This window comes from Crinia signifera, chromosome 6 (genome assembly GCF_055691185.1).
Source record: "Crinia signifera chromosome 6, ASM5569118v1, whole genome shotgun sequence".
NCBI lineage: Eukaryota > Metazoa > Chordata > Amphibia > Anura > Myobatrachidae > Crinia > Crinia signifera.
Genome location: NC_139222.1, coordinates 276,515,140 through 276,659,318, shown reverse-complemented (window position 1 = coordinate 276,659,318; position 144,179 = coordinate 276,515,140). Strand labels below are relative to the sequence as shown.

At 47.9% G+C, this 144,179-nt stretch overlaps 2 protein-coding genes and 1 pseudogene across 3 annotated transcripts; all 3 read left to right on the top strand.

Moving 5' to 3' along the window:
* Positions 1-40,787: 40,787 nt before the first annotated feature.
* On the top strand, positions 40,788-41,061 carry LOC146009772 (bolA-like protein 2 pseudogene; annotated as a pseudogene).
* Positions 41,062-70,903: 29,842 nt separating this feature from the next.
* LTBR (lymphotoxin beta receptor) lies at positions 70,904-113,548 on the top strand. Its single transcript, XM_083149691.1, has 8 exons — positions 70,904-71,316; positions 92,579-92,666; positions 100,212-100,331; positions 104,245-104,436; positions 107,026-107,121; positions 109,249-109,268; positions 110,279-110,315; positions 112,064-113,548. Exons 1-8 carry the CDS (start codon positions 71,248-71,250, stop codon positions 112,246-112,248), a joined length of 807 nt encoding a protein of 268 aa, XP_083005817.1. The 5' UTR covers positions 70,904-71,247; the 3' UTR covers positions 112,249-113,548.
* A 2,957-nt stretch (positions 113,549-116,505) lies between these two features.
* LOC146007293 (CD209 antigen-like protein C) lies at positions 116,506-136,440 on the top strand. Of its 2 annotated transcripts, none has more exons than XM_083145637.1 (8): positions 116,506-118,615; positions 122,145-122,204; positions 122,280-122,396; positions 124,744-124,848; positions 126,309-126,389; positions 132,039-132,187; positions 134,729-134,841; positions 136,161-136,440. In XM_083145637.1, the coding sequence occupies exons 1-8, from the start codon at positions 118,441-118,443 to the stop codon at positions 136,276-136,278; spliced, it is 918 nt and encodes a 305-aa protein (XP_083001763.1). In that variant the 5' UTR covers positions 116,506-118,440; the 3' UTR covers positions 136,279-136,440. The 2 variants fall into 2 exon arrangements, with proteins under 2 accessions (XP_083001763.1, XP_083001764.1); XM_083145638.1 differs by having other exon boundaries at positions 134,718-134,841; positions 136,161-136,299.
* Positions 136,441-144,179: the final 7,739 nt, after the last annotated feature.

Below are 144,179 nucleotides of genomic sequence, written 5' to 3'. Positions count from 1 at the left end.
GAGCAGCCCAGCTCATTAAATATGCGCTGGACCGCTTAGACCCCCTACCCTAGCCTTACCCTTCCAGTACCTGGATTATCTCCTCCCTGCCTCTGCCTCTCATCGTGCTGCTTTCACACCGCAAACCTGCTTTAGACCCGGTATTTACATGCGGTGTGAAAGGGGTTAAACTTGCTCTGACCCATTTTAACAAATGATTTAAATACCAGGTCTAAGCAGGTTTTGCGGTGTGAAACACAATATGCAGGTGTCAGTGTTGATGAGGCGCTGCCACCTGTCATCTGAAGCCGGTATTGCAGGAAGTCCTCTCATTGCAGAGGTCAGTGTTGATGAGGCAGTGCCACCTGTCATCCATAGCCGGTATTGCAGAAATAGAAGCGAACGGCGACTAGCCGGGAGAGACCGTAAACGATAAGGCTGGGCTCCCTAAGGCCATGAAGTGCTCCCATTGTCTAGCTGTTATCAGGATAGGGGCAGGGGGGTAGCAGGAACAGTATAGGGGGGGAGGGAAAGAGAGAAACAGGTAGTAGGCGCCTCCCCATGGGAGTAGACCCATATTTAAGGACAGGACAGGTATGGGGGGAGAATCAGAGAGAGCAAGAGGGCACACCGGAAGGATTGTTACTCACCAGCATTTTTGAATTTCAAAAAGAAGCTATGGACCGTCCTAAGAGATCCAGAGGAGTGCCAGCGAGATTCAAGGGACCGGAGCAGCAGCCAAAGAGAGCAAGGAGGGCTCCACCAGCAGGAGTGCGGAGATCGGCACCAGGAGCTGTGGAAGGAGCCGGCCTAGAGGAGGAAATAAACAGGAGGCAAGACTCAGGCAGCGTGCAGCAGCGGCGACGGGGAGAAGCAGCAGCAGCCGGGGCACATACACAGAGTCGGGTAGGAGCATCCCCAGGGCCGCACTCACAGCCAGAGTGTGACCCATCCCCTCCTTACCCGACTCCCAGCTACAGCGGGCACGGAGCGATGTGTCCCCCCTGCACTCCACTCCCCCCTGATCCTGCTACAGAGGACGCCCGGCTCCCACTGGCATCACAGGGACAGCACCCTGCACCAGACCCCCGCTACTGCCCAGCGCCGACCAGCCGCACTCAGGACCCGGCGACTGACCCCCAGGAGGAGGCAGCGCCATGCAGCGGTGGCCAGCGCTCGGCGACATCCCCCCCGCCGGCCAGCCATTATCCCCAGCCGGCGTCCGCCCCCCCCCCGGCGGGTCAATAAATCATTCCCCCGAGCTGTTCACCCCATGGGTGAGTACACAGCCGGGGATTATACACCATCAGGGCGCCCAACATGGCGTCCGTGCTTCTGGATCTGGAGCACAATCATCACCCTCCCCCCAGCTGCATGGTCACAACCACGCTACCCAATCAGCAGCCCGGGAGGGGGCGGGGGATGGAGCAATCAAGTTACTGTGTGCTCAGAGCCTGCCCCTCCCACTGCCTTTCAGCCACTCTCCGGCAGGTCTCAATATCAGCAACCAGCAGCACAGTCAGCTGCTCACCCTAGTGGCCAAACAGCAGCATTGCAGGTCCCCCACATAATGCAGAGCAGCTTCTCTCAAATAGACCAAGGGGGGTTGCAGCAATCACCCGCAAGCACACAACCAATCTCAAACTCAGGTCACCTAGGCAGGCTAGCCGCATTAGGTCAGCCCGCACACAACCCTCCCTACCACCCTGGCCACCCCTCCACAGGATGGCCCAGGCAGGGAGCCCCTTCGCAGGCAGCGCCTTGCGCTCCCTACCAATTCGGGGTGTTTGGTCAATACACCCAGTCGGGCCACACGCCGCAGCACGCAAACTACCCAGGGCTGCATTACCCACATCACCCACCCAGCCATATAACGTACGGCCAACCAATAATGCATGGTCCTTCCCTGCTGAACCAGCACAAACAGGCGCAGGGCCACCCGGTAGCATGGCTGCAAATGCCTGGCCACAGACCACCCCCTCGCAATTCACACCCGTGCTCTCCACGCACCAAAATGCACCCATAGCACCAGCTCAATACGCAGGGCCTCAACCCCAAGGTCAGCAGGGGTTTGGGCACAGTCTTAGGCAGGTGGCCACTAACTCGGGGGCTTATCCCCCAATGCCAACCCAGTGGCACTACCCCCAACCCGGACAGTCTTGGCAAACAACAGCACCACCTTCCCAGCATCAAGAGACACAGCAATGTAATGGGCACTCACAGCAGGAGGAAACTACAACCAGAAATTGCCCACCCCAAGGTCAGCCAAGCAATACAAGGGATAGCAACACCACTCCAGCAAGCTCAAGCAGGATACCTGCTGGCGAACAAGGGACAGTAATCATCACCACGCCAGCAAGTGCTAACCTTATACCAAAGGCAGCCGCAACAAGCACTTCCCCGGAGAATGCACAAGGCAGCTCAGGAGTGGACGGGAGCAGCGGTGAGTCAAATGCAGGGTCATTGATAGTGAGGCAGAGGCAGCCAACCCAGGACAGGCCAAACTCTTTAAAATGCTTAGAAAGATGAGGAAGAGGGAAAAGGACAGCAGGAAGAAGAGTAAGAAAACTAAGGCCAAAAAAGCAGAGAAGAAGGAATCTCTTACATGTGCCTCCACAATTATTGATAGTGGGGTGCGTAGCGCAGTGTCAAAGGACATAAAAACGGGGAAGTACGTGGACATTTTCGCCATGACAAAGGAAACGAAGAAAGCATATGAGCTGGCAGCTAACAAGGGGCCAGCAGCCGAAGCCGCGTACAAGACATACAACAGGTGGCTAAGTGGGATGTACAAATTTGCAGCATGTTATCTAAAAACCAGGCCTGGGGAGAACATGAATGTGCTGATATATATGAACATGATACTCGACATGGTGGAGAACAGCAAGGCAAACACATGGAGGGCTTATGATGAAGCCTTCCGCAAGAAGCACAGTGGCCGGAAGGTGCTTACATTGGGAGAGAAGGATGTAGAGATCTGGCTGCATGTCACACAACCCAAGGAAGAGGAACCGCCCAGTGCACAGGGAAATTGGACAGGGAGGCCTAGTTTTCAGGGGAAAACAAGTGGCAAATGCTTTGCGTACAACCGCACCCAGTGCACAAGAGGCCAGCAATGCAGGTTCATGCACGCATGCACTCAATGTGGGAAAGCTCACCCAGCGAAGGAATGCAGTGGAAGGGCAGGTGGTTTCCGTGAGCCAAAGTCAGAAGGAGATCAGCGGTTTAAGTAAGGCCATTACTCCAGTGAAATTGGAAGGCATGCTAAAATGGCTGGGGTGGTACCACAATAAGGAGGACGCAGAGTTTTTAAAAATGGGTTTCAGAGATGGGTTTAAACTGCCCATTGAAGGGGAAGTCCTAGGTGCAGTAAAGGCAAAAAATTTAAAGTCCGCCAGCGAATTCTCGCACATAGTGAGAGAGAAGGTCCGCAAGGAGTTGGAAGCTGGGCGCATAGCAGGACCCTTCCCAGAACCACCGTTTCAACAGTTAACAGTGTCCCCCATAGGAGTGGTACCAAAAAAGGCACCCGGAAAATTCAGACTCATCCAACACATGTCAGACTCAGCAGGAAGATCAGTGAATGACGCCTTGGAAAAGCAGCAGTGCAGCGTGGATTACCAGTCGTTTGAAGACGCACTCAGAATAGTGCGCAGCTGCGGGGCAGGGGCCCAATTGGGGAAGATAGATATCGAATCCGCTTTTAGGCTCCTCCCCCTTCACCCCCATAGTCACCGATTCATGGGTCTAAAATTCGAAGGTAATTATTATGTTGACCTATGCTTACCCATGGGCTGCGCCATTTCATGCGCTTTCTTCGAAAAATTCAGCACGTTTCTGCACTGGTGCGTTGAGACGGGAACAGGGTGCAAGACAATTGCGCACTATCTGGACGATTTTCTAATGGTCGGCCAGGCGAACACCAACACATGCGAGCAACTGATAAAATCCACGCAGGCACTTTTCCACACTTTTGGGGTTCCCATAGCGACAGAAAAGACAGAGGGACCTACGAACAAACTGTCATATCTGGGAATAGAAATCGATGCCAACGACAGGCTGTGTAGGTTACCAGAGGACAAGGTTGCTGGCATTAGGAGGCAGATTGGGGAGCATGCCAGAGCAAAGAACATTACCCTAAAACATCTCCAATCATTGCTTGGGTCACTGAATTTTGCATGCAGGGTTATCCCAATGGGCAAAATCTTCTGCCGTAAACTGGAAAGGGCCACAACAGGGGTAAGAAAGCCGCACCATCTGATTAAGCTGACTACAGATGTCAGAGAAGACATGTTGATGTGGGAGACATTTCTAAGTGAATTCAATGGTATTCGCATCTGGCCAGCACCACCTGTGTCGAACAAGAGGCTGCAGCTGTACACCGATGCAGCAGGGTCTTGTGGTTTTGGAGCATATCTAGAGGGAGAATGGTGCGCATCGCAGTGGCCGCAGAGCTGGGACAAAGCAGGACTGACCAAGAACATGCTGCTGCTAGAGCTGTTCCCGATCATAGTAGTGGTGGAGTTGTGGGGTAACAGGTTAGCCAACAAAGAACCTTCTGGTGCGACAACCTGGGGGTGGTTCAGGCGGTCAACAAGCAGAGTGCCTCCTCCCCGCCGGCGATCAATCTGATCAGGCATTTGGTATTGGGTTGCCTGCGGAACAATATTAACTTTCGCGCCAGGCATGTTCCAGGAGTGGATAATATTATTGCTGATGCCCTCTCAAGGGGAAAGTGGGAAGCCTTTAGGGAAGCGGCACCACATGCACAGCGGCAAGGGTTAACATGTCCACCTCATTTATGGCAGATTGTAAAAGGGATGTGAACAAGCTGGTGAATGACTCGTTATCAAGTTCAGTCCAGGAGCAGAGAAGAGCGTGCAGAGTGTAAAATGCAGGTTCTAGAGTTATAGGGCAAGGGAAGGTCACGGCGAGGTGGCGGGCTACGGTTCTAGGAACCTAGCGTTGGCGGAAGTACTGCGGGCCAGCCAAAGTTTGGCGCCAGGAAACGGAGGCACCCCAGAAGAGGGGGTGCAAGATCCAAGGCCTGGCGTCGAGGGGGGCAATTGGGGGGCCCCGGGCGGTTACAGGTTTCAGTTGCGAGATGGGGCCCCCCTCCCCGGGCGGCTTGATTCAGTTACGTTGGAGGGCTGGTGAACCGCAGTGCTATCTTTGCCACCTAAGCGAGTATGATTATATTTGTAATCTTATTAATAAATGTGACCTTTAATTCGCCAAAAATAAATGTCTCAGTTTGATTATTCCAGGTGAAGGGAGGGGGGTTCGTAAGGGTGGGTTGCTTAGTCTGTTACGGTAACAAGAATGGCGGGAGCATCAGACGCTCAGAGGTTTAAGTCCTCTCATTACAGAGGTCAGTGTTGATGAGGCAGTGCCACCTATCATCTGTAGCCGGTATTGCAGAAAGTCCTCTCATTACAGAGGTCAGTGTTGATGAGGCAGTGCCACCTGTCATCTGAAGCCGGTATTGCAGAAAGTCCTCTCATTACAGAGGCATACACACTGAAAGCCGCTCAAACCTCCTGTTTTGTCCTGTGTATGGGCCTTTAGGCACCTGCAGCCATTCATTCCTATTCCCGGTGGCCAGGGCTATTTTTGTGCAGGCTCCAGCAGGAACTGTGGCCCTTATTTTAGTTCACTCTTTCTGACAAAATATTTGTTAGATGGACAAAACCATTTGCACTGCAGGTGAGGCAGGTGTAAAACCCCACCCAAATCTAATTATTTCTGAACAAGTAACACCTGCCTCACCTGCAGTTCACATGGTTTTGTCCATCTAACAAATATTTTGTCAGAAAGAGTGAACTAGAATAAGGGCCACAGTTCCTGCTAGAGCCTGCACAAAAATAGCCCTGCCGGTGGCTGCATTACTCATACACAGTTACTCACCCTGATACTGAAATCCAATTCTGGCCTGGAAGAGCAGGGGGAGAGGGTGGGAGGGGGGTTTCCCAAAACTAAACATAAAGGAACAAACTGAAAATGTTGTAAATGTTTTATACACACAAACATAAATGTATAAAATACTCCCCTCAGTACCAATAGTCTTAACATTTAGCAGAAGTGCCAGTCATGCATCTGTCAGTGTCATTTGTTGCGTAAGCTGCTGGTTCTGTAAGTGATTTCCTTGAGAAGTGCCGAGTATGCAGTTTTATAGGAGCATTGCCCCATCTAGGAATCTGTTTTCCATAGTGTCCATTTTGCAGGGGTAGTAACAGTCCCCGGTGATACAAAATGTTGCATTGCCGCAATAGAATAAAATAGTCCGTCTGTATATAGAGAAGGCTAACTACGCTTCCCCTCTATGAGGTGAAATTGTGGGCTAAAAACTGTCACAGCTCAAAGTGAAAGTACATTGCAGAAGCTGTCATTTTGACGGGCTTTAAACTAGGGCTGGGGTAGCCAACCCTAGTCCTCGAGAGCTACCAACAGTGCATGTTTTGCAGGTCTCCTCACAGATTCACAAGTGAGCTAATTAGCTCCATCTGTGTATCTTTTAAAATGTGTCAGTGATTAATGAGTGCAGCTGTGCAGCATCTAGGTTGTTTGGAAAATGTGAACTGTTGGTAGCTCTCGAGGGCTAGGGTTGGCTACCACTGAACTAGGGTCTGATAAAAGTCGCCCCCGCCTTACCAAGCTTAGATGTAACGAGGGCTGCATAGGCTCGAGTGTAATTAAGAGCCTGTGAATTTGCAGTAGTTAAATAAAGTTGTGAATGTCAAGATAAGGCCTGAGGCAAATAATGAGTGGCAGGTAGATCTGCCCTATGGGGTAGCTGGGGGGCGTCAGCTTAGAGAGGGGTACTTATAGGCAAGCAGGCAGGAAGGACTTCCTCTTTGAGTCTGGATTTCTGCTGAGACAATCCTGTGTGACCAAGCGCAAGGACAAACGAAGCTAAGTATTTCTACTTTCTCTGTTCTGCAGCTAGTTGCTTTACTTAAAGATGTCAGGGCGTCCCAAGCGCAGCGCTCCCCCCCCCCGTTGGTTGGCAGACGCCGCTCGCCCCCTGATCACTGTAGCAGGGCGTGGGGGTGGTAAAACACCAGCCGTGGCCCAGTACTCTGAGGCCACAGAGCGCCAGCGCGAGGCTGCGCGCCCTCTCTCCCCGGCGCTGCAGCGCGGAATTGTTCCCCTGTCAGCAGTCAGTCCCAGCAGCGGAGCTCAAGTCGCGGGGATCGCGCGGTCCCCGGCGGCTGCCGGGGCACAGCGTCAGACCGCGTCTAGCGAGGCGGGTAGCACGCCAACGCGCGGGGGCATGCCAGGCACCTCGGCCGAGGCGCTGGCTGCCCACACTAGGTCACCAGGCGCTAGGGTACACAGAGTGCAGGTCCACCGCGAGGAGGGACAAGGGGGGATGAGCACACCTCCCCCAGATCCTGGGGCCCCCGTGTACGCGCTGCCTTATGGGGACAGAGGGGGGCCATCTACCCCACACACAACTAGTTCCAGCCCCATGCAGGTGATTACAGGGGGCCCAGCAAGGCTACCTGCGTTGCTAAGGGGGCCACCATTGGTCACGCTGCAGGCCTCCCTGGCACACACTGGGGAGCCCATACTGCCTGGCAGTTTTGTCCCGCAGACGGGAGTTTTTTCTGGGGGGCCACCAGCATTAACCCGGGGCAGCGGGGATAGCACGGGGCCTACCACGGCTCAGTTTTACCAGGGGCAGCAGGCAGCGTGGCACCAGGGCCCTGGGCAGAACCAGGCGCCACAGGGCATGTTCCCTCACTCAGCTCCTTTGCAGCATGGACACCAGGGTTTAGGTCAAACAGCATTTTACCCAGGTTTCCAGCAGTTTCACCAGCCCGCGGGCACCGCACACCAGCAGGGGGCCTGGCCTTTCCCGACGGCGGTATCCACCGGCCACACAGGGTATGCACCAGTGCAGCAACCGATGTCACACCAGCCTACCTGGGGACAGCAGCCATCTTTCCCATATTTCCACCAACAAGGTGGGGCGGGGCAGGGGCCTTATGGGGAGGCTTGGCCATCATTCCAGCAGCAGCCCACCCCTAGCTGGGCATCAGGGTGGCAGCATCCCTATCAGAGTGGGGTCCAGCCACACCCATACGGGCAGCAGCCAAATTTTACCCCTACGCGCCCTCACTATACACCTGCAGGGAGTGCAGAAAGGGGTAGGGCACCCGGGGGAGAGGCTGTTTTGTCTGCAACCTCAGGCTCTGGGGGTAATACATTGCATTTGTCTCCCGACATGTCTACAGGTTCAGACCGGGCCGGGAGGGCCTCGAGCTCGGCACAGGGAGCCACGCAAGGAATCCTGCAAGTTTCCGGGTCGGGTCAAAGGTCATCTACCCCGGTCGCCATGGCGGTTACAGGCGACAGGGACGCCGGGGGCGCCTCCGGTGATGAAGGGCAGTCTGGCGGATCAGCAAGGCCCAGGCCTTCAGAGAAGCCGGCCCCAGAAGCAGGGCCTGAACCCGAGGACGGGGCCGAATCCACGGATGGTGAGAACACTGACAATTCGTTATGTGAATCATCATCTTACCACTCCACAGCTAGTAGTGGGGATGAGGGGCAGTCTGGGCGCCCGCGCAAGCTTGCAAAGTTGGTTGCGCGAGCCGTGGCTAAGAGGGTCAAAGGCACAAAGCGCAAACAAAGGGAGGCGCCACCCCCCCCCGTTACAGATACGGCTGGGGATAAGGTCCACTGCTCTAATACAGCTATAGCCAGGGGGCTCCGTAGGGGAGTTAAAGAGAGGATCAAGAGGGGGGAAGTTTGTGGATTTCTTCACCTTGACGGCCGATATGAAAAAGGAATTTGACAAGGCCAAGAAATCCTCAGCCAATGGGGAGCTCGCATTCAAGAGCTTCCACAATTGGCTCAGGGGTTTCCTCATTTTTTCCTCGTGCTACCTGAGCACCAGGCCAGATGAGCATTTGAATGTTCTCCGCTACTTATTTTTGGTAAACGAGACATTCATCAGCTACAGGAATGGGGCATGGCGGGACTATGACGAGAAGTTTCGTCGGGCTCACGAGGGGTCAACAACCATGCCCATGGGGTGCAAACATGTAGAGATATGGCTGGAGGTCATTGGGAAAGGCCAGCCATCCACTGAGCAGACAGGCAGGAAGCCTTTTCTCGGGGGGAAACCCGGGGCGAAGACCCCGGGCAAAGGCAGGTGTTTTGCCTTTAACGACGGGAAGTGTGAGAGAGGGGCAAAATGCCGCTACAGACACGAGTGCCGTTGGTGTGGGGCAGGACACTCAGGGAAAACCTGCAAGTCTGGAAGGGCCCAGGAACAGGGTGAGGCAGGACCTAGCAACAAGTAAGGCCCACTCCCCCATAGTCCTGGACGAGTTGGCTCGCCGCCTAGCCTTTTATCCCGATAGGGAGGCGGCACAGTTTTTATTTAAGGGTTTTAAGTTTGGTTTCCAGTTACCCATACCAGAGTCAGTTTTAGTGAGATCCCATAAAAACCTGAAATCGGCCAGGGATTTCCCAGGGGTTGTGAGGCAAAAGGTGTATGCAGAGATAGAGCTGGGTAGGATGGCGGGCCCCTTTGCAGCCGAACCCTTGCCCAACATGTGCTTCTCCCCTTTAGGCGTAGTCCCTAAGAAGACGCCGGGGAAGTACAGGTTAATACAACACTTGTCTTACCCCCCCGGGAGGTCGATCAATGACGCCATACCGGAATCACAGTGTAGTGTGCATTACCAGCTCTTTGATGAAGTTCTGGAGATAGTTAAGGGTTTTGGTCAAGGGGCACTAATGGCGAAACTGGACATTGAGTCCGCTTTCCGGCTGCTCCCATTGCACCCCACTTCATTCCGCTTTATGGGTTTCAGGTTAGAGGGGGGCATATTCATCGACAAATGCCTGCCCATGGGATGTTCGGTCTCCTGTTCCTACTTTGAGAGATTCAGCACTTTCCTGCATTGGTGCATACAGGAAAGTGCGAGCTGCAAAGGGGTGGCTCACTATTTGGACGATTTCCTTTTTGTGGGACCAGGAGATGACGACACATGTGAGCGCATTCTGGAAAGGGCCAAAGATATATTGACAGCCATGGGGGTTCCCATAGCAGCTGACAAGACAGAGGGTCCCACCAGGGTGATATCATATTTGGGTATCGAAATAGACTCTGAGGGTGGATGTTGCAGGCTGCCAGAGGATAAAGTGGCAAAGCTGCAGGCGCTGATCGAGGAGTGCCGGCGGAAGGGGAGGGTCCAGTTGCGGCTCATCCAGTCGCTGCTGGGATCTTTCAATTTCGCTTGCCGCATCATTCCTATGGGTAGGGTGTTCTGCAGGAAGCTGGAGAGGGCCACAGCGGGGGTAAGAGACCCACACCATACAGTCAGGCTAGGGCAGGAGATAAAAGGTGACCTAGCGGTCTGGTCCTGTTTCCTGGAGCAGTTTAACAGGGAGCTGCTGTGGCCGGCGGACCCAGCCTCCAGTGTGGAACTACAGCTATACACGGATGCTGCGGGCTCGACGGGATTTGGGGCCTACTTGCAGGGGGAATGGTGCTGCGCACCTTGGCCACAGTCATGGATAGACCGTGGATTCACGGTAAATCTGTTACTGCTGGAGCTCTTTCCCATAATTGTAGCAGTCGAGCTGTGGGCCAGCCAGTTGGCGGACAGGAACATAGTGTTCTGGTGCGACAACATGGGAGTTGTACATGCGATCAACAACCAGAGGGCCACATCGCCAGAGGCATTGCGCCTGCTAAGATACCTAGTTTTGCATTGTCTGCAGCACAATATACACTTTAGGGCCCGACACGTCCCAGGCGTCGATAACAGTATAGCAGACGCACTCTCGAGGTTCCAGTTCGAGAGATTTCGGGAGCTGGCACCAGAGGCTGCTGTCACAGGGCTCAGATGTCCCCCTCTTGTATGGCAGGTCATAGAGTCGGCATGAAGTCACTGGCCCTGCTATCTTTGGCCCCGGCCACACGTAGAGCTTATGGGGCGGCTTGGAGGGATTGGTCAGCCTTTCGGGTTTCACCGGAGGCAGAGGGTAAGTCGGTCGAGGACCGGTTACTAGCCTTCGTCTGGGAACATTATAAAAATGGCAGGTCAAAGTCGGCTATGGCGGCGGCTTTGGCGGGGATAGCGTTCCATGCCAAGTTGCTAGGCGAGCCAGACCCTACCAGGTCTTTTGTACTATCCAAAGCTCTAAAGGGGTGGGCTAGGGCACAGCCAGGGGTTCCAGACTCACGTCGCCCGGTGGATGAGGGCATGCTGGGGGACCTTATGCAGTGTCTGAATCGAGTGGCGGAGAATGGTTATGAGGCGGCGCTCTTCAGGGTAGCTTTTTCCTTTGCATTCTTTGGGGCCTTTCGAGTAAGCGAGTTAGTGGCAGCTAACAAGCGCGCGCTTTCTGGGCTCCTCAAAGAAAATGTAGTTTTCCGTGAGGGGAAGATACTCTGCAAGATAGGGAGGTCTAAGACAGACCAAGCGGGTAAGGGCGTCTGGATTACATTGAGAGCGCACTGCAATAAGGCGATATGCCCTGTATCCCTGGCTAAGGAGTATGTCTCGGGCGGACCAGGCACCGCGGCACAGTTCCTGGCACACAAAGAGGTGGGGCCACTTACCCGATTCCAGTTTGCGGCTGTGTTTCGGAGGTGTGTCGCGGCTTTGGGTCTCCCCGAGAAAGAGTATGGAACGCATTCGTTCAGAATTGGGGCGGCAACTTGCGCAGCCGCAGCGGGGCTTCCACCATCCTCAGTTCAAGCGGTGGGGAGGTGGAAGTCAGCCGCTTATAAGAAATATATAAGGTTAGATAAGTTGTAGATAGCGCCTGTTGCGCTGACCCGAAAACATATTGTTTACAATCGGTTTTGGAACTTTAGCGTTCCGGAATCGACGGTGTGAAGGGAATTTTTTTACTTTTTCCTCTGCAGGGGACTTAATTACAATTGGCCTCCCCCAACAGTCCACCAGAGGTTTTTTAAGATTTTTCCCCTTCACTCGGGTCTATAGTCATGCATTCCAGTTGTGCCTTACAGTATAATATTATATGCTAACCTTAGGCTTTCTCTTTTTCAGCCCCTCCCCCTTCCTTACGGACTCTGGGCAGGGTTTGGTTAGTGGGGCACTCATACATATATTGGGCTGCTAGGCACCCATTGGCAGCCGCGGCCCCGGTGCTGTCTCGGGCACAGGAGGTGCACTGGCTGGGCATTAGGGGTTTTCAGTGGGATGGCCTGTGGGACCTGCTAGTCTCCAAAGCTAGGAGATTGGGCGTACCTGATGTTTTAGTAATACACCTGGGAGGCAATGACCTGGTCAAGCGGACAGGCATTGCATTAACCATACAAATTGAGAATGACATGGCGAGGATACAGGAGCGTTGGCCAGGTGTATTACTGGTATGGTCAGACATAGTGCCCCGTTTCACATGGCGGGGGTGTCGGAGCATAGAGGCTGTTGAGAAGGCCAGAAAGAAAGTGAACCATGCAGTGTCCAGGTACATAGTGGCGAAGGGTGGTAAAGCAGTCAGGCATCCCACCATTTCGAAAACTAACCCCAAGTTGTATAGGCCAGACGGGGTTCACCTATCGGACCCCGGTATGGCAATTTTTCTGCAGGACATTCTCGCTAGTTTAGTGTAGTTAGGGCGTAGGTTGTTGTTTTAGGGTGGCGGGCCTTGTGGCACAGTTTAACCCGGCGGGGTAGGAGTGCCAAGGCAGTGGCGGTTGAGCGCTCTCGACCAGCACTCAGGTGTGGTGTCAGGTGGTCTCCGTAGGGTATGGCCCGCCCCTCTGTCAAGAAGGTAGGCGAGTCCCGACTCAACGCGGTGGGGCGCTGGACACTTCCTGGAAGTGCCCGCGTCTGGCCCTAGGAGGGGCGTGGCATGCCGCTGCGGAGCGGGCTGTACGCACAAGTTATTTGAGTGATGCCAGCGAGTGGGGCGACCTGGTCGCCGCCATGAGGGGCATCCGCGTTTTGAGGGTGCTGGTCTCAAGTGCTTCTTCTTGCCATCCCTAAACAATTAGGGTCATACCATCTTTAAATAAATATCCTAGATGACCTTTAAACTTACGCAGTTGGTGTCCGTGTCTTATTTATTAGTTAAGGTGTCAGTGTGAGTTATTTCTAGGCTTAAGCGTTAAGTAATAGATATAAGATAAAACAGCATAATTCTCTAGGCGCCTTAGATGTAACGAGGGCTGCATAGGCTCGAGTGTAATTAAGAGCCTGTGAATTTGCAGTAGTTAAATAAAGTTGTGAATGTCAAGATAAGGCCTGAGGCAAATAATGAGTGGCAGGTAGATCTGCCCTATGGGGTAGCTGGGGGGCGTCAGCTTAGAGAGGGGTACTTATAGGCAAGCAGGCAGGAAGGACTTCCTCTTTGAGTCTGGATTCCCACCCTCCCTCCCCTTTTAAAGTGCTACATGGGCTTTTTGAGCCTTCACCAAATTTGAATTTAGTTTGATTTACAATCGGCGGTTGAGCGCTCTCGACCAGCACTCAGGTGTGGTGTCAGGTGGTCTCCGTAGGGTATGGCCCGCCCCTCTGTCAAGAAGGTAGGCGAGTCCCGACTCAACGCGGTGGGGCGCTGGACACTTCCTGGAAGTGCCCGCGTCTGGCCCTAGGAGGGGCGTGGCATGCCGCTGCGGAGCGGGCTGTACGCACAAGTTATTTGAGTGATGCCAGCGAGTGGGGCGACCTGGTCGCCGCCATGAGGGGCATCCGCGTTTTGAGGGTGCTGGTCTCAAGTGCTTCTTCTTGCCATCCCTAAACAATTAGGGTCATACCATCTTTAAATAAATATCCTAGATGACCTTTAAACTTACGCAGTTGGTGTCCGTGTCTTATTTATTAGTTAAGGTGTCAGTGTGAGTTATTTCTAGGCTTAAGCGTTAAGTAATAGATATAAGATAAAACAGCATAATTCTCTAGGCGCCTTAATATATCCTTCGCCAGTAGTGTAACGCTCCAGTTACAGGCTTCTCTGTGTATCTCCGGCAGCATACCTCAGTGCGCGGGTGTGAGGCCGGAGAGCCAGAGTTTGGTAAATTGCAGACACACCTCAGGGTACTTGTGTAATAACTGGGCGCCCGATTTTGTAGTCGTATTACATTCGATGCAATTTGATGGCATATGATTCATGCGATGCGATTTTTCATTCTAAAGATTTTAATTGTACAGTCACCCTTTTATATAGTGTGGCGAGCGTAGCGATCCACCGAGCCCGAAGCGTGGCGAGCGCACGCGGATTACTTTACATGTATTCTGCGTCCCCTCGCGGGGCTCGCCACGGGCTCGGTGGCTCGCCACACTATATAAAATCAACCCGGGTCTTTAGAATGAAAAATCGCATCGCATCGCATGCCTTAAGTAGTGGCATGCGATTACAAAATCGTGCGCCCAGATAATACACAAGTACCCACCTCAGTAGCGATAACGGGGTTTGATAACCTCCAAAATTATATGGGTAGCATCAGAAATGAATAATTTCCTTATGGAGAGCTGGATTACTTCACAATCAATGGGTGTGAATCGTATTGTCGACACCACTTAGGTCAACAGTCATTAGGTCAACACCATTGGGTCGACAGGTGGCAAGGTCGACAGGTGTCTAGGTCAACATGGGTGAAGGTCGACAGGTGTCAAGGTCGACATGTAACAATGTCGACACAGCGTTGGGTTGACATGGGTTAGGTCGGAAGGTCGACATGTTTTTCCCCCAAATGTCGACACAGTCGACATGGACACAGTTGGAAGTCAACCGTAGCCCCTCGCATTGCTCCCTACACTCGCAATGCTTTGGGCACGGTGCCTCGCTGCGCTCGGCACACTATTTTATTCTCCCACCACGCCCTAGTGGATGGTAGGGCATGAAATACCGCCTGTCGGCACATGTCGACTTAAAAAAAAAACAGTCAAAAAAACCCATGTTGACCTTCCGACACAACCCATGTCGACCTAATGCTGTGTCGACCTAAACCCATGTCGACCTTGTCCCATGTCAACCTTGACACCTGTCTACCTTCACCCATGTCGACCTAGACACCTGTCGACCTAATGACTGTTGACCTAAGTGGTGTCGACAACACGACCGTATCCCCAACCAATAGGTTGACACCATAGGTCATCAAGCACTATGTTGACTTTGACAAAAGGTCGACATTGACAAAAGTCGACGCATGAAGAGGTCAACATGAGTTTTTCAGGTTTTTTTTGGTGTCCAGCTCGACACCTGAACAGGTGGACCTCTAATTAGTGCAGAGTGTACCCCTGCATTGCTCTCGTCACTCGCCATGGTTTGTACCAGGTGCCTTGATCCACTTCTGCTGCGCGTGGCACACTTTGCTCCATTTTACTCCACGTGGATGGTAAAGCATGAAAAAGTCCCCCAAAAATTACAAAAACATCTTGAAAAACCCATGTTTACCTTTTCACGCAACGATCGTTGTCATGTCAACCTTTTGCTTGTGTTGACCTGCTCACTCGCCCCAGCTATGTGACTGCTGCAAGCCCACCTGCACCACCCATGTGACTGCACCACGCCCACCCGCACCACCCATGTGACTGCACCACGCCCACCCGCACCATCCATGTGACTGCACCACGCCCACCCGCACCACCCATGTGACTGCACCACGCCCACCCGCACCACCAATATGACTGCACCACGCCCACCACCCATGTGACTGCACCACGCCCACCCGCACCACCCATGTGACTGCACCACCCATGTGACTGCACCACGCCCACCCGCACCACCCATGTGACTGCACCACGCCCACCCGCACCATCCATGTGACTGCACCACGCCCACCCGCACCACCCATGTGACTGCACCACGCCCACCCGCACCACCAATATGACTGCACCACGCCCACCACCCATGTGACTGCACCACGCCCACCCGCACCACCCATGTGACTGCACCACCCATGTGACTGCACCACGCCCACCCGCACCACCCATGTGACTGCACCACGCTCACCCGCACCATCCATGTGACTGCACCACGCCCACCCGCACCACCCATGTGACTGCACCACGCCCACCCGCACCACCAATATGACTGCACCACGCCCACCACCCATGTGACTGCACCACGCCCACCCGCACCACCCATGTGACTGCACCACCCATGTGACTGCACCACGCCCACCCGCACCACCCATGTGACTGCACCACGCCCACCCGCACCATCCATGTGACTGCACCACGCCCACCCGCACCACCCATGTGACTGCACCACGCCCACCCGCACCACCAATATGACTGCACCACGCCCACCACCCATGTGACTGCACCACGCCCACCCGCACCACCCATGTGACTGCACCACCCATGTGACTGCACCACGCCCACCCGCACCACCCATGTGACTGCACCACGCCCACCCGCACCATCCATGTGACTGCACCACGCCCACCCGCACCACCCATGTGACTGCACCACGCCCACCCGCACCACCAATATGACTGCACCACGCCCACCACCCATGTGACTGCACCACGCCCACCCGCACCACCCATGTGACTGCACCACCCATGTGACTGCACCACGCCCACCCGCACCACCCATGTGACTGCACCACGCTCACCCGCACCACCCATGTGACTGCACCACGCCCACCCGCACCACCCATGTGACTGCACCAAGCCCACCCGCACCACCCATGTGACTGCACCACGCCCACCTGCACCACCCATGTCACTGCACCACACCCATAAACTTTAGAGGAAGAGCTGCCCTTTGCTGTTATATTCAGAATTCATCTTGCATGGTTGTCTTAAGACTGTAGGGGGGCCACGTGCATTCTCTGTTTGGCCCTCTCCTCTCAAGCTGGCTGCATAGTGGGACTCTATACTCTACCACAGAACAGTGTTTAGGTCTCCAGGAAAATAGCAAGTCGGCAAAACATCAAGAAAATGGCCGCTGCACCATTCTTGTGCGATCTGTACACAGCCTCTCACCCCAGCTCAGCAAACGCTGCTCAGTGCTGTGTGCTGAGCTGGGGAGAAAGACAGCTACAGCGGCAGCAGCCTGTTCTCTCCCACTCTGTGCAATGAGCCGGATCCTGACCACACACCCTCCTGGAGGCCGCGCCCTATTGGTGGCCATGCCCCTCCATTTTACTGGGGCCCGGCCAACCTGTCGGCTCCCCTGCAGTGACCCATGTGCACTGTCCACACTGCACCCATTATGGACACACATGCAGCGTTAATAGTGGCATGATGTATTGCATGCAATATGCGATGCCTGGTCCATCCTGCCCTCAGTCCCTACAGCTATAAGACCTTTAGTAAGGACATAAAGCAGGAGAAGTGATGCCGAGGTGGTGAGGAGCTTGGACGGGAGGACAAATGTAAACGATTTTGGAGACTACTGAATGACATATGCAACAATTACTGGGAGGAAGCAGACTCCAATCTGCTCGCTGAGAGGTGACTGCGGAACAGACGCTGCGGCAGCTCCAGATCAATACGTCCCCAGTTGTGTTGTCCCTGAACAGGATGACACAGAACCACAGAGCGCTGCTGTCAGGGAACGGGAAGCTGAGGCTTGTGCTCACTTCCCGCACCCTGGTCTCCGCACTTTGGGGAAGTTCTTGCTCAAAATTCTCATCTTGAGAGTTCTGGTCAGTGCAAAACAGGAGCTGGAGTCTTGCAGAAAGCCGCCGTAAGTCTACAGCCGGGTACACATTCCCGGCATATCAGCCGTTCAAGTGAATGGGGAACCCCTGGTATGTCTGTGAATAGCTAGGGATCCTGGCCGACACGTCAACACGTCGAGCATCATATCGGGAAATGTATGTGTACACCTACTGAATACCTACTCTAAGCGGTATATTTACCAACCAATTGGTTCTTGTTGCCCTATCTTACAAAGCCATTGATGATAACCCAACAGGCCTAAGTCACACTGTTGGGTACGTGCAACCGCCTGTAACTGCACACACTGGTGAGTTACCGGCAAGTCTGTCCAATGTTTTATAGAGGCAATCATTTCAAATATGATGGTTTTGCCTTTTAAACGATTGCCCCATTAGGAAGACTCGCCGGGAACTGCTGGCACCTGCAAGTCGCAGCCTATTGAGCTTATCCCCAGATGTTTAAAAGGTGATTTGTTCAAGAGGATCCGTCTATAGACAATGTGAGTGGGTGTCCCAGTATTTGCACATTCAGACGCTCGGCTGTACAGCAGAAGAGGGCTTGTAAAGGCGTTAGCGAACAGTTGCACACACTACACAAGTATATGGCGCACACACGGAACGCAGCTACTTCTCACCCAGCTGCTGTGTGTATCTGTTGGCAGAGATGGCTGAGGAACAGCTGATACATCCTCAGCAGGACGAGACGGCACTTTGGAGATTTTTCTTGTTCACTGCTACGCAGGGGAGTAGGGAGGGTGGTTCCAGTGGAGATCAAGAGCCGAGGCGGTTGGAGGGTGCTCTGCCAGGGAGCGCCTCTGCTACACTGGCTGCCTTCCATTTCCCCAAAATTCTAATGTGGGGCGGCTGATGGGCAGAGAATTTGCAAGAGAGCACTTGGGCTATATATAGTAAGGAAATCCGCATTCAAGGCCAACATATATCACCCAGGGGTGCTCCTCTAAGGTATGTCCCAAAAATATCCAGAATATAAGACCCTCATGGATCCAAAAGAGCACTCACCAATAAAGTCAAATATGTTTTAGTCCATGGGTCTTCAACCTGTGGCCCTCCAGATGTTGTGAAACTACATGTTCCAACATGCATTGCTTCATTTTTTCCTATAAGAGCATGGCGAAACTGTCAGGGTTTGCTGGGACATGTAGTTCCACAACATCTGGAGGGCCACAGGTTGAAGACCCATGTTTTAGTCCATATAGTCATATACTGTAGTTGACATTTTGGCCAAAGCAAGGCCTTTGTCAAGACACATTAGCAGGAACAACCACACAGCTCCAGCAGTCATCCTGGGAAGGCGCCAAGGCACATTGGGCTAGATTCTCTAAGCTTCAAAAGTGATAAAATGGAGAGTGATAAACAGCCAGCCAATAAGCTCCTACCTGACATTTTTCAAACACAGTCTGTGACATGACAGGTAGGAGCTGATTGGCTGGCTGTTTATCACTCTCCATTTTATCACTTTTGAAGCTTAGAGAATCTAGCCCATTGTTGTAATTCGCGTGATGGAGTGACGGTTTCTGCTGTGTGTGTGTATATATATATGTATGTATATATATATATATATATATACATACATACATACATACATACATACACACACATACTGTATATAAACTACGCTCTGCACAAGATCTGCGTCTCTCTTCTGCACGGATCACTAGCTTCCATTCACTATTACAGGACTTTCATCGGGCTGCTCCCATCCTATGGAATGCCCTTCCACGCACAATAAGACTCTCCGTTAGCCTTCAAACTTTCAAGCGTTCCCTGAAAACTCACCTCTTCAGGCAAGCCTATCATATTTAAGTTCTACACACATTACCCTCTGAGGCACTTATGTATTAAATAGCTTCCCTTCTGGACTTGTAACTTGGTGGGACTGCTATGCTATTACTGGTGCCAGTCCTTGTGTTTCCCTCCTATATCCCTATAGATTGTAAGTTTGCATCAGGGCCCTCCTACCTCCACGTCTGTCTGTTGTTACCCAGTTTGTTTTATCTCTGTCTACTATTGTAAAGTGCAACGGAATCTGCTGCGCTATAAAATAAACTGTAACGGAATCTGCTGCGCTATATAAGACACTGTAATGGAATCTTTTGCGCTATATAAGAAACTGTAACGGAATCTGCTGCGCTATATAAGACACTGTAACGGAATCTGCTGCGCTATATAAGAAACTTAACGGAATCTGCTGCGCTATATAAGACACTGTAATGGAATCTGTTGCGCTATATAAGACACTGTAACGGAATCTGCTGCGCTATATAAGACGCTGTAACGGAATCTGCTGCGCTATATAAGATGCTGTAACGGAATCTGCTGCGCTATATAAGACGCTGTAACGGAATCTGCTGCGCTATATAAGATGCTGTAATGGAATCTGCTGCGCTATATAAGACACTGTAATGGAATCTGCTGCGCTATATAAGACACTGTAATGGAATCTGTTGCGCTATATAAGACACTGTAACGGAATCTGCTGCGCTATATAAGACGCTGTAACGGAATCTGCTGCGCTATATAAGACACTGTAATGGAATCTGCTGCGCTATATAAGACACTGTAACGGAATCTGTTGCGCTATATAAGACACTGTAACGGAATCTGCTGCGCTATATAAGACGCTGTAACGGAATCTGCTGCGCTATATAAGACACTGTAATGGAATCTGCTGCGCTATATAAGACACTGTAACGGAATCTGCTGCGCTATATAAGACACTGTAACGGAATCTGCTGAGCTATATAAGACGCTGTAACGGAATCTGCTGCGCTATATAAGACACTGTAACGGAATCTGCTGCTCTATATAAGACACTGTAACATAATCTGCTGCGCTATATAAGACACTGTAACAGAATCTGCTGCGCTATATAAGACGCTGTAACGGAATCTGCTGCACTATATAAGACACTGTAACAGAATCTGCTGCGCTATATAAAACACTGTAATGGAATCTGCTGCGCTATATAAGAACCTGTAATGGAATCTGCTGCGCTATATAAGACACTGTAACGGAATCTGCTGCGCTATATAAGACACTGTAACGGAATCTGCTGCGCTATATAAGACACTGTAACGGAATCTGCTGAGCTATATAAGACACTGTAACGGAATCTGCTGCACTATATAATACACTGTAACGGAATCTGCTGCGCTATATAATACACTGTAACGGAATCTGCTGAGCTATATAATACACTGTAACGGAATCTGCTGAGCTATATAAGACGCTGTAACTGAATCTGCTGCGCTATATAATACACTGTAACGGAATCTGCTGCGCTATATAAGACGCTGTAACGGAATCTGCTGCGCTATATAAGACACTGTAACGGAATCTGCTGCGCTATATAAGACGCTGTAACGGAATCTGCTGCCCTCTATAAGACACTGTAACGGAATCTGCTGCGCTATATAAGACACTGTAACGGAATCTGCTGCGCTATATAAGACGCTGTAACTGAATCTGCTGCGCTATATAATACACTGTAACGGAATCTGCTGAGCTATATAAGACGCTGTAACGGAATCTGCTGCGCTATATAAGACACTGTAACGGAATCTGCTGCGCTATATAAGACGCTGTAACGGAATCTGCTGCGCTATATAAGACACTGTAACGGAATCTGCTGCACTATATAAGACACTGTAACGGAATCTGCTGCACTATATAAGACACTGTAACGGAATCTGCTGTGCTATATAAGACACTGTAACTGAATCTGCTGCGCTATATAAGACACTGTAAATAAATAAATAATACACACAGTCAGGTCCATAAATATAGGGACATCGACACATTTCTAATATTTTGGGCTCTATACAACACCACAATGGATTTGAAATGAACCAAACAAAATGCACTTAACAACAGACTTTCAGCTTTAATTTGAGGGTATTTATATCTAAAATCAGGTGAACGGTGTAGGAATTACAACGGTTTCTATATGGCCTCCCTGTTTCTAAGGGACCAAAAGTAATGGGACAAACTAAACAATCCTAAATCAAACTTTCACTTTTTAATACTTTGTTGCTAATCCTTTGCAGTCAGTTACAGCCTGAAGTCTGGAACGCACAGACATCACTAGACACTGGGTCTCATCTCTGGTGATGCTCTGCCAGGCCTCTACTGCAAATGTCTCCAGTTCCTGCTTGATCTTGGGGCATTTCCCTTCAGTTTTGTCTTCATCAAGTGAAATGCTCAATGGGATTCAGGTCAGGTAACATTCCACTTATTTGCCGTAATGGAACTGGTTGGTTACTTTTGCAGTTGCTTCGGGTCATTGTCCATCTTCACGGTGAAGCACCGCCCAATGAGTTCTGAAGCATTTGACTGAATATAAGCAGATAATATTGCCCGAAACACTTCATAATTCATCCTGATGCTTTTGTCAGCAGTCACATTAACAATATTTTGTCTGGTACTACTGAATAGACGGTTGCCCGGCATTTCGCTCTGGCCAGACAGAGCCTATCTTCCATAAAATATCGTATGCTTGACCATATTCTATGAAGTTCACTGGATATCAAGGCTGGGCAATATGGTCCCTAATGGACTCAATGAACAGTCCGGTATTCAGTCATTACTATACTAATCTCTCAAATCTATTTATAGCGCTATAACTATTTTTGTATATTGTGATATGAATAGTCTTTATATAAGAAAGCATTCATGTACTGTAGCTGTTCCTGTTACTTTATTTCTGTATTACACTAATGCTTTTGTTATGTTTATGTTGTTTAGCATTTCTTTGGTGATGGGTGCACAATTCAGTCGGCCGTGGCTGGGACCAGCTGATTGGTTGTGACATCATACTCCCCCGACTGGAAGCACAGCTGCGCTCCGTCATGGCATTCACCTGGGTGTTATAAGGTAAGCTTGTTCAGTATTTCCATTGTTCTGATGAAAATGCCGTATTAAAGTGGCATTGAAACGTTGTGTTCCTAAACATGTGTTCCTGTGCTTTATTTGTGGAGTGCAATATTTACACATTTATGCGATGACCTGATGAAAAGACCCAGATGGGTCTTGAAACGTTGTCATGTGAACCTGCTGTTATGCTTAAAAACCTGCACTAAACTTGTTTTTCAAAGTCCAACGAGTGCCGCCTGTTAATCCCGCAAAGGGCCATTGAGGTACTATATATATTTGGGACCTGCTGCAAAAAAATAATATTTGTGTGACTGTGCAATAAAATCCAAATGCAGGGAGAACATACAAACTCCAGAAGAGAGCATGTTTAAAAATATGGTGTGCAGTCCAGCCCCCCCCCCCCTCTTTCACCAGCAGATAGTGCCCCTGGTTGATATTTAACCATGCAATGAGAACTTCACTAGCAGCCCTGGTGGGAACAACCAAGCACTGAGAACCGCAACAGAAGCCCTGGTGGGAACCATGCACTGGGAACCTCAATAAAAGCCATGGTTGGAACCATGCCCTGAGAACCTCAATTAGCAGCCCTGGTGGGAACCATGGACTTGGAACCTCAATAGCAGCCCTGGTGGGAAACATGCACTGAGAACCTCAATAGCAGCCCTGGTGGGAACCATGCACTGAGAACCTCAATAGCAGCCCTGGTGGGAACCATGCACTGGGAACTTCAATAAAAGCCCTGGTGGGAACCATGCACTGGGAACCTCAATAAAAGCCCTGGTTGGAACCATGCCCTGGGAACCTCAATTAGCAGCCCTAGTGGGAACCATTCACTGGGAGCCTCAATAGCAGCCCTGGTGGGAACCATGCACTGAGAACCTCAATAGCAGCCCTGGTGGGAACCATGCACTGAGAACCTCAATTGCAGCCCTAGTGGGAACCATTCACTGGGAACCTCAATAGCAGCCCTGGTGGGAACCTTAATAGAAGCCCTGGTGGGAACCATGCCCTGTGAACCTCAATTAGCAGCCCTGGTGGGAACCATGCACTGAGAACCTCAATTAGCAGCCCTGGTTGGAACCGTTCACTGAGAACTTTAATAGCAGCCCTGGTGGGAACCTCAATAGAAGCCCCCTGATGGGAACCATGCACTGAGAACCTCAATAGCAGCCCTGGTGGGAACCTTAATAGAAGCCCCCTGGTGGGAACCATGCACTGGGAACCTCAATTAGCAGCCCTGGTTGGAACCATGCACTGAGAACCTCAATTAGCAGCCCTGGTGGAAACAATGCACTGGGAACCTCAATAGAAGCCCCCTGGTGGGAACCATGCACTGGGAACCTCAATAGAAGCCCCCTGGTGGGAACCATGCACTGGGAACCTCAATAGCAACCCTGGTGGTAACCATGCACTGGGAACCTCAATAGGAGCCCTGGTAGGTATGGTGGAATTAGAAGCCATGTCCTCTCATGTCCCCCCTTTAAGAAATTTTACTCTCACTGCCACTAACTAGAAGACAGGGGCATCTGCATTAACTTCAGAACCTTCAGGCATTTGACAGTTGTCTCCTTATGTCTCCAACGAAAGCAGTGTTATTGTACTCTTACCTTGATTGGCCTTGATGTTAAAGCACCTTCACTTTTGGAATATACATAGATCACTCACAAACCAGAATAACCCGTGTATAATCTAGGTGCCTGAAGTTTGATACACCCCTCCCAAAACAAATCAATACTAGAGATGATTAAACTTGGCAAAGTTGCAATGGATCCATCAACGTCTACCTATGTTTCCTCATCTTCCTAATATTTTAGGCCTCTGCTTATGGTTTCGTAACTAATCGTTTAAATTAATAGTTTATCAGCTATGAGAAAAACTGGTTTCATATTCAACCCCCATGATATTTCCAACTATCCTAGATAAAGGTTTGTTCTCACACAGAAGGCGGAAGGATGAAGGAGCTTAATCTTCTGCATTTAATGCTGCCAGGAAATCAGGAGACCTCTTGAGCATAAGAAGAAGCCAACGTTTGTGTCTCATAGATTACGGGCTATTGAATCTCTGAGGATACACATTGCGGCATTTGGCCGGAGCAGGAAAAGCCTTGCAGCCAAGTTCCTGTGGTCTGCTCAGGAACAGACGTCCCTAAGGAACGACCAGTGGAAAGTTTATGCACTGTATGTGTTTGAAGACTACACTTTCACACTTAACACGATAATCTTTAATGTAGGAGGTGATTTCCTACTCTTAAGTGATGTGGTGGGAAATGTGAAGATAGGACAAACAAGTACAGGAACCCTCAGACTTCTTGGAGGCTATAGTGAAAAAGCAGGTCAGCACAGTGGGATAGATTCAGGATGAAAAAGCAACAGATGAAAAGCCAACTTCACATTGACTTTTGCCCAAATGGGTTCCAGAACCAAGCACAATACCTATAGCAGCATCAAAAGTCTGAAAGCAAACTTCGGAAAGGGTGTCTGGAATGGTATCAACTGGCCTTCCGAGTGGCACGCAGTCATGAAGTTGACAGTGTTAACATTCATCATTTTGACATGGATACATTTCAACATACTACATTTGACACCTCGAAAACTCCTTGAAAATGTTGACATGGACAGAATGCTGACATATGAAGTGTCAACATTGTCAAAATGTAAATATTCTCATTAGGGTTTAGGGAAAGTCTGAAGTGTTGAATGTCATGGTCATTGTTGATATAAAAAACTTGCTGACATTCTCATATTGACATGATGAATGTTGACATACTGTAATATACAGAACTCCAAGGAGTAAGAGAGGTGCTGGAGAAGCTGTGTCTTTGTTACTGCAGTCAGGGCCGCCGAGAGGTATGCCGGACCCTGGTAAAATTTAGGGACGTGGCCTAATCATGGGAGGCGTGGCCATCTCCTGCAATTAGGCTACACACCCCAAAATGTTTAGGAGGGGGTAAAAAAACACTCTAAAGTCGAGGGGGAAGTTTTGTTGTAGTTGTCCCCCCTCAGCAGCACCAGCACACACCTACTGCGTGTGCTGTGCTGACAGTAGGCTCCGCATGAGCTCTCACGCTGTCAGTGAGAGTGCTGCTGCACCAGGAAGGATGGAGGGGGAAGGGGGCGGTTGGATAAGGGCCCCTCCAGCAAGCCCGGGCCCGGTTAATTAGTACCCCCCCCCCCCCCCCCTATCTCGGCAGCAGTGTCTGCTCTGTTTACTATGCCCTCAGCTTCTGGAGAAATCCCCTTGCTGTGGCAACTTAGCCTTTCTAACTCTAGCTTGCCACAAACCACTGCTCTCTGTGAAGGGGGAACTGTCCTCCACCCCAAATAAAATTGCCCAAACACACTCACTTGAAAACATGAGCCCCAAAGGAAAAAGTTTCTGAGATAAAGACTTTGGCTATGTTGGAACACCTGTAACACCCCAATAAGGGTTAATGTTTATACATAAACTATAATGATATGGTTGTGATACTGTAAATGTAGAGGATATCAAATGTAATATTAATAGTTAATAAATTATTTAGGAAAAGTATTAATGGGTTAATACTCCTTATTAAAGGAATATTGTGGACTGAACACTGTTTGCCCCTTTCCTGAACTGGCAATGGACTTGTCCTCATAGCCGATTAGGGTGGACTATACCATAGACACTGCTTCAAAGGGGAGAACTGTGAGGAACATTCCAGAATGGAAAATAAATTCTGACAGTTGGCTGAGCCCCTGCTTGTCAGGAAACCCCAGAGCAGATACTATAAAAAGAGATGCTGAGTAGAAAGTGCGGTTGGTGCGCTGTGGAGAGGGGCTGACGAAAGCTGAAGTGCGGCAGAAGGGCATTGTGTAGCAGACAATACAACAAAAGGGGATGCGGTCATTCGTCAGACTGCATTTAGGTCTACAGTCATTAGGTCGACCCCACTAGGTCGACTGGCAGGAAGGTCGACCTGACTTAAGGTCGACATGGGCCAAGGTCGACATGACTTAAGGTCGAATTTGCATAAAGGTCGACATGAGGAAGGTCGACTGGTCATAAGGTCGACATGGGTTTTTCACTGTTTTTTGAGCCGACATGTGCCGACAGGCGGTATTTCATGCCCTACCATCCACTAGGGCAGGGGTGGCCAACCCATCTGAGACAGAGCCAAAAAAATATTTCTGTTAAGACCAAGAGCCGCAACCATTAAAAAAATGGGTGTGGCCTAGCGCCCAGAAGGCCACGCCCCATTTTTAAATGGGTTGTGGCTTAGAATGACATTTGTCGGAACATGACTTTGGCCCTTAATCAGATCTGATCGCAGTACAAATTTGTTCTCAAAATGGGCAAAATCAGGTACACTGCAGGTGGGGCAGATGTAACATGTGCAGAGAGAGTAAAGCTGTGTACATACAGGGGCGATAGGGGCTGTAATCGTTGGGAATATGGTCGCAGGCGACTATATTGCCAGTGATGGAAGTGTGCCCCGGCAATAAATCGCCGGGTGCGCGCTCCCGTTTTCAGCCCCATTGTAATCGCTGGTCGCAGGACCAGCTAATTACCTCTGCGGCACCGCCGGCAGAGGTTCCCTTTCATCAGCGACCATCTCTGGTCGCTGATGAAAAGGAGAAACTGAGCAATATATCTCCCCCGTGTGTACGCACCTTTGGGTGAGCTATTTTGTTTCTGTGCAGGGTAAATACTGACTGCTTTATGTTTACACAGCAAATTAGATTTCAGATTCAACACACCCCACCCAAATCTAACTCTCATGTTATATCTGCCCCACCTGCAGTGCACATGGTTTTTCCCATTTTGAGAACAAATTTGTGCTGCGATCAGATCTGAATAAGGGCCTTTGTGTAAACAAGCAGACAATCACATGAAAAGAGTACATAAAATGTGTATTTTCAAATAAAAAAATCTTTATTACCTTTTTGCTTTGCTTTCATTTTTCTTACTTCAGTTATTGATAGCACTCAAAGGAGGCCAGGACAAAAAGACAATGAGGGCACATCCAGGCAGTTACCAAGTGGGTGCCCTACTGCACCCTACAAAGTCCCCAAGATGGTGTCCGGGTAGCAGTGTATGCAGCACAGTGAGGTAGCAGAGCACAGGCAGGGCCCCCCTCCCTAAAGTACTCACGCTAATTATCAGTAGCAGGGCAGCAGCCGCTGAAGTGTTCATGGCAGAGATCAGAGATCAGCACTATACTACTACTACTTTATAATAACAGGATACCACAGGCTAGCCCGCCAGCCCTTGGCGAGATATTTTATATATATATATATATATAGACTGTTTGGTAGAAAAAACGTCACTCCAGGCTCTTGATGCAAATAAAAGACTTTATGCGTCTGTGTGCCTACGGCGTTTCGAGCCTTATGGCTCGTCTTCAGGACATTAACAGTATGTGCATAAACAGGCATACAATTTATACCTTACCTTTGAACAGATGCCCCCACGCCGGCATTCCGTCCTCCCACCGGCTCCTGGACCCGCTTCCGGGTTCACCTTCCGGATATGACGTGGTACCTGTTGCCAGGGGACGCGGTGTCAGCGTGTTGGCACTGTCCCTGTGCAAATACAATAAAAAACATTTAAATAACTTGCTCCATCATCTCTACGTTACTGATGGAACATTTATATGATAAAACAGTGACATTATTCCATTTTGCATGTGTCTAATTATATCTCTGCGCTTGTGCATGTTATATCGTGTGGTCGCCCCTAGATGGCGTTCACCACTCATATTTGTGTATTATGTGGATTTTTGTTGATAACCACATAAAATAAAAAATATATATATGAATTAAAAATTAAAAGTTAAAAATTCCGAGCAAAAACCAGTTTGCTCCTATTCTTGAGCTCTCTTATTTGTGCTATTTTATAAGGGAAATATTGAAATAGAGGAAAAAGTAACAAATCTAAAAAATCAACTGAAAAAAAGTGTTAACCAAATAATTACGACCCAAGTAGACTATGTCGACCACTTGGGAAATAGTGTCAAAACGTGCTCAAAATTATGTTAGTGTGTGACTGATTTTTAGTATTACTTATTCCTTATGCCCACCTCCTTATCTTGCGTCAACCAAATATGTGTCGACACATGTAAGTTGTGGGTTATAGTGCACTATGTGCTATTAGAAAAACAGGAGAAAAAGATAACTATGTGTTGGGTGTATTCTAGCACTATTCCTCTAGAATCTGTCATTTGACTGGCTTTACTGTTTGCCCTATTAATATGTTCTCTACTCTAGAAAATTATATACACTCTTGTTGGGGAATTTAGTCTCTGTTATCTACTTCCTGCCAAATCCTCCAGAGTGGTAATTCTCTACTACACAGAATTTTTTTTATATATATGACTACTAATGCTTAGAACTAGCAGCTATGTTCTTTCATAGATTCATAAGAAGCAGCTAAAGTTCAATGCCTCATTCAGGCCATTGGGTTTGACCGTATTTAATTTGCTGATCCAGCGACATTCCATTTGGAGAAGTCTCTTATTTCTATCTCCTCCCCTCAGTGTGGCAGGTACATGGTCAATCATTCTGTATCTCAGGGTGGCCATACTGTGTCTTGCCTCCCCGAAATGTCGGGCCACTGCCTGGTCACTGGTTCCGCTGTTCAATGCATCCCGGATGGCTTTACGATGTTGTGCCATCCGTTCCTTAAATTGTCTCGCTGTCTTGCCCACGTAATGTAGGCCACACGGGCAAGACAGTAAATAAACCACGTATCGTGAAGAACATGTCAAGGCATATTTAATTTTGTATGCTTTATCCGGAAGGTGAACCCGGAAGCGGGTCCAGGAGCCGGTGGGAGGACGGAATGCCGGCGTGGGGGCATCTGTTCAAAGGTAAGGTATAAATTGTATGCCTGTTTATGCACATACTGTTAATGTCCTGAAGACGAGCCATAAGGCTCGAAACGCCGTAGGCACACAGACGCATAAAGTCTTTTATTTGCATCAAGAGCCTGGAGTGACGTTTTTTCTACCAAACAGTCTGCATGTACCAGAGTCTGACTCTGGAGTAACGGGCACCCAGGCCAAGCATTCAAAGTTAGCTGAGAGGAGGCTTTCAGTGCCGGACCCCTGCACAGTCTATATATATATATATATATATATATATATGTATGTATGTATGTATGTATGCGTATATATATATATATATATGTATATTTATATATACATACATATATATCATACTTGCCGACTCTCCCGCAATTTGCGGGAGGCTCCCGCTTTAGACACCATTCTCCCGGTCCCCCGCAAAGCCCCCCCCAATCCCCCGGAATTTCAAAGCTGAGCTTCAAAAAAACGGACTGCGCAATGTGGTCGGGGCTTGGAAGTATCAGTGTGAGAGCCGCACGTGATGGTGAGACCCTGCTAGCAGTCACAAGCAGGGAGACTAGGAGCAGCAGTGAGTGAAGCCCGTCCCTCTGACCTCTTCCCCTCTGCCTCATCTGAGAGCTGCTGCTGCTGCACGCTGGAGACACAGAGGAGGGGGAGAGACGGGGACCAGCATAGAAAGGAGCTGTGAGGACTGACAGACCTGCCAGCTGGGAGCTCGGAGGACAGGCTGGGGGAGGAGCTGGAGTGCTCCGTTCCCAGGTTAGTAGTAGTACTGTACATGATGTTGTTCTGCCACAGAAGCTCCATGCTGGCTGGTCCTGTGTGTAGGCAGCTATGTCATGTGATCTGTTTGTTTTTTGTGTTTTTTTTTAGCTTGGCACTGACTTTAATGTGTGTATGTGACCTATGAATGTATCTATTAAACCTGGCACTGTGTGTGTATGTGTGTGTCATTGTGTGTGAATGCACTGTGTGTGTATAGCCTAACACTGTTCTGTGTGTGTGTGTGTGCGCGTTTACTGGCAGTGAACATTTGTTCATATGTGTAGGTAGGATCCCTGTGTGTTTGGTGGGGGGGGGGATGGTAAGGTAGTGACCCCTGTGTGTGTTGGCCGCTAGTGACCCCTCTGTGTGTGTGTGTGTGTGTGTGTGTGTGTGTGTGTGGGGAAGGGGGGGGGGGTAGTGACCCCTGTTTGTGTAGGCTGGCAGTGACCCCTGTGTGTGTGTAGGCTGGCAGTGACCCCTGTGTGTGTGTGTAGGCTGGCAGTGACCCCTGTGTGTGTGTGTGTGTGTGTGTGTGTGTGTGTGTGTGTGTGTGTGGGGAAGGGGGGGGGGTAGTGACCCCTGTGTGTGTAGGCTGGCAGTGACCCCTGTGTGTGTGTAGGCTGGCAGTGACCCCTGTGTGTGTGTGTAGGCTGGCAGTGACCCCTGTGTGTGTGTGTAGGCTGGCAGTGACCCCTGTGTGTGTGTGTGTAGGCTGGCAGTGACCCCTGTGTGTTTGTGTAGGCAGGAAGTGACCCCTGTGTTTGTTTAGGCTGATAGTAGGTTGCTGACACTCCTGGATTTTTCAGGAGGCTCCCATTTTAGGTGACAGTCCGCCGATTCCCTGCAAAGCCCTCCCAATACCCCTGAATACTCAATTCCCAGCTAAAAATCCAGACCGCACAGTGCGAGTCTGTCCGCAATGGGGACATGATCATGCCTAATAGGCCACGCCCACTTTGTTGGGGACCCCCCCATTCTGGGTCGGCCGCGCCTCTGGCGCGGCAGGTCACAAGTTGGGAGGTATGGAATCTCCCTGAAATCCGTTTAAAAAAGTAGGCAAGTATGATATATATGTATATTTATATATATACATACATACATACATATGTGTGTGTGTATATATATATATATATATCTCCCCTGACCTAAAGCAAAAAAAACCCAGGTAAGCAGAGAACACCCTCCCTGGATATCCCCCCCCTCCCCTCCCCTCCCCTCCCCACACAAACACCTCTAGCTTATACAATTATATGCATTATATTTCGAACATACACTTTACTTGAATTAGTCTAGGAGGGCTCAGGATGGCAGGAGGCTGGGCGATGAAGAAGCAAACGGTTTGCTGCAAACCAAAGCAGAGAGGAATGTGTACGCTGACTGTGCAGTGATAAAATAACGCCGGGCACACTGTTCCTAGTGTGACTGCGCATGCGCTGGCTCGCGGCGCCCGCGGCTCGTCGTCACACATGAAAGCCCGGCGCCGCAGAGCCACACATCAAAGGGAGGGACCAGCTGAGCATCCTATGAAGGGATGATAGCTCCCGAGCCGCACATGAGACAGAGAAGAGCCGCGGGTTGGCCACCGCTGCACTAGGGCGTGGTGGGAGAATAAAATAGTGTGCCGAGCGCAGCGAGGCACCGTGCCCGAAGCATTGCGAGCGAAGCGAGCGATGCGAGGGTCCGATTCTCATTGCCAACTGTGTCCATGTCGACTGTGTCGACATTCTGATAAAAAACAGTGAAAAACCCATGTCGACCTTATGACCAGTCGACCTTCCTCATGTCGACCTTTATGCAAATTCGACCTTAAGTCATGTCGACCTTGGCCCATGTCGACCTTAAGTCAGGTCGACCTTCCTGCCAGTCGACCTAGTGGGGTCGACCTAATGACTGTACACCTAAATGCAGTCTGACGAATGGGCCCTTATTCAGATCTGATCGCAGCACAAATTTGTTCTCAAAATGGGAAAAACCATGTGCACTGCAGGTGGGGCAGATATAACATGAGAGTTAGATTTGGGTGGGGTGTGTTGAATCTGAAATCTAATTTGCTGTGTAAACATAAAGCAGTCAGTATTTACCCTGCACAGAAACAAAATAGCTCACCCAAAGGTGCGTACACACGGGGGAGATATATTGCTCAGTTTCTCCTTTTCATCAGCGACCAGAGATGGTCGCTGATGAAAGGGAACCTCTGCCGGCGGTGCCGCAGAGGTAATTAGCTGGTCCTGCGACCAGCGATTACAATGGGGCTGAAAACGGGAGCGCGCACCCGGCGATTTATTGCCGGGGCACACTTCCATCACTGGCAATATAGTCGCCTGCGACCATATTCCCAACGATTACAGCCCCTATCGCCCCTGTATGTACATAGCTTTACTCTCTCTGCACATGTTACATCTGCCCCACCTGCAGTGTACCTGATTTTGCCCATTTTGAGAACAAATTTGTACTGCGATCAGATCTGATTAAGGGCCAAAGTCATGTTCCGACAAATGTCATTCTAAGCCACAACCCATTTAAAAATGGGGCGTGGCCTTCTGGGCGCTAGGCCACACCCATTTTTTTAATGGTTGCGGCTCTTGGTCTTAACAGAAATATTTTTTTGGCTCTGTCTCAGATGGGTTGGCCACCCCTGCCCTAGTGGATGGTAGGGCATGAAATACCGCCTGTCGGCACATGTCGGCTCAAAAAACAGTGAAAAACCCATGTCGACCTTATGACTAGTCGACCTTCCTCATGTCGACCTTTATGCAAATTCGACCTTAAGTCATGTCGACCTTGGCCCATGTCGACCTTAAGTCAGGTCGACCTTCCTGCCAGTCGACCTAGTGGGGTCGACCTAATGACTGTACACCTAAATGCAGTCTGACGAATGATCCCATTCCAACAAAAGGTGTACACTGTTTCGCTCTCTCAATCGTTGATAATATTCTGGGCCAAATGTAATAGGGTGAGATTTTCAGAAAGTGAGAGATTTTGGGAGAGTTTCCCCATGTTTTTTAAAGCAGCAATCAATTACACTGCAAAACGAGGTTGATTCTGTCATGTAATTGATTGCTGCTTTAAAAAACATTGGAAAACTCTCCCAAAATCTCTCACTTTCTGAAACTCTCACCCTATTACATTTGGCTCACTGTCTTCTTCTCATGCTATGGAAAGGTTTTTTTGTGGACCCCTCTGGACCCTGGTTCCCCAATGAATGGCGCTCACCTTGTTGCTGTGCCCTATGTTCACTTAGCGGTATGTTTTCCTCTCCAATGTGCAAACACCAAAATGGATATGAAGAGTTCACAAATCCAGGTAAAAAAGTCCATAAGTAAAAATTTTATTCAGGATACAGACAACACGTAAACAAACTCCATGTATGATAAAAATCCAAGAACAAAAATAATCCTATGGACTCTGGGGCTGAATGGATATACACCACGACTCACCCGGGAAGGAGAAGTGGGTAGGTGTCCTGAAAAAGATGACAAATGGGCCCAACGTCTACCAGCTCAAAATAGGATGCAGGTCCTCCTCACCAACGCGTTTCAGGTTGTAAACTGGCCCTTTTTCAAAAGGTATGGAGGACAGCATTCTGAACAGGTTTATATACCCCTTCTTCCATCTTAATTAAAAAGGTATACAGTAAAATCCTAGGTAAAACGGTCACTGTGAACCGGGATTGGGATATTCTAGACCGCATTCAGTACACTTCATACAAACAAAAAAAATTCTTCGGTACTTGTTTCCTAGCACGGCGCCCATCACATACCATTACATAAGGTATGCGATGCGATAATCGGGTAAATGACCCGGATTGTACAATTAAATTTCGCACAGCATCGCATGCCAGCAAATGGCATGCGATGCGATTTTTAATTGTACAACCCTGATGGGTTCTTACAATGTTAAATGCACCCCCATTGTCCACGTCACCCCCACTATCAACGCCAACCCGAAGCGTGGCGAGCGCAGCAGCTCCGCGAGGGGGCGGCGGTACGTGTCCTCCGACCTTTTCATACCACCACTATCCACGTCGGCGTGGAGTTGACTCCAGATAGTGTGGCAAACGCAGCGAGCCACCGAGCCCCGCGAGGGGACGCGGAATACATGTTAAGTCATCCGCGTCCCCTCGCTGCGCTCGCCACGCTTCAGGCTCGGTGGCTCGCTGCGCTTGCCACACTATCTAAGATCGACTCCACGCCGACGTGGAGGACGCGTATCGCCACGCTTCGGGTTGGCGTTGATAGTGGGGGTGGTGTTGACAATGGGGGTGCATTTAACATTGTAAGCACCCATCTGGGTGCTTGTACAATTAAAAATCACATTGCATCGCATGCCACTATATTGTATGCGATGCGATGAGATGTATAAGATGCAGTAAGATCAAAATCGTGGGTGCCGTGCTAGGAAACAAGTACCAAATCTTCTTACCATCAATAAATTTATATACACAGTATTAAAACCCTGTATACATACATACAATCATATTCAATTATTCACAATAATAACATGCTATTAACACAGGAATCCATAAGATTATGTGTCCGGGACATCATATATGCCTGTTCCCGATATCCATAACCGGCATGCTGCGTGAATACGACTTCCGGATTCGACACCGGAAACGGAAGTGAACATCTGAGACCGCTGGAAGGCATTGGGATATATCACGTGGTTCCACCCAGAAAAACATAGATAAAAAAAACCATTAAGTAAATGATAAAATACCAAATACAATACATACTATCGCTAGTTTGGATAAACATAATGTTGATAAAAAGCATAAAAAAGGAGTTTTGTATATATGCAAACAACACAATTTTATAAAAAGCACTTCACTCCGAATTGATCCCTCTTGGTTCTAAGGATTTTAACTCATATACGGACTTCATTTCAGTACGCGATAATCTGTGGTCAATATCGAAGATCCTCTAATGGGGTTTCACTAATTTAATTCCACAGAATGATTTTAAATGGGAAATATTGCAGTCATGTACTTCTTTAAAATGGTCAGATACGTTCTGGGACTTTAGTCCTTTTTAAATGTTTCTGACATGTTCTGCCAATCTAACCTTCAGTACCCATTTTGTTTTGCCGACATATTGTATCTGGCAATCACACTCCAATAAATACATAGAATATTTGCTGTTGCAAGAAACAAAATCATCAATTTTGTAGATTTTATTAGTAATTGTGGATTTATATTCTTGTATGACCGAAGTAGAACTTTTGCAAGCTCTACACATACTGCACAGTCCACACCGATAAAAACCCTTGGATTTTACAGGGTTTTGTGGGGAGGGTGTGTTGATGGCCCTATTGACAATAGTGTTTTTTAGGTTTTTGGCTCTCCTATACATAAACTTAGGGTTAGTTTTAAGATGTTTACTGAGAAGTGGATCCTGGGTGAGAATTTGCCAATGTTTTTTAATGATGCATTCTAATTGTTTGTGTTGGCTCGTAAACTGAATAATGAATGCAACATCAGGACTTTCACCATTAGACCTCACCCTACGATGTTCTTGACTCTATTTAACAAAAGGTCTCGCCCTTTCTCGCTATTTCTATAGCTGCCAAATCATATCCCTTATTACGAAATTGATTCTGTAAATTTTCTGCTTGGCTGTAATATACAACCAAATCTGTACAATTCCGACTTATACGATGAAATTGGCTATTAGGTACACTCTTTAACCAATTTTGATGGTGGTTATTATCCGCACCTATAAATGAATTGCAGTCTGTGGCTTTAATAAAATTTCTCGTTTTCAATTGACTTTCTTCCACATAAAAGGTAACATCAAGAAAATCTAATCTTTAATAAAAGAAGCATGATCAAGAAAATCTACGGTGGTAGCACTCATGGTAAACGTCAGTTTAATATTGCAATCATTGTACTTAAGATAACTTCAAAATAGATTCAACTCAGATTTATCACCTCGCCACACAAAAATGACGTCGTCGATATAACGACGCCAGAGCACCAGACTGGCACCATGTGGGTGACCATCCCGCACGGAATGTGCCTCCCACCATGCCATGAATATATTGGTTCAACTATGTGCCAGTCTGGTGCCCATAGCTGTTCCCATAAGTTGCAGGTAATAATTGGCATTAAACCAAAAATAATCATTTGTTAAAATTAGACCAATCCCATCCATAATTTAACTTTTTTTTGTCATCTGTCATATCTTCCTGATCTAGGAAGTATGATACTGCTTTTAGTCCTAGATCATGATTCATTATTGTGTACAACAATGTTACATAAGAAGTTATTAACATATAGCTGGAGTCCCATGTTATACTTTTCATAATATCTAACGTGGCTATCGTATCCTTTAGATAGGATTGGCTTTTTGGGACAAGAGTTGTAAGATTCTATCGAGATAATTGGACAAATTAGACAATATGGAATTAATGCCAGCTACGATAGACTGGCCTGGTGGTGTGGTCTGGTTCTTATGCATCTTCAGCAAGATGTAAATGACCGGTATAGATGTTTTTTCTTTTTTAATATACTCTTTAGTAATCTCATTAATAACTCCTTTGCTGGTGTACAAATTTTTTACTGACATTTTCAGTGGGATTGCTTCTCAATTTTATATATGTGGAAGTGTCCCTCAACTGCCCTATGATTTCCCCATTACAATCTTCTACGTTCATTATAACGATACTCCCCCCCTTATCGGCGGATTTCACCACTACAGTATATCATTATTTTCTTTTACAGATTTAACTGCCATTCTTTAGTTTTTGTTCAAATTCATATTCTTTATGGGTTTGAACTCCATTTTTTCCAGATCATCTCAAACCAGCTTCTCAAATGTTCGAGAAAGCACCCTTTTTTGTTTCTAGGGAAAAAGGTTTTTTTTTTTTTCTTAAACACTGAGACACTATTTATTTCGGGAATGGGGGTTTCAGAGTTATTTTTATCTTCAAAAAAACATTTGAATGTTAATTTGCGTATACATTTCTGGAGGTCTACCAGTGGTGGCTTCAGAGCTGGTGCTGAAGCAGATGAGGGATGGGGCTTTCCAACGAGCCCAGGCCCGTGTCTCTTGCCCACTGGGAACCAGAGATACTGCCAGGCAAAGCTGGAACGCTTTCCCTATAGGATAACATGGGACCCGCTAATTCCGACCCCACCCAGTTCAACGGCTGCCAGTTCCCCCTTCGGCATCACTGAAGCTCGAGGTTGATCTCAGTCGAACCCAAATCGCTGGGCCTTCAATCTGATACCAGGCTGGATCCATATGAGTTAATTGGTTCCAGGGATATGGAGGTTAAACCATTTTTTTCATTTCTTAAATGTAATTTCATGACTGTTTATGTTCTTTGAGGGCAGATTTCTCTGGAACCAAACAGCCCAGTTTCACGGGACCAAAATCATTCAAAGCCGACTCAAAAGTTCTTCAATATGATACTGGTCTCATGTAAATGGGTCAGTTGGTTACGAAGATATAGCTGGTTGGTTAAAGGGGGGTAGGGGGAGGGGAGTGGTTGTCTCTCCCCCTCACACCAGAAAATGCAGGGACTAGGCTGGTGTATAAGGGGTCAGCCTGGAAATGTCCCTGCATGATCCTGGGACCCTATTCCCGGGTAAATCCCTGCATTTTCTGTTGTGAAAGGGGTATTATTTCAAAGAGCCGTGACCTGCAGTGCTCTGAATACAGCCCGGCAGCCCCCTGCTCTCTGCCCCGCTGTCAATGACTGTCACCCCTGCAGCTTTCACTCCAATTCTTCTCCCCGCTTTCACCTCAGCCCGCTCCCCCCCTTTAATCATTTGGTGCCGGCGCCCGGCGTGCTCCCCCGACATCACGCACAACAACAGCGCGCACAATATTTCAAATGTCCACTCGGCTAGAGGGGACACCAGGAGGGGAGTGGGAGCGTGCTCTGCGCTGCGCTCTGCTCCTCTCCCCATAGAAGCAGCTGCACCGTTCTCTATCTCTCCCTGCAGCAGTAGCAGCGAAGGCTCATATAAAAATTTACAGTAAGTGGCACTTTTGGGGGCATTGCTTAAGGGACGCTACAAGTGGCAGTATGTGGAGGCATTACGCATAATGTGTGGCTTAATGTGTAAGGGGCATTACGGTGTGCAGCATCATGTGTAAGGGGCATTATGTGTGCAGCATTATGTGTAAGGGACATTATGGGCGGTATTCAATGAGAATACCTGCGAGGTGCAGCGAATCCTTTTTAGGATTCGCTGCACATTCGCCACGTTCCGGAGCCGGCGGGCTCCGGTATTCAACGTGTCAGGGGCTCGCTGCCCCTGACTGGCGAATATGAGCTCCTGCGGCGATTGCCGCAGGGAGCCTGAGGACGGTGGCAGGCAGAGAGATGGAAGTCTCTCTGCCTGCCCCAGAACTTTGTGGGGGGGAGATGGGCTCCCCGGGTGCCAGGCAGCACAGGCTGACCCCCGGGGGTGCCAGCAGGGGACCGTATATTCACTATACGCGATCGTAACGATCGGGTGCAGTGAATATATGAATATGTAATGAGCGGCTCGGCTCCGGCGCCCCCTGCTGGCTGCTGTGTAAAAAAAAAATATATATATATTTTTTTTTAAATTAAATATATATTCATGTGCTTACAGCACATGCATAAAAATAGCATGCCCCTCCTCAGAATAAAATTCCTGATTTTTTGACACCAAATGTAAAAAACAAAACACTTTATTTTAAAAGTTCACATTCCACTTCACCATAAAAAGATAGCGATTGCTACTCGGTGAATCATGGTGAAAAAAACCTTGAAATGTATTCGCCATGTGGTCATTGAATAGGGTGATTCTCTGTTTTAGTCAGAAATTCGCCAAACAGCACAAATTCGCCATAAAAACATGGCGAATCAGGCTCATTGAATACCGCCCTATGTGTGCAGCATCATGTGTAATGGGTACTATGGTGCGCGGCATCATGTGTAATGGGTACTATGGTGTGCGGCATCATGTGTAATGGGTACTATGGTGTGCGGCATCATGTATAATGGGTACTATGGTGCCATCAAGCAAGAACCCCCTAGCAATGAGCACGTAGGTAAGCAGCACTTATGTGGCAAATATGTAATGGGCATTATGGTTTGTTATATAGTATGTAATGGGCATCATGATGTGTGGCAAAATGTGTAATGGGCATTATGGTGTGTGGCCTTAAGTGTAATTGGCATTACGGCGTGTGGCTTTATGTGTAATGGGTATTACGGAGTTTGCTAAAACATGTAATGGGCATTACTGTGTATGGTCTAAAGTGTAATACCACACCCCTTTTTGTGATGCCACGCCTCCTTCCCATGATGCCACTCCCCCTTTTTGCAGCGTGGCTACGCCGCGCAAAGGTCTCCCTATTATGTCTAGATCTGGGACCACCCATTATCATAATTCTAGATTCGCCTATGTCTGCCAGTGAGTTCCAGCCGGTGATTAGTTGCAGTGGTTGGGGGTGTCAGTTGGTGTGGCACCACAAAGAAACCTGCGGAGGAAGAAACGCGTTGGTGGACTGTATATGAAGCTTAAAGGAGACAGTGGAACCGGGATCTGAACAGAGGAAGTGCCCAGCTGAAGTGCCTGTGTGGGACCGTGTTTGAGCGCATTTGGAACTGGTGATATCTCAGTTCCTACAAAATCTGGTAATCCTCAGTCTCTGTTCTGCTTAGGATATCTGTGCACTTTATCTACAGTGCTCATTGTGTATGAAGTTTTTAAGGATTTTATCCAATCTCCTTTTAAATACTGTGTGTAATTGCTGTTATTAAATTATGTGTTTTGTGATTGACGTACTTCACTATTCCATTCATTTATTCTTTCACATGTGCTGAGTGAATCTGAGAAATCAGTGCAAATTCAGGATTCCAAGCGCCTGATAAGTTACTTTCCCAATTTTTGTCTATGTGGGGTAAAGCAACCTGGAGCTTTCCCACTGGCCCGCATTGGTGTAAAGTGAGCAGCCTCCCGTATGTTTATAGCAGCAGCACAAACAGTATAGTGAAAGACTGCTCTGTCAAACGGTTTACCCAATCTACAGTATAATCGCTGCAACTCTCATCTCATGTTATTTAACATCAGGGAACCCTCCCCATAAAGGAGAAAATAAATATCAGCATTCGTTCATATCCCTAAATGGTTACCCTGTAATACCGGACATGCTTGCTCACAATACCTACCAGCCCATACACATGTCATGGCAGCTAGCAGTGGATGATTTAGGTCTGAAAGGGAATGGGTGACCCAGGGGCGTAGGGAGGGCGGAGCCGTCGGAGCACGTGCTCCAGGTGCCGAAAGATTACATGGCACCGGAGCCGTGCAGTGCAAACTGTGCCGCCGGCTCCCCCACTCCCCGCTGTGCCCGGCTGAGCTGCGGCACTTCTCTGTCCACCGCTATGTTCAATGAAGTCTCCTGCTGGTGGGCACAATAGGCGATTGCGGTCCAGCAGCCAATCATAAGCAGCATTGGTAGCTGCTGGGCCGTTAGTGCCTATTGGCTAGCGGTCCAACGGGAAACTTCATTAAAAAAAACGTCCGACACTGACAGGACAGCTCAGCCAGGCACAGCGGGGAGCAGGTGGCATACCCCCTTGGCAACGAGCTATTAAGAATATAGGATGGGAGATGAGGCGGCGGTTGGGGCCAATGGCGAGTGGCGACGGACTGGGAGTGCTTCTGCGGCAGTGAGTGGGGTCTGTGACTGCGCAGAACGGAAAGTGGCACCAACGTTAGCTGATCATGGCAGGGAACGGAGTGGTGACCGCAGAGTCCCAGAGGGAGAAGCTGAGGCGGGAGCTGCAGGCTGAGCATGTTGAGGTGTTAGACACATCCCCAACCACTGCTCCACCAGCTTCAAGGTACAGTAGTAATCGTCTCACCTCTGTTTGATGGAAAGCCTCTCCTGCTTGTCAATAGCTGCCTGTCCGAGGAGCTGAGGATCATTCATGCCTTTCAACAGAAGACCTTGACTCCAGCTCAGTGGGAACAAGAAAGGCAAACTTATTTATGTTAAATGATAACCTTAGGGAGTCTATTTATGAAGCACTGATATCCAGAATTTTTGTTTTGTTTTTGTTTTGTGTGGGGGGGGGGCGCAAAACATGCCCATGCTCCGGGCACCGTGGCACCTAGCTACACCACTGCATACCTCCCAACTTTTGATCTGATGGAGGCAGGACGATGCTGCTGCGCGCTGCAGGCGTGGCCTAATTCAGGGGGCGTGGCCTATACTCACGGCTCTCCAGCGAGGCCACGCCCCCATTTTGCCGCTATGGGGGCATGACCCAGAGGCTCTGTGAGCCTCTAGCCATGCCCCCAGCCCCTTGGCTGCGGGAATAGACGCTGTGCGCATGCGCACAGCGTTCATTCCCCGCTGCTTAGCAGCCAACAGGGGGGACTCCCAACAGCCCCCCCTCACCACGACACACTGCCGGCCGCGGGAGGGACAGCGGGACAGGCCCTGATAATCGGGACTGTCCCGCTGAAATCGGGACTGTTGGGAGGTATGCCACTGGGGTGACCTTCCTATGACCATGTAATGATTAACACTGCTCTCTCCAGGTATACAAAGTAGAGCAACAGCAGTCTGGGTGGGATAACACACCTGGGATACTGAGCAACAGAAGTCTGGGTGGGATAACACACCTGGGAGACTGAGCAACAGCAGTCTGGGTGGAATAACACACCTGGGAGACTGAGCAACAGCAGTCTGGGTGGGATAACACACCTGGGAGACTGAGCAACAGCAGTCTGGGTGGGATAACACACCTGGGATACTGAGCAACCGCAGTCTGGGTGGGATAACACACCTGGGATACTGAGCAACCGCAGTCTGGGTGGGATAACACACCTGGGAGACTGAGCAACAGCAGTCTGGGTGGGATAACACACCTGGGAGACTGAGCAACAGCAGTCTGGGTGGGATAACACACCTGGGAGATTGAGCAACAGCAGTCTGGGTGGGATAACACACCTGGGAGACTGAGCAACAGCAGTCTGGGTGGGATAACACACCTGGGAGACTGAGCAACAGCAGTCTGGGTGGGATAACACACCTGGGATACTGAGCAACCGCAGTCTGGGTGGGATAACACACCTGGGATACTGAGCAACCGCAGTCTGGGTGGGATAACACACCTGGGATACTGAGCATACGCAGTCTGGGTGGGATAACACGCCTGGGAGACTTTTTCCCTTAAACCCTTACAACTACTAAATGGGGACCGTTAACCTTAAATTGTCCTACCTGAAATTGATGGCGTAATCTGTCCAATGTTATTTGAAACAATATTATAGACTTTATCTAACCATTTTAGTATTTCCCATGTATTTCCCGTGTCGGCCCCTTTCACACAGAAGCCGGATTTTTCCTGCAAAACTCTGTGGGTGACATTCTATGCTTTGAGATAAATGCGCATGTTTTTTTAGCGCACCACATCGCCGCTATTCGCACTTTTTCAAATCGCACTTTTCAGTCATAATTCGCATATTTAATGTGATGCACATTGGAGGCTGAAAAGTGCGAAGAGGTGCGATTTGCGGCGAAGTGGTGCGATTTTAAGTAACAAAAAAGTGCGAGTTCTTCCGCCGGTCATGTGCGAGTTTTGGACCAACCGGAGTGCGATTTACAAAACTGTCTCCGCATGAGTAAGAACCCCCCAACCTATTGGCCCACCTGTGTCCCCTCCATTATGCATCACACCCCCTATATAAAGGGGCATTGGTGCCATTTCACTCTTTGATAGGAAGTAAGGAGCATGGAGAGGAGCAGTGGAAGTGTGAGTACAGGAAGAGGTGTTGGTGGCAGAGTGAGGAGTGGCAGAGGGAGCAGTGGCAGAGTGAGGAGTGGCAGAGGGAGCAGTGGCAGAGGGAGCAGTGGCAGCAGCCAGACAAGTGGGAGAGGCAGCAGTGTGGCAGGCAGCATGGCCACAGCAAGGCCAGCCTCAGCTCAGACCCTGGCCGTCCAGCCCCAGCAGGAGGAGGTGGAGGATCTGCTGGCATCCCCATCCTACAGCCAGGACCTTGACCATACCCCACACCAGCTGCAGGAGGGCCACATGTCAGAGGTGGAGGAAGATGGTGGTGAGGAGGAGGAAGACACTGGCATGGAGGAGGAGGGGTACATGGCTGGAGTTGAAAATGAGGAGGAGGTGGAAGCTGGCCGCACAAAAAGTGGCCGAAAGGTCCGCTTTTCATATGAGGAAAATGCAGCACTTGTCCGGGCTATCCTGCCAGTGTTTGACCGTTTGCTTGGCAAATCTCACCACAAGACCACTGCACAGCGCAAAAGGGCTATGTGGAAGGACATCACCCAGGCGGTAAACGCTGTCAGTCAGCACAAGCGCCTGATCCGCAATGTGAAAAAGAGATTTAACGACATCAAAAGGCAGTTGAAAAATAAAATGGCCATGGAGTTGGAGGAGGCCACCAAGACTGGAGGAGGAAGCCCCACCACTGTGTGCTACACTTCGTATGAGGTGAAGCTGAAGCGCATCATACCCCCTGAGGTCCTGCCTGGCATGCACGTGGCGGATTCCGATAGGCCGCAAATGCCATCCAGAGCTGGTAAGTGTGACTCCATGCAATGTTAAACATACATGCCAATGTATTATAACTGTAATGTTCACTTGTATTGTTATGCTAAGTAAAGTGCTGCTGTTGAACTACATAGCCCAGCAAGGTCATGCACAAGAAATTGCCTGCTCCTACTTTTAAATTGCTGATAATGCTGGGCCTTGTAGTTCCACAACTGCTCATATTGATTAACACTGTAACATTCTTTCTAGCAGCCTAACATGTATGTGGCCAAAAACCCAGAGGTGTACTGGTGGTTTAGCTGCCATGCCTACATACCACAGATTATCCAATAGTTGTCATGTGTACAATAGTTTAATAATAATCTTAAAAAAGAATATTTTGGTTTAAACCCAAAAAAAGGTGGTGAAGAAATAATGCAGTCCGTATCCAAAGGGTATTGTCCATTATTGTCATTTCAATGCATGTTTGCAGAAAATGCTTAGCTATTGCACGGTCCATAATGGCTGCCCATCTTTCCTTGCACAGATTGCCCATCCCGAAGTGCTCACGCATCCAAGACATGAAGGCCCGTTGCTGCAGAATCTGCGGAAGCAGGTAAATGATCCAAAAAAACGCCATTACACATACAGTACACACACCCATGTCACATGAACAATATCTCACACTACATTCATCTCCTGCTGCTACATTGCAACGGAAATGAATGTAATCTGAGCTAGGCATGTGACATACTATTCATGTCAATGTTACATGCTGTATCGGGGTACATGTGTAAGTACATAACACCCCTAGGTATGTGCGTCCAGCATCTCTAGCCCTATGTAAAACAGTATAGACGACAGTGTGGCCTATATATGCATCAGTACTTACCTCTTCATCTGTATCCACAGGTGCTATACAACTAGGGTCCAACCAAACAGATTCTTCAATAATGCTGTTAGACGAAATGGACATCATTCTTGATCCGGTCGACACCTTTGCGGCAGAGAAAGAAATACAGACCTCATCACAGAGTGATCTTCCCCCAAGTGGGGTGTCTCCCAACCCACCCCCACCCACCCACACACACACCCCATACAGCAGCTTCTGCTTCCCAAGTAGCTAACTCCTTGGTTAATTTCAAGGACAAACAGTTAGAATTCATGGCCTCCCAAAGCCTCCAAATAGGTAACATCCAGGGGTACATGCGTGACACCTTCCTTCAGTTACGCAAAATTGCACGTAGTGTACGGGTAGGTGTAGGCACTCATGTGCGCATTGCTAACAGCATTGACACCCGTTTTGCAGAACAAACTTCTGCTGTAAGGGAACAGAATAGGCATATTGGCAGCCTGGCGCAAAGTATTGCTGCACTAAGCCAATCATGCACAGCGCAGACCAATGCCTTACTAGCTATGCAGGCCCAAATACAGCAGCAGGAAGCCAATGTGGGAGGTGGCGCAGCATCAACCCTCAGCAGTGTATCCAGCACCCCAATAAGTGGCTCCCCCACTTCCCCACCCCGTCGGAGTGTTAGGACCCGTGGTGGGCTTGGTGCAGGGTCTAGAAGTGGTGTAGGGGTGCCTGATGCTGGGAGAAGGTAGCTCATATACATGTTTGTTAATTTTGTCAAATCCCAAACATCTTGTAACATGCCCCCACAGTTGTTATTTTTCACCTGCCAAAATGCAGATTGTTTCAGAAAAAGTAGACAGAAGTAAAAATGTCTAACCGCATACCATTGTGTTTGTGTCTTTTTCTAAAAACCAATTAATGTGTGAATTATAACATATTGTAATGGTATATGACAATGGGATTGCACTAAAGTAGGGATGCGGTCATTTGGTCTACTGCATTATGGTAGAAAGTCATTAGGTCGAATCCATTAGGTCGACATGCTAAAAGGTCGACATGACTCTAGGTCGACATGGGAAAAGGTCGACATGATTCTAGTTCGAAAGGTCATTAGTTCGACAGGTCATTAGTTCGACAAGGTCATTAGTTCGACATTGTCTATGTCGACATTCACAAGGTCGACATGGAGTTTTTCACTGTTTTTTGAGCCAACATGTGCCGACAGGCGGTATTTCATGCCCTACCATCCACTAGGGCGTGGTGGGAGAATAAAATAGTGTGCCGAGCGTAGCGAGGCACCGTGCCCGACGCATAGCGAGCGCAGCGAGCGATGCGAGGGGATGCAGTGCACTTTAAACTGTGTCCATGTCGACTGTGTTGACATTCAGGTAAAAAAAACAGTGAAAAACCCCATGTCGACCTTGTGAATGTCGACATAGACAATGTCGAACTAATGACCTTGTCGAACTAATGACCTGTCGAACTAATGACCTTTCGACCTAGAATCATGTCGACCTTTTCCCATGTCGACCTAGAATCATGTTGACCTTTTAGCTTGTCGACCTAATGGATTCGAACTAATGACTTTCTACCATAATGCAATAGACCAAATGATCCCAACCCGTTCCACAACACCAGTGAGCCATGTTTGACTGCAAACTTCATTCATACATGTATCAAATGTACTTACAAGCTAGATACCAGCAAGGGATAGGTCAGCACCACCATGTGCATCCGTTGGGCACTGTGTATTAGGCTAAATGTTGGTGGAAACAGATGGTATTGGTCAATAATTTGTTTATGAGTACACTTACACCACAGGTACATTTTGGAGTACAGGGCACATGTGCTTACCAGAGAAGTAACGGCTGCTGATGTATGTCCCGCACAACTTCTTTAAAGCAAGTAACACTTGAGTAAAATGCTTAGAGAAAGTGGCCGGTGATACCCCCAAGGACCATGAGGTCACAGACTGAGTGGAGCCTGTGGCCAAATAGTAGAGGGCACACATTAATTTGTGCTGGCCAGACACTGCATAGTTGGCTCCCCCCAAAGGGTCCAAATCATCTCTCACCTGCTCATATAAGTCCAACAGGTTAATGCGGTTCAGCGTAACCATCCCCACAACCTGTTGATCCGAGAGGGAGTCCAGGTACAGGCAAGCATGATACATACGTGGGGTACGCAGTAGTCGGGGGGCTACCTGGATCTGGTGCGCAGCTTCCTCCCTCCTGCGCAGCTCCTCCAAATGGGCCACATCCCAGATAAGCAACTCCAAAATAGTCTGCAAAATCTCCATGTTTGAAACCCTCACAGGTGTCCTTAATGATGTTGGGGTTTATGTAGGGGTGTTTGTGAGTGAAAATGAGGGCACCTGTGGTGAAATTAACCATGTGTACACTTGACCAAAATGAGTTCTGGGCCAAATCGACAAACAGAACCTGGTCTGAAATAAGTGCGATTATTAGACACCTAAAAAGTGCGATTTGCAAATGCGCATTGCATTAAATAAGCGAGTTGTATACTTTTCTATACGAAAACATCTGGATGCGATAAAAATGTGAATTAATGTCGCACTTTTGGTCCGCATGCCTTAACGCACATAATATGCAATTTCAGTACCTTAGCGCATCCCATTAAATTGGCGATTTGACGGGAAAATGCGATATCGCCATTTTGTTGTCTAATTAACGCCAAAAAACGCAAATCGCATCCCATAGAATGTCACCCTGTGTGTCATAAGAATAGGACAGTTTTAAAGGCACACAGAGATGAGGTCATCAAAAGTGGGTGGTGACTGCTCACTGCATTGCATTAACCATGGCATGACACATGGATATGTTGTAAACAAGTGTTATTGTTTTTATATACTGGTAGATACATGTTACCTCACATGGCTGTCAGTATATTTGCAATGTTTGAGTACACTGTGGCATCTTTGATTGTCCCAGTCATCTGTTTGCCGATATCCTCCTCCCCTCTCACTGCCAGCAGCTCTCACCTCTTGCTTCTACCAGTGGGCCATGCTATCCTTTCTTCAGCTCCCTAATGAACTAAGAGGCCAGCCCCATTGCCATGCCCTCCCAGCCAATCAGAGAGGACCATCCTCACAACCAGCCAGCACCCCACCAGGAGAGCCAATCAGTGCCTAACAATGTGTAATAATCCCAAAAACCTGGGTCGTTTCCTTTCAGACAGCCGGCGACCCGGGTTTTTGGAATACAGACCCGGGAAAAACCATGTAAATTCCTGGTTTGAAGCCCTGGCATTTTAGACCCGGGTTGACCCTTTCAGACAAAAAAAAACCTGGGTCTACCCTCCTGGACCAGGGAAATTCCCGGGTCTTTTTTTTCTGTCTGTGTTTAGTTTACACAGATTTCTGAAGACACAACCTGGATATACTAGCTAACAGATAGACAACAATGTTACCATTTTTATTGTTACATTGTAATAAACTCTTTCTAAAACAATGTTATACTTTCCATATTGACAGCATGACCTTACTGTTCTATCTATCCAGGAAGGAGACTAAATTGAGATTCTGTGTAATAGAGTACACATATTATATGTTTTTTGTCTTGTATGTGTCTGTATCAGTGTGTGTCAACCTATCCTAATTTATTTTATTCTTGAGTCAATAAAAGTTTAACTATTAAAAATTACTGGAAAAACACAGCAAAACCAATATTTTTGATTAGGAGTTTATTTTCAATATTAACGTAATCCCACACTATACTTATTACATTACAATAAATCAGTCAATTAAGAATGCCCCAACATTTTTCTCCTTCTTTTGCAGTGTAAAAGTGCCAGAGTGAATTTACTGGTTACAAACACCAGGGGGGAGATTCTCTAAGCAAGAAATGCGGTAAAAAAAAACCCGCGGCGGGGGGCATCGCCAGAAAAATCTGGCGATGCCCCATAGAAGCCAATGGGCTTCTACCGCATCCCACCACCGCGCCGACCCCCCGCCGCCCCGCACGGACCCCCGCCGCCCCGCATCGCCCCCTCACCTGTGTCCGGGCAGCACAGCTCTGTGCTGCCCGGACCTGTGACCTGCTGCTCCCTGCACTGATCCTCTTCCGGGTGCAGGGAGGAGGAGAGCCCGGCGCAGCAGCAGCAGCGCCGGGTGTGGGAGGGAGGGGGGAGCCGTCGGGACCTGCTGGGACCTGCTGGCTCACCGCAAAGGACAGCTCTTAACGCAAGAGCTGTCCTTTGCCTTAATTATCGCATATGTTACAACATATGCGATAATTATAAATGCGATGGGCGGCGAAGGGGGGCGGAGATTCTTAGAGAATCTCCCCCCAGGTATTTTAAACCGTGTGAATAGAAAGATCCTGCACGTTTCAAAGCCAATCCATTTGCAGTGTGAAAGCCTCAGACCCGGTATTTTGAACACATGACTGTGCCACAGAAGGTGATAGGCTGTCTCCCATCCTGATGTGACTATTCTGAAACAGGAAACAAGAGAAATAGCATTGGAAGTAGTGGAGAAGCATTGCTGGCATAGTTCTACACTACAGAGCATACAGTTACAGTGTACAACGCAGGATATTTAGAGGGGGTTTTCAAATGTTATCCAAAATCTCCAACTCTGAAGGACATTGGAGTAAGTTCGGGGGTCTGGAGGAGTTTTAACAGCCCTGAAAATCGGTCTTTTTATACACTGGATACTGTATAGAATACAGTATTAATATTTTACAGTACAGATGGTCTATAGCATAGGCTGTTTCAAACATTTATTTTTTTTATATATTCTTTATTTTGGGTTTTTCAAATGAATAACAGTACATACAATTGTGATATTATTACAAAGATAGCATAATTGTAACAGCGTTGGAGCAAAAGTCATTATAGCACTGTGTATGTCTATACTATGTAATTTACACAAGAGAACAAAATGTGCAATAAACAATTCCATTGTTAACAATCAGACTTTTTCTTTTTTCCTTTACCTTCTGCTATCTTAATTTAACCTCAGTGCATGTTGAGGGGGGGGGAGGCAGGGGGGGGGAGTAGACAAAACAAGGGAGAGTATGGGGGAGGAAAGTAGTGGGGGAGGGGGGTGGTAGGAGTATGTGTCCGTCATCAATTTGGTCAGTGGAAACAATGCTAGTTGGTCCATTTATCCAAGCTGTGTTGGTCGCACTAACTATTTACTTCTAGGGCTGTAGCAAGGCCTATTGTGGGGTAGATGGGGCTTGGTCTTTGTATGTTCTTGTTAGTTTAAACTCTAGCCAAGGTAGCCATGTGGCGGCGTAATCTGATTGTCTTTCCAGGGCAGAATGATAGATGTCTTCCATAGTACAGTAAAAGTCAATTCTTTGGAACCATTCCCAAATAGTAGGAGGGTCCTCAGATCTCCAGTGGACTGGAATCACCGCCCTGGCTGCATTGTTTAAGTGTTTAATTAGTGACCGCTTGTACTTTACCATGGGAATACTGGTGTGGGAGAGGAGCCAAAAATCGGGTTTGTCTGGGATTTGGAATCCCAGGATGGCTGAGGATAACTGGATTATATTGTCCCAGAAGGGGATGATTTTGGGGCAGTCCCACCATATGTGAATCAGGGTTCCCCTGTGAGAGCTGCAACGCCAGCACAGGGGGGAGACCGACGGATAAAATTTGTGAATTAGGGGAGGACATCTGTACCATCTAGTCAGTAGTTTGTATTGCGTCTCCACCACCTCTAGACTCGTGGAGCACCGTGCCATGACGTCACAGTGTTTTTCCCAGTTTATTGTGATACCTTTGGGCAAGAGATCCTGATCCCATGCTTTGCAGAAAGAAGGGAGGTCAGGGAAGTGGCCGTGCAGAAGAATTTTGTAAATCGTGGAGATCACATGGGTGGGGTCCGAGGTGTGGGAGCACAGTACCTCAAATGGGGTGGGATCTTTTTTGAGGGTAAGGGCGGCTCTTTTTGAGTGGATGTAGTGTCGCACTTGAAAATAGAACCAGGAGTCTGTTTGAGGCAGTTCCCTCTCTGACCTCAGGTCCGAGAAAGACTTGACGTTTCCCCCGGACAGTAGATTTATTACCCTGGTCAGGCCTTTTTGCTGCCAGTTAGTTGCCACTTTCCCAGATGCTCCCGGAGGAAATTCCGGGTTATTGATAAGGGGGAGGAGTAGGGAGTCGGGTGAGGAGAGGCCAAGTCTGTACCGGATAGTTTTCCATATAGCCAGAGTAGGTTCAACTGTGGGGTGTTTTGTGCGGGGTATGGTGTGTAGCCACGGGACTACCCTAAGGCATAGGGCCGAGGAATGTGCCTCAAGGTCAACCCATTGTTTTGGGCATGTATCAGCCCTTGACCAGTCTACTACTCTGTATAATACCGAGGCCTGGTAGTATGCCAGTAGCATAGGGAGCTGTTGGCCTCCTTTGGCCTTTCTATGGTATAGGTAGCAATGTTTGAATCTTGGTCTTTTACCTCCCCACACAAATCGGCTAATTGCTTTTTGGGCTTCTCCTATGTATTGGGCGGGTAATCTTAGTGGGATTGTCTGGAAGAGGTAAAGAAACCTGGGGAGGACATTCATTTTTATGATGTTCATCCTCCCCAGCCAAGAGAATCTCTGAGTCGCCCATTGCGACATTTCAGTGCGGATGGACCTTAGTAGGGGGGTATAGTTGAGGGATATCGTTGACTTAAGAGATGCTGGGATGGAGATGCCCAAGTATTTGATATGGGTGGGGTTCCAAGGAAAGGGAAATTGGGAGCTCAATGCTTCCTTGGTGTCATTTGGTAGCGAAATATTCAGGGCGGAGGATTTCGTATAATTTATTTTAAAGTTGGATAGTTTCCCATAGCGGGAGAACTCCGCCATAAGGTTCGGGAGAGTGACTACTGGGTTTGTTATAATTGCCAGGAGGTCATCAGCGAACAGAGCTAGTCTGTGGTTGGTTTTCCCCACCGTCAGACCACTTATATTTGGGTTTCGTCTAATCGCTCTGGCTAATGCCTCCATGCAAATAACGTATATCAGTGGGGACAACGGGCATCCCTGTCTCGTCCCATTGGAGATGGTGACTTGTTTGGACAGGAGTCCATTAATTCTTATTTGGGCCGTTGGGGATTTGTAAAGGGCCAAGATTTTTTGTAAGAACCGTCCTTCAAGCCCCATGTGGCGAAGGGCCATCTCCATGAATTTCCAGTCCACTCTGTCGAAAGCCTTTTCGGCATCTGTGGAAAGGAGCATGGCGGGGGTGTTTGAGGATTGTGCGTGAGCAATCAAGTCGAAGACTCGAATGGAGTTGTCTCTGGCCTCCCTCCCGCGCACAAATCCCACTTGGTCTTGGTGGACCACCAGTGGGACTAAAGAGGCCAAGCGGTTCGCTAGCAATTTCGCAAACAGCTTGACGTCCACATTGAGAAGGGAGATAGGGCGGTAGCTGGAAGGGAGTGCCGGATCTTTACTATCTTTTGGTATGACTGTAATGTGCGCGTTAAGAGATTGTCCAGAGAGGGGTGTTTCCTGAGAGACTGCGTTACAGGCTCGCAGGAGAAGGGGTAGTAGTTTTTCTTGGTATGCTTTATAATATGTAATTGTGAACCCATCGGGTCCCGGGCTCTTGCCTGACGGGGTGGATTTTAAGGCCAGTGTTAACTCTTTTTCTGTAAACGGGTCATTCAGGGCTGAGGTTAAATCTGGAGGGAGGGTGGGGAACTGGATTTCTCTCAAATACTCTCTAATGTCTCGTTCGTGTGTCCTTGGATCTCTAGTGTTCGTTTCCGAGGTGAGGTTATATAAAGTGGAGTAATATTCGTGGAAGACGTCAGCTATCTGAGTGTTCGTAACTCGCAATCTACCCGAGGAGTCTTTCATTTCTTTAATGTATATTAGTGACCTCTGGGCCCTCAATGCCCTTGCCAGTTGTTTCCCAGGTTTGTTACCCCATCTATGGAATTTGTGTCTGCATCTACGGAAGGCCTTGCGTGTATTCTCATTTAAGAAACTATTTAGAGACATCCTTGCTTCTTGAAGCTCCAGGAGAACATCAGAGGATAATGAGGATTTATGTCTTGTCTCAAGATCTTTTATTTTAGTAAGGAGTGCCTCTCTACTCTCTGCTTTTTTCATTTTTAGGTAAGAGCCTATTTGGATGCATTTGCCTCGAAGCACGCATTTGTGTGCCTCCCATATAGTGACAGGTGATATATCTTCTGTTGCGTTAGTGGCTATATAATCGTCAATGGCTGCTGATATCTGGTTTCTGGAGTCATCGTCTCTGAGAAATTGCTCGTTAAAGCGCCAACTCCAGTGGCGTGTCGGAGGGTTTGAAAGAGTCAGGGTGAGTGTAATGGGCGCATGGTCTGAGCCCACAATTTGGCCAATTGAAGCGTCTACTATTAGGTCTAATGATCTGTGGCTTAGGCAGAGGTAGTCTATTCGTGTATAGGAGTTATGGGGGTATGAGTAAAATGTATAGTCTCTGTCTTTTGGATGAAGTAATCTCCACGCGTCGATTAATTGGAAGTCGTGTAGTATGGATCTGAATCGTCTTAGGTCTCTGCTTGGGGAATTGGCATGGGGGTTTGTCGTGTCAATTGCGGGTTCAATAGCCCAATTAAAGTCCCCTCCCGTCACCAGTATTCCTTCTATTGTGCTCTCAACCAGTTCCAATGCCTCTCTGAGGAAGCGTATCTGGCCTTTGTTCGGGAGGTATAGGTTGATAAAGGTAAAGATTTGGTTGGCAATGGTGGCCTTGACTAGGATCCCCCTTCCATCTCCTATGTGAGTTTCCGATATGTCAGATAAATGGAGGTTTTTAGAGAATAATATTGCCACCCCTTTTGACTTGGTCTCAGAGTAATCATTGAAGTAGCCTGTCGGGTAGTGACGGGAAGCTAGTTTTGGTGCTGATCCTTTTTTAAAATGGGTCTCTTGAAAGAACACTACATCAGCTTTTTCCGTGTGCATTGAGTGGAGAAGCTTGGATCTCTTCTCGGGGACATTCAGCCCCTTAGCATTTAGGGAAATTATTTTTAGGCTAGCCATTGTTTCTATAGTCGTGCTTCTCTGGGCTCAGCGGACCATGTCTCTTAGGACATTGGGGGAGGGGGGGAGGGACAATGGAGAGGGCAGGGAAAACACATATAGGAGTAACGGGGTATGGTGAGCGGATTTTAGTGTATAAACATGAATCATAAACTAGCTTAATTAAGGAACTCTGCATTTCTAGACATGGGAGACCTATGGCGTCCCACATTCTACCGATGTACAGCAGAGCGAGGGGGTTCTGGGGGAACCAAAGCGAACCACACAACTTTAGTTATAATCAAGTAAATATCTAAGCAATTGGGCATAGAATGCCAGAACATAAACCAATTTAACTTATGTGCCTTGAGTCAGGACCATCAGCCCCCGGTATCGGAGGGCCTCCTATTGGTCTCTTTGCACTTAGTATTAGGCACGTAGTAATTAACACCATAACTAATCTATTTTTCTCAGTAAGTGGATGGTGGGGCACCCACCCGCCCCACCCGTAAAGCCTTTTGGGAGAGGTAAATATCTCCAGTGTTTTCTTTGGCCTCAGGTGAGAGCGGCTGTCCCCAGCATCATTACCGATATTGAAACATTCAACATTAACTGTCAAAACTGTATTAGGCACTTATGTGCAAAGGTATAAAAGTCACTTAAGAGAGAAAGGCATATTCACGTGTCCTCAGCAGAAGCAGCTGGGGCCCCGGATTGCGGGCTCGGGAGCTCTTCTCCTCCAGCAGCTCGATCCGCTACTAGTTTCTTCATTGAAGGTTTTCTCTTGTCTCTCTGGACCGTCTGCCAGTTGTTCCTCCTTGGCCCAGGCGGGGCAGATAGCTCAGCTGGATCAAGCCAATTGGGAAGCAGAGGGGTGGTGAGTCCAAGGGTCTTGCAGAAGTCTTCCACTCCTTCTGGGTCTTGAAGGTTAACGGACACTCCTTTGTGGGTGACTTGTATGTTTAGAGGGAATCCCCAACGAAATCTGATGTTATGTTTCCTGAGTTCGTCTGTGATGGGACGAAGCAACCGCCTCTGTTGAAGGGTCGACCAGGAAAGATCCTGGTATATTTGAATGCTGTGGCCATTAAAGTTGATGTCTGGGGAACGCCTTGCAGCCCTGAGGATTTCCTCTTTTTCTTGGTAGTAGTGGAGCCTGCAGATGATATCTCGGGGCTTCTCCGAGGTAGCACCTCTAGGTCGCAGTGCTCGGTGTGCTCTATCAAAAACCATCTGGTATTCTGGGTCAGATTTTAAGAGTTCGCTGAATATTTTTGTCAGGGCGGCTTCAATGTTTGAAGGCACAATATCTTCTGGGACCCCCCGGACCCTCAGATTGTTTCTTCGGCCTCTGTTGTCCACGTCATCCAATCTGCGGCCCATCTCTAGCAGCGCCTTTGACTGGCGTGAGACCAGATCGTGGAGGTCGGAGAGCCGGGAGTCCGCGTCCTCGCACTGTTCTTCCAAGAGGACCACTCTATTGTTCATGTGTTTTATATCTGCTTTAAGAGGTGTGATGTGGGCCAACATGGACTCTTGGAGCCTTTGTTCAGTGGAGAGTAAATCTTGTTGCATTTCTTGGCGTGTTGGAATCGCCTGCAACTTAGCGAGGATTATGTTGATGTCGGGCTTCTCCATTGTGGGGTCTGGCTCGGGGGTCAGAAGGGAGGGTAGCGAAGAGTCGCTGGTCTGTTCTTTAGGGGCGTGCAAGGGGGTCGCCGACGTCTGTGGGTCGGGATCCGGGACTGGTGTGCCGAACAGGGAGCAGAAAGCTTGGGTTTGTGTCGGTCTCGTTGAGGTCTTCACCGTTGGTGTATTACGGCGTCTTTTTGTCATGTGGAAAAGCTCTAAGCGTTCATGTGTGGCCCTCTGCTTAGCTAATATTACATCATTTAGTGGCTCCGCGCATGGTCCCCCCTACGTGACCTGGGCCTGCATTACATCTTCAAGCGTCTGTCACGCTCATGTTGGGCTCCCCCTTTGGTTAGGGTGCTCTATAGTGGGGGCTCAGGGCACCTTCATGCGTCAGGTGTGTTGCAGTAAAAGGTGATTTGTGGCTGAAGCTGGCCAAGTCTGCCAAGTTTTGTGTGATGTAGGAGTGAGGTGCTCTGGAAAATGAGCAGTGTCTTGAGGGTTTTACTCGCTGCTGTTGTGTTGCAGGGTAGACTGGCTTTTTGTCAGTGATGTTCTATCACAGGTATTGTCACTGCAAGGATATGGTGCAGGGAGAGGGAGGTTCAGCTGCGAGCAGGGAGTCTGGGGAGATCCTTGGTAGTGGATCTAAGATGGCGGCCACTCGTGGTTGCGGGGCACAGAGAGGTCCTGGCGTGTTAGGTATTTGTGTGGGTGCCCTGGCAGTCCCCTGGGGTTACTCACTGATGTCAGCAGGGTGGGGTAGTCTCCGATGATCTCCCCAGCCTCGTCTGCAGTGACAGGCGCGTCTGTTCAGGCGCCTCACCTCCGGGTTATATGTCGGCCGGATCTGGAGCCCCAGTGCGGCGTATGTGTAGGGAAGGGTGTCCCCTACCTCTGTCCCTTCTTCCTTCGTCGGAGCGGGCTGCTGTTCTGCCGGTCTCCGGCGTAGTTCCGTCTGCCGCGATGACGCGACGGGCGCGAAATCGAGGCCCCGGCTTCTCGTCGCGGCCTAGGCCGCAACCTGCAAGAGCCCTTAGAAGGGCTCTCCGGCTCCGCGGCAGCGGCGATCTGTCTCCGGGGGCTTAGTGTGATGTACAGCCAGCTATTTGATAGCTCAATCAGGGTTTAGGAGGGAGGATTGCGGTGTATTTAGACGTGGCTAGCAGGAGCTCTGCGGAGATGCGTCCATTCGCTTTGCCAGCCAGGCCACGCCCCCGTTTCAAACATTTAAATAAGATAAGTGGTCAGGAAAAGGTTAAACATATCATAATAAAAACATACACAAACATAATAGAACCAGTACTGCACTTTCTAAGCTCACAATATCCCACTACATGGTAAGACTTCCAGGGGCAAACGCAGGATTTTCAGAAGGGGGTTTCCAGAGGGGCGGAGCACAGCACGGAGATGGACACTTAGGTGACCCACTATATGCCAAGTCAGTTAAAGTATTATAGATAGACCAAATGTATATAAATAATATAATAAAAAAAAAAAAAAGAAATAATGTGTATGTATGTATGTATGTATGTATGTATGTATGTATGTATGTATGTATGTATGTATGTATAGTCCCCTGGGCATAGCAATGTATCCTCCTGCGGTAGGGGTGGGGGAAGGTTTGATGTCCCGCGGGTGGTAAGGGGGTATTATATCAACCGCTCAGCATGTAGGGCCTGGATCAGTAACTTCCACTAATTACCCCTTTACTGCACAGATGGTGGGAGAAGGGGGCATTGGGCTGAATGATGAATCTGCCAACGAGGATATAAAACTACATACCAGGTGTGTGGAGCTGGAGCAGTAACCAGCTGCCGGAAGGCTGATATCTCTGGTTCTGGGCAAAGTAGAGACAAGCTCCTAGTGTCCAAAGGGGAAGAGTCCCAGATTTTGGAGAGTCAGACAGAACCTGAAATATCTGACTGGGAAAAGCAATTAACAGGCTTGAATGGGGTCCACTGCTTTGAAGTCAGATATCTCCGGTTCCCAAGGGCCGATTTTTTAATTCTTGTACCCATGGAAAGAGGGGACCCTCAGCTTTCAGCCTAGGGCACTTAGACTCCGGGAAGGGGGGGTGTTTCTGGGTACTCAGAAACCCCCCTGCGTGTGCCACTGGCTCCTGTCTCTTCCTCCTGGCAGCTGCTCTCTGGTCCAGTGTGATGTTTGAGGGCTCAGATGCACACATACAGTAAATGTGGTAGAAGAAGCTGGTACACTGGGCATGTGCAGCAGCTCTGCTCTGTCCCTTACACTGCATGATGTGGTGGAAGCTCTACTGGTCATATTACATACCAGTGCTACTGTTGTCATAATTTAAGGCACTTGCCAAGAGGAGGGGATTTCCAGGCAACCAGAACCCCCCCGCGTTTGCCTATGAGTTATGGCAGCAAAGACTGATGAGGAGGGGAGGGATATGCTTAGAATAAGAGGGGAGGCAGACATTTCCAGACAAATCATTCTCTAAAGGATTCTCTAATATATAACTAAAGACATTTGTAATCGGTGCAGTACATATCATCCACAAAAAGGCTCATTTTTAGCTATAATACAAATCTGAGCCATAAAAGTCCATTACAAATGACATTATACTGTTTTCTATGGGTGAAACGGGTTCAGTGTGAAAGGTACCAACCCAGTAATGAATCGGTAATATACTGGTTACAACTGGCATACCTCCCAACTGTCACGATTACAGCGGGACAGTCCCAATTTTCGGGTCCTGTCCCGCTGTCCCACCCGCGGCAGGCATTGTCCCGTTGCGGGAGTGGCAGTTGGGAGACCCCCCAATCTAATAGCGTCTATTCTCGTATGAAAAATGAGGTCGCGGCTAATTAGCCACGCGAGTGTCCCTATTTCACCAACACAGAAGTTGGGAGGTATGAACTGGCGATGTGAAAGAGGTTTAACTTGCTGAGAAACAGTTTCAATACTGCGTCTAAGCAGGTTTTGTGATGAGAAAGCAGTATGAGAGTTTTCTGATATCTTAGGCAGGAGATTGAAATCGAATCTGGATCGAATCAAATGCAGCAGTGAACACATTCGATTTGCACTATCTACATTGGATTTCCGCTAGATAGTCTTACCTGCCGAGACTTTTTTCGGTACTCGTGTACTAGCACGGCGCCCCGATTATTAGTCGCTCAATTTTTTAATCGAATCGCATCGCATGCCATACACCCGATGGCATGTGATGCGCCGCGATTTTAACTCATATTCGATATGAAATTGTATAAGCTCCCTAATAGGTGCTTTTAAGTACCCTAAGGGGTTCTTACAATGCTTAAATGCACCCCCACGCCACCCAAGTATAAACGTGAACCCGAAGCGTGGCAAGCGCAGCGAGCCCGCGAGGGGCGGCGGTACGCGTCCTATGACCTTTTCATACCCCCACTATCCACGTCGGTATATATATACTTGTCGGGATTTCGGCGATCGGGATTCCAGCGTCGGGATTCTGAATGCCGGGATCCCGACCGCCGGGATTTAATACTGAATCCGTTATTTTTATGGGTCTCTGCTGCTTTCAACATCGCCGCTACCCCCACCGCTGCCCAGAGACATACTGTGCATCCATGCCAGCAGCAGCTTACAATTGTTTGTACTAATGGGGCGGGACAGAGCTGTATAAGTGTGGTCAAAGTACAGTACTTACATTGGCCGGGCCCAGTAATATAAGCTATCGATCCACGGCAATTAGGCATATTGCCATATCATCTGTTAAAGGGTGAGACAACAGATGTGTGTCTGTATTGAACATGAGTAAAACACTGATATTATTCAGTGCCTCTTGCAGCACAGCACTGGTGTACTGCACATCAGGGCAGGGACTGCTGCAGCCTCCTACCCCAGTACAGCATATGCTGCTGTAGTCTCCCTCCTACCCCAGCACAGCATACGCTGCTGCAACCTCCCTCCTACCCCAGCACAGCATACGCTGCTGTAGCCTCCCTCCTACCCCAGCACAGCATATGCTGCGGTAGCCTCCTACCCCAGCACAGCATACACTGCTGCAGCCTCCCTCCTACCCCAGCACAGCATACGCTGCTGCAGCCTCCCTCCTACCCCAGCACAGCATACGCTGCTGCAGCCTCCCTCCTACCCCAGCACAGCATACGCTGCTGCAACCTCCCTCCTACCCCAGCACAGCATACGCTGCTGTAGCCTCCCTCCTACCCCAGCACAGCATACGCTGCTGCAGCCTCCTACCCCAGTACAGCATATGCTGCTGTAGTCTCCCTCCTACCCCAGCACAGCATACGCTGCTGCAACCTCCCTCCTACCCCAGCACAGCATACGCTGCTGTAGCCTCCCTCCTACCCCAGTACAGCATACGCTGCTGCAGCCTCCCTCCTACCCCAGCACAGCATACGCTGCTGTAGCCTCCCTCCTACCCCAGTACAGCATACGCTGCTGCAGCCTCCCTCCTACCCCAGCACAGCATACGCTGCTGCTGTTTCCCTCCTACCCCAGTACAGCATACACTGCTGTAGCCTCCCTCCTACCCCAGTACAGCATACGCTGCTGCAGCCTCCCTCCTACCCCAGCACAGCATATGCTGCTGTAGCCTCCCTCCTACCCTAGTACAGCATACGCTGCTGCAGCCTCCTACCCTAGTACAGCATACGCTGCTGCTTCCCTCCTACCCCAGTACAGCATACGCTGCTGTAGCCTCCCTCCTACCCCAGTACAGCATACGCTGCTTCTGCTTCACTCCTACCCCAGTACAGCATACACTGCTGTAGCCTCCCTCCTACCCCAGTACAGCATACGCTGCTGCAGCCTCCCTCCTACCCCAGCACAGCATACGCTGCTGTAGCCTCCCTCCTACCCCAGTACAGCATACGCTGCTGCAGCCTCCCTCATACCCCAGCACAGCATACGCTGCTGCAGCCTCCCTCCTACCCCAGTACAGCATACGCTGCTGCTGTTTCCCTCCTACCCCAGTACAGCATACACTGCTGTAGCCTCCCTCCTACCCCAGTACAGCATACGCTGCTGCAACCTCCCTCCTACCCCAGCACAGCATACGCTGCTGTAGCCTCCCTCCTACCCTAGTACTGTTAGATTGCAGCGCTCAGCGCCTGTCTCCATACACTGTCTAGTGTAAGGCTTACAGTCTGCCTTGTCCCCTTGCAGCCAACGCAGCTAGGCGTCACCCTGAGTGACAGCTCGCTTAAGCGAATAGCAGGGCAGAGACCCCTGACCCTGCTGGCAGCTTCCCCCTTTCCTGTGAGGAAGTCCCCGCGTAGTGTGTGCCTCAGAGAGAGCGTATGTGACTCCGTCCATGCTGTTTGTAGCTCCACGTGCACCGGAGCGCATAGGAGCAAGTCCCCGCTGTAATCCCGTTACCAGCGTGACCTTTTGCACAGGGAGATCAGTCATCATTGGCAGCAGCGAGACTGGGAGAGATACCGCAGCGTAAACCAGCAAACTGTCTTTGACCCTGCACGCGCCAAAACGCTACAGCTAAGTAACAACCAGAGACTGTCGTTCCCAATGTACCAGTTGTATTACCGCTTGAAGTTAACTACTAAAGTACTGTTGTAACCTGCAAGCCTGCCACTTGAATAAACCCTTCATTTGGTTATATCTTCTAAGTGTGAGGTCTGACAACCACACTGCACGTAATTATAGACACTCTGCCAATAGGTTATGGGCCCAGCACGTCACGTGCGCGAAGATTAACCCCCTGAAGACAAAGTGCTAGCGCAGTACATAAAAGAACACAAAGGAATTATTTCTAAATTGCCATTTGTGGGAGAGTTAACGAGAATGCACAGTACAGGGCATAGCATGAACTTTCCAAAGCTCAAAGGCTCAGAGAATTATACTACATGGAAGTTCGCTATGGAAATGCAGCTTAAGAGGGAGAAGCTATGGAAAGTCACAATAGCCCCAGGAGATAGTCCAAACCCAGAAGAGGTAGACAAGGCCATTGGCACAATAGGTCTGGCTGTGGAGCAGCATGTTTATTCTACTATCTGTGGGAAGGAGTCCGCTAAGGACATGTGGACAACTCTACAAGGTGCTTATGAGAATAAAGGCTTAATGAGAAGGATAAGTCTGAGACGCACACTGTATGGAACAAAGCTGAATGCATGCAAGGACATGAACGATTATATTGATAAGATACTATCGATAGCTCAGCAATTGGCATGTGTAGGAGCAAAAGTGGATGAGGAAGAAGTGGCGATGGTAATGCTGCAGAACTTGACAGAAGAATTTGACTTTCTGGTTGTCGCACTAGAGTCAAATGAAACCAAGCTTACAACTGAAGTTGTGAGAGCCAAGCTACTACAGTTCCAAGAGAGAATCCACAAGGATGCCATAGCTGAGGGTTCTGCCTTAGTAGCAAAGGGTGCGAAACCCAAGAAATGCACATTCAAATGTTATGTGTGCCACAAAGTAGGGCACAAGGCTTCAGAATACAGGCTGAAGAACACTAGTGGCATGCACAAGCGGCATGATAAGAAGAACGAGTCAGCACTGAATGTAACAGACAAGCCAAGGAGGGATCTCTGGTACATGGACTCGGGAGCCTCTAGGCACTTCAGCTGCAACAAGGAGTGGTTCAATTCTTTAACACAGTGTACCCCCACAACAGTTACCGGGATTGGTGAAAAGGTCCTTACTGCTTCAAATGTTGGGACAATCACAGTGAGACTAAGAATTGAGGGACAGACAGTAGTCACAGATATCCAAGACGTCCTGTATGTACCAGAATTGGGAAGTAACCTCATCGCTATCAGCGTACTCGAGGCAAAAGGCTACAGAGTCCAGTTTGCAAAGGGCAAGTGTATGGTGCATAATGAAAGAGGGACTGTAATTGCTTCAGCAACCCGATGCAACCAACTATACGTCCTAGACACAGATGAATGTGTAGCTTTGGCAGCCTCTGCTGAAAACGAGTCGATGGAACTCTGGCACAGACGTTTGGGACACTTAGGATATGATAATGTCCAGAAATTAGCTGATGGGATGGCAACAGGAATCATAGTGAAAGACACCGGAAGACCTGTGTGCGAGAGTTGCATAAAAGGCAAGCAGACCCGCAACCCATTTCCCAAGTCAGCAGGCAGAGCAGAAACACAACTAGCTCTGGTGCACACAGATGTGTGCGGACCAATGGAAGAGGAGTCAACCAGTGGTTACAAATACTTCATGACTCTCATCGATGACGCCACAAGAATGACACACGTATACTTCATAAGGAAGAAAAGTGAGGTGGTCAAGAAAATTGTGGAGTACAAGAACCTAGTGGAAACTCAGACGGGCCTAAAGCTAAAGGTCCTGAGGTCCGACAATGGGGGAGAGTACGAAAACGAAGTTCTAACCGACTTTCTCAGAAAACATGGCATAAAGCATCAGCTGACGATGGCCTACACGCCTGAACAGAATGGCGTAAGTGAAAGGGCGAACCGAACAATCGTTGAAAGAGCACGAGCGATGGTGAACGATGCTGGCCTGGAGAAGAGTTTTTGGGCAGAAGCTGTATCTACTGCAGTATACCTGAAAAACAGAACACCTACAGTGGCCGTGAAGGGAAAAACCCCCTTAGAGGCCTGGTCTGGGAAGAAGCCAGACATCAGTCACCTCCGTGTCTTTGGGAGCAGAGCTTATGCGCATATACCAAAGGAGAAAAGGAAGAAACTTGATCCAAAATCAAGACAGTGCATATTGCTAGGCTATTGTGAGGAGAGCAAAGGGTACAGGCTCTGGGATGCAGAAAACAGACGTCTTCTGAAATCAAGAGATGTGATATTTCAAGAAACAGCATCACCCACAAAAGCAAAAGAGCAAGAAAAGCAAGCACTAGTAGAGGTGTGTGAAATAGAGAGCATACCTGCAACAGAAAATACTGAAGAAGGAAGCGAACCAACTAATAGAGCTTCCGTAAGAAGAAACAAGGGCATACCAGCCAGGAGATATGAGGAAGAATATGCGAATATTGCTTTCAGTGAACCTCAGAGTATTCAAGAAGCGAAAGCGTGCAGTGATTGGGCGAAATGGAAATCTGCAATAGACACAGAGCTATCAGCACTGAGAGAGAACGATACTTGGACCATAGTAGATAGGCCAAGCAACCGCAAGACAGTCAAGAACAAGTGGGTCTTCTGCAAGAAGTTAAATTCAGACGGAGAAGTTGCCCGTTACAAAGCCCGTCTTGTTGCTAAGGGATACACACAGAGATCCGGAATTGACTATGGGGAGATATACTCACCTGTTGCGAGGTATAACACTCTCAGGTTAGTAATTGCAGTCGCCACCTTACAAGACTTACTGCTATACCAACTAGACTTCGACTCAGCGTTCCTAAATGGAGAGCTACTTGAAGAAATCTATATGGAATCACCAGATCATTATGATGAGAATGAACTTCAGACAGAGAAAGTGTGTCTTCTGAAGAAATCCATATATGGCCTAAAGCAGAGTGGTCGTTGCTGGTACATAAAATTGGACACAGTACTACTTGAAATGAATTTTATTAGATCAGAGACTGACCACTGCCTTTATCACAAAACTCTGGGAGAAAAGTTGTTCATCATAGCAGTCTATGTGGATGATATACTTATAGCAGGTCACGAAGATCACATCACAAGTGTAAGAGATCAACTGAAACGAAGATTCAAGTTGAAAGACTTAGGTCCAGCCAATCATCTGTTGGGCATGAGAATTGTTCAAAACTTGCAAAAGGGAACAGTCACAGTCGACCAACAAATGTACATCGAGGCAACAATCTTGAAATATGGGATGGCAGACTCCAAGTCAGTGAATACACCAATTGACAAAAGCATCAAGATTACAAAAGGTATGTCACCAACCATACAAGAAGAAGCAGAGGAAATGCAAGATGTTCCTTACAAGAACGTGGTTGGAAGTCTTATGTATGCAAGTATTGGAACCCGTCCAGACATCACTCATGCAGTCAGTCGGGTGAGCCAATTTGCAATAAATCCTGGAAGACAACACTGGATTGCGGTGAAGAGGATTCTGAGATACCTAAAAGGTACAAGTTCTTTGAAGTTAGAATTCGCCAAGACAAGCAATTCAAATTTGAAAGTCTTCTGCGATGCCGACTGGGGAGCAGATGAAGATGATCGTCGTTCCCACACCGGTTACCTGTTCACACTGGCCGGAGCAGCAGTTAGTTGGGCGAGTAGAAAACAACCAACAGTTGCTCTCTCAACAACTGAGGCCGAATACATGGCTCTTACAGAGACATCAAAAGAAGCACTCTGGATCAAAGAGACTTTGTGTGAGTTAGGTCTACTTTATGAAGAAGAGACTATCAGTATCGCATGTGACAACAGGGGAGCAATAGATCTTTCCTGTACTACCAAGCACCATGGAAGGTCGAAGCACATCGCGATAAGACACCACTTCATCAGAGAACTAGTGGAGAACAAGTCCATCGATGTTGAATACATTGCAAGTGAACAGAATGTCGCTGACATGCTTACTAAAGGACTGTCGAGAAACTTGCTTATTAAGTTCGTGAAGGACTGTGGACTTGTCTAAGTTCAAAATGTTGATTTAAAGTTCTGATGTTCTGAATGTCTTTTCTCTCTAACCATATTTTCGGTTACAGGTATTACAAAAGGACAAAGAAATTGTATTAAGTTCTTTTATGTAGCCGAAGACAGCCTTGAGCGAGGGGGAGTGTTAGATTGCAGCGCTCAGCGCCTGTCTCCATACACTGTCTAGTGTAAGGCTTACAGTCTGCCTTGTCCCCTTGCAGCCAACGCAGCTAGGCGTCACCCTGAGTGACAGCTCGCTTAAGCGAATAGCAGGGCAGAGACCCCTGACCCTGCTGGCAGCCTCCCCCTTTCCTGTGAGGAAGTCCCCGCGTAGTGTGTGCCTCAGAGAGAGCGTATGTGACTCCGTCCATGCTGTTTGTAGCTCCACGTGCACCGGAGCGCATAGGAGCAAGTCCCCGCTGTAATCCCGTTACCAGCGTGACCTTTTGCACAGGGAGATCAGTCATCATTGGCAGCAGCGAGACTGGTAGAGATACCGCAGCGTAAACCAGCAAACTGTCTTTGACCCTGCACGCGCCAAAACGCTACAGCTAAGTAACAACCAGAGACTGTCGTTCCCAATGTACCAGTTGTATTACCGCTTGAAGTTAACTACTAAAGTACTGTTGTAACCTGCAAGCCTGCCACTTGAATAAACCCTTCATTTGGTTATATCTTCTAAGTGTGAGGTCTGACAACCACACTGCACGTAATTATAGACACTCTGCCAATAAGTACAGCATACGCTGCTGCAGCCTCCTACCCCAGTACAACATACGCTGCTGCTTCCCTCCTACCCCAGTACAGCATACGCTGCTGTAGCCTCCCTCCTACCCCAGTACAGCATACGCTGCTGCTGCCTCCTACACAAGTACAGCATACGCTGCTGCAGCCTCCCTCCTACCCAGTACAGCATACGCTGCTGCAGCCTCCCTCCTACCCAGTACAGCATATGCTGCTGCAGCCTCCCTCCTACCCCAGTACAGCATACGCTGCTGTAGCCTCCCTCCTACCCCAGTACAGCATATGCTGCTGCAGCCTCCCTCCTACCCCAGTACAGCATACGCTGCTGTAGCCTCCCTCCTACCCCAGTACAGCATACGCTGCTGTAGCCTCCCTCCTACCCCAGTACAGCATACGCTGCTGCTGCCTCCTACCCCAGTACAGCATAGCTGCTGTAGCCTCCCTCCTACCCCAGTACAGCATACGCTGCTGTAGCCTCCCTCCTACCCCAGTACAGCATACGCTGCTGCTGCCTCCTACCCCAGTACAGCTTACGCTGCTGCAGCCTCCCTCCTACCCCAGCACATCATACGCTGCTGCAGCCTCCTACCCCAGTACAGCATACGCTGCTGCAGCCTCCCTCCTACCCCAGTACAGCATACGCTGCTGTAGCCTCCCTCCTACCCCAGTACAGCATACGCTGCTGTAGCCTCCCTCCTACCCCAGTACAGCATACGCTGCTGTAGCCTCCCTCCTACCCCAGTACAGCATGCGCTGCTGCTGCCTCCTACCCCAGTACAGCATACGCTGCTGCAGCCTCCCTCCTACCCCAGCACAGCATACGCCGCTGCAGCCTCCTACCCCAGTACAGCATACGCTGCTGCAGCCTCCCTCCTACCCCAGTACAGCATACGCTGCTGCAGCCTCCCTCCTACCTCAGTACAGCATACGCTGCTGTAGCCTCCCTCCTACACCAGTACAGCATATGCTGCTGTAGCCTCCCTCCTACCCCAGTACAGCATATGCTGCTGCAGCCTCCCTCCTACCCCAGCACAGCATACGCTGCTGCTGCTGCCTCCTACCCCAGCACAGCATACACTGCTGCAGCCTCCTACCCCAGTACAGCATATGCTGCTGTAGTCTCCCTCCTACCCCAGCACAGCATACGCTGCTGCAACCTCCCTCCTACCCCAGCACAGCATACGCTGCTGTAGCCTCCCTCCTACCCCAGTACAGCATACGCTGCTGTAGCCTCCCTCATACCCCAGCACAGCATATGCTGCTGTAGCCTCCCTCCTACCCCAGCACAGCATACGCTGCTGTAGCCTCCCTCCTACCCCAGTACAGCATACGCTGCTGTAGCCTCCCTCATACCCCAGCACAGCATACGCTGCTGTAGCCTCCCTCCTACCCCAGCACAGCATACGCTGCTGCAGCCTCCCTCCTACCCCAGCACAGCATACGCTGCTGCAGCCTACCCCAGCACAGCATACGCTGCTGCAGCCTCCCTCATACCCCAGCACAGCATACGCATATGCAAGTCGACCTTTTTCACGTGTTAACCAATATTAGTCCAATGACCACATACCCCCAGAAAATCCCCCATTCCTTATGTTCCACCTTCATCCCCTGCTACTCATCTGAATATCTGGTCTCATTATGGGGTCTATGTACTGGAGAGAGATAAAGTACCAGCCAGTCATCTCCTAACTGCTGTGTTACAGGCTGTGACATGAGCTGGTCGGTTGGTATTTTATCTCCTTCCTCTTTATCTCTCTCTAGGGCTTAGTACATAGACCCCTTAGTCCTGCCGCAGTGAGTGATCCAATCTGCAGAAAACCTGCGCCCTCCGCATTGCTCTGTGCCGAGCCTCACGCACCAGGAATCCTTGTGTTGTTATGACAACGCCTGCAGCACACGGGTATGGGTCATAAGGTCAGCAGGCCATAGGTCAAGAATGGGAAAAAGTCGACATGGTCAAAACGGTTGACATAAGCAATGTGTTGACACGTGAAAGATCGACATACGGTTTTCACTGTTTTTGGTGTGTATGTCAATATCGGTCAACATGGACACCGTATAAGTGTCATGTCGACATTTTTCACGTCAACATATTGCTTGTGTAGAACTTTTGACCATGTTGACCTAAGGTATCTCGACCTATGACCTATTAGCGTTCCTGCATGCCGGACCCCTCAATGCTCCTTTTGTAAGAATTTATTAAAAGTAATTTTTTTTGTCTTCTTTTCTTGTTCTTCCACTTTACAGAACAACTTTTTCAGTTATTATATGCTACAGGGTCTATGGGGGTTATTCCAGTTGATTCGCTCGGATGCGAATTCGCACCCTTGCCAGTCAACCAACATTCGCACTGTTTTACACTAACATCCATTCGCAGCCTGCGGGGGAACACCCAAATCATTCGATGGTCACCGGCCATCGAATGATGTGGAACATGCACGCATATGTAAGGTTGCTCAGAGCAACCATAGATCCGCGTGCACATTCTGAGGGTAGTGGGCGAGCAGCTGACATCCGGTGAACAGTTAGTTCGCCATGGGCGCACGCACCCAGCGCAAATATAATGAACTAGGTGATTCATCGCGCCCTACGGGCGCTCTTCACACCGTCGTAAGGGGCTGCGCCCCCTTAATTTGTGAACGTTTGTATATGAGAAATATGGTTAGAATTGTATGAAAGATGCCCTGTATTGCAACTTAGGTGTCCGCGAATTGCAGGAGGGGGGGTCGCGGGGGGTGCCGCGAATTGCAGGAGGGGGGGGTTGTGGGGGGGTGGATGCTGCGAATCGCGGGAGGGGAGGGATTGCAGAGAATCGCGGGAGGGGGGTCGCGGGGTGGGTTGCCGCAAATCGCGGGAGGGGGGTTACGGGGGCGGGGGTTGCGGCGAATCATGGTAGGGGGGGTCGCGGGGGATGTGTCGTGAATCACGGGAGGGGGGGTCACGGGGTGGGGTGCCGAGAATCGCGGGGGTGTGTGTGTGTGCCGTGAATCGCGGGAGTGGGGGTTGCGGGGGGGTGGGGGGGTGTGACGCGAATCGCCACAAGAAAAAATCAACACAGAAAGGTCAACACATGTAAATGTTGACATAAGTGTGGCACTTCATTGGTGTCCATTCGACACATAAGAATGAATATGAAAACATTCAAAAAATGAAAAAAAAAAACTTCAAAAACTCATGTCAACCTTTTTCATTGTCGACCATAGCCATGTCAGTGTTTTCCATGTGCAATTTAATTCTGGAGCTGCCGCGAATCACGGGGGGTGCCGCGAATTGCGGGAGGGGGGGGGGTCGCGGGGTTGGGTGCCGCGAATTGCGGGAGGGCGGGGTTCACAGGGGTTCCGGTGGGGGGTTGCTGCGAATTGCGGGAGGTGGGGGGTCACGGGGGGTGCCGCGAATCGCGGGAGGGGGGTTTGCGGGGGGGTGTGACGCGAATCGCCACAAGAAAAACTCAACACAGAAAGGTCAACACATGTAAATGTTGACATAACTGTGCCACTTCATTGGTGTCCATGTTGACACATGACAATGAATATGAAAACATTAAAAAAATGAAATAAATCTTCAAAAACTCATGTCAACCTTTTTCATTGTCGACCATAGCCGTGCCAGTGTTTTGCATGTGCCATTTAATCCTGGGGCTGCCGCGAATCGCGGGGGGTGCCGCGATTTGCGGGAGGGGGGGGTTGCAGGGGGTGGGTGCCGCGAATCGCGGGAGAGCGGGGTTCATGGGGGTTCCGGTGGGGGGTTGCCGCGAATTGCGGGAGGGGGGGGGTCGCGGGGGGGTGCCGCGAATCGCCGGAGGGGGGGTTGCGGGGGGTGTGACGCGAATCGCCACAAGAAAAAAATCAACACAGAAAGGTCAACACATGTAAATGTTGACATAAGTGTGGCACTTCATTGGTGTCCATGTCGACACATGAGAATGAATATGAAAATATTCAAAAAATGCCAAAAAAACTTCAAAAACTCATGTCAACCTTTTTCATTGTCGACCATAGCCATGTCAGTGTTTTCCATGTGCAATTTAATTCTGGAGCTGCCGCGAATCACGGGGGGGGGGGTGCCGCGAATTGCGGGAGGGGGGGTCGCGGGGGTGGGTGCCGCGAATCGCGGGAGGGCGGGGTTCACAGGGGTTCCGGTGGGGGGTTGCCGCGAATTGCGGGAGGTGGGGGGTCACGGGGGGTGCCGCGAATCGCGGGAGGGGGGGTTGCGGGGGGTGTGACGCGAATCGCCACAAGAAAAAATCAACACAGAAAGGTCAACACATGTAAATGTTGACATAAGTGTGCCACTTCATTGGTGTCCATGTCGACACATGACAATGAATATGAAAAAATTAAAAATAAATCTTCAAAAACTCATGTCAACCTTTTTCATTGTCGACCATAGCCATGTCAGTGTTTTGCATGTGCCATTTAATCCTGGGGCTGCTGCGAATTGCGGGGGGGGGGGGTGCCGCGAATCGCGGGAGGGGGGTCGCAGGGGGGGTGCCGCCAATCGTGCAAGGGGGGGTCGCGGGGGGGTCCTTTTTGCCGCGAATCGCGGAAGGAGATCGCGGGGGGGGGTGTTTTTTCCGGGGAGGGTTTACAGCGATTCACGGGAGGGGGGGGTCGCGGGGTGGTGGTTATGCCGCGAATTGCGGGAGGGGTCGTGGAGGGTTCTTTTTGCAGCAAATCGCGGGAGGGGGGGTCGCGGGGGTGTTTTTGCTGCGAATCGCGGTAGGGGGGTCGCGGGGGAGCGGGTATTTTTGCCGCAAATCGCGGGAGGGGGGGGGTGCGGGGGGGGGGGGTTTGCCGCAAATCGCGGGAGGGGGGCGCTCACCTGGTGGCTGTGGAGTAGCAGTGCTGAGCAACATGGGAAGGCAGTGGGTGTCTGGCACTGTCTGTGGGCTCACTGGGCTGGTTCTCTGTCACATACCTCCCAACATGACCCTCTCCAGGAGGGACACAATGCTCTGTTTCTAGACTTCCCCTTAATGTATGATTGCCATCACCTGTTTTAAACAGGTTAATTTCTCAGAAAGGTGTTCAGCACAGATGAAGGCAATCACACATTAAGAGGAAAGTCCAGGAACAGAGCGTTATAGACACAGACACCCACTTTGAGTGACAGATGTAGCCAAATATATAGGAGATAAGGTCCTATGTCCTTTCTAATCTATTACCAATCCTGGGGCCAGATGCACTAAGCTGCAAAGTGATAAAATAGAGAGTGATAAACCACCAGCCAATCAGCTCCTGCCTGACATTTTTTTAAACACAGCCTGTGGCGTGGCAGTTAGGAGCTGATTGGCTGGTGGTTTATCACTCTCCATTTTATACCTTTTGAAGCTTAGTGCACCTGGCCCCTGGTACGATAGCCCTCTCTTTGTGTTTGCTTCCAGTTTCCTTTTCCAGCTCCTGGTGGTCCGGATCTCTCTTAGGCCTCTGTATGACATGTGACATGTATTGCTGGGGCTCTCCCTGCAGATCACTGGTGTGTACAGTGTCCTGGATCGCATGCTGCCCGAGTTCCTGTATGCTGGAACTGCCCCCACAGTCACACTAGTTCCTGATAGCTTCTCGTGGCCTCTCCCATTCCCTGAAGTGACTGTGGTGCTGTCCTCCCTCCTCCAGCCCTCCCCTCAGACACTCACACACTATACAGGAATAACACAGGAACAGTGCCTGGCAGTAATGGGAATGGACAGCACCGCAGCCCGGTCCACAAATCTCAAGCTTGTGGCAAGACATTAAATCGCAACTGTTTGGGACCGAGCTTCCAGGAGATCCTGGTGGAAAACCGGGAATCGTTAGCCAGCGGTATCAATTGCAGGGTCCTGGAGCCATCTGGTCGTCTACTTGGGGAGCTGTGACTGACACCTCCAGGTTCTTGTGGGTTCAGGGGCGATTAAGCTGGAAGGTTACTAGTCCATATGGAAATCTAAGAATGTGACGCTTTAACTTTGGAACCATGAAGAGCCTTCCAGACACGTGCCTCTGCCTCCTGCTTCTGGGAAGTATTTGGGGGAATACATATCAGGTAAGGGGAGGGGGCGCTGGTACTCCCTGCATGGGGGGTTGTGTCTGTAATGCTGCTCAGGCTGCAGTATGACTGTATCAAGTAGGATCAGACTGCTAGGACAGTCCTGAAGTTTACAGTCCTATATTACGGCATTGACGTCGTCACTGCCGACATGAAGTAATATATGGATTAGTATTCCATGCGGTCTGTAAAGTTGGAATCATTTAGTCCTTAGGACATACATTATATCGTGTATGGTTCTCTGTGATTCATTGCTAAAGTTTGTCCCAGTACTTATCCCTGCTCTGTAATGTGCTGCGGGCTTGGAAAATGAGTGTGGCTCTTGCTGTTGTTGAACTACAAGTCCCAGCCTGTCAAGTTCCATTAGAAGGGGAGAGTCGGAAGCTGCAGACCTTTGATTTGCCGATGCGGTGTAGCTCAGAGATTAAACCTAGGTCGACAGTCATAATATCTTCAGTAAACGGTTGACATAATGAAACTGTTGACATAAATTTTTCGTGCTGACACCTGAGCACCTGGACCCCAATTTGTGTTCATACGTGCCCTCACATGGGGCCACTTTACCGATCCCAAATGGCGTCAACATTTTGATTGTGTCGACCTGTTGACTTGCGACATAGCCATTGTCTGTCAGCCATCTGGTCTACTTCACTTCCACTGTACACTAGGTAAACAGGTAAAACCACATGAAAACTACCGTGCCCTTTACATGTAAACCTGCATTACACGGTCTCCTGCAAACCTGCGGTTCTTCAGCTGTTGTGGAACTGCAAGTCTCTGTGTCAGGGCCGGATTAAGGCTTGCGGCACTTAAGTTTACTTCCCAACTGTCCAGATTTTCGCGGGACCGTCCCATTTTTTTTGGGGGGGGGGGGGGGGGGCAAACGCAGGATTTTTAGAGAGGGGGTTTCCAAATGTAACCCATAATCTCCCACTCTGCAGGGCATTGGTACGGGAGTCTGGGGGAGTGGTAACAGCCCTGAAAATTGGTCTTTTTATACACTGGATACAGTATGAAATACAGTAATAATATTTAACAGTACAGATGGTCTATCGTGTAGGCTGTTTCAAACATTTAAATGAAATAAGTGGTCAGGAAAAAGGTTAAACATATAATACATAAATACACAAAAATAATAGAAACAGTACTGCACTCTTTAAGCTCACAATCTCCCACTTTATGGTAAGGCTCCTGTCTCTTCCTCCTGGCAGCTGCTCTCTGGTCCATTGCGATATTTAAGTGCACTGATCCACACATACAACAGTGCAGCAGCTCTGCCCTGTCCCTTACACTGCATGATGTGGTGGCAGCTCTATTGATCATATTATATACCAATGCTATTGTCACAATTTAAGGCACTCCCCAAGAGGAGGGGGGTTTCTGTGTAACCAGAAACCCCCCTTGCATTTGCTAATGCACCCGGGACCGACAGTGTTCTTAAGTGGGGGAGGCAGCTGGGAGTCCCCCCTGCCCGGCACTGCTCTGCTAAGCACATGTGCACAGCGTCCATACCTGAACACAGAGCCACTGGCTATGCCCCAACAGTGGCGATAACGGTGGCTAGGATCTGGATAGACCCTTTCACATAGAAAAAGGACCCGTGTATTTAATGAAATTCCTGGGTGGACCAGCTTCACCCGGGAATTTCATTTTCTGTGTGAAAGGGGTATAAATGTATGATTGATGTCACCTGTGTGGAACAAGTTAATTGATAAGAAAGGTGATTCCCCAGAGGTGATCATAAATTAAGAGAGACGCCCTGGTAGAGAGGATTGTGGCCCTCCAGGAAAAGGTCATGTTAGGAGGTATGGATTGTGTATATTACATTTAAGACACTGGAGTATATTAGATTAGGCTAATAGTTTAATAATATCTGGGTACTGTTAATAGCTGCACCTAATAACGATATTATATTGTTTTCTTGTAGTGCAGTGTTCCCCCAGTTCAATTGTTATTTACCGGTCTGGTCTCTTCTTTTCATGTAAAGGGACAATGTTTTTTTCTTTTTGTTACCTGTAGGGGGACTAGTGTGACTTTTTTTTTCTGTGGGGCCAATGTGTTTTCCCCTGTGGGGATCTCATGGTGTGCCTTGGCAACTTTAAAATCTTATTTTATGTTCCGCAAGGTAAAAAGGTTGAAAATTACCGTTGTAGTGGAACAAAGACAACGGAACCTTAAATTACACACCGAGAAATAAAATCTAATGTATCATCTATCTTGTCATATGCATAGTAGCATCTTCTGTACTACTTACACACTGGGGCAGGAATCAGGACAGAAAGTGATGTCACTGTGATCAGGTCGGTGGGCTCCCTGGCAGAGGGGGGGGGGGGGGGGGGGCTCGGGGTACAGTATCCCCCCTTAATCTGGCTATGCACAGTGTGTCGTGTTGGGATTTGTAGTTGTACAACAGAGCAAGAGCCTCATGTAGTCTAGTTACAATTACAGTCTTCAGGGCTCGTTGCTGGGTTACAGATACCATCTGTCACCATAGAATGTTGGTTGAGGTTTTTTATGGTGGCTTTCATGTTTTTATCACCAAGTATAAAGGTAATACAAGTGAATAGGTAGAATGAGTGACTGTTCTGATATTTCTAATAAGCAAGATACACTTAAAGGGACACTAAAACTTTAAACCAAAAACTCTTAATGGCCAATTTATCATATCCTAGATTTTAAGGGCATCGTATTAATACCGACTACATTACCAAAGTGATAATGAAAAATGTCACTTGAATTTGGCACAGATCCTTTGCCAGGAGAGAGACGAGCTTGTACCGGCAAAGCGCACAGAGATAGTTTGTGCTATCAATCTGTCCCTGGGTTCAGCATTGGCGCTCCTACTGTGCATGCCGCAACCTGTTCAAACAATGGCCATGGCCTCATGTGGATGGGTGTGGCCTAGCAGCAAGCCCCTCCCCCTTTTTCATCACTATGGGTGCTCCTCAAGCAGCTGGGCATCCCCCAGGCTTAGATGCTGTGCGCAGATTCAGGGATCACTTGTGCGTTGCCCCCTCCCTTTGGACATTGCGGTCCGCGAGTGCGACAGTGTCTTAAAAATGAGTCTGTCCTGATGAATTAAGGAGTGGGAGGTATGCGCACTGGCGTCTGTCTATGCAAGCATCAGTGGGGGGTTGTTGGAAAGGGTTAGTGCCCCTTAAAAAGCTATGGGGGCCCCTTTTTCAGTCAGAAACAGAGAGAATTCCGCAGAGATACCTAGTGCAGACCCTCCCACCAGGGCCGTCTTTCCCATTGGGCTGAATGGGCAGTTGCCCAGGGGCCCAAGGATTGTAGGGGCCCAGCCCACTGGGGAAGACGGCACTGCTCTGGGGAATGGCGGTGGGCGGCTGGGATGCGGTCAGCGGCGACTCAGCGGTGGTGGCGGTGATCCAGGCAGCGGGGGGCTGGGATCTTGATGTAGCAATCTGGGCGGCATATGTCGGGGATGCTCCGGGCAGCAGCTGTCAGCGTTGTCCATACAGGCAGTGGCGACTCAGACCTTGCTGTAGGGCTATTTGCCGCCGGGCGGGAAGCGCTGCTGATTCTGAAAACGTTGATTGGCCGGACGCTCAGCCAATCAGTGTCCGGCCATTCTTTTCAAAATCTGCAGCGCTTCCTGCCCGGCAGCAAATAGCGCTACATCAATTCTGAGCGAGCTGCCTGGACGGACAACGCTGACAGCTGCTGCCTGGATCCCCACCACACACCGCTACATCAAGCTCCCAGCCCCTCCCCCCCCCGCTGCCTGGATCACCGCCGTCACTGATGAGTCGCCTAGACAGATGCCGCTGACAGCTGCTGCCCGGATCCCCGCCACACAACTCCCAGCCCTCCTCTGCTGCTGCACATAGGTGGGTGGAGGGGGGCCCTAAAAATTATTCTGCCCAGGGGCCCAGTAGATTGTTAAGACGGCCCTGCCTCCCACTCATCATTAACGCCACCCCATCTTCTATACATAACACTCAATCTTACAATATCATCAGTGGTTGCATGTACAGACCCGGGGTTAGATCTCAGATCTAAAAATTGAACGTGGAGTAGTTGTGATGGCATGTAAGTCTCTCGCCGTGATTTAGGGTGCCATTTTAATTAGAAATGTTTTCCCAAGCCTATAATTGACTTGGTTTGAGCTGTTTTTATACATTTTTAGGAAATCTAAAACTAGATTCAAAACAAAATGGCTGTGGGGTGTTTTTGCCTAAACCAACACCAACCCCAAAAAAATGAGGCCTGCGCACATCTCCTATCAGTTAGGATGACTGCTTAGTAGCAGGCAACAGGGATAGCATTATTGTTGCTGCTTCACGCGGACCGAATGGAAACCATACAGCAAAACCGTTTTCTTATATGTAAATATTTGGTTGGAGAGTGGTAAAGAAGTCGGAGATAACAACCAACCAGCCAGTTTCTAAGGGTGCCCATACACGGTGCGATGTGATGCTCGCTCCCGTGGGCATCTCATCACATAGTACAAAACGTATGTGCTGCGTTGCGATGCAATCCAGCCCATAACAGGTGCGATCATCGCACCGTGTATGAGCACCTTAACTGTATTTTTTCAAACACAGCCTGTAACATGACAGTTAGGAGCTGATTGTCTGGTTCTTTTTCTTCATCCACGTTATCTCTCTCCAAGACTTAGTACATAGACCATTAAGTCCCTATGGAATTAATAGGCTACAATGCTGTTTATATATTGGTTCACCACACAAAATGGCTGGTCCGTCTGGAGAAGTGATTCCTGGGCTCCTAAGGACAGATGATCCATACAGATAGAAGCAATTAGACTGTCTGTTTCATCGTCAACTAACGCCAGTTAGAGAGAATGCCACTGACCTTTACCATTGACAGAACGAAGTGTAGTATTTGTATTCTGTGTAGTTCAGGTGATGAACTAAAGTCTACTACATCTGTGGAGCAACACATAATGGGATATGTTATGGTATTGGAAGTAATTTTACATATGGCAGCGATACAACAAAAAAGCAAATGTTTGTCTTTCAGTGTAATTCACTGTAGTAGACACGTCAGGTGACTGAGGTGACACAGATTGTTTGTTGTGTTGTTGTCCAGGACACTGAGATGCAAGGTGGCGATGCTGGTCTTCTAGTCCTTTCACTGACTGAGATGAGAGGGGGAAGGGGGCGATGCTGGTCTTCTAGTCCTACCCACTGACTGAGATGAGAGGGGGAAGGGGGCGATGCTGGTCTTCTAGTCCTACCCACTGACTGAGATGACGGGGGAAAGGGGGTGATGCTGGTTTTATAATCCTACCCAATGACTGAGATGACGGGGGAAATGAGGCGATGCTGGTTTTATAATCCTACCCACTGACTGAGATGACAGGGGGAAGGGGGCGATGCTGGTTTTATAATCCTACCCACTGACTGAGATGAGAGGGGGAAGGGGGCGATGCTGGTCTTCTAGTCCTACCCACTGACTGGGATGGCGGGGGAAGGGGGTGATGCTGGTTTTATAATCCTACCCACTGATTGAGATGACGGGGGAAGGGGGTGATTCTGGTTTTATAATCCTACCCACTGATTGAGATGACGGGGGAAGGGGGTGATTCTGGTTTAATAATCCTACCCACTGACTGAGATGACGGGGAAGGGGGCGATGCTGGTCTTCTAGTCCTACCCACTGACTGAGATGACGGAGGAAGGGGGCAATGCTGGTCTTCTAGTCCTACCCACTGACTGAGATGACAGGGGGAATGGGGAGATGCTGGTCTTACAATCCTACCCACTGACTGAGATGATGGGGGAAGGGGGCAATGCTGGTTTTATAATCCTACCCACTGACTGAGATGACGGGGGAAGGGGGTGATGCTGGTTTTATAATCCTACCCACTGATTGAGATGACGGGGGAAGGGGGTGATTCTGGTTTTACAATTCTACCCACTGACTGAGATGAAGGGGGAAGGGGGTGATGCTGGTTTTATAATCCTACCCACTGACTGAGATGACGGGGGAAGGGGGTGATGCTGGTTTTATAATCCTACCCACTGATTGAGATGACGGGGGAAGGGGGTGATTCTGGTTTTACAATCCTACCCACTGACTGAGATGAAGGGGGAGGTGGGTGATGCTGGTTTTATAATCCTACCCACTGACTGAGATGACGGGGGAAATGGGGCGATGCTGGTTTTATAATCCTACCCACTGACTGAGATGTCGGGGGAAGGGGGTGATGCTGGTTTTATAATCCTACCCACTGACTGAGATGTCGAGGGAAGGGGGTGATGCTGGTTTTATAATCCTACCCACTGACTGAGATGTCGGGGGAAGGGGGTGATGCTGGTTTTATAATTCTACCCACTGACTGAGATGACGGGGGAAGGGGGTTATGCTGGTTTTATAATCCTACCCACTGACTGAGATGACTGGGAAAGGGGGCGATGCTGGTTTTATAATCCTACCCACTGACTGAGATGACAGGGGGAAGGGGGCGATGCTGGTTTTATAGTCCTACCCACTGACTGAGATGACACATGGAAGGGGGCGATGCTGGTCTTATAATCCTACCCACTGACTGAGATGAGAGGTAGAAGGGGGCAGGGGCTGGCTGTGAACTTTCAGCCTGGGGGGCAAACACAAGCAAGTGGCCCCACTTTTTTTTTTACCAGCGTATTAAATGGAAAATGTGATTCACAATGTTGGAGGTCTAGTTTGCTTATTTAGCAGGAATGGGCTTAGAATGCCGCCTGTCAGAAACCAGAAAGTGGAACATAAAACACTGCATCCTTCTGCCCATGCGCCAGATAAACGCGCTGCAGGGGGCACTGGGAGGAGACCGATTAAATCCCTCTCAGCACACATTGCAAAAAGAAGCCCATAGGCTTCTATAAGGCAATGCCATTTACAGATGGCAATGCCCACCAAGTCCATGCTCTAGAACAGTGGCAGCCAACTCCAGTCCTCGAGAGCTACCAACAGTTCACGGTTTCCAGCTCACCTCACAGGTACACAGGTGTAGTAATTACTGACTGACATTATAAATGATTTTCAGGTGGAGCTAATTACATCACTTGTGATTCTGTGAGGAGACCTGGAACACGTTAACTGTTGGTAGCTCTCGAGGACTGGCGTTGGCTACCCCTGATCTAGAATGTATCACATTCAGGACCTTGGTGTATATGAGAAATGTGGTCAGACCTCTGAATATAGATTTTCAGAGGTTTGGCCACATTTTTACCTGTGGTGCACCCTGCCCCAGTGAGTATACAGAACCCGTCTACTGTAGGAAACAATATATTACGAAATAAATGAAGACTTTTCAAAATCCCTAGATACTATTATAATAACAACCTGAATCAATAATGTCCTATTCATAAGTCCCAAATATAATTTTATGTATACAGTACAGTATATATTTTATATATATGAACAGACAGACAGATGGAGCACAAAACTTCCTTTACAAAACCCCATCCAACACCAAAAAAATCGCCAGGATGTCCCTGCTCCATCTGACTGGGACATGCGAGCATCTCACACGCACATACGCCCCAGTTTTTTTGGCGGCAGGAGATGCAAACCCTGCTCGTCTCCGCTTCAGGGAGACGGGCAGTGTTACAGGGGTGCGGGGAGGCGGAGGGGACCATCGACGAGACGATGGCGGGGACCAATGACAGAAAGGAACACGCAAGTGTCCCGTGCGCGCGCATCCCCTTCCGGCGGCTGGCGGGGCCCCCCTGCCAGATCCCGTCTAAACGAGAGGTGCGCCATCTGTATATGTCTGCTCCCTTTAAACTCAATTCATAAATATACAATATGCACACGTGCACTCATATGTATACAGCAGTTATACATATATTTAATTCTATATACACAAAATACACCTTTACATACCACACCCAGAATGCAAATTTTGTTATGAGACAGGCAGCTGGCCTGGCTCCCAGGAGAAGGGAGGAGACTTAGGAGAGTGAATGGGATGAGAGGTGGGGAAGGCGTCTGGGCTGGAACCACAGCTAGGGATGGCCATCGTTGCCATTGTCATCGATGGCAATTCTGCAACTGGCCATCGATAGTGTTAAACTATGCAATGAATGACCATTGATATTTTGGTACTTGTTTCCTAGCATGGCACCCACGATTTTCAGTCATATGGCATCTTATGCATTGTATCGCATCACATGCCATATAGCCGCATGCGATGCGATTTTGGCCCCCCCTATACGATTTTTCATTGTATAAACACCCTAATGGGTGCTTACAATGTTAAATGCACCTCCACGCCACCCCCACTATGAACGTGAACCCGATGCGTGGCGAGCGCAGCGATCCCCCGGGGGGCCGCGTTACGCATCCTCCGACCTTTTCATACCCCCACTATCCATGTCGGTGTGGAGTTGATTTTAGATAGTGTGGAGAGCGCAGCGAGCCACCGAGCCCGAAGCGTGGCGAGCGCAACGAGCCCCGCGTATTACTTTAAATGTATTCCGCGTCCGCTCGCCACTCTGCACATGTTACATCTGCCCCCCTGCAGTGCACAGGGTTTTGTCCATCTAAGAAGGAATTTGCCTCTAAGAGTGAACTAGAATAAGGCCCTACTGTATGTGAGCTGATCCACACCCGCACAAGTATAGAAGGTATCTATTGCATAATGGTCCAGCCAGATTGCAGAAGCTGTTAGTGGGCCGTCTGATACGGTGGCCCAGCCATGGTCAGGAGGATGGGGATGAGAAGATACGCGACGAGATGTGTGGACTGTACAGTGGGGATGTAATTAGATAGGAAAGGTTATGCAATACTTAAGTGCATTAATGATTGATCAGAAGGTAATAGGCGTTGCACCTTGTATTTGCATGCTATGATTTTTCTAACCAGTGTCTCACATTAATTATTCTGTTCAACAACTTTTAAAGGAGAACTACATTCACATTTAACCCTTGCATCTAGTCAGGCTCAACAGCCCTAGCGCTAGTAGCAGATCCAATGCTGAGCCACTTTAAAATAAGAACATTAACATCGTTCAATGTAGACCATTTTTTAAATTAAAAAAAATGACAATTTATTTATTTAAACATTTAAACCAAACAGCTTGAATTGCAAAAAAAAAATGGACTGCTAAGGGTTAAATAGAAAGCTCTCACAAGGTCCAAATGACTCTTTAACAGAAAGTGAAACCAAAATGACATTTCAAATGTCCTGGATATGGACAGAGCCCGGAGGGAGCTGTGAAGACGGAGATTGGAGATGCAGGAGCAGAAATGTCCTCTCTAATCTCAGGGGATGCCCACGTGTCCTGTGCATAGTCCTCATAGTATACAGCACCTGACAGTTGCCTATATTGTCCCATGATATATTTGTAAATGTTAATCATGTCCCCTCTTAAACACCTGCTCTCCAGCATAAACATAGATAACCTTTCCTCTTGCGTCAATGACTAAACCCCCGATCAGTTTAGATGGCCGTCTCTGAACCTTTACTGTACCAGGAGGTTGTGTTCTGGAATGGGCTCTTCCCCATTCCAGAACACAACCTCCTTTCATTCCATATATATATTCTTGAGTCACATAGGGTAGACTCTACAGTGTTCATGCAAAAGCAGCTTCCCTGGAGCGCCCCATCTAAACCAAAACAAACCACCACTTTACTGTATCAGGCTCTGCAGTGTACAGATGGAGCCACCCTTATTCATCCGGACAGTGCGCCTATACAAGAGTTACATACAAGGGTGCGCCTATACACTGTTGTAGTGCGCTCAGACGCATTGCGGCACGACATACAATATGCATGCAATACACATCTCCACCACTGGGTGGATATTGCTTCCACTTATCCAGCAGCGGACGTATATACAGTTGGAGCCACGCGATTCATAACATAGCACCGCGTCCCCTCACATGGCTCGCTGTGCTTGCCATGCTTCGCGCACGGTGCTTCGCTGCGCTCGGCACACTATTGTGTTCTTCCACCACGCTGTAGTGGATGGTAGGGTATGAAACAGGGCTGCCTTCAGGAATTTTGGGGCCCAAGACTCATTTCAGTCTGGCCCCCTCCCAATCTCACTTGACTTACCATAACGCGGCTCCTGCTCCCCCATCTCCTCTTCTGCTGAGCTGCATCCCTGAGGTCCCAGAGCACAGGCTTCTTCAACTCAGGATGCCGGCGGCCAGGGCCGGCGCGAGCCGCTCAGCAAAGCCTGCAAAGCAGGGAGGCGCTGGGCTGTATAGGCGCTCTCTCCCTGCTCTGCGACTCTCTCTGCCACTGTGTGGTTCTGCCGCTGTCAGTGTATGACAGGCAGCAGGGGCGTATTGGCCATTTAAGTCATGGGAACTTTCCCGGGAGGCCGGCCGCATGTGAGGCCGAAAGTTGCCCAGACATGGATGGCTCCACCCACTCGCGGGTGTAGCGCCACCCACACAATTCGGCCGGGGACTCAGGTTGAGTACTGCAAGGCAGGCTACCAACACTCACGCTGAAGTCCTAGACTCCTGCTGCCGCCGCCGGTCTCTCCCTCCTGGACTGGACAGTGACTGCCAGATGCAGTCACTGTGCTTTGGGCTGGCTGCCGTAATCGGGACTCTCAGCTCCGATCAGGCAGCTCAGCCAGGACCTGCAGCAAGTGAGAGCAGCGGGGAGGTCTAAAAATGGCCACAAGAGGAGTGCTGCTGTGCCTGACCAGCAGTAGCAGCCCCTCTTCATATTATGATTTCATTGTTGCTCCGCCCCTTCGTGGCTATATGCACAAATAGCTGGTCATATTGGCTCCGCCCCCTCCCATATTGGCTCCGCCCCCTCCCGCCGACCCACGATTCGCGGCAAAATGCTGTGGATGAAAAGTGATGTTCTCCAGTCCCCCATGATCTCCTGTGGCAATGGCATCCTCCTCTCTCAGGACTGGGCACTCTAAAAAACGTAAGTGTCTGTGTTTCTGTTGTGTGTTTGTATAGGTTCTGTGGGGGTGATTCGGGACTGTTCGTAAAGCAGCAGTCGTTCCCTGCTTAGCGAGCAGCTTATTGCCACCCACCAGGCAAACAAACGCCCACTCCCCGGACGGACGTTCAGTGCTACTAATGTCAGCAACTGGTGTGGGCATATGTATACGCAGTGCTACTACTATCAGTATCTGGTGTGGACATGTGTATAGGCAGTGCTACTAATGTCAGCAGCTGATGTGGACACGTGTATAGGCAGCGCTACTAATGTCGGCAACTGGTGTGAGCATGTGTATAGGCAGTGCTACTAATGTTGGCAAGTGGTGTGGGCATGTGTATAGGCAGCGCTACTAATGTCGGCAACTGGTGTGGGCACGTGTATAGGCAGTGCTACTAATGTCGGCAACTGGTGTGGGCACGTGTATAGGCAGCGCTACTTATGTCGGCAACTGGTGTGGGTATATGGTTACACAGTGCTACTAATGTCGGCAACTGGTGTGGGCACGTGTATAGGCAGCGCTACTTATGTCGGCAACTGTTGTGGGTATATGGTTACACAGTGCTACTAATGTCGGCAACTGGTGTGGGCACTACATATAAGCAGAGAAACTACTTTTCACAACTGGTGTGGGTGTTATGAATAAGCAACGCTACAAATGTGGGCATATGCAGGAGTACTCGGGGTAATATGTGTAGCATAATGTGTGTCAATGTCATATGGGCATTATAGTGCATGGCATATTGTGTAAGGGGAATTACGGTGTGTGGCATAATGTGTAATGGGCATTATGGTGTTCTGCATATTATGTAAGGGGCATCATTATGTGGGGCTTTGAGGTGTGAAGCATAATGTGTTATGGGGATTATGGTGTTGTTGGTACTTTTTATGTGACCACGCCAATTCCCCATGAAGCCACGCTTCTACAATTTTGCACGCCTTCGGCGCGCACTGTCCCTGGTTTTTAACATATGGCACCAAAATGGCTAGTTACGGCACTGGTGCTGTGTTAGCTGAATAAGATTGTGCTATTGTGTGGTGTAATTTGGAGTGGGAGCACTATTGTGTGGCCACATCCCTCCCTTTGTAAAGTTTGGGTGGGCACGAATTTATAGTTTGCAGGAGGGCGCCGAGGCCCTGCCGGCGGCCAATTACAATGCAGCACCGGCTAGTGAGCAAATCAGAGCTTGCATACCATCAGTCACTCTGATTGGCTACCGGTACGCAAGCTCTGATTGTCTCAAAAACCGGTGCAGCATTTTAATTGGCCGCCAGTGTCCTGGGTTGAATAAGCCTGCGCTCCGAAACCTGCTTTGTTCAGCGCCGTGCAGTGAAGGCAGTTGGAGGGGGGGGGGGGGGGGGGTGGTGGGCAAAATGAGCTGCCAGGGCCCTTCCAAAGTCAAGTACCCAGAACAGCTGTACCCACAGCACCCCCCTATTGGCGGCCCTGGTATGAAATACCGCCTGCCGGCACAAGTCGGCGAAAAAAAGAGAACTGAAAAACTCATGTCGACCTTTTGACTGTCGGCCTTCCCATTGTCGACTTAATGCTTGTGTTGACCTTCTGATCCTGTTGACCTTAGCCATTTAGACCTATTTCAGTGGTCAACCTATTGGACGTCGACCTTTATAGGATTGACATAGTGACCCTATCCCATACAAATTGCATTTGATTAATACAGTACATTCCACACTTTAACCCCTTCCCGACGGGGCGTTTTTTCTTAACTTTTTTTTTTTTTTTCCTCCTCGCGTTCAAATAAGCGTAACTTTTTTAATTTTCCGGCTATATAGACACATGAGGGCTTTTTTTTGCGGGACAAGTTGTACTTTTTAATGGTACCATTTACTATACCGTATAATATTCTGGGGAATTAGGAAATAATTCAATGTGGGGTAAAAAGGAAAAAAAAACGCAATTCCACAATTTTGCGCTGGTTACGGTTTTTTTGGAGTTCATAGTTCGTTTAAAATGATGGGTTATCTTTATTCTATGGGTCGTTACGATTCCGGTGATACCAAACTTATATAGTTTTCGTTACGTTTTACCACTAAAAAAAAAATAGAAAATTTTACGGTTTTTCTAATTTGCGTCGCGTCGCCATGTTCTGCGGCTTATAACTTTTTTATTTTTCCACCTACGGACCTGGGTGAGGGCTCATTTTTTGCGGGCTGAAGTGTACTTTTTAATTAATACCATTATGGGATATGTGCGACTTTCTGATCTCTTTTATTTACATTTTTTTGGGTAGGCGATGCGACCAAAAAACGTAGTTTTGGCGTTGGGAATTTTTTCCCGTTTACGCCTTTAACCGTGCGGGATAACTAATGTTATATTTTAATAGATCGGACTTTTAGGAACGCGGCGATACCAAATATGTTTATTTTTTTTATTTTTTATTTATTTTTATTTGTAAAATGGGGAAAGGGGGGTGATTTGAACTTTTTTAATATTTTTTAATTTTTTTTGTATATTTTAATTTTTTTTTTTTTTTTTTACTTTTACTACAAGGCCCCCTAGTGTACTTGACCACTCGGGGGCGCGATCGCCTGTACTAGGTTCAGCCATAGAGCTCTATGGCTGAACATAGTGATTTTCAGCACTTCCTATTACATCCTGCCTCAGGCAGGATGTAATAGGAATGCTGACATGGCCAGCACAGGGGTCTACATTAGACCCCTGGCTGCCATGGCAACCGATCGGCACCCTCCGATCTCGCCGCGGGGGGCCCCGATTGGCGCCGGAGGGGGGCGCCCCCCCTCCGATCAGCTATTAAAGCACTGCGGGCGCTTTGCCCGCGGTGCTTAAAGGGTTAAACGGCCACGATCGGCGAACTCGCCGCTCGTGGCCGTGAGAGCAGGTACCTGGCTGTAATATACAGCCATTACCTGCTCTCTTTCAAGCCTGCTCACTCCGTGAGCTGGCTTGATTCCCCCGCAACCGTCATATGACGTACATGTACGTCATATGTCGGGAAGGGGTTAAAATATGCCATCTAATGCAATATTACAGGGGTTCCCAATCTTTTTCTAATCACGGCACCCTAAAAAATCTGAATTATATATCAAATTAAATAGACTGTGTTTATATGTGCTTCTTAGGTTCAGTTATGTGGTAGAGGGCAGCATTTGGTTCTGATTGTACACATTTTATGACTGGCAGCCTCCAGCACTGGTTTTGTCCAGAAATAATTGATCATAAATAATTTGAATTGGTCCTGAACCACCAACCCGTGGCACCCCTGCAAGTGTCCCAAGGCACCCCAGGGAGCCACGGCACACAGTTTGGGAACCACTGCAATATTAACTTAAATATAACTGGTATGAATTGCGATAAATGAGCCACTCAGTCTGATAAGAATGAAACTAAAATATTCTGTTTGATTCTGTGTAATATATAAATGAATTGTTGGAATGTGCGGTTAGTTTGTACCATACTGTATATACCTCGCATTGCACCGTTAGAGGCGGGGCCATAATAACACAAGTGCGCTCTGTACACACACACCAGGTCTGTATAATTGTACTTCCTGGGCAATGTTCCACTGGTTAAACAATCACACATTATAATCATTTCTGTTCAACAAATAGTGCGGGCGCTCCCATAAATATATAACTGTGGTGCAAGTGTTTATTGTGGCTCCTGAACCAGTAAAAGCTACAGTTGGCGTGAGACTCCGAGCCGTACCTAGAGTTCTGCGTGGCATCTGCCAGAAAGAGAAATGACACCCCCCCAAACAGCTCTATGTTGCTTAGTTATAATACCCTTTATAAAATGACACATTTTGATACACTGCCATGTCCGGGATTGAAACCTATGGCCTGTTGCATTCCAGTCAAACACCCTACTCATTGAGCTGTTTGATCTTGCATTAGAACTGTAAGATTTCTAAGTATATTAATCAGCATTGCAAATGAGCAGATCTATGTAGCGTGCAGCTAATGCACATAGAGTGTCTGGCTGCAGTGCCACAGGTGGTGGGTTTGAGTCCCGGGTGTGTCTGCATCTTAAAATGTAAAGTAAGTAAGCAAAACAGATAATTGCATAATCTCCTGGAAACAACCAGGAGGCTCCCAAAAATCACGTGGAGCTCTGGAACACTCAGCTGGAAGAGTGGGCAGGTCTCCAGACTGGACACAATCCGCCCGCACCACCCTGCAGCCTACCGCAGCCTGACACATTTGCCAATAATCCTTACCACAGTTGCCACTGCACAGGTGGCCCGATGATGCAAAAAGCTTCATTGTGTGCCACGTTTTGTAATGTTCTGTAGTCATAATAGGTGAATGCTAGTGATCAGAATTGTGTACCACATAATATTCTTAGTTTGGGGGACATTTCTTAAATCTTGGAGAGGGATCAAGTACTAGCCAATCAGCTCCTAACACTATTTTTATGGTTTGTGTTTAAAAAATGCCAGGAGCTGATTGATTGGTACTCCTCTCTCTACTTTATCACTCTCCGTGCTTAAATACATCTTAGATCAGCTAACTGTTGTTACTACAACTCCCAGCATGCACCGGCAGTTACATACTGACATTTGTGGGTAAATTTACTAAGATAGGAGTTCCACCGAAGATGCGATGTTGTAACCAAGCAGATTCCATTTCTTATTTATTTAACACCTTCTAGAAGATGATACATAGCATCTGATTGGTTTGTTTACCCCTTGTAGTTCCAGGATAGCTGGAAAGTGAAACGTGGCCTGTGTTGCAATGTGTGATATTACTAGTGGGAACCTCGGAGGTCACATGTTGGACATTATCCCCTGGAATAAGGAAGTGAGATCTCGTCCTACTCAAACACAGCACAGATATGTGACATTCGGCCAAGTTGCTGTCATAAATTGCGTAAAATGCCTTATTTTATTGGTTATTTTAAATAATCATTTCCTGTAGACATTTAGGGATATATTTCTTACATCTCGCATTTTTAATGCGTGTGAGATGATCGCAGTGTTGTATTGTCAATTGCCTTAGCACCCTTTGAGTGCCAGGACAGAGCAATGCCCAGTGAAGATGAAGCGAAGTGGGAATTGCTGTGCCGCTATCTTCCGATTAGTGAGGGTCTGTGGCACTGATGGAGAACCTTTGGACCTCTAGCTGTTGTTGAACTACACATCCCACCATGCCCTGCAACTGTTTTAGCATAGTATCAAAACTGTAGCAGGGCATGTTGGGATGTGTAGTTCAAAAACAGCTGGAGTGCCAAAGGTTTCCCATGACTGGTCTATGGTAAGGGATCCTGCGAATGGTAGATCAAGGGTTGGCTCTCTGTAACGTGACAAGAGGATACATCTCATAGCCTTAACACTATATAAAAGGCCAACTACTCCTCACCTCTATAAGGTGACCAACAGAGACCACTCGACATACCAAATTACTCGTTCACCGAAAGTGAAAGCAATCTTTGCAGGGACACTGATCTGTTTCAAACTTCCTGGATATGTTGAGAGATAGCTGTAAAGACAGAGATTGGAGGTAGCAGCAGATAGGGACTGGGGGTGGGGTGGAGAGTTGGGGACTAAAAACTGTCCCAGCTCAAAGATAAGGTAAACACTGTCACAGCTCAAAGTGAGAAATTGCAGAAGCTGTCATTTTGACTGGCTTTTAACTAGTTATTTGATAATATAGAAGCAAGCGGCTGGAATTTAGAGGTTGACACCATTACGTCGGAGCCATAGGAAGCTGGGCACATATATACCTGGGCCTCACTGCTTAGGACTCTCAGACCTGTTGATCCAAACATTAGCTGTACTATACGGACCCTTGTCTGTACCTTACCCTGGTCACCGCTCCCCCCTTCTCTACCCTATTGTTAAACCCAAATGTGTTTTTCAACTGGTTGTGTTTGGGAAAGGGGAAGTAATGATACATAACTCGCTGACAGTTCTTAGTATAATGTCGTGGTGAAATATTGCTCTGTACTTCCTTCCTCTCCCCTCCTAACCTTGTTTATTTGTAAATGGCTGGTGGTAATCAGCTAGGAAAGACGGTGAGTTGAACGCATAGGTGGCGGGATGTACTAAAGGGAAAATGCGGTAAAACCCCCGTTTTACCGCATTTTCCTATGTACTATCACCGGTTCGCCCCGTTTTCGCAGGCCAGGGTATCGCCACCCAGAGGGTGGCGATACCCTATAGAAGCCTATGGGCTTCTTTCGCCGCCCGACGTACGCCGTCCGCGCGCCGCCCCCCCTCCCGTCCTCCTTTAACCTCCTCCTCCCCCTGGTGTGACAGCCGGGAGGACATCCGGCTTCAGGGGGGAGGAGGAGACACAGGGGGACGCTGGCAGCCGCCGGGAGGTGACGGAGACCCCCGCAGCCCACATCACAGGTATCGCGGGGGTCTCCGTTACCGCAGCCCGATGCTGGCCGCATATGTTAGTACATATGCGGTAGCATCGCGGCGGCTGCCGTGCGAAGGGCGCGGATGTATGTTGATACATCCCGCCAAGGGTGAGATTTAATAGGATGAGAGATTCAGAAAGTGAGAGATTTGGGAAGAAATCTCCAGGTTTTTTTAAAGCGGCAATCAATTACACCGCAAAACCAGTGTGATTTTGCAGTGTAAATGATTGCCGCTCTAAAAAAGCTGGAGATTTCTTCCCAAATCTCTCACTTTCTGACTCTCTTATCCTATTAAATCTCACCCCAATTGTCCGCAGGCTCTTCTGCCTCGCGTGCGTGGTTATAAATGTGCACATGAGGTGGTCGGCAGACTCGTACTTATGTCTGCAGCGCGCCCGTCGCTAACCGTATACTTGTTTTCCTTCTCATCATCATCAGTGCAATAATACGCATTCAATACTTACACTTATAAATATTTAATGTGTTCGGAATGCCCCCCCCCGCCTCAGAATCCCCTCGGTAACATGCGAGGGGATGTACACGAGCAGAGACATCATCGGTCACGGACCATCAAATGATTTATGTCACCTTTGAAAATAACTGACTTTATTTACATCTGAGTTCGCCGAAGAGGGGGGCGTCGCTGGTGTCATGTGACATCAGCCCCCCCGCCGCGAGCAAGCATCTGCCCGCCTGCGTTCCCAGGGGAACACCAAGCATTTTCTTATGGACGCCCATAAAACACTAGGGGTACCCCTGCCCCGGGCCGGTGTCCGCCCTCCCCCTTCTACCCCTTCCTGTGCGAACGAAGTGTGATACTCGCTGGAGGCGTTAGCACAGGGCGTCTGCACAGGCGCAAATATATGCATGAGCATTCGCAAACCTCCCCCACCGGAACGGGGCTCTGTCCGATCACTACAGAGTCACCCACATAGTTCACTCGGTATAGCCCACAGTCAGGGCTGCCACTAGGAATTTTGAGGACCAGGACTGATTTCCAGTCTGGGCCCCTCCTGCCCCCCCTCATCTCCCCCCCTCCCTTACCACCCGACTCCTGCTTCCTCATCCTCTACTGCTGAGCGCAGCAGGTCCCGAAACACAGGCTTCTTCATTGCAGGATGCCGACGGCCAACTAAAATGCAGCATCGCCTGGTGAGCCAATCAGAGCCCGTGTACCAGCAGCCACTCTGATTGGCTAATTGTACACAAGCTCTGATTGGCTCAAAAGCCGATGCAGCATTGTTATTGGATGCCGATGTCCTGCATTGAAGAAGCCTGTGCTCAGGACCTGCACCGAGCACAGGCAGCACAGCGGAGGCAGTTGGGGGGGGGGGGGGGTTTGCGGTGGGCAAAATGAGCTGCCCGGGCCCTACCAGAGGCTGGGGCCTGGGACAGCTGTACCCACAGCACCCCCCTGTTGGCAGCCCTGGCCACAGTTATGCTGTCACCATCTAGCTGAGCTTATGAGAACAGCCCAGGTAGTCAGCTTCTCTCGCTAGGGCCAGATTTACTAAGCATGAACAGTGATAAAATAGAGAGTGATAAACCACCAGCCAATCAGCTCCTACCTGCCATGTCACAGACTGTTTGAGAAATGTCAGACAGGAGCTGATTGGCTGGCTGTTTATCACTCTCCATTTTATCACATTTGAAGCTTAGAGAATCTGGCCCTGTGTTTGACAAATGTCAGGTAGGAGCTGATTGGCTGGTGGTTTATCACTCTCCATTATATCACTTTTCAAGCTTAGTACATCTGGCCCTAGTAGAGACAGGACTGTATGGGACTTGGTGTCGCCCGTTCTTATGTATATTACCACATCATATTTTTGAGAAAAAATGCAAAACATGCACTGCTGACAGGCGAACGTTCACCTCCGCTTCTTGCCTACTTAGTACAGCTACATACTGTGTACATACAGGCATGTGATCCTTGGAATTGCTGTCACGTTAGTTGCCTTACACTGCTGTGGAAGCCATTTTGTCATAGCCTTATGTCTGGAGACACTCTGATAATATTCATTCGCACATTTTTGAGGTCATCCTTTATCCCATTTTCACCTTTCCTGATGGTTTTGTGGCTAATGAGGGTGAGAAAATATGATTATGATCTTCTTTAAGATTGTTATTATTATTATGCTTTGTGGTGAGTACTGTTATATCATTATGTGGATCCGTCACCACCATAGGCGAATCTAGGGGGTGGTCCGGGGGTGCACAGGACCACCCATTAGCCCATTTTGTAGCTGAGGGATGGGGCTTTCCAACGAGCTCAGCCCCGTGTCTCTAGCCCCCTGGGAACCGGAGATACGGCCAGGCAAAGCTGGAACGTTTTCCCTATAGGATAACATGGGACCCGCTAATTCCGACCCCCACCCAGTTCAACGGCTGCCAGTTCCCCCTTCGGCATCACTGAAGCTCGAGGTTGATCTCAGTCGAACCCAAATCGCTGGGCCTTCAATCTAATACCAGGCTGGATCCATATGGGTTAATTGGTTCCAGGGATATTGAGGTTACACCGTTTTTTGTTTTGATTTTCATTTCTTAAATGTAATTTCATGACTGTTTATGTTCTTTGAGGGCAGATTTCTCTGGAACCAAACAGTCCAGTTTCACGGGACCAAAATCATTCGAAGCCAACTCAAAAGTTCTTCAATATGATACTGGTCTCATGTAAATGGGTCAGTTGGTTCCGAAGATATAGCTGGTTGGTTAAAGGGAGGTAGGGAGAGAGGAGTGGTTGTCTCTCCCCCTCACACCACAAAATGCAGGGACTAGGCTGGTGTATAAGTGGTCAGCCTGGGAATGTCCCTGCATAATCCTGGGACCATATTCCTGGGTAAATCCCTGCATTTTCTGTTGTGAAAGGGGTATTATTTCAAACAGCCGTGACCTGCAGTGCTCTGAATACAGCCGGGCAGCCCCCTGCTCTCTGCCCAGCTGTCAATGACTGTCACCCCTGCAGCTTTCCGCTCCAATTCTTCTCCCCACTTTCACCTCAGCCCACCCCCCCTTTAACCATGTGGTGCCAGCGCCTGGCGTGCTCCCCCAACGTCACGCACAACAACAGCGCGCACAATATTTCAAATGTCCACTCGGCTAGAGGGGACACCAGGAGGGTAGTGGGAGCGTGCTCTGCGCTGCGCTCTGCTCCTCTCCCCATAGAAGCAGCTGCACCGCTCTCCATCTCTCCCTGCAGCAGCAGCGAAGGCTCATATAAAAATTTACCGTAAGTGGCACTTTTGGGGGACGCTACAAGTGGCAGTATGTGGGGGCATCACGCATAATGTGTGACTTAATGTGTAAGGGGCATTACGGTGTGCAGCATTATGTGTAAGCCACATTATGTGTGCAGCATCATGTGTAAGGGACATTATGTGTAAGGGACATTATGTGTGCAGCATTATGTGTAAAGGGTACTATGGTGTGTAGCATCATGTGTAATGGGTAGTATGGTGTGCGGCATCATGTGTAATGGGTACTATGGGGCCATCAAGCAAGAACCCCCTAGCAATGAGCACTTATGTGGCAAATATGTAATGGGCATTATGGTTTGTTATATAGTATGTAATGGGCATCATGATGTGTGGCACAATGTGTAATGGGCATAATGGTGTGTGGCCTTATGTGTAATTGGAATTACGGCGTGTGGCTTTATGTGTAATGGGTAATACGGAGTTTGCTAAAATGTGTAATGGGCATTACTGTGTAAGGTCTAAAGTGTAATACCACACCCCTTTTTGTAATGCCACGCCTCCTTCCCATGAGGCCATGCCCCCTTTTTGCAGCGCGGCTGCGCCGCGCAAAGGTCCCCCTCCTGTTGTGCCTAGATTTGGGACCACCCATTACCATAATTCTAGATTCGCCTATGGTCACCACCACTCAGTGAAGGCAGCCATTTACTGTATTTAGGCTGCTAATCACCCATGCTATGAGTAGTGACATCAATGAGGCATGAGGCACTGTGGATGTTATATCAGGCGTCCTTATGAATATCGGCTGATGTTTTTTTTTTATTCCTCACAGTTCACAAAAGCTGAAGAGCAACCTGAATGCGGGGAGACTCAGTACAAGTCCGAGGAATGGGACAGGTGCTGTGACCGCTGTCCCCCAGGTAAGACAATGTGCAGCTGTGTCTAAGGGTATGTGTCACAGGTGTGAGATCAGCGGCGTAGCTACAAATGTGGCAGCTCCCCCAGCGGCTGCTTGGGGGAGTGGCGCCAGCGGGGTCTGTGGTGGGCGCCGCTGGAGAAACTGACAGGCAACCCAGGCAGCAGTAAGCGCTGAGCTGGTCCCACCCTGTACATATCTAATGAGCGGGGACCCAGTGCAGTGCATATTAAATGAGCGGGACCCGCTCATTAAATATGCACTGCGCTGGGTCCCCGCTCATTAGATATGCACAGAGCGGGATCAGCTCGGGGCTCACTCAGTCAGTAGTGCCGGTAGTCCATCGCCTTGGCAGGGGGGAGAAAAATTTCTAGCTACGCCACTGTGTGAGATGGCCAGGTGTGTGTAGCTTCCAGTATCACAGCGCACATACAGATGGAGCGGGTCTCTTCTTTGCAGGGGATGGCGATGGCGCCAGCCGCCATCCCCCGCCACCCGCCATCTGTATCTGCGAAAGGGGATGCACGAGATGCGCACGCGTCCTTTCCGACGGCTTCCCCCGGGTCCCCGCCGCCTCCCCGCACCCCCTCCTAACCCTGTCCATCTCCCTGAAGTGGAGACGGACAGGTTCCCGTCGCCCCGCTGCACAGAAACTGAGACGCGCATGAGATGCATGCGCGTCTTAGTCAGATGGAGAGCCGGGCTGCTGGCGGATCGCCAGCGGTGACGTTCTGGCGATTCGCCATCAAGAGGGAGCCTGGCTAAATCTGTACACTACAGTATGTAACCTGCTGGAACCTTTACACCAAACTGACTATTTTTTTAATTCCCCACAGAATAACATAGGGATAGTGTCAATGGAATGATTGTATGGGGTACATTTTCTAAAGGTGCCCATACACGGTGCGATGAACTCTGTGCTTTTTGTACTAGATTGCATATCATCTAGTACAAAAGAATACAATGTGCTACAGCACCATACGTTTTGTACTAGACACGATACAATCTAGTACTAAAAGCGCGGGCTGCACAGACTTCATGTGCTGTGCGATGGGATGCCCCTGGGAGCGCGCATCGCACAGCACCATTGTACCGTGTTTGGGAACCTTAAATCTTCTCAAAATTAAAAAATGAAAAAAAAAAAAAGCGATTTTGCCCATAGAAACAATCAGATTCTTTGGAAAAGAAGGATACCACTGCGCTCAAATTAGCTGCTTAAAAAGGGGGGAGGGGTTACACAATATTATAGAATGATTTAAGCGCTTGTGTATAATGCCTATGTGCATGCCAGAAAAAATAAATAAAATAAAACATATGATAATGACAGGTAAAATGTAGCCTTTCAATGTTTACAACTCCTTTTGGAGTGAGTGGAGTTTTTTCCAATGGGGTATTGGCGTGGCTTGCACTTTGTTGTACTTGCGGAGGTCGCCGTTGGGATTGGTTGTCAGCGGTATTCAGGAGGGTGTGAATGCCCTAACTGTCCCTAACCTTACCTCTCCTCAGAGTGTTCTTAGTTGCCGGCGTCTTCTCCGAAGAAGATACTGTGCTCTGTCCTGTTCTTCCCTTCCTCTACTTCATCTTCAGTCTCCTCGACAATTTCGACACCCTCTTCTGGGTGTCAGCATCAGTTCAGAAGAGGGTGTCGAAATTGACTCCGATGTCCCCATTTTTCTAGAACTGTTTACCTACAGTATGAATGTTTATGTCCCCATTATTGATAGGAAATAATGTTATCAGGTATAGGTTTCGTATATCATTTTCTGAATTCTATGAATTGTGTGATCGGTGAACTTCAAGACGCAGCGCTTCCATCGCTGTTATTACATCTAAACATTGTATATGTTATATATACTCATACCACTTCACTTTCTAAATATGGGATGCTCGCGATAAGGCGGTGTGGCCTCCACAAAGGGGGTGTGCCCTAGTGGGAATGCTGCGATCATGAGCCACGCCCCTGTTTCTGCGCTATTGGCCATGCCCCAGTCCATCTGTCTCCTGTGAAGAGACTCTGTAAGCATGCGAGTGACACAGGGACTCCCAACTGCCCAGCCCCACACTGCGGGACACTGCTGTTGTCAGGAACCAGTCTGTTTTGTTTTCTGTCATTTTCTGTTTGGCATTTTGACTCACTGGTGGCCTCCAGTGGCAGGTCTGTTGCCATTACAGCTTTGTGTTCTGGGAGCTTAATTTATTCACTAGGCTGTGAGATAATTAAGCTAATCAAGCACTAGCCTGGGAGCTCCCTGAATCTTCAGGTGTAATTAATCACCTGAGCCCTTTATAAGGCAGGCTCACCTGTAGTACTCTGCCAGTGATAGCTTCCTGTTAACCTATGTTTAGTTCCTGCTTCCTGTGGAGAGAACTCTCGGTCAGCTCTCAGCTTCGCTACCTGGTTCCCTGTTCCGTCTGCTGTTTGGATCTCAGGATTTATCCTCTGCAGCTCATTGCTCACTGTAGAAAAAAGGACAGAGAAGAATGTCTTTTTTATTGGCGCACAGAGATGAGTTTGAAAGAATTATATTTTTAAAATGTTAATGTTTTAATTCATATATAATAATAAGTACTGTCCTATGAGTGAAATGTTTTCCGGATATATGGGAAAATTCTTTTATCTTTAATTCAGTTTTTAAATTGTTATTAAAATATTTATATGGTTGTCAGTGTCCTTTATTTGTTCTTAATTTATTTATTGTTTCCAGGGGAAGTTAGTTTTTAAATGTCTTTCTTAGAGGAGAATTGTTTATCTCGTTCTTTTTGTAAACTCCCACTGTATTAAAACTGTGTGTGATATAGTTGTAGTTTTACTTCCTTAGTGAGCAAAAATATGTGCTTCAGTATTCCTTAATTTCTGTGTCATTGGTGAATCAGTTTAACACTCGCAGAAAATAAGTCAAATAAATTTGACAGATGTGTATGCCAAATTGAAGCACACTCTTTAAAATCGGCGAGACTGATAAGTTTTACATCGCACCAATCCAACACGCCAGCATACCTTGTAGCAGACAAGTTACATCATTTTGATAGATGTGCAACTGCTACACACCCGCAGATGGGTAAAATTCAATACAAGTCACAATAAAGTGACGAAGTGTATACCAGAATTTGGATACACCGCAAACCCAGTTAAATCAACAGCGACATAATAGCAGAAGATATTTGCTTTAATTGATTGTGTGTATGCCAAATTGCTGGATACTCTGTAAATCTGCAGGTTTGATTGCTTCGCACCAATCCAATATCCTAGCGTATCTTGCAGATATCTGATGGTGTGTATGCCAGATCGCTGGATACTCTTTAAAACCTGCGTTTTTGATTGTTGGATATCAACCCAACATCCCAGCGTATCCTGCAGATACTTGACAAAGCAAAGATACGCAGGAATTGTTTGATAAAACTGGATATTAAGTCTGTGGATATATAAAAGGTATTAGACATTCCTCACTCCCAGCAATAAATCCCTGTGCATTCTCTTACTTGCGGGAAATTGGCTGATAAGAAGGGAAATCAATCAATTGCTGCAAACCCAGCTAAAACAATGGCAACATACTAGTAGAAGATATTCGCGTTAATTGATTGTGTGTATGCCAAATTGCTGGATACTCTGTAAATCTGCAGGTTTGATTGCTCCGCACCAATCCAATATCCTAGCGTATCTTGCAGATATCTGATGGTGTGTATGCCAGATCGCTGGATACTCTTTAAAACCTGCGTTTTTGATTGTCTTACATCAACCCAACATCCCAGCGTATCCTGCAGATACTTGACAAAGCAAAGATACGCAGGAACTGTTTGATAAAACTAGATATTAAGTCTGTGGATATATAAAAGGCATTAGATATTCCTCACTCCCAGCAATAAATCCCTGTGCATTCTCTTACTTGCGGGAAATTGGCTGATAAGAAGGGAAATCAATCAACTGCTATATACTTATAGTACACAAGTCATCTAAACTGACAAGTGTATATGCCAAACCGCTACGCACCGCTTGAACCCACGGGACTATTTAAAGCAAAAGTGACACAGAAATTAAGGAATACTGAAGCACATATTTTTGCTCACTAAGGAAGTAAAACTACAACTATATCACACACAGTTTTAATACAGTGGGAGTTTACAAAAAGAACGAGATAAACAATTCTCCTCTAAGAAAGACATTTAAAAACTAACTTCCCCTGGAAACAATAAATAAATTAAGAACAAATAAAGGACACTGACAACCATATAAATATTTTAATAACAATTTAAAAACTGAATTAAAAATAAAAGAATTTTCCCATATATCCGGAAAACATTTCACTCATAGGACAGTACTTATTATAATATATGAATTAAAACATTAAAATTTTAAAAATATAATTCTTTCAAACTCATCTCTGTGCGCCAATAAAAAAGACATTCTTCTCTGTCCTTTTTTCTATGGTAAACTTATTGTCTTTGGCTGCACCCCCTCCGAGCTTTACACACAAAATTGTCTCATTTGGGGTTCACTAGTGCTATAGCACTTGCCTGTGTGGATACATCCAATTCCCCCCCCCTCCCCTAAAAATCTACATTGCTCACTGTAGCATCAGCCTGTATACCCGGACCCTGGAGCTTTCTGGTTCCTGCTGTTCTCCTTTGGAAATTCCAGTGCTCTCCTGGTTTCCTGCTTCCAAGTCTGCTTGGTGTGTCATCCAGTCCTGGGCCAGAGCCTGCGCCTGATCCACTTCCCTCTTCTCCCTGTGGGTCACATAAGTGCTCCTTTGGAGCCCGGTGGTTCTATCTTTTATTATTCATTTGCCCGCCGTGGCTGTTCCCCGCTGTGGGTCCGTCGTTATTCCTTTGTGTCATTTTTCCAGCTGTTCCTCCTGTTTTGTTATTGTCTGTCACCCTAGCTTCCATCAGGCAGGGGTGTTTCCCTTTCCATCTGCAACTGGTTTTGGGGAATCACTTGCCTTGGTGTGCCCCTGTTCCGAGATTCCCTATTGTATCTCTTGTGTCTGCGACTGGGTCGCAACTCCCGTCCTTGGCCTGGTGCCGGTAGTCAGGGGTCTTTTTCCAGCTAGGTCCTTTAGCCAGATCATCCTTTTGAGCTACCCCCTGGCGATTGCTCACCCCTTGTCATTACCTAACACCTGGCTGTATCGGGGTCAGAGCCGGCCTAACTGGCTCTGTCGAACGCGGCGGCTACAGGCGAAGCCTAGCACTTGCAGGGGTATTCCACCTGCCCGGGGGACTCAACAGAGTCAGTGTAGGTTTCGCTGTGGCCGTCCTAAACAGCGGTCCCAGCTGCGGGCTCACGCCTGATCTTTTCTCTCCTGCCAGCTGTCGTATCACCCAGAGCCCAGGTGAAAACCATAACAGCTGTCTGTGTGTGGGACAAAGTCCAAAAGAAACAGGACTAGGGCGCAAAAATTGGGACACTATTAAGATATACGCAAATTGAAGCTAACCTATTTACAGGATTTGTGTGCGTATAAAATGGAAGAAATGCGTCATGATACTAATTAGAGTGGTCGCTCTGGCTTCTAAAGGCTTTTATCCACTGAAGCGATATCAATGGCTTTCTATTAATGGATTTAAACTTGCAGAAGTGCCCCCTTAGGAGCAGGAGCCTGGTGGCAGATGACTCCGTTGCCTCCCAGTGTTCTGCCTCTGAGGACATGCATAATTGTGACCCGTTATTACATGGCACCCACAGTTGTGCAGCGCTGTACAGAGATATGCCCACATCACCAGCTGTAGCACTGGGTACCGATAACGCCCACCTCCTAGATGGGCTAATGTCGGATCTACAGTATATATCATGTGAGCGCCACCCACGTTGTATGACCAATCACACTACTTCCTCATTCCCTGCCACAGTTCCTAATACTCAGCGACAGGGACAGGTCTATTCCAGAAGTAAAAGTGACTGAGGGGGAGATGTAGCAAGACTTGGAGACCGATACAGGGGATATGGTGCCCAAAGCTTGTATCTATCATTTCAAGGCCTGTGCTAGATAAATGACAGAAGCGGATTGGTTGCTTTGAGCCACTGTATTGGCTCCAATGCTTGATACATTCCCACCCAAGAGTCATAAACCTATTACAGGGTTTACCGTGACGTCTTAGACAATGAAGCAGCGGCAGAGTTCTCACGTTCTAGTCTGAAAGGGGAACCTCCACTTTATGGTATGGCTGCAATTCTAGGAACTGCAGAATGTTCCTGAGAAGAGGGGTGTGCCTGGCCGGAGGGGACAAATAATTTACAAGCCCATTAAAATGACACACGAAATCCAGATTATAGGGGAGGGGATGATGACACGCGTGCAAGCTCACCAGTACTGACACATGTAAGCTCACCAGTCCCCACACAGCTCCCAGCCAGTCTGGGGCCGAGGACACCAGTAGCCACCAGCAGCCGGCCGGAGGGGTCAGGGCATTTCCTGTGCAGGCTGTGGGAGGGGCGAGTGTGGGACCCCACCCCTCCGCCGTTGCGCTGTGTATATATATAAGGCAGCTGAGCCTGTTAAGGCGCCTATTGATTTATAGCGATTGACCTTTAACACCAGCTTAACTCTATATTACCCCTAGAAATAAAACACACGGACACATCTCATCACTAAAAATAATGACACGGACAACAACTGCATAAGTTTAAAGGTCATTGATATTTATTAACTGGTATGACCCTATTGTATGGGGGGACGGCTAGGAAAGCGCTTGGAGACCAGCTCCGGTCAATGGGTGTTAATAATGGTGGTGACTAGAACGGTATATGGTCGGAGCAGTATATGGAGGAGGGTGTCCTGTAAATAAGTGCAGTTACTAGTGTAACGTGTGGCATGGGGGTACAATGACACCATTCTCTTAGAGTCACGTTATCTGGGACTCACCCCCCCCCTCCCCTCCCCTCTCTGAAATGTGCTACAGGGCAGAGATTAATGGCCCGATTCAGACCTGCTCACTGGGCTGTGAGAGTTCGGAGCCCAGCGAGCAGGTAAACGGCGCCCTTCAGGAGTGAAATCCCGCCCATGTGCACGGCTAGAAATGCTGTCACAGCCCTCAGTCTTAGCCTCCCTGTACTGTCCTGTGATGTAGTGTACTCACCTGGGTCCGGCTTCACAGCACTGGTGTGGAGGAATAGAAGATTGGGAATGAGTACTGTACTCGCAAAAAAAAATGCTGTTATCGAGCTGGGAAGGGGCTTGGCCACAATTAGTACCTAGAATTAAAATGAAACCACACAGTAGCGGAACCTTATTCACATTCCACCAGTACACAGTTATACCCTTATAGGGTGTGGTATAGCGACAGTCGGGATCCTGACAATCATTAGCCCGACATCGCAAAGCTGACTGGCCGGACTCAGACTGTGGGGGGAAGCAAGGGAGAATAGCCGGTGGCCATCAGGATCCCGAGTGTCGGGGTTTTAACACTGATATGTCGCACTGACGGGTTGGGTCCATGTGCAAAATTATTATATACTCATATTGTATGTATAGAAATATTCATATTGCATAAGATATCACATAGCAGGCGAATGTATCTTCGTAATAAATACACTGATTTATTATAACAGGTTCCTTCGTAAAGCAGAAATGTACGGCGTCATCAGACACCCTGTGCCAGGGCTGTACTAATGGGACGTACGCAGCTAATTGGAACTATGCTACAAAATGCCGGCGCTGCAATCTCTGTGGTAAGATCTCATTCCCACCTATATCCTTATTTTCATAATCGTTACTCGTTTTTGTTTTACAATATGGCTGCGTCTTTGTTATGAAGGGTTTGCCCATACTGTACATTTTAGTTGTATTTGTTTTCAGGGGGAAATTTACTAAGAAGGCTGAATTTGGCCGATCCCATGTACGAATAGGTACGACCCGGATCGACAGTTATTGGCCCAAAACTATGAATGGAGAATACAGAAAATTTACAAAGATGCCGTATTCTCCAGATTCGTATTTTCCGATGGTAAAACGATTCCTATTTGGATGCCGAGTTTCCCATCAGACTGATCCGTGCGATGCTTCTCTGTGTAAAAATGAAAACCTCGTGGGGTCCCCCCTCCCCACTATAACCAGCCCCATTTCCGCAGCCACTGTGGTGCCTCTCTGTCACTGTGCGTGGGCGGAGTCAAAGGCGCTGATAGGCTGTTAAGAAATTGATTACACCTGCGCTGCTGAGCCTATGAGCTTTTTGCTGAACAAAAGGACAACCGGAGACACTCAATAGTAATGTAACAAATTTTATATAAAAAGAATATAAATAAAGATATATAAATTCATACAGATATATTTAAAAACAGATACAATAAAGCATGCTCAATAGAGAAATGTATAGCAGAAAACACTCTCCACTTGGATCATAAAATAAATGCCTGATAGCAGAATTATAGCCAGTCTTGTTAATTTAGCAGAGTTCAGCTGTTAAATAGCAAGGGGAGAAGGGGGGAAGGTTGCGGGGGACACAAGCCAGTAACGATGGAAGCAGGCAGATAGAATATGCACAGATGACAATAGCGCAGTACCCTTTTTAGCGCGTGTAACGCAGATGGATGGTATTCGGGGAACGCACTAATGTCCAGGACCATATGCTCACCCTCCTTAGAATGGATAGCTGGAGGGGCCGGGGAGCACGATGTTGTAGGTTGCTCGACCCGGTGTCCGTGATGTTACTGTGTCTGCAGCTCTGACGGGGAACCCGATGGTGGCAGGGGCTCTACCCGGAGCGATGGCTTGGTGACGTCCGCCGGAGGGGAGAGACGGAGGCTCCAATCTGCTGCCGGCTGAGATGGAGAGCCGTGGGCAGTAGTGGTTGATGGGAAATGTAGTCGGCTGGCTTGTAGTTTGAGCTCAAGTGAGCAGCGTGAGTCGGCTCCAAGATAGCGTGTGGCTGTGATCACAAACAGTGGGAGGTTTCTGCATCAGCTGGTGCAGCTTCCCGCTCAGTACAACCTCTACCGGAGAGCTTCCGGTAGAGGTTGTACTGAGCGGGAAGCTGCACCAGCTGATGCAGAAACCTCCCACTGTTTGTGATCACAGCCACACGCTATCTTGGAGCCGACTCACGCTGCTCACTTGAGCTCAAACTACAAGCCAGCCGACTACATTTCCCATCAACCACTACTGCCCACGGCTCTCCATCTCAGCCGGCAGCAGATTGGAGCCTCCGTCTCTCCCCTCCGGCGGACGTCACCAAGCCATCGCTCCGGGTAGAGCCCCTGCCACCATCGGGTTCCCCGTCAGAGCTGCAGACACAGTAACATCACGGACACCGGGTCGAGCAACCTACAACATCGTGCTCCCCGGCCCCTCCAGCTATCCATTCTAAGGAGGGTGAGCATATGGTCCTGGACATTAGTGCGTTCCCCGAATACCATCCATCTGCGTTACACGCGCTAAAAAGGGTACTGCGCTATTGTCATCTGTGCATATTCTATCTGCCTGCTTCCATCGTTACTGGCTTGTGTCCCCCGCAACCTTCCCCCCTTCTCCCCTTGCTATTTAACAGCTGAACTCTGCTAAATTAACAAGACTGGCTATAATTCTGCTATCAGGCATTTATTTTATGATCCAAGTGGAGAGTGTTTTCTGCTATACATTTCTCTATTGAGCATGCTTTATTGTATCTGTTTTTAAATATATCTGTATGAATTTATATATCTTTATTTATATTCTTTTTATATAAAATTTGTTACATTACTATTGAGTGTCTCCGGTTGTCCTTTTGTTCAGCAAAAAGCTCATAGGCTCAGCAGCGCAGGTGTAATCAATTTCTTGTCCTATTAACCCTTAGTGAGATTTAGCACTCTCACTTACACCTTGCAGCAGCCATCCTTATATACGGTTTTGATTATATCATCTTTTTTGGTTAAGCCCTTTTGCTTATCTAAAACAGCGCCAGGATCTGTGAACTTGAGGGGCTCTTCTTGGGTCCTCTTACGCTCACAAAAATCCCATTTTTGCTGATAGGCTGTTAGCCTATGACTCCGCCCAGCGTTATACACACAGTCACAGACTGACAGTTCTGGCTATAAGAGATATCTGATTTGCATAAACTAAATTAAAAAAAATTGTTAATCACTTCGCTTGGTGTGAAAATGTATTTGGATTTATTTAAAAGATAAAAAACAATAGCAGTTTGGTCGTCTGTTGTCCCAAACAAAGAGAATCTTCAGGATATAGTATAGTATTTAGTACAAAAATAACAACCCAATAGAAAAATGTAAATAACATGTATCATATCATTATATTATTATAAAGCTGTATAGCTTGGCACAATATTGCAACAATATATCAGGGCCCTGAATATTTTAAAAAAATGTATCTCTATGACAGATCTAGGTTAATACTGATACATATTAATATATACTGTAATATTAATATTAATTAGAATCAACCACATCAGCTTCATATGCCGTTCCTATCCAATCACGTCCGCACTGTACAGGCAACACAGATCCACTGTCTTTCTTTTACACTTTTTCCATCCTCCTGGCCCCTGGCCAAACTGCCGGGTCACCGTATCATGCAGCACACCAGGAACCTTTGCTTTCTGGTGGAATCGATGCAATAAAGAATACAGTATCTATCCTTCTGTATCAATGCCTATTTCCCTATAGAGTGTAAGCTTGCGAGCAGGGCCCTCATACCTTTGACTGTCTATCAATATGCAGTTTGTTGTCTTATTGTCTTCTATTGTAAAGCACAATGGAATATGCTGCGCTATAAATAATTAATGATAAAGTCCACAGTATTTGGGTATTGAGACATGTCAGTTGAGACTGGCATCCCAGTATCAAAAAGCTGGCACCCAATAATTAAGCACTGTGGGTTACTTGATGGAAATATACTACCGGTAATATTTAGTCCCCTCTGTGAGGCCGTGGATATAGGATAGTTTGACTGCCTTGTTTTGTAAGTAGGAGATTTATAGACACAATGGTCCGGTGTGTTATATACTGAGGATAATCGGTCACAGTGTGATTTGAGCAACCAGTGGGACGTACTATCGGACCGGATGGCCACCCATAAAAAGGTACTGTACATCTGATTTGCCGATTATCCACGGTCCATAACACACCGGACCATTGTGCCTATAAATCTCCTACTTACAGAAGTCCCGACTTCATCAACTCAAATGTTGGGAGCCTAGGTATGCACTGATCATTACACACAGGTCACATTGATATAATTTAGGTATTAATGGGGTCTCCGGATTGTTGTCTCCGGATACATATACTGTACGTGATTGTGTAATCTGATCTCCGTCACTTCCTACCACACCGGTATCACTATGGTAGTTGCTAAATTGTAGTGGGCTAAAGGACCTTCCACACCAAGGGGGAGGAGTAAGGCGGGGGGGCTTGCTCCTTCACTATCCACGCCACGCGAGGGTCCTCTAGAGGGACACTACTTCGGAGCTTGCTCCTCCTCTCTCCGTCCCCTCTTCTCCCCTGTGACGTCAGGAGGTCCCTTGGCCTACTTCAATTCAGACCTAACCGTATCACTATGGACCCGGTGCAGTATAATGTTAGTAAATGAGCACTTATGTTTCCATCCTTATGTTCCTCTGTCCTAATCCCTCCAGCCTCTTCTCTTCTATTGCAGCCTTGTATAGAGTCTCAAATTTGGTAGAGGAGAAGCCATGTTCTGCCACTCACGCAACTGTCTGCAGCTGCCGAGTTGGGTATAACTGTACAATTCGCAATGGAGTTGGCGAGTGCATAGAGTGCACGCTTATTGCCACAACGCCACCTGAAACTCTACCAACACAGATACCGGACAGCTTCATCATGAACGGTTTGTTCTTTATATATTTGTTTTAATACTGCTTTTGTTTTAGAAGTTTTTTATTGCTGTTGTTTGATTTTCCTTTTTAGTTAGTGCAATCCTCTTTGTTATATCGCCATCTATTGGTCACTCCAGGTATAAAGAATATCAAAGCATTTACTCAAATTACAGTCATTGAATGTAGGAGTCAAAACCCCTTTTGATGTGATCACCACACCCTTATATACTGTAACGATAGGGAGCATCCATCCCACCCACCGGATTAGGACTGTGACTTTATTTGATCTATTTATTTTAATTGATTAGCACCAGCGGTGGTGGCAACATAACCCTTATGTTCTTTGTTTGATTACAGTGTGTCCCTACATACTAGATATTTATGTGATATTCAGCCATAACTTTACCAAATAGGCCTTTTAGTTTACATGATATAAAACCCAGACAAATGCTAATTATATAAATACACGCCAGAAAAAGGACAGGATGAAGTCAGAACTATATTGAGAGTGGGATGTACTAACCTAAAAATGCAGCAAAAGCCCTGTTTTCCTGGTTTTACTGCATTTTTCATAAATGTACTATGGGGGTCATTCAGACCTGATTGCAAAGCATATTTTTTAGCAAATGGACAAACCCATGGTGCACTGCAGGTGGGGCAGATGTAATATGTAACCAACAACAAATGTCTTTGGCGCTAGGGAATATCTTAGTGTGTACCGGGCCAATTCAACTTCTGCTGCCTCCGTGCTGGAGGGTTGCCAACCTCCACAATCCAATAGAACAAAAAACAGCTAGCAAGGGCCGCTGAAGTGAATAGAAAACTCAATGTACTTTAGTAAATTTATTGGTACACAAATACAATTAATTCTGTGCAAATGCGCACTAATATAAATCGTTTGCATCTGTTAACACAACCTATATGTGAACATTTACTACAAAATGAAAAATCATGAAAGATAATAAAATGAAAATAAAAAATGTGAATGAAAAATGATAAAAGAATAAAATAAAAAATAAACAGAGAAAAATAATAAAAAATAAATGAATATTGGAAAGGGGGAGGGGAAACAATGGACAGACAAATTAGCAGCACTGAATTAACAGACTATAATAGGCACAGTATCCTGTCCATATATGTAATAAAATTACCCGCGTCCGGGTATAGGAATAAGTCCTTAAGCTCGTGGGGCTTAGTTAAGGATATCCATAGATTAAAAGAATTCAAGTATTGCTAGAACATTGAGCATATCCGATAAGTGATCAGGCCAAGCTCCCGGTAACTTGCACAGCACAGTATAGCAGCAGTGTGTTTTATATTACCGGTACTTTTTGGGGCTGAACAAGCGCTGGTTGGGTGAAGCGTCCTCGCTTGGACCTGAAACACGGGGACCCAGTCAGCGGCGTAGCTTTGTTTGGGGCGCCCCCCTGCCGTTAATGAGGGGGCGCCCCAAACAAAGCTACGCCCGTCCGTCCGGCCGCCCCCCCCCCGCCTGCCCCCCGTGCCCCCTCCCCCCATTGCCCCATGCTTACCTGTCCGCGCGTCCCGGCTCCCATCCTGGCTTCCATAAATTCTATGCAGACGGACCACGATAAAATGGCCGCCCCCATACCGCAGACAGTTTCAGAGAACAGTCTGCTTTATGGGGCGGCCATTTTATCGTGGTCCGTCTCCATAGCGTTGATTGAAGCCAGGAGGGGAGCCGGGACGCGCGGACAGGTAAGCATGCGGGGGATGGGGGGTGGGGGTATTACTATAGCACCGCAGCCCCCCCCCCCCCGGCGCCCCCATATGCACAGCGCCCCCCCGCGACCGTGGGGGCTGCGGTGCTATAGTTACGCCACTGGACCCAGTGTGGACGATGCGGCTACAGTGTGAGTGGCGCCGCTGATGTGGGTGTCTCTCCGGCACGTCTGTGGAAGAATGGCCTTGCTGTGTCCCGGCGGCTCCTTGCGTTTGTGCACCGGGCTCTCGTGGTGTAGCAGCACTTCGTGGAACTCTGCCACTGCTCCGCCTGTGCTATGATGTTACCACACACGGGACCTGTTTGATGGTGTTGGTGGACCGAGCGGCCAAATTTCACAATCAGACTCCTATGGAAAACGCGTTTCTCCGCTCACAGGGTGGCTTTCTCAATTCCAGAGTCCGATGTAATACGTGCAGAGAGAGTTATGTTCCGTGCACACGATTTGATGTGGTCTATTTTTCTATTCGATTTTGCTTATATAAGAAAAATCGAATGGAAATCGAACGCATTCGATTTGATCCCGATGCATGGCCCAGCGGCATGGAAATTGAATAGAAAGAATAGTACAGTCCAAATAGAATGTGTTTGCCTTGCTGTTCGATTTGTTCTCGAATCGGGATCGAATAGTAAGGCAATCGGTGCATCCCTTTAGATTCGCTCTGTTGCCGACTTAGACAGCAGTTCACATTGCTGCTGCAGTTTCAGATTACACGCACTCACAGTGACGCGTACACGGTGCATGCGGACATTGTCATACATCGCAATCTCGTCTGTGTACATCACTGATATCATTGCCTGATCTGACCACCTCTGCTTTGTTACTGATCCGTTTATAACTGTTTTATCTGCACAGCTTATACCCTCGGGATCATCATTGTTCTAGTTCTTGTGGTTGTGGTTATTTTGGCCGTGGGCTTCTACTACAGAGCGTGCATAATGAGGACGATTGGTAAGTATATTATTACTGTATTCTTATTTATTATTACATCTCTATGCACTGATTTGTGCTGGTCTATGGGAGTGGGCTCTCACTGCCTCATTCACTGCTCATTCTGTGTCTTCGAATTGCCGCATCTATACTGTTTTTGAGTCAGCCCCCAGCTCCGTCCAGAAAAGGTTCTATCTGTCCAAGTGGCTACTCTGCGTCCGCCCGACAGTCAAGTGAAGGATTTTTTTTTGAACTGACAGTGACGGTCATCACGGTCGCGCCACGCAACTGCCAACTCCTCTGTGCTAAGAAGGGGCAACAGCAGGCGGCACACTTCGGCGGCAGCAGCATATCAGTTATGATTGGCAGTCAGTGTGCCCGGCGGGTGCCGGCGCCCACGCAGCCGCCTGCTCCCCCAAGCGGCAGCGGGGGCTGCCTTACACTAGTTACGTCACTGCACTGCCCATACACACACAGCCATCAGTTCCAGGCAGCCAGGGATGGATAACAATCGTCTGTAGATCCAGAGCAGGTTATTGTTCAGTCCGGATCCACACATTTGTGTGGGTTTAGACATCTAGAGAACCGAACCGCACGTCTGTACAGAACAGAATTAACTGTCTCTGAAAAAAGTTGGAGAAAAATAGCCTTACCTCCCCCCAAAACCGTGACCAGCCGAGGTCCCACTTACTTCCCCACTGGCCAAACGCCATCTCTATCGCTAGATATGGGCAAGTGTTCTGTCACTTTACGAGTGAATTAAAGGTTCCAGGTGCCCTAGGCCAGGGGTGCCAAACTCAAATTCATCGGGGGACGCATCAGCAGTTTGGTCACCCTCAAAGGGCCGGTCCCCCAAAAAGTACAAATGACAGAAAACTTGTACAAGATGTACTTTAAAGCAGTATGAAACAGGACATGCATATAACAATAATGCGATAACAAAAATGGTGGGCCATCAAACACAGAGCTATGCTGCAGAAATTAAATTCCACATCCAGTACTAATTATATTGAGGTGCAGGGTTCAGTGGTAGACAGGGACAGAAGGTACAGAGCTGCCTTAGGGATGTTAGAGGAGGTGACACCATTTTGGGAAAGACATTTTAATGTGGGCTAGCAAGATAGACACGCAGTGACTAGAGGAGAGCATGGCCTGGTGTGTAAATGTCACGCTCAGAGATCCCCACGTACAGTAACCAGCCCGAGCTATACACTACTAACCTATTTCAGTCAGCCGCCTCGCACACACGGTTACCGCTACTACCAGCAGTCCAGCACGGATCGCCAGCTGCGTGACGTCCCAGTCCCATCAACCAACCCCGCAGCTCCGGCGAGTGAGCGAGTGCGCGCGGGATTGGGGGTGGGTGAGAGGAGGTGGCCTAGGCAGGAGCTGGGACACACTGCCCCTGCGTGCTATCTCCTCGCGCGGGCCACATGACGAGGTCTGGCGGGCCGGATTTGGCCCGCGGGCCTTGTGTTTGACACCCGTGCCCTAGGCTTATACACATGTAGCTCCTCCTGTCTGATATGATACAGTCTGTGACATGTCAGGCAGGAGCTGATTGGCTGGCTGTTTATCACTCTCCATTGTATCACTTTTGAAGCTTAGTGCATCTGGCGCATTAGCTTTCGGGCGGGATGTATTAAGCTGAAAATGCGGTAAAAGCCCTGTTTTACAGCATTTTCATATGTTCTAAAACCCGGCTGCACAATTACCGCCGGGCAGGGTATCACCACCTTTGGGTGGCGATACCCTATAGAAGCCTATGGGCTTCTTTTTGCCACCCGCCGCCTCTACCCCAACCCTGCCACCCTCTCCCCCTTCCCCTGGCTTACCTTCTTGCTGCTGGTCCTCCTGGACCCGGAAGGAGAGCCCCTCCTCCCCCTAGCAAGGCAGCCGGACGTCCTTCCGGCTGCAGGGGGGAGGAGTAGGCGCCGGGGACAGCCACGCTGAGCTGTCCCGGTGTGAAGGGAGAAGGAGGAGGCTGGGAGGTGACGGAGACCCCCCTGATGTGCTTATATTGTTATACAGTGCACTGACATGATCACTGTATTACATTGTCATTACTAATAACGGGTTTATTACTGTATGTAGTGTTACACGTGTGTAGCACAGCCAATCACATCTCTGGTGTTCTCTGTTTTCCAGGTCGTACGTTGAAATTCCAGGTGAGCTTCTGTTACAAGTGATAAAATGCTAATGTGAATAATGTGCCATAACCACGAGCAAAGATATTATTACCTGGGTCACTGTCAGTTACATATACACAAGGCTGTGGCCCCTGTGTGGGATATACAGTATACAGAAGTTATTCTTCCTATAACATGTATGGCTTCCATGTGTGTTCGTTATCAGGAGAGGGCAGGCAGATCCGTGAGGCAGGGGGTCAGGGCTGCTGGTGTGATGGGAAAAGGGGCGGAGCTATGAGGGCAATGTGTTGTTTGGGGTGTGGTGAGCATGATCGCATCATCGTGGCCACGCCTCCCACTGTGCAATGCTGGAAATTACAGGTATTGTACAGTGGTGGGTAGGGCTACAATGAAGCGATTCATGTCATCTGGTTCCACAGACCCACGGGAGGGGGGGCACTGTGCGTGTGTCACGGGAGACTGGCAGGCAATGCGGAGGAATTGACTCTTTCCGGGGGTCAGAATGCGGAGCCTCCTGGCCATTTTGGGAGGAAAGGGATGGACATTGGATGGACATCATACGATGGTTGGGCTTCCGCTATCATATCTTTCGATGCGATGGTAACGGATTAAAAATAACCGTTTTGCACATGTGCAAAACCTCTGAACATGGTCACCTTTGGATGGAACTAAGGGAGTGGGACCCAGTGTAACCATCACAACACCATCGATAGTTTACCATTCGATGGTGGAAAACATTGGAATGTTATTTGAAAATTGGAAAACATTTGGAATATTAATTGGGAAAAACACTACCATTGGTTCAAAAACTAACATTGGTTCAAAAACATAGCACACTACAGAGGATGATTGCAAACATCTGATTGGTCACTAGGAACAATACAGGACAGTATTACTGACCCCTGGTTTCCTCACACAGGGCTTGTCAATGTATTGCAATGGGGGGGCTAAGAATCCCTATCACACAGAGATCTGCACATGGGTCAGGCTGGGTGCCATCTGCTAAACGTTTTCTTTTTCCTTTTCAGAAACATGTTGAATCAACAGCTGAATGTGAGACTGCAGGTGAGGCAACAGGGTGGGGGGATAATGTACGCAATGCAAGTCTTACCATCAGGGCCAGTTTTAGGGGCTGGAAATGATCAAGGGTGAAATAGTGAGAAGTGGAGGAGGTGTAACCAGTGATGTGTGGGTGTGGCCAGTGCTGCTGTGAGGGAGTGGCCAGTGCCATGTGGGCGTGGACACCTGCTGAACTATCATAAAAATCCAATGCGAAGCACAACCTGCATCCACATTTCACCTTCTTCCATCTGTAACATCGCCAGGTGCCATCACCGGAGAACACTGGCCCTGACAGATCCCTCTGCACACAGTGCTGACACATTCCTGTGCGTTGTGAGATCTTGTTGAGCGATCTACATTGCTCAGATCTCTCAGCAACATCTCCCCATGTGTAGGCTACTCTTTCCACATCCCTGACAGCTGTGTCTGTTCCACACCGATCTCCTCATAGCCTGCTTCCTGCAGTAAGGCCAAAGAAGAGCGTGGTGCGAGCCCAGTGGAGACTTCCGTGGCCCTTGAAAATCTAGCAAACAATCATGAACAGTTTTTACATTTTCCTGACTGCTTGACCCCCATTTCCAGTATGTTACGCACAGCTCCTGGCTGCCTGTGTCTGAGGTGACAAAAATGTGCTCACAGCTCCCTCTAGTGGTAGATCACTGCTAGTCCTTGACATCCAACGCTGATTTTACAGTATCGTCTGAGCCATTGTAAACCAGGAACAAACAAAAACATTTCCCCACACAGGGGATTCAAATCATAGTGAAACAAAAAAACAGGACAAACACACAGATATATGGAAAGACTTCACTAAGACCCCGAAGCATAGATCCACAAAACTGTTTTGTGGGACACTTATACGGTGCCCAGTGTGCAATGTCTTATGCTGATTCAGATTCCCGATGCACTCAGGGCTGGAGATCCCGGGAGATCATCCAGCACATACATTACATACATGATACATGTATGTATATATCGTGCTTACCGATCCACTCCTACACTTCAGTTTGCTACATCTCTCCCTTTATCCAATTTTAAGCCATGGTCCCTCTTGCTAGCAGAAGGGTATCTAGGGTTGGAGGTCAACCGCTGGTGGTCAGAAGACAACGGGGGAAATTTACTAAGATGTGTATTCTACTTCACATGTGATGTTGCTATGGGCAACCAATCAGATCCTGTCTATTATCTTCTAGACGGTACTAAATAAATAAGAAGTAGATTCTGATTGGTTACCCATAGCAACATCACATGTGAAGTAGAATACATATCTTAGTAAATTTCCCCTGATGTGTTATATTATCTATGGCTCAGCCTGATGGTGAAACACGTGTTTTGAACATGCGTTGGTGCACAAAACATAATGCATGGAGGACTTCTGGCTAATAGTGAAAGCCCCATACCAAAACATTGACCATCAACGCCCCCCCCATTGTTAGTCAACAATAAGGGTGGGTCTTCCATGAGTGGACTTTCTCATTCTCAGAGATAAAACATCTCATGCTGGGGTTAGGAGCAGAACGGAGACTCCTGATTGGATGTCAGCTGTCTTTAACGCCATCCCATATTACACATTAGGTTACACTTTTCATAGGAACCAATAAAACATTTTAACCAACAAATATGGACTTGTGGTGGTTACGCTCTTTTTAGGTAATTTTTGGCTTCTTATTAATGTTTTACTGATCTCTGCATAAATTCACAGCATTAATTATATTTATTTTTATCGCTGATCATATTTTTTTCATCTTCAGGGTCTAACGTCAATGGCTATGGTAAGGGAGGCGGCCCTGGATGTCAGGTGGATCCCCTTTTAGGCCAGAAGAGCCATTCCTGTACAATTGCCCTGCCCATGCAAGAGGAGGGACAAGACTTATGTTACCCCATCCAAGAGACTGACTCCTCCGACTTCGGGGAATGCACCCTGAACTGTACATGACGTGTGTTGGGTCTGATCTGCTCTTTGCCTGCTCACAGGCAGCGCACGCCATCTGTCCACACATGCAGGGCAGTGATACGCTGGGCATGCCACTGGACGGATGTTGGGAAGTTCTCAGGTTGGGGGGGGGGGGATAATAAACTGATTGTATGGGGTATTCTGGTAGAATCGGACTACAGAATGGGGGTAGTGGTTTGTAAAGCCAGGTCCTTGTGGACCAGTGCCATGGTCAGGGATGGCATACATCTATGTCCTGTAAAAGCAGGGAAATTGCACCCAGTGGAGTAAAACCAAAAGATCTCCCTCTCCCACATGTATCACGCCATGAGGATTTAACGCTGAGCCGCCATTGCTCCATACTGTCAGCATCCACAGAGGACTAAGTGTGAGAGGACAATGTTACTGTCGCTGCCTGTGTGCAGCAGGAGGTAACGTCACAGGAGCCGTTAGCAAATGAGCATCGATGTAGCAGTATTTTCACCCATGTCCAGTATCCTACACATCTTCTGACGCGTCACCAGCATATGTACCAAGGACTCCTCATCAGGGGGTATCAGCTGCAGAGAATTTGCCTCCTAATAGGCATACATGTAGAACAGCATGGGCCGCCAATGCATTAAGTCATCCTTACTGTACTAAGCCTATGCTAGACCATCCTCTGTATCCCCTCGTGTTATAAGGAGGTGCGAGGCCTACATACCCTGTACAGGCAAGTCTGCATTCCTACATATGCGCCCCATCACTGGAGCAGAATGAGTTTGCCCTTCCCTGACCACACTGCAGTTATCATACACCCACATTATGTCTACAACGGGTAATCTCACATATACCCTCAGGCCTGCAGGTTGATCATCCGTCTGCTCGTCCAATCGGAGGTCCAGACACTTGTAAAGTGTGTTATACACAGGTTAATGCATCGCCGTGGGTATGGCATTAATTGAGCAGCGATGTAATGGTTAGCATTACTGCCCTCCCAGCACTGAGGTCATGGGTTCCATTCCAACCATGGCCCTAACTGTGTGGAGTTTGTATATTCTTCCCATGCTTGCATGGGTTTTCTCTGGGTATCCCGCACTCCACAAATATACTGGTAGGTTAATTGGCTTCCAACCAAAGTTAACCCTAGAATGTCTGTGTGTGCGTGTACATGTGGTAGGGAATATAGATTGTAAGCTCCACTGGGGCAGGGACTGATGTGAATGTTCAAATATTATCTGTACAGCGCTACAGAATATGTGAGCGCTATATGGATAACTGCTAAAAAATAAATAATATATTGCACACTGGTGCAGTCTTCACCGATAGATTGCATTCATTTGCTGTCTGTATACTTTTGGAAATGCTATGTGTTCTCTATAGAGAAGTGTTCCGGCCTCTTTACCAGTGTGTTTATATCATCTGGTAGAGTTTATTATTTATGTAATTCATTAGGTCACGCAAGTTACCAACAATCACTGTTAAGCTATTTTCAGCATTGTGAAAAATGTAACTGACGCTTAAGAGACGACAGGGGGCGCCACAATATTAGGGTTCGTCTGACACCGTGGTGCTGTGGTGGCGTTGACAGGGCATTGCGAGGGTGCTGACTGTTTGCGAGGCAGGGTGTGATATCACCTGAAACATGATGGCTGCATGGTGGCTTGCCTGTGCCGCCAGGTGGCTACCCTTAATGTGTGCGCGCATCGCTGTATGGCATATTCAGTGCTATTGAGAGGGAGGGGGAGCGGGTACTTTTTTACCCGGGCACGCTGCAGAGAGTCGGGCAGCGGGAATAGAGAGGACAGACTGCCGCAACAGCACAGCCTCTCTCATGTTTCACACTCCGCGGGGGTGTTCTCTCCTTAGTGGGTGGGAAGGGCGGTGAGAGCAGGGGAATGCCCAGCATTTAATGGGCGGCGTTTACCTACTGGTCTTAATCGGTAGTATCCAGTATCCAGAATGATTTACCTCAGGCAATGGATGGTAGATTCCCCATAGCTATGCAATGAGGGAATTATTCTGGTTCATTCGCTTGGATGCGAATTCGCACCCTTGCGAGTCAACCAAACTCCGCCTTGCAAATGGTTGTCTGCCCCCACCCATTCGAAAGTGCAACTTGCTCACAGGGCATGCAAATGGATGTTACACAGTAACATCCATTCGCAGCCCACATCTTTCGATAGTCGATGACCATCAAAAGATGTGATGTGTGCACGCATATGTAAGGTTGCTCTGAGCAACCCAGGGGCGTAACTATAGCACCGCAGCCCCCGCGGGGGGGGGGGGGGGGGGGGGGGGGCGCTGTGCATGTGCGGGCACCGGAGGCTGCAGTGCTATAGTTACACCCCGCCATCCCCTGCAGTCTTTACCTGTCAGTGTCTTCAGTACGTGCTGGTCCCGGCTCCCTTCTTCTGCTATGAGTTCTCTGAAACTGTCTGCTGCATGGGGGCGGACATTTTGTGGTGGTCCTCATAGCAGAAGAAGGGAGCCGGGACCAGAGCGTACTGAGCGTAGGTAAGGATGGGGGGGATTGCATGGGCGGCGAGGCGGCGGTTGGTGCAGCCGGGCAGGCAAGGGTTGGTGCGACGGGGCAAACGGGCGGGGGTTGGTGCGGCGGGGTGCGTGTTACGCCACTGGAGCAACCTTACATATGTGTTTACATTCAGGGGAAAGTGGGCAGGGAGCTGATATTCTGTGATGTCAGCTGCCCGCCCCCCGTCTGTTCATCATGCCTGCATTAGCATTAGCCCCCCGCCTTTCCGTCATGCGCGCATTAGCATGAGAACGGCCAGTGTTCTCATGGGAACGCCCATGAAACCCTGGGCGTTCCCATACGCTAATGCAGCTACCCGGAGAATGAACGTGGATGATAGGATGCCCCCTAAATGTCTCTGGACATCATTACATCTGCCCCGGCCCCTCCCAATTCTTCGAGTCCTCTACATCAGATGCCGTTTTCTTGACACAAGTTTTAGCGCAACAAAAATAAAGAATGCTGGGGGTCATTCAGACCTGATCGCCGCTGTGCGTATTGCAGAGCCCTGTCATCAGATAGCCTCTGCCCCGCCAGAGGGAAAACCTGCCCTGTGCAATTCTGCAAATGTACTAGGAAAATATTGCCAATTGGAGTACAGCTGCAAATCACACAACGCACTCCCCATCAAATCATTTCCCCACTGTGCGCAGTCTGTGGATAACCCAGGACCTACTCTAGCTGTGCGATAGAATCAGGCTGATTTGGGCCGGAGCTGTGACATCACAGACCCTCCCTGAAAACGTCTGGGCACGCCTTTTCCCTGACACTCCCAGTTAACGGTTAACACCCCAAATGGCAGCTTCCTGTCAATCAAACAGCGGCCGGCTTGCAAAACTTTGAAGAGTACTGTGCATCTACCAATCTGCAGCAGAGACAGGCCGGTGGGAAGCATAGAGCACTGACAAGAGACTCACCACAAAAACACCTACATTTTTCTAACACACCCAGAAAACCTCATGGTTCCACTAGGGGTGTGCACCGGGCATTTTTTGTGGGTATGTGTGTAATATCTGGGAGCCTGATTTTTTCATTGTATTGCATCGCATCGCATGCAATATAGTGGCATACAATTCATGCGATGCGATTTTTCATTGTTTAGTCACCCATGGGTGATTTCATATCCCCACTATAGAACTATGCATGGAGTTGATTTTATATAGAGTGGCGAGCGCAGCGAGCCACCGAGCCCGAAGCGTGGCGAGCGGACGCAGAATACATGTAAAGTAATCCGTGTCCCCTCGCGGGGCTCGCTGTGCTCGCCACACTATATAAAATCAACTCCATGCGTAGTTGGATAGTGGGGATATGAAGTCACCCATGGGTGACTAAGCAATTAAAAATCGGGTCTTTACAATAAAGCATCGCATCGCATGCCTTAAGTAGTGGCATGCAATGAATAAATCGGGCGCCCAGATAATACACAAGTACCTTTTTGTGTTTTGGATTTGGATCTCCCGTTGTGTTTTGGATCTGGATTGGTGAGTATGGAATGGTCTAGCAAAAACAGGAAAGAGAAAGAATGTCCTTGATGGGTGCACCTAAACAGTCTTGGTTAAAATATAACCTTTAATAGTCTTATTAAAATATGACAAACACACATGTAACATCAAAACGTGAATACAAGGGAAGGGTATTCACGTTTTGATGATACATGTGTGTTTGTCATATTTCGCTAAGTTTTAATAAGATTATTAAAGGTTATATTTTAACCAAGACCGTTTAGGTGCACCCATCAAGGACATCCTTTCTCTTTCCTGTTTTTGCTAGACTATACAATTGTTGTCCAGTGGTAGCACACCTCCCAAAAAGCTGATTTGTAGGTTGACACCTTATCAACCATAACTCAGGGGGGTCCTCCTATTCCTCAAACACAATGAGCATCCTGTGCGGATAAACCATCCCTTTCTCTCTTGCCTGGGTATGGAATGGATCATCGGATAGACAAGAATTAGGTCGACAGACATTAGGTCAATTCCACAAGGTTGACATGACTGAAGGTCGACATGGGGTTAGGTCGACAGGGTCATTAAGTCTACACAAGCATTAGGATGACCGTCAAAATGTTGACATGGGGTTTTTCACTTTTTCTTTACTCGAATGTCGACGCAGTTGACACGGACACTAAAAAGTGCACCACATCCCCTCACATGGATGCTGCACTCGCCATGATTCAGGCTCAGTGCCCTACTATGCTCGGTACGCTATTTTATTCTCCTACCATGCCCTAGTGCATGGTAGGGCATGAAATACCGGCTGCCGGCACATGTCGGGTCCAAAAATGATTTGTGCTGACAGGCGGCATTTCATTGGGGTGGTGGGGGGATACGAGCATTCGGTGGGGCTGTGTTTACCTGATCCCTAGTCTACGAATATACACAGCCTAGGGAGCCTAGCGAACAAGTCTGAATATATCACAGTGTGCCAAGTATGTGTTGAAGGAGGGGTTTATATACCATAGTTAAGCCAATAATATATTGTTACCTTCCCTTCACAATACAATAAAGACACATTAAAATGGTTGTTGATAAAAGTCATATTTAAAAAAAAAAAACCATATGAATAAAACAGACAAAGGGTGTCTGAGAAAGCATTGCAGACACTCGGCATGGCCTACATACAGAGGTAGAGCATCCGCAGCAAAGTCAGACTGCACTGTACGGAAACCCCCAGCCCCATAACGGCCCAGATTAAGGTCCATCTGCTGGTGAAAACCCTGAGATGCCCAGTTTCTGTGTCACTGCACGCACACATTGCCCCGTCAGGAAAAGGAAACCAGTGTGGTTCACAAAAGAGGTATCAACTACTGTGATGGTCCTTGGGAAATATAAGCTGACTCCAAAAAAAAAGAAATCACAAATTCACATTGCCAGATAGAAAGAAGCAAAGAAGGTGATCAGGACTGAAAGGCAGAAGAGTGTTTGAACGAGGGAGACAAAGTAATAGCTGTTCATATAAATAATATTTTTTTTCTCTGTATTTAATACAGAAGGAGAAGGGAAGGAGCCACATTTAATATGCAAGGACATTCATAAAAAATTTTTTCATACAAGCACAGATACAGAGAAGATGCTCCTAACAGAACTCTCATTCCATGGAGAGTAAAAGAGCTTGAAGGAGTCCTGGCACCTCCATTAGCAGAATCATTCAACCAGTCACTAGCTACAGGAGTAAATCCAGACAACTGTAAAAGAGCGAATGTAGTCCCACTGCACAAAAATGGATGCAAGGATGACACAAGTAACTACTGAGCAGTAAACCTTACATCAGTAGTAGGGAAAGTTATGATCAATTTAAGAGGGGGGTGTAAAATACTTATGAACATGTGATTTCTTAGTTTATTATATTTAATTAGTTTGCAAAAATCTCCCCAAAACTTTTTTCATGTTGTCATTATGGGGTATTGTGTGTAGAATTTTGAGGGGAAAAAATTATTTATTGCATTTTGAAATAAGGCTATAACATACCAAAATCAATGGATCCATGTGTGTGCTGGCAATGTGTAAGTGGTTGGGTGCCTTTGCGATGGCTCCAATGGGTGTCTCTGTCCACAGGTGGGCCAGTTGGGAGGTATGCACTATTATAGCCTACAGGGCAGAGGCTTGTTTATTATTATTAAAGCACAGACGTTCTGCATATTTCCGGATTTACCTTCACTGACCACTGAGTATGCTTCATGAATGTACGTGACCAAGTGTCCTGATCGTGTAGTCTGGGTAAACCACACAGGAAGAGAGCGCAGGGTGTGCTGTCATATTACCTTCATATGTCATGCCAATGCTCCATATACTGTAGATTGTGTACTTCAGCATCTTGGCCGTTACCCTTACAAAGCTGAACACATGGAGATTCCAGGTAAGGTGTTATGTTTTACCCTATTGCATAGTTGCCTACCCTCCTGCATTTTACAGGAGACTTCCTGAAATAATAGTGATCTCCCTGTCTCCCTGCAGAGACTAGACATCTCCCTAACCCATATTATGCAGCTGTTACATTTTCAGCAGAAAAAAAAGAGAAATCGTATATTTAGTAATTCAATTGGGATCATCAGCGCCATTTTGTTGAATTGCTTATAAGGCACAATGGGGCAGATGTATTGAGCCTGGACAAGGGATAAACTGGAGATAACGTGGAGATAAACGCTCTTATTCTGGTTCACTCACAAAGGCAAATTTCTTCAAAAGCATGTGCACTGCAGGTGGGGCAGATGTAACTTCTGCAGAGAGAATTAGATTTGGGTGGGGTTTTACTTCAAACTGATATCTATATTGCAGTGTAAAAATAAAGCAGTCAATATTTTCTTTGCACAGAAACAAAAGAACTCACCCAAATCTAATTATCTCTACACATTTTACATCTGCCCCACCTGCAGTGCACATGGTTTTGTCCATTTCAGAAGGAACGTGCCTTTGCGAGTGATCCAGAATAAGGGCCAAAGTGAAAGGAGATAAAGCACCAGCCAATGAACTGTGTTTGAAAATGACAGTTGGGAGCTAATTAGCTCCTTTTACATTATCTCCACTTTATCTTCAGTTTATCTCTTCTCCAGGCTTAATACATCTGCCCCAATGATCCCTAGAGCTACATGCATTTTAAATAAGATATATAAAATTATTAAAAAACTACTCATAATCTAACATTTGTAATATAACAATGACTGAAATCCATTTTCTTGCCATAATCACTATTATGATTTATCTAATGCAGTTAGTGATGTCGTTAGTCATAACCAGATGAGTTGTCTGATATAAGTCTTATTAGATTGTAGATAGAGGCTGTTCCAACACTCAGTTAGTATGTTGTTAGTTCCGCTGGAATAAATAGCAGATAGTTTTATTAGCTAGTATTAGTTCTTAACGATGGAGAGCAGATGATTGCTTTAATAGCAGACTCTGGCTGGAACAACACATTCACCGCATCGACTGCAGCAGTCTCCCTATTGGTGTCTCTCACCTTCTGGCGCTCATCCAAAAATTGCAGCTTTCTCCTGAGATCACTTACTAGTGAGCAGGTCTCTATGGTATATGGAGGCCCGGGTCTGTAAAGCGCAGGTCCAGTGCTCCTATATCCCTGATATGCTTTTTCAAAAGTAGGCAAGAATGTATAAATGATATAAACAATGTAGTTACCAGTTTCCGGACATCTAAAGCTGCCCACACACGGTAAGATTTTTTTAAACAATATGGCCGTTTCTGACCGATTGGAATGACCAATAAAAACTTATGTAGCCCATACACTTATGAGATATTGTATACAATCATTCGATTTCGACCACACTTGTTCAATAAATCAAATGGTTGTATGCAGATTTTAGGGCCCCGCACATTTTGTGATGCGATGTGTGGGCCCAGCGGTCAAATGTTGCATCGATAGATAGCATGTGCTGCACATAACAAGGGGGGAAAGGAGGGGTGTCTCGGTGTGGTGCACCTACAAAGTTTTAATAAAATATAACCTTTAATTGTTATCTTCTAAAAGCTGCGAAATATACAACACAAATATGAATACAAATATGACACGGACAGTGAGATTAAAAGGAATAATCCTCACACCGTGGGGCCCCCAGGATCTGTATCCCTTCTTTTTATCTGGGTTTGTCTGTAGTGGTGCTTGTGAACATTGGTACCATTAAGGCTTGGTTTTATCTGCACTGTGACAGTTGAAACAGGGATGGTAATAATCACAACAGTATCCAAATGCCAATTAATAAAGGGAGAGGTCTCCTGTCAATTAGTGAGGGCAATGAATCTTGCTAGCAATATTAGTTACTGTTGGAGCAATCTCACAGATCTATGTCTGTTGTCCCGGTGCCAGGCAGCCCCTGTATATAATAAACAGTGATGTACCTGTCTATCATAAGCACAGCAGCGGCAGTTATCTGCCCCGTCCTCCCTGTGGCTACAAAAACAGCCAGTTGGGTAGTGACGGTAGTAGGCAGCAGCCGCGGCTAGTCGGCTTGGAGTGACAGCGGTAAAGTACTGTTGTGCGACCAGTCACCCCAAAAAAACCCTCTTCTGTGCTGCACATAATATCTATCAAATTGCAGGGGCGATTGCTCGAATGCAATCTGTGGGTGGGGGGCAGCGGTAAACCTTTTGGCGGCGTCTGGTTTGGGGAGAGGGGGCCGGAGGGACCGCTGGCGACATCCGTCTGAGTAGCTTAGCGCTGTGAAGGAGCGCTAGTGGGCAGCAGAGGTCAGCGGCTGAGGCAGAATTTAAAAAAAACTGTTTAAAACAGTGATTGGCCCCTCTGATTCCATCTCTTACGCGTTTCCCCGCCTACTGTCAACATCAGTGGCTTCTTCAGAGAAAATGTATTGAAAAGGTAAATAAAGGGATCGTCCCCCCAATGCTACCCCCTGCCCGGGCTGACCAGTCTGGGGGTTAATGCTTTGGCCGTGGGAACCTGTATTAAAAGTCTCTCCGGGCTGTGGCATTACCTTACTGGGCCCGGTGCTGGTTGTCAAAATAAGGGGGTCCCCTATTCATTTTGTCCGCTATATCTTGGAAACCAGGACTGACTTATGAAACTCTAGAAATATGGGGGAAACACACTTTTTTTTATTTCCCCCCAAAACATTTCTAACACCCGGATTGGTTCATTCAGCCTGGAGCTGGTAATAGGTCATTTTTATATTTTTTTTAATTTTTATTTTTTTACACAGGGCAGCAGTGCACGGATTGGACTGATCCGTGTGATGCTACCGCTTCATATGTATTTGGCGGTTGCATGAATACAAATGGATATGAATATGAATGGATTTGAAGGGCTATGACATTGGAAAATACGTATCAGGTGAATACGGCAGATCAGTAAATTTGCCCTATTCACGTATTCTTATTTTCGCCGGAATACGGCTGATGCCGGTTGTATCCATTCGTACCCAGCAACGTCCGTATCCGGGGATGTTAGTAAATTTCCGCCATTGTGTGATAACAGAGCACCTGGTGCATGAATCCGTCACACCAGAACCAACTGCAACAATTGTTTCCCCTTCAACAAGGTGAAAAAACACCAATTTATCAAATATATGACAAATTGAAAACAGCTAATTTTGGATAATTTTGTAAATAATGAGATATCTTAATGCATGCCAATAAAGTTTTGATAAAATGTTCTGAGTTCCAGTGCACCCTGGGTAATACAGAACCTTCCTTTCTTGTTATATTGTGAATCTGTGATGTTCATATTAAGTAGTGGGTAGCACCTCAATAATATATATTTCTGCGGGCCCTCCCCGGACCATATTGAGCGAATTTGAGAGAGGGCAGAACACTTATATTTGACATTTAGTTACTAGTGTGGGGTTGGCTCTGTATTTGTGTATATTGTACAAACCTGAACTGTTTTTATTATATTAAATATTTTATTTTCTAAAATCCAGCGAAAACACCGAAGGCAGCAAGAACTCGTTCGGTCCTGAGCGAGGAGGATCCGTTAGCGGGTACAGTCACATCTGTAATGTTCATTTCATTGTGTTCATCTTGGCCTTGTTCACAGACAGCTTATTTCCCTATAGGATCATCTTCAGGAGCATCTTGCAGAATTCTCCCGCCTTCGGTACCTCAGCCAACACCGGTGGAGTCAGCGATGGCCCATGCTCCATCTATGCCGCCTCCATCTGCACAGCCAGTAGGTGAGAATCTGTAGTCACAACATAACATGTTCTTCCTAGAAACAGTGGGCCTGATTCAGACTTGTTTGCTCGGCTGCTTGTACTCGCAGCCTAGCGAACAGGTCAGCATGGCCCACCGCCCCGCCGAATGCCTGCCCTCCCTTGCCACCGGCACCGCCCACATCCCCTCATTAGCATTCGATGGTCGCCTTTTTTTTCAGACGGCGATGGCCAGAAACGGGGCGGGCGCTGACGCCATGTTGTGTAGTATGTACGATCTAATGTACCACTCCCTTTTACCCAGGCCCCCCTTTCTTAAATGACCGGGGCCCCCCCAAGCCTAATTCAGCCCTGAGGGGAACAGCCAGTGTTTTCATGGGGACACCCATAAAACGCTGGGCATTTCCCTACCCGTGCAAAGGCCTCGCTCAGGGGTAGATTTATTAAGCTTGGTGAAGTGATAAAGTGTCTGGTTTTTATCACCGGCCAATCGGTTCGTTCCTGTTATTTTTCAAACCAAGCCTGTAACTTCACAGGTAGGAGCTGATTGGCCGGTGATAAAAACCAGACAGTTTATCACTTCACTGAGCTTAATAAATCTGCCCCTGAGTGTGATACTGGCTGAAGGCGTTTACATATGGGAATGCCCAGTGTTATGAGGCCGTGACGCGTGTGACCGGATGTCAGCTGCCCGCCTATTTCTGTCCCAGCGTGCACGCATATGGAAGTGACTTGAAAGTCACTTTTATATGCCTGCACCTTCCACATCTTTTGATGGTCGGGGACCATAGAAAGATGTGGGTGTTCCCTGGAGCATGCAAATGGATGTTTATGTGCATGGGAACACACGCTGCGCGGGGGGGGGGGGGGGCGGGGCAGGTGGCCCAGCATTCGCCGGGAGGGGTATGGTGGACTTGCAAGGCTGTTAAGGCGCCTAATGAATTATGTTGTTACCATTCCTTAACTCTTATGCCTAGAAATAAATGACACAAACACCTTATCTAAAAATAACGACACAGACACCAACTGCGTAAGTTTAAAAAGGTCATGATTATTTATTGAAATGGTATAACCCCTATTTGTATAAGGGATGGTAAAGAAAGCACTTGAGACCAGCACCAGTCCCGGGTGTTGCCATGGTAGCGACCGGAGCGCCCCAATCTGACAACACCCCTTCTTGTGGGGTACAGCCCGAGCTGTGACGGACATACCGCCCCCTTCTATTGCATGGCGCGGACCTTCCATGAAGTGTCCAACGCCCCCAGCCGGAGCATGGGGACTCGCCCGCCTTCTTGGCAAAGGGGGGGCAATACCGCACAGAGACCACCTGACACCCCACCTGACTGCTGGTCGAGAGCACCTTCTCGCCGATTGTTAACTAAAGCTATAAAATGGAATGTCCAAATTTGGTGAAATGGCATCAGGCCAGGTAGCACAGAAGGAAAGGGTAGGGAGGGTGGGGATCCAGACTCAAAGAGGCTTACTTCCTAGCCCTGATCCCTAATATACCCCTCTCTAGGCTAACGCCCCCTTGCTACCTGATTGGCAGATCTAACTGCCACTCAACTGCTATTTCCTTAGGGCTTTACACTGATGCTTCTGCTGACTTTGCATATGGACAACAAATTCACAGGCTCTTAAATTCCCTCCAGCCTATGTGGCCCTCGCTCTATCGAATTCGTAGCCTTGTGAATCAACCAGAATAAACCCCTGAGTTTCTATATGGTTTAGCTGGTCACAATTTAATTTTTGAGTGTGGGTTTGCAGTGATTCACTCAATCTGGTGGGTGTTAATGTTTTAGGATAGGTTATCAGTTTCAGGATGCTATGTTTAATCTTACATTTTTATGGTTCAAAATACTTACTTAATGCTTTGATATAAATCCCAAAAATGTCGGATACATTTATTATAATTTTTTTACCTATATTCTCATTTCCAGGGATTACATGCTCATTGCCAGGGGTTTCTTATTCATTCCCAGTGTTTTTTTTGCTTGTTACAAGTGGGTTACCTGGGGCAATATATATATATATATATATATATATATATATATATATTTATCGCTATCCGGAATCCCTAACTTCCAGGTAGTGATATACACTTCTGAAGTGCCAATGTTACGCCACTGCTGCCAGCCTGTGTTGCTACAGCAGTGCCACCAAGAGTGTACTTTAGATGCACTCTGTGCTGGAACCCTCCACTTTCCGGAGCTGACAGCCCTGCCCCATTTGTGTGGCATCATGTGCTTAGTTGCTGGTTCTGGCACCAGGTGCCCCATAATTTCGTTTTGTCTCTTTCCGGAATCTCACATTACCGCGGCTGTCCTGTCACTGTAACAGCGCTCTCCTTTATTTATATCTCTTTCAGATAAACCTCTGCAGACAAAACCCTGGCTGCCCTCCTGGAAGGGGGTGATTATTACCCTTCTAATCGGAACTAATATCATCTTCATTCGCATCATTACAGAACTCAGTAAGTGATGACACAGGTGTGAAGTGTCGGCCTCTGGTTGTGGTTCCTTATTCTGTATTGTACCCAGCGCTGCCACCTGTATACCACCCCCTGCTTGTATACCATCCCCTGCCTGTATACCTCCCCCTGACTGCATACCACCACTTGTCTGCATACCACCTCCTGCCTGCATTCCCCCTCTGGCTGCATACCACCCCCTGCCTGCATACCACCCCCTGCCTGTATACCACCCCTGCCTGTATAACACACCCTGCCTGTATACCTCCCCCTGCCTGTATAACACCCCCTGCCTGCATACCACCACCTGCCTGCATACCACCACCTGCCTGCATACCACCCCTACATACATACCACCTCCTGCCTGCATACCACCCCCTACCTGCATACCACCTCCTGCCTGCATACCACCCCCTGCCTGCATACCACCTCCTGCCTGCATACCACCACCCGCCTGCATACCACCCCCTACCTGCATACCACCTCCTGCCTGCATACCACCCCCTACCTGCATACCACCTCCTGCCTGCATACCACCCCCTGCCTGCATACCACCTCCTGCCTGCATACCACCCCCTACCTGTATACCACCCCCTGCCTGCATACCACCTCCTGCCTGCATACCACCCCCTACCTGCATACCACCCCCTGCCTGCATACCACCCCCTGCCTGCATACCACCTCCTGCCTGCATACCACCCCCTTCCTGCATACCACCTCCTGCCTACATACCACCCCTGCCTGTATATCACCCCCTGCCTGTATATCACCCCCTGCCTGCATACCACCCCCTGCCTGTATATCACCCCCTGCCTGCATACCACCTCCTTCCTGTATACCTCCTCCTGCCTGTATACCTCCTCCTGCCTGCATACCTCCTCCTGCCTGCATACCACCTCCTGCCTGTATACCACCTCCTGCCTGTATACCAGCCCCTGCCTGTATACCACCCCCTGCCTGTATACCACCCCCTACCTGTATACCACAGAACTCAGTAAGTGATGTCACAGGTTGGAAGTGTCGGCCTCTTATTCTGTATTGTACCCAGCTCTGCCACCTGTCTGCCAGTTTATGCTTAATGCAAACAATGGAGGGTGCAGAGAAGCTCTATTACCTACAGAAAGAAGTCCAAATGGAATAGGCCTGATTCTGAGCCACATGCAGAGCTCCCAAATGTCCCGATTTTCATGGGACAGTCCCGCTTCTTAACAACTGTTCCACTTACACAGCGTCTAATCACAGCAGACAGAGGGAATGTGGGCATGGCCAGCAGCTGTGAGACTGCAGCCTGGGTAAGGGCGACACCCCCTTTTTTTCTAAAAGTTGGCCACTCCTCTGCCTGTCAATCAGGAATACGCGTTTGTTTCTTTGATCGGCCCATAGTGTTATTGGGAATATCCCGTGCACACAGCTGGGTTCTCAGGTTTCTACATTCACAAATTCCTTTATTCCCCCTCTTTCAGTTTATCAGAGTCAGCGTTTCCAGTGTGAGAGTGAGGAGATAAAGAAGGATCTCTGTGTATCTGTCACCGATCCACTCTCTGGTAAGTACATGATTATAGGACGCCCAAAGTGATCCACACCTATGTATTGTTACAGATGGTATGACAGAGGAGTAAATGCACACACCAGCGGGGTGGTGTATTTAGCAGTAATGTGGATGTAAAGCGTACTCACGGTAATACATGTAACAGTGTATACAGTCCACCAGGGGGCGACTGCATGTGGTGAGAGTTGCAGGATACAATTGGTGATCAATGCGGTGGATACAATATGTATACTTATGGCCGGATCAAAGGAGGGGCCACAGGGGCAATCATGCTGGGGCCCCCACACATTAGGGGCCCCCACACTCTCCCCCTGAACTCATTCGTGTCCAACTGTGGCATTGCAACACAATGACAAGGTGCACATAAGTACAGACAGTGGCCATCTTGGTAAGAGAATGAAGCATTCCTAAAGGAACCAGCATGGAGCAGAAGTGATCTCCTGGCTTCAATAATCCCCCCCCCCCCCAAATCGATACATAGAATGTGACGGCAGATAAGAACCACTTGGCCCATCTAGTCTGCCCCTTTTTTAAACATGTTACAGTACCTCAAACCATATTGGATCCTTAGGTTTTTGTAAGGATATCACTATGCCTATTCCACGCATGTTACATTGTTCTACTGTATGTGCCTCTACCACCTCTGATGGTGGTGGTCCACGTATCTACTACCCTTTCTGTGAAGTAATTCTTCCTCAGATTTCCCCTGAATCTTCCTCCCTCTAGTGTCAGTGCATGTCCTCGTGTTCTGCTGCTCCTCTTCCTGTGAAGAATGTCTCCCACCTGTACCTTGCTCCCCCTAGTGCCAGTGCATGTCCTCGTGTTCTGCTGCTCCTCTTCCTGTGAAGAATGTCTCCCACCTGGACCTTGGTATATTTGAAAGTTTCTATCATGTCCCCCCTTTCCCTACTCTCCTATAAACTATAAACAATACATATTAAGATCTTTTAATCTTTCTGTGTTTCACAAACAGTTCCTTACACTTTCTTGCAGGGACCTATAAGAAATTGAGGGTTACTCATGCAAGAAAATATCAACATTTCAATCAATTCTAGTCCACATTTATTTGGTACTGTAGGGAAATCAGTAAGACTCCTCTCACTGACAGTTCTGACCATTTCAATAGTGTCTGTGTTCAGGAACTCATCACTGCTGATACCTTCAACGTTGCTGATGTCTTCCTCCACCATTTAATGCAGCTGAAATGCCTGGTAATTAGTTGAAGTCAACCCACCAGTAATAATTTTTGTGGCTGTCTGTGACACTCAAAGCTGACTCATATTTGTGGTTGTACTTCTTATTCTGCATTACTTGCATTCAAATACTTTGTGACCTATTTTGTTATATACTGTACAGAACACATGTATTTGAAATCTCTGAACTTCTCACTTTTAATGTAGAATTCTCAGTATTTAATACTACTGGCACACATTCCTAGAACTGTAGCACTTTTCCACCAACAATGTCTGTAGTTAACACAGCTGTTATGCTTTCAACACCTATACTAGGAAAACAAACTCAGACATCAACTTTGCAGCATCACCGTGGTATCTCTTCATCATCTATTTGGACACTTACAGACATTAATTGTTGGGATACAGACTTCAGCCTGTAAATGTAGTCACTCATACTGGTTTTATACAATACACACGTCATAATCAATCCTTCTCATTAGAACAAACAATAAAAAAATCAAGATACAGTATCTACGCTTAAGGTGCCCATACACTAGTAAGATTTATCCTCAGATTTGGCTGGTTGGAACAAAAACATGGTTATGGATGAGTGACAGTTTGTCAGTTTTCCAGCATTTCCATACAAATGGTCAACTGTCAGTTGCTCTCATCCATAACCATGTTTTTGTTCCAACCAGCCAGATCTGAAGATAAATCTGCGTGTGTATGGCCACCTTTAGAGGATAGATTAATGCTACAACACACAATTAGCAAACAAATTGAATACATAATATGTTTGGACTTGATCATAAAAACATTTAAAATAATAATAAATAATGTATAAAAATATTGATAATAGTATAAATCGCTTTGATTGGGTAGGAAAGGGGGGAGACATGTTCCTCTGTGGAGATCCTGTTCCTATAAAATGGAACTGTACTGGTACCAATAATCAATTGTAGTTTTTGATTGTACCACTCACGATTTTTGGGAGAGACAGTCCTGCGCTGAATTGCAGTATTTGTGTGAACTCTTTGGAGTGGGGCCGACAGCTCTTTGTCCTGCTTGGGGCACAATGCTCCTTGGTGATGAATCTATAGTCCTGGTTCATGATTTCTTAATTTTTATTCCACAGAGATTTTGAAGAGTAAGGGGTGTCAATACCTGACACGTTTTGCTGGCAGGGGTGTGGTGCCCCCTGTGTTGGCATTGCTGGGCTGCTCCAGGTCAGCACACCCTAATGCCCCTTTCCCACTGCAGCTAAAAAAACGGTAAATTGCAGATTTTCAGCGCAATTTACCGTTTAAGGCTGCAGTGGGAAAGTGCCAGAGTTGAAATACCGTTTAAAGTTAAATGGTATTTCAACCCGTTTTTAAAGCCGAGTCCTACACGTTAAAATAACGTTTAAGAGGCAGTGGGAATGCCTCTTAAACGTTATTTAGCCTCCAGCAGTCCCAGTGCCTGATGAGACCTAGTAGTTCTCACTTTGTGCATGTGTAATGAGTGCACGTGCATAATAAAGAGCCACTCATTACAAATGCGCATATGTAATGAGCGGCTCATTATTATGCACGTGCACTTATTACATATGCGCAAAGTGAGAACTACTAGTTCTCATCAGGCACTGGGACTGCCTGTACCCTGCATGGACCCTGCATGGACCCCCGCTGCCTCCCCACTGCCCTGCATCCCCGTGCAGGTAAGTACAAGGGGAGGGGAGGTGGGGGCACAGGGCAGGTGGGGGGGGGGGGGGTTAGGCACTCTTTACACTTGGGGGGAGGGGGGAGGGATTAGGCACTCTTTACACTGGGGGGGGAGGGATTAGGCACTCTTTACACTGGGGGGGGGGTAGGCACTCTACATTTTACACGGTTCACTGCAATGGGAATGGTACTTAAATGGTATTTAAAACGGTAATCTGCTGCAGTGGGAATGCTTATACCCTTTTAAATACCATTTAAGATTACCAGTGCTTTAAACTGGTCTGCAGTGGGAAAGCAGCATAACACTTTATTAACACTTATGTTTTCCCTATCACATTGTATATATTTTGTATTATTTTAATCACACCTCTCACTTCCTTACATAGCACTGATGTGTTTCTTATTAACCCCTACTAATTTTAATTTGTGTGCTGCCCTGGAGTGGTCGGCCTGTGCTGACATGATGGGGGCCCACACCCCAGACTGATATGTATTAGGGACCCCCAGTGACACAGAGACAGAACAATCACCCAATAGCGTAATATCAACTTAAAATATTATACACTTATATGATATTTGGTTGGTTTATTAGAGTGGGTGCATCAGAAAGGTTTTTCCTGTTCTGTAGTCACCTTTGTGTGGATAGAGACAGGAAATGCACTTGATAGTGCGGTATGGTTTATTTATAGGTGTAGTGTGCTGGCTGTGTGGCCAGCATGCCAGATGTATTATTAGTCAGTGCAGATACAGAGACCTGTATCGTAATCAGTCTGTAGGTGTATGGTGCCAGGGCTAGAAGTGGTTCTGTTCCCTCTGCCACTTAATTACCCCCTCTCCCCTTCCCCCGTTAGGCAGAGTTTTTCAGTACCCCCATGCAAACTATAATGCTTTTCTTCTAGAATTCCTGTTCTAGTGCCAAGGCAGAGCTGAAGTAGTTTCACCTCACCCAGGGCTGCCATCAGGAATTTTGGGGCCCAGAACTCATTTACAGTTGGGCCCCGGGCCCCCCACCCCGGCTCCTGCTCCCCCATCTCCTCTTCCGCTGAGCTGCAGCCCACAGCGCAGGTTTCTTTAACTCAGGATGCCGGCAGCCAATTAAAATACAGCACCGGCTGGTGAGCCAATCAGAGCTCGCGTACCGGCAGCAGCTCTGATTGTCTGCCGGTACATGAGCTCTGATTGGCTAAAAAGCTGGTGCAGCATTTTCATTGGCTCCTGGGTTGAATAAGCCTGTGCTCTAGGGCCTGCTTTGTTCCACGCAGTGGAGCCAGTCGGGAGGGTTGCGGTGGGCAAAATGAGGTGCCCGGGCCCTTCGAGAGGCCGGGGCCCGGAACATCTGTACCCACAGCACCCCCCTATTGGCGTCCCTGACCTCACCATTAGAGGTGGTGGAGCTCAGTTCCACCCCTTTCCCCACCAACTAGTATAAAGACAAGAAATGTATATAGTATACAATAGAAATAAAAGAAAATAATGCTTATCTCAATGTAAGGGGGTGTTAAAGATTCTCCTCAGAATGATACCTCTTTCAGACCTGCGACCCGGCAATTAACTGGCATTTTGAGTGCCGGGTCATATTGCCGGGTGCCGTCTGACCCCCTTTCACAAAGCTGGAAATTACCGGATTAAAAACTATCAACCCGATAATTTTTTTTGTGTAGTGTGAAAGGGTCTACAGAGGTCACAAATCCGGGTTGACGACCCTGGTAAAAAGCAGGGTTGGTGACCCGGGATTTAGGACCCGGGTAGACCCTTTCACACTACACAAATTACCGGTAGAACTGCTTCACCCGGTAATTTACTATTACAGTATGTCTGCAAGCGGTATAAGTGAGGTCCATTAGTTCCTTGTGACCAACGGAGGGAAGTCAGTGTCACTGTAGGAAGATTACCGATGTTAGGGTTACCACCCATCCAGGATTACTCAAGTCATCCGGTAATTAAGACTGGAGTACATTGTATAGTCCGGGAACGCCACCCCTCCAGACTCCGGTCTTACTTAACTATCAGACTGTCCGGAGTAATCCCGGACAGGTGGTGGTAATCCTAACCAATGTGTGTTTCCTATTTGCACTTATCTATCTATCTATCTATCTATCTATCTATCTATCTATCTATCTATCTATCTGTGGTAAGCTTCCAGTGTATGGGGTGTGTGACGTACCTGTATCTTCCAGAGATCTTCTATCTCAGCGTCCTGAATGCCTCTGGACTGTACCTTCTGAATAATTTGGCAGAGAGAAGAGGACAACCCCAGAGAACACCCCCCCCCTCCCCCACCCCACACATATACAATACATGGCTGTATACAAGTCATGGTTGGGATACAATCTATACCCAGTTTGTACATTGGCTTGGTTCAATATTAAGTTCAGTTAGTATTTATGCATATTTCAGTACAAAAACAACTGATACATTTCACATCAATCACTTGGCCTTTATCTCCGATCAATGTATTCTTATAAACTGTCCACAGGGGGCAGTGCAGCATTAGTCCCTGTAGGGGGATAACACTGAACAAGCTTCTGCAGAAGGGGGTGATATCATGCAATGTCCATGGAGGGAGAAGGGACGAAGCAGTAAGCAATAAGCTGGAAGTCTGGAAGGGTGAATAGAGTAGCTGGCATTAGCCATTGGTGGGGCGATGCACAGCTCGGCAGAGTCAGTATGCCTTTGTAGCTTACCCCAGTGCCTCATCAGTAGTGACTCCTGGCTGATCGGTCACTGTGGCTGGGCTTTCTCAGTAATGGTGGCTTACTATTGCAGAGTGCTCGCTGTGTCCTAAAGATTGGGTTCTGCATGAAGACAACTGCTATTACTACTCCAATATTACACATAGGACATGGAATGAGAGCCAGGAGCTGTGCGAGAGGATGAGAGGCCACCTACTAGTCCTAGAGGACCATGTACAGCAGGTAAAGAGCAGGGGGTGGCCAAACTGGTCCTCAAGATCTACCAACGGTCCACGTTTTCCAAATCACCCAGCTGGTGCACAGCTATAGTCATTACTGTCACATTTCCCAGACTCCCAGCTGGTGCACAGCTGTACCCATTACTAACTGTCACATTTCCCAGACTCCCAAGCTGGTGCACAGGTGCAGTCATTGATAACTGTCACAATCCCTAGATCACCTAGCTAGTGCCAACCTGTAGTCATTACTAACTGTCACATTTCCCAGACTTCCTAGCTGGTGCACAGCTGTAGTCATTACTATCTGTCACATTTCCCAGACTCCCTAGCTGGTGCACAGCTGCAGTCATTACTAACTGTCACATTTCCCAGACTCCCTAGCTGGTGCACAGCTGTAGTCATTACTGTCACATTTCCCAGACTCCCCAGCTGGTGCACAGCTGTACCCATTACTAACTGTCACATTTCCCAGACTCCCGAGCTGGTGCACAGCTGTACCCATTACTAACTGTCACATTTCCCAGACTCCCGAGCTGGTGCACAGCTGTACCCATTACTAACTGTCACATTTCCCAGCCTCCCTAGCTGGTGCACAGGTGCAGTCATTGCTAACTGTCACAATCCCTAGATCACCTAGCTAGTGCCAACCTGTATTCATCTCATCTAACTGTCTCATCTAACTGTCACATTTCCCAGACTCCCTAGCTGGTGTAAAGCTGTATTCATTACTGTCACATTTCCCAGACTCCCTAGCTGGTGCACAGCTGCAGTCATTACTAACTGTCACATTTCCCAGACTCCTTAGCTGGTGCACAGGTGCAGTCATTACTAACTGTCACATTTCCCAGACTCCCTAGCTGGTGCACAGGTGCAGTCATTGCTAACTGTCACAATCCCTAGATCACCTAGCTAGTGCCAACCTGTAGTCATTACTAACCGTCACATTTCCCAGACTCCCTAGCTGGTGCACAGCTGTAGTCATTACTAACTGTCACATTTCCCAGACTCCCTAGCTGGTGCACAGCTGCAGTCATTACTAACTGTCACATTTCCCAGACTCCCTAGCTGGTGCACAGCTGTAGTCATTACTGTCACATTTCCCAGACTCCCCAGCTGGTGCACAGCTGTACCCATTACTAACTGTCACATTTCCCAGACTCCTGAGCTGGTGCACAGCTGTACCCATTACTAACTGTCACTTTTCCCAGACTCCCGAGCTGGTGCACAGCTGTACCCATTACTATCTGTCACATTTCCCAGCCTCCCTAGCTGGTGCACAGGCGCAGTCATTGCTAACTGTCACAATCCCTAGATCACCTAGCTAGTGCCAACCTGTAGTCATTACTAACTGTCACATTTCCCAGACTCCCTAGCTGGTGTAAAGCTGTATTTATTACTGTCACATTTCCCAGACTCCCTAGCTGGTGTAAAGCTGTATTTATTACTGTCACATTTCCCAGACTCCCTAGCTGGTGCACAGCAGCAGTCATTACTAACTGTCACATTTCCCAGACTCCCGAGCTGGTGCACAGCTGTACCCATTACTAACTGTCACATTTCCCAGCCTCCCTAGCTGGTGCACAGGTGCAGTCATTGCTAACTGTCACACTCCCTAGATCACCTAGCTAGTGCCAACCTGTAGTCATTACTAACTGTCACATTTCCCAGACTCCCTAGCTGGTGCACAGCTGTAGTCATTACTAACTGTCAAATTTCCCAGACTCCCTGGCTGGTGCACAGCTGCAGTCATTACTAACTGTCACATTTCCCAGACTCCCTAGCTGGTGCACAGCTGTAGTCATTACTGTCACATTTCCCAGACTCCCCAGCTGGTGCACAGCTGTACCCATTACTAACTGTCACATTTCCCAGACTCCCGAGCTGGTGCACAGCTGTACCCATTACTAACTGTCACATTTCCCAGACTCCCGAGCTGGTGCACAGCTGTACCCATTACTAACTGTCACATTTCCCAGCCTCCCTAGCTGGTGCACAGGTGCAGTCATTGCTAACTGTCACACTCCCTAGATCACCTAGCTAGTGCCAACCTGTAGTCATTACTAACTGTCACATTTCCCAGACTCCCTAGCTGGTGCACAGGTGCAGTCATTACTAACTGTCACATTTCTCAGACTCCCTAGCTGGTGCACAGGTGCAGTCATTACTAACTGTCACATTTCCCAGACTCCCTAGCTGGTGCACAGGTGTAGTCATTACTAACTGTCACATTGTCAAACATGCTGCATTAATTCCTACTATAGATCCACAGATTGTCTGAGATACATGAAGGGCCGGATTAAGGGGGGGGGGGCACAGGGGGTCAGTATCCCTGGCCCCCCTCTAGCTAGCCCCCCCCCTGTCTAAAGTGGCCCGGGCCCCCCAAAGGCTTAAGCCGGCACTGGATCCATGAACTGTTGGTAGATCTTGAGGACAGGTTTGGCCACCCCTGACTTAGCGTAATACCAGTATACATCCAAGACCACCTTACATTTCTATAGAATACTTAGCAGTTGTTATGATCATTGACGCTCTAGATATGTTACAGGAGTTTATACACGGAATCCTCACACAACAGGCCGAAGCCATGTTTTGGATTGGACTTTATCATGATGGAAATGGATGGAGATGGGTGAACGGCCGACACTATAACACCAGCCTGTAAGTGACTCTGACGTCAAAGACAATCTTGTTACAGTATATTGATCTAGTCAGGGGCTGAAACAGAACGTAGGGGGCCCCACAGCAACATTCTGCAGGGTCCCCTTTCCCAATATTTTTAGAGAGACCCCACTGCACATTGGTGGTGAATTTTATTCCCCACAATAGTGACCTAGATCATTTTCTACACCATAGTAATTAGAGATGTGCAGGCTCTGATTGACTCTGATTTCAAAGCAGGATCTTATTGGCTATGCCAAATCACATGGCAGTTGTTGACAGTTGATAGCCAATAAGATCCTGCTTTGAAATCAGAGTCAATCAGAGCCTGCACATCTCTAATATGAATGCCCTAGTGAGGGCTGTAGAGAGCAGCACCGAGCCTGGGTACTGCATGGGGAGGGAGGGAAGGGGGAATAAAGAGGGGGTGTGTCCACAGCCCATAGCAAAAATGACATATACACTCCACAAGGGGCGCCGTTTAGATGGGGGAGGTGGATTGAGCAAGAGCATTACCTTGATCCGGTAGGCAGGTCTCACCTCCTCAGCTAACTCCATCTTCCCAGTGATATTTGGCCATTGGCGCATGTTCACTCTCTTTCACTGTGTAGCGCCATCTTCCTGAAGTTATCACTGGGAAGATGGTGCCACAGAGGAGGAGGAGGGACCTGCTTACCAGATCAAAGTAAGCATACTTGGTAAGGGGGGGGGGGGGTTAACATTGGCCCCTGCTGGCCCCCTCCAGCAAGCCCTTGCCTAGCTAATTTGTTCCTGCTCCCCCCTCTTGGCCTAGTTAATGCTATGCCTCATAGTAATGTCCTAGTTCACATTATGTCACATTGTAGGACTGCCGGTACACATTATGCCACACAGTTCCTCCATTTGATGTTATCACATACAGTGTCCCCAGTTCACATTATGTAACATTACACTGAGTAGATCAGATCATGACACATTACAGTGATCAGATTAGATGATGCCAAATGACAGTGTCCTCCAGTTCAGATTAGGCCACATTGCAGTGCCCATTTACCGTTTAACCACACACACACCTCAGGGCAACAGGCCAGACCCAATTCCTTCCAGACAGATCCATGTAATGTAAATGCAACTATTGATCCTGGGTCCCTGGCTTCTTAAGCCTCTGGGCCCCATAGCAGCGGCATTCCCTGCATCCACAATAGCTATGTCCGTGGATCTAGTTCATTTATCTGAACATCTGTGGTCATCAGTTTACCCAGTAGACCATCACCTTATTACTGACTACTCCCGCCCATTGTAATGTGGTTTGTCATCTTGTTTTATGTCTTTCTACCCAGGTTCCAGCTGACTGTGAACTCAGGGAAATGTGCGCTGGTGAATAAAGTTGGATATTACACTGGGATCTGTATTTCTACTTATAGAATCATTTGTCAGCGGAATGCTCTCAAAATCTGACATGGCAAGACATACATTTGTATTGGCACCCCTGAATTGCTCAATCCCGCCATCCTCCTTTTATGTGCTCTACAGTTAATTAAATGGGTTTTTCCCACAGGCAAAGAAAAAATATATATTGTAATCTAATTTATCTAAGAACAAATAAATATGCATGATATCCTGTACATTATTTAAGAAGAAAAACAGCTTATCTGAAATATATTATCTGGATGGAACTGTGTTTCAGCTCATAGGTGTGTATTCAATGCGGCCGACGAGGGGGTTAAATGGCTGAGATCGAAGAGAACAGGCATTTAACCCCCACGCCGGCCACTCACCCTATTCAATGTGCTGGGGAAATCGTTGCTGTTAGAGGACGGCGAGGATTCCCACAAACAGCAAGGCTCCCGGCTAATGCAGGGAACCCGCTGCATTTAGCTGCAAGCCTTGCTGTTGTAGCGCCCGTATACTTCCATTGTTAAAATTATCATTTTACAGTCATGTTGGCATATTATACTGTATGTTAACATGTAGTTGACTCATAACTTGACAATTTAACACAATAGTTGACTGTGTCAGCATATTTTGCCACAGTCACACCTGCATACAGTATTTAGGCTTTTGCCACTACTCCGGTGCTCACCCACGCATCCAAATCTGCAAGGAATGAGATGCCCATTGTCAGTGTTAATAGGCCTTAAATACTAATTGGTGCATTGGCTGCACCATCAAAACTGCAATTAGCCCTATGGCAGCTAAAGTTTCACCACTTGACAATGGCCTCCTATATGGGAGCAGCTCATCATGTCTATACACAACTGCTTTCTGCAACATGACCACAACACGCCTCCAACACTCCTGTAAGACACAACGATGTGCATCTTTTTTTACCCCCCCCCCCCCCCGATCCTGTTATTCTTAGTCACCATCCAAGATCACACCTTAAATATCTGCTTCCATCAGGGTGATACAATTGATTTGGGCATCTATTTTCCCCATTTATAAAAATTGTCAGGCTTGTGATTGGGCGACCATGCATATTGTGCCAAGTAAAACAGCTAAAACCATCCAACGTCCTGCCTTGTGTGTTGTGAGAACCTGACCTGAACCCACGGGTATCGTCTTCTGGTCTGGAACCCTGAGAAATCGGATGGTAAAGTGGAAACCCAGACCAGTCTGTGAGGCCGTGTCCGTGAGTGGTGAGGATCACAGCCACACCTATACTCACTAACTCTGTTGTCTCTCCCAGTGGTCATCGGCACCTTGGTGAAAGGCGGCATGGGAGATTAAGGAGACACTCCCAATCAGAATATCCAAGACTGACAAGCTCCCTTAATAAGGAGAATTACTACAGGTGAACAGCCTCACACACAAGGCCCAGAGCAAATGTTTTAATCAACCAGCAGCTGCACTGCACCTGGTGATTTCTGTCTGCAGTGCCAGGTCCTGTGGGACTCCGGTTGGGTAAGTATTATAATTATGTGGGTTTATTGTCTGCAGTGTCAGCCCCCTGGACCCAGTTGCCGGCACTGCACGCCCTGCAGCTATTATAGATTTGATAAATGATAAAGGGTCATATGCATCAAAGCTTGGACAAATAACATTTAAGAGGTGATTGATTCATTGGTATAACCATACATTTTATGCCCCCCATGCTAAAACTATTTCAGGTACATTCATTTTTACTTACATGCTCGTTGCCATGGGTTTCATGCTCATTGCCAGGGGTCACCATTGTATGCTCACCAGCAATGCGAGTGTTCTTAGGATACCCTCCCCCCAGGACACTTCCAGGTAACGCTATACATTCTGTGCTTCCCTGACAGATGCTAGAGGCCCAGTGGTTCTCTTAGGCAGCCACCATTTTTTAGAGGGACATTTTCAGCAGATTTCCATGCAGATGGCTAGACGGAAACAAATCTGAATGACACAGACACCCTCAAACCACTGCTTAGTTTGCGGGGGGCTATTACTACGCCACTGGATTAGTTGGTACTTTATTTCTCTCCAGCTTTAATAAATCTCCTTTAAAGATCTAAAAACACTAGTTAAACACAATATGGAAGAGTACATATATCCACCAAAATACGAATACGTACGGCTATGACATCGGAAAATAGGAATGAGAAGAATATGACAGCTTTGTAAATTTGCCGTATTTCTCATTGGTATTTCCGGGTCGTATAAGGCCGATCCCGTTCCTACCCGTTGGTAAAATTCCCCCTAAGGCTCATCAAAAGGATCTACTTCAGCTGCGCAATTATCTAAATACTGAAAACATAGGGGTCAGGTAGTTTGGAGCCTTATGCTGGGTACACACTGGCACATATATTGGCCGATCAATTGATTGGCATAAAATCATTAGAGATTGGCCAGTGTGACCTGTGATTGATGAGCCTGTGATTGACAGCTCAAATAAGCTGACACATGTAAATGTGCCCGCCCAGTTGTGACACCAGTCACAGAGGATTGGGCAGTGTGTATGGAGAAGGCGATGCCCAATCCGTCCAGAGATATCTCTACAATTGTACCCAGCCTCAGATATTATCCACATGAAAGTGTTATCACTGACTGTGGGCGGAGGTTCATTTCCTGCAGATGTTCTGTACATCTACCACCGATTGACCATAGAGTTTGTTTCTTGGTTGCTAGGGACCAGTTGCGATGCATAAGCTGGTATGTAAACCACACAGGAAGGCAGAGCAGGCTGTGCTGTCATATAACTTTTATATAACTTACTCGTAAGCCCGCTCGAGGCAAATGCTTTGAAAGCTAGTCTGCAATCACTAAGCGTAACATTGAGGCCATTGGAACAGCTTCCATATCCCCTCTGCTTCTCCATCTCTACCTCCAAAGACTGCCACCACTACGCGTAACATTGAGGCCATTGTTTCCCTATCCCCTCTGCTTGACTCACTTCTTTCTCCTCATCTCTCTCCTGTTCTGAACAAGCCACCTCCCTATACAACACCTCCCTTATACCTCACAACTTCTTGGCTGCTGGAATAGGTACACTCGTGCGGAAAGGAGGCGGGTCATATGCAAATGAGGGTGCGGCTTATGCAAATTAGTTGCTACCCCATTTTCGGCCGCGAATAGACGCTGTGCACATGCGCACAGCATCTATTCAATCAGCTTGGGGGGGCTTCCAACTGCCACCCCCCTGCAGCGGGACAATGCCGGCCGCGGGTGGGACAACGGGACAGGACCCGAAAATCGGGACTGTCCCGCTGAAATCGTGACACTTGGGAGCTATGCTCCCTTACTTCTGCTCTTGACTCTGTATGTACTTCAGCGACCACCATTCACCCGCGCAGATCAACACATCAGTATTGTGTTACAGTGAGCATACATGTAAGACCTGGGAGGGACACAGGGGCAGATTTATTAAGCTTGGTGAAGTGATAAACTGTCTGGTTTTTATCACCAACCAATCAGCTCCTACCTGTGAAGTTACAGGCTTGGTTTGAAAAATGACGGGTCAGAGTTGATTGGCCGGTGATAAAAACCGGACAGTTTATCACTTCACAGAGCTTAATAAATCTACCCCTCAAGCACTACTCCTCATATCATCCGGACAAGTATGTGGTATAGAATGTTCCACCAGGATTCCCCTATTGTATGTATTTTCTCTTTCCATATCTATATGACAGCTAGATAACACCATCAAAAGAGTTTGATGACATCACTTGCATCATCTATAAGGACGAGATATGCACCGGCCCTCATGTTTTGGTTTTTGGTCTTTATCGTACTTGCCTACCTTAATTGTCTCATCTCCGGGAGACGCCTGGAGAGGAGACTCACTGCAGCTATTCTGGGGGGGTGGGGCTTGCCATCATTAAGCCCCGCCTATATTCTTGTCAATGCCGTGATTCGCAGTTGTTTGGCTTGCCCACCCTTCCGGCCATTCTGGGAGGGCAGGAAAGTATGATCTGTATCCACCCTCACGTTTTGGATTTCTTTTTGGATCTTAATTTAAAAAAAAAGATGGGCAACCCAACCCTCCCACTGCTTCCCCCCATTTGCGGCCGTCTTCCCCCGACGTCGGCATTTAAATGCCGCAATCCACGGGTCTCAGAGGAGGGGGCGGAGGTAAAATGTCACAATCGCGTCATTTTAGCCCCGCCCCCTCCACAGAGATCCGTGAATTCGGCTATTTTGCATCCTGGGGGTGGGGCTTAATGATGTCACGCTGAAGCCCCGGCCCCCAGAACTGCTGCTGAAAATCTCCTCTCTGGGCTTCTCCTGGAGAGGAGATTCTTAAAGTCGGCAACCCTGTATTATGTTCATTCTGTTAGGCACTTTAGGGCAGATTTACTAACGCTTCTAAAGGTAAAAAGTTGGGATGTTGCCTATAGCAACCAGATTCTAGCTATCATTTCTCCATTGCATCGGTGCTTGCTCCTAGCGACCATCACATATTTCTTACATTCCAGCGAGGCACATGGTGACAGGGGGGCAAATGTTGGTGATTCCCCTCTTATTGCAGACACAGAACCGAGCCGTAAATATCCAACAGAATTTATTGGCTAAAACCTTCACCCATACAAGAAATAACAGTAGACAACAATATACAACAGTACAATGAGCAAACAGTGGAAAGGAAGAACAACGTGCAATAAATATACAGTAAGTTAGTTCTCTTACAGTAGAGGGTATCACAAGCTGGTCCGGCTTTAAAGACAAAGGGCCTTATTCTAGTTCACTTTTTCTGACAAAATCCTTCTCAGATGGACAAAACCATGCGTACTGCAGGTGGGGCAGATGTTACTTGTGCAGAGAGCATTAGATTTGGGTGGGGTTTTACTTCAAAGTGAGATCTATATTGCAGTGTAGAAATAAAGCAGTCAGTATTTACCCTGCACAGAAACAAAATAACTCACCCAAATCTAATTCTCTCTGCACATTTTACATCTGCCCCCCTGCAGTGCACATGCTTTTGTCCATCTAAGAAGGATTTTGTCAGAAAGAGTGAACTAGAATAAGGCCCAAAGTCACTATAACCAGTGGTAACAATTGGGCCTTTTCGAAGTCTAGCACACAGGTGAGTAGCTGTAGCAGGTAACAAAAGCTGGTGGGCTTTGGGACAGGGCCTGATTCAGATCAAGGCTCCTCTCTGACGGGCAGAAAAAGGTTTTGGTTAAGTCCTGCGCCGTGAGTGGGTTGGTTTCACTAATCCATTAATATTAACAAAAATTTATCAGAATCACAATCCCCGTTATTGCCGCTGTTCTATAAGGGGTAGCTCAGTTCCCCCGAATTGGTATCAGAAAAAAGAAAAAGATGGAACTGCGCAATAAAGGGGAATATATGCAATTTATTTATGCACTAATAAAAAAAATACACAATTTCAAAATACAATTATAAGAATTAATAATTAATAAAACAAGGGGGGGGGGGGGTATATAAAAATATTAGCACAACCGGTCGTGTCTGATTAGTAGATATTTAAAACCAAATACAATTTGCTTCCCTTAAGTTATTCACAGTCAGATTAGTGTATTAGTTGGTTAGAATGCTGGTTTTTATAACAGTCTTGTTTCATGGATTAGTGAAGTAACTGTCCAGGTTTTTAATGTCTGGCCAGACAATTTTTTTGGTGTATGTGGGGTACCTTACAGCTGCCACCTGTAGTTCCTCCGGTCTCCCAGTGGATGGTGCTGAATCACCTTTCTTGTTCCCACTTTATCTGGAGTCACCTTTGTGCTGGTGGTCTGATGATAGGCTTGTATGGTTCTCCCCTTTGATGCAAATAAAAAGAGTTATGGATGTCCCAACGCGTTTCCCCGCCTCCGGTAACGGTCTCAGCGGCTTTTTCAAGGAAAATGTAAGGAAAATAGCAAGTAGCTGTTTATGTGTCTCACCCCATATTTATACCTCAGGATGGTCTGAGCGGCGTGGCTTAGCGCTGTCTGGCCGTTTCCGGCTATGCGGCAACTTCCCTTCGTTTGTAGCTTTGTTTCCGGTCCGTGCTAGAGTGATAGATCGACATGACACTATCTTTAAAAATGGATTACTGTCTGAAATATATACCTGATACATAAGAGATGAAAGATACCCTCTGAATTGAATCTGTCTCTATGCTCCTTTATGTGGATATGTATGTCTGTCTATGTGTGTGTATATATGTTTTTTTATTTTTTATTCTTATTTATTTAATTTTTATATATCTCCTTACAAGAATATACATGTACATACGTTTTTCCATAAATATCTGTTGCTTAGAATGTTTAGATCTATTAAATATGATTGTTGGGATATATAGATCCATTTATGCCAATCATTACAAAAAGACCTGTTCTTTTCGCAAACAAATATTAAGATCTGTTGTATTTTATTTTGTATTATTATTGGTTTTCTTATATTATAAAGACTCTATGGGATGAATTTTTTACATAGATCTTTATATTATTGCCTTGAGAGATATGGACCCCTCCATCTATAGATATAAATATAGATTTTATTTTATTAGTAGGAAGATAGTTGGTAGATCTAAAGTATTATCTATTAATGTGTCCAATTGTTAATTACAATAAAAGGTATAGAACAATATCCATAGCGCAGCATAAAATAGCTGCATATGTGGCTTTATAAACCCATCCAAATAGTGAATGGGCACAATGTGTATATCAATGTCAGCTAAAAGTCTGTATATCAGACGAATACTTTTGCTTCCCTGCTTCCCTAATTAAAGATGGCTACGGCGTACTCATAATGCACCAAATAGTAAGAATTACTAGTAAAAGATGCGTATTCCAACAGTAAAAATGGCCGCCGCATATAGACTCTCTCACAGACAACTGAAGGTCTAAGTGAAGGATCATAAATGACGAACACCGTTAACCACGCTGAATGGAACGCAAAATGATGCGTTTCCGGTCCAGTGGAACGCACGGACCGGAAACAAAGCTACAAACAAAGGGAGGGATCATAAATGACGAACACTGTTAACTACGCCGAATGGAACGCAAAATGATGCGTTTCCGGTCCAGTGGAACGCACGGACCGGAAACAAAGCTACAAACGAAGGGAAGTTGCCGCATAGCCGGAAACGGCCAGACAGCGCTAAGCCACGCCGCTCAGACCATCCTGAGGTATAAATATGGGGTGAGACACATAAACAGCTACTTGCTATTTTCCTTACATTTTCCTTGAAAAAGCCGCTGAGACCGTTACCGGAGGCGGGGAAACGCGTTGGGACATCCATAACTCTTTTTATTTGCATCAAAGGGGAGAACCATACAAGCCTATCATCAGACCACCAGCACAAAGGTGACTCCAGATAAAGTGGGAACAAGAAAGGTGATTCAGCACCATCCACTGGGAGACCGGAGGAACTACAGGTGGCAGCTGTAAGGTACCCCACATACACCAAAAAAAATTGTCTGGCCAGACATTAAAAACCTGGACAGTTACTTCACTAATCCATGAAACAAGACTGTTATAAAAACCAGCATTCTAACCAACTAATACACTAATCTGACTGTGATTAACTTAAGGGAAGCAAATTGTATTTGGTTTTAAATATCTACTAATCAGACACGACCGGTTGTGCTAATATTTTTATATACCCCCCCCCCCTTGTTTTATTAATTATTAATTCTCATAATTGTATTTTGAAATTGTGTATTTTTTTTATTAGTGCATAAATAAATTGCATATATTCCCCTTTATTGCGCAGTTCCATCTTTTTCTTTTTCCTCTCTGACGGGCAAGTAGACTCTGGCATGGCGCTCGGGCCTTGTTCCCAGGGACATATCCAGTGCCCATGCACAAATCACTTGGAAATGGCGGCCATTTTTTAAGTGATTTACGTCTTCAGTGCCGAGATGCTGGCGTGGCTGGGGATGCATACCTCCCAACTTTCAAGCGTTGAGAGTCGTGACACCCGTGTGGCCTGCCACGTGCATTCACAA

What these genes read in the sequence shown, in the direction of transcription:
- LOC146007293 (XM_083145637.1), top strand. Translation starts at nt 118,441, where the DNA reads ATGTACGTGACCAAGTGTCCTGATCGTGTAGTCTGGGTAAACCACACA. An exon ending in TCGCATCATTACAGAACTCA is followed by an intron (nt 124,849 to 126,308) that starts GTAAGTGATGAC and finishes CCCCTCTTTCAG; the next exon opens with TTTATCAGAGTCAGCGTTTC. An exon ending in TAGAGGACCATGTACAGCAG is followed by an intron (nt 132,188 to 134,728) that starts GTAAAGAGCAGG and finishes GATATGTTACAG; the next exon opens with GAGTTTATACACGGAATCCT.
- LTBR (XM_083149691.1), top strand. Translation starts at nt 71,248, where the DNA reads ATGAAGAGCCTTCCAGACACGTGCCTCTGCCTCCTGCTTCTGGGAAGT. An exon ending in CTGTGACCGCTGTCCCCCAG is followed by an intron (nt 92,667 to 100,211) that starts GTAAGACAATGT and finishes TTATTATAACAG; the next exon opens with GTTCCTTCGTAAAGCAGAAA. An exon ending in GTGCATAATGAGGACGATTG is followed by an intron (nt 107,122 to 109,248) that starts GTAAGTATATTA and finishes TCTGTTTTCCAG; the next exon opens with GTCGTACGTTGAAATTCCAG.